Here is a 144,179-nt window from a genome sequence, read left to right as displayed (position 1 = left end):
TATCAATAAAACAAAAAGAGATCTTACTGAATGGGATAACATATTTGTCAATGATATGTCCAATAAGGGGTTAATATCCCAAATTTATATATATTAAAAAAATAAACCTCACTCAACTCAACTCCAAAAAAACAAACAACCCAATTGAAAAATTGGCAGAGGACAGGAAGAGACATTTCTCCAAAGAGGACATACGGATGGCAAACAGACACGTGATAAAATGCTCAACCTCACTAATCATTAGAAAAATGCAAATAGAAACCACAATGAGATACCACTTCACCCCTGCAAAATGGCTATCATCAATAAATCAACAAACATCAAGTGCTCGCGAGGATGTGGAGAAAATGGAACCCTTGTGCACTGTTGGTGGGCTTGCATATTGGTGCATCCACTATGGAAAACAGTATGCAGGTATCTCAAAAATCTGAAAATAGAACTAACTTATGACCCAGCAATTCCATTCCTAGGTATCTATCTGGAGAATACATACCAGATAGATACCTAGGAATGGAATTTTCTAATTTGAAAATATTTATGCACCCCTATGTTTATTGCAGCATTATACACAATAGGCAAGATATAGAAACAACTAAAATGCCCATTGGTAGATGACTGGATTAAGAAACTGTGGTACATTTATATAATGGAGTATTACGCAGCCATAAAGAAGAAGAAAACCTTACCATTTGCAACACTATGGAAAGATCTAGAGAACATTATGCTAAGTGAAATAAGTCAGACCGAGGAAGACAAACACCATATGATCTCTCTTATATGTGGAATCTAAAGAAAAGAATAAATGAATGAACTAATCAGAAACAGTCTCAGAGACATAGAGGAAAAACTGAGCGTTGCTAGATGGGAGTGGGTGTGGGGATAAGGGGGGAAGGTGAGGGGATTAGAAAGCACAATCGGTAATCACAAGATTGCCACGGGGATACGAAAGTCTATTTGGGGAATGTAATTGATAATGTTGTAAACATTTTGTAGGGTACCCAATGGACAATTGTCTCATTAGGGAGACCACCTCAGGGATGATGTAGATGCCTGCTCACTGCACTGTACACTGAAGCTGAACAATAATGAATGTCAACTACAATTTTATATATATTATCTAGCTAGCTAGCGGAGTACAGCATTAGGAATAGAGACAGTGGAAATGTAATGGCAGTGTGCGATGTCAGAGTGGTAGTGGATATGGAGAGGGGGATTGTCACTATGTGAAGGATATAAATGATAAATGTGTAACTATTACATTGTTTTGTGCACCTGAAACTAACAAAAATGTTTAAAAAGTTAAATTATATAGACTTACAATTAAATAAATTAAAAGCAAAGGCAATAGACATTCAAAACTCAAAAAAACAAACAAACAAACAGCATGGTACTGAAATAAAAACAGACACATAAACAATGGAACAGAAGAGGGAGCCCAGAATTCAATCCATGCCTATATGGTCATTTAATCTACAACAATGGAAGTTAGAATTTACGGTGGGGTAAAGATACTCTATTCAATAAACAAATGGTGCTAAGAAACCTAGACAGCCACATACCAAAAAATGATTCTGGACCACCTCTTTACACCATATACAAGAATAAATTGAAAATGGATTAAAAACTTAAATGTATGATCTGAAACCATAAAACTTCTAAAAGTAAATACAGGAAGAAAGTTTACAGACATCACCCGAATTAAGATTTTTACTGATATATCCCCTCAGGCAAGGGAAGTAAGAGGAAAAAATAAACTTGTGGGATTACATCAATGTAAAAGTTTTTTGACAGCAAAGGAAACCATCAATAAAACAAAAAGGGATCCTACTAAATCGGAGAAGATATTTGCCAATGATATATCCCATAAGGGGTTAATATCACAAATTTATATATAAAAAAACAACTCACTCAACTCAACTCCAAAAAAACAAACAACCCAATTAAAAAATGGGGAGAGGACATGAAGAGACATTTTTCTAAAGAGGACATACGGATGGCAAACAGACATATGAAAAAATGCTCACCTCACTAATCGTTAGAGAAATGCAAATAAAAACCACAATGACATACCACCTCACCCCAGTCAAACTGGCTGTCATCAATAAATCAACAAACATCAAGTGCTGGCGAAGATGTGGAGAAAAGGGTACCCTTGTGCACTGTTGGTGGGATTGCAGATTGGTACAGCCACTATGGAAAACAGTACAGAGGTATCTCAAAAATCAGAAAATGGAACTACCTTACAATCCAGCAATTCCACTGCTAGGTTCTATCCGGAGAAATCCAAAACCCTAATTCGAAAAAATTTATGCTCCCCTGTTTATTGCAACACTATACACAATAGGCAAGACATGGAAACAACCTGAATGCCCATTGGTAGACGACTAGATTAAGAAACTGTGGTACATTTATACAATGGAGTATTATGAAGTCATAAAGAAGAATGAAATCTTACAATTTGCAACACTATGGATGGACCTAGAGAACATTATATTAAGTAAAATAAGTCAGACAGAAAAATACAAATACTATATGATCTCACATATATGTGGAATGTAAAGAAAAGAATAAATGAATGACCTAATCAGAAACAGTCTCAGACACATAGAGGACATCTAGCGTTGCTAGATGAGAGTGGGGGTGGGGATAAGGGGGAAGGTGAAGGGATTAGAGAGCATAATCGGTAACCACAAGATTGCCACGGGGATACGAAAGTCCATTTGGGGAATGTAATCAATAATGTTGTAAAGATTTTCTAGGGTACCTGATGGACAATTGTCTCATTAGGGGACCACCTCAGGGATGACGTAGATGCCTGATCACTGCACCGTACATTTGAAGCTGAAGCTGAACAATGCTAAATGTCATCTACAATTTTATTTATGCATGTATATAAATATAAATATATTTATATATATAAAACTATATATATATAACTATATATAACTATATATAGTTATATATATATAGTTAAAAGAAGTGGAGTACAGCATTAGGAATAGAGACAGTGGAAATGTAATGGCATGTGCGATGTCAGAGGGGTAGTGGATGGGGCAGGGTGGTTATCACTGTGTGAAGGATATAAATGATAAATGTCTAACTATTACATTGTTTTGTACATCTGAAACTAATAAAAAAAGCAAACAAACAAAAAGAAAGAAACAACATGGATCTTGGAGTTATACATGTATCTGGAATGTGGTCTGTAACTTACTGCCTGTGTGACTTTATTGTATACTTAATCTCTTTGAGCTTCAATTCCATCATGTGGTTGTCAGTAGTGCTGTTTGCCAAATGTTTCCGTTTCTCCCCTGCTCCAGGCACCTGGTAGAACTGCACATGTTGCTGGACCCCTTTTTTATGCGTGGGGATGTGCACGTGACTCTTTCTGCCTAAGGGATGGGGGCAGACCTGTGTTATTTTTGAGCCAGAACCTATGGTTGCTTGTTTGAGACCCTCCCCCACCTCTAGGGCTCTCTACCCCTCAGGCACAGTGACTGACCATTTTCTAGACCATGGCTTCTCTGTCAGTTTCTGTCTCCAAGTCATTCCCATGAGAATCATTCAGACTCCGAAAATCCACCCTCCTGTGATCGATGTGCACACCGGCCCTGGACAAGAACTAGGAGTCAGGAATAAGCCACTGAGGTTGGGGATTGTGTATCTCCACGGCATATCGCAGCCTCTCTTTTCTCATATCTCATCTCTAAATTAAAGTAACATCTCAATTTTTTTTCTGAGAATGCAATAACTTATATGCTGAGGTTATCAGTGCTTGACATATACTATGAACTGAAAATGGCAGCTATAATTATTAAATAACGGTAAAAACTGTTTTTAAAAGAAAGTGTGGACAATTGGTGTAAAATGAGAAATACTGCATCTGCTCATCCTTACAGCTAGCTAAATTGCATCTAGCTCTAAGAGTGGGGCACTGTATCTGTTGCTATAGATAAGACTTCCTAGTGACTTGCACTTATGACTTATTTCTTGTCATCATGATATCAGAAACACAGTTATAAATTGGGAAAATGTGAAGAATGAACATGTGGAAAGATTAAACGAGAGAGAGAATGACTGATGAAATAAAATAAAATGAGTTGAAGAGCAATAAGTAGTTTCTTAATGAGAAGCACAGATTATAAATATTAGGAAACATGTGTGACATTGTTCTTAGTAAACATAGGTGTGAGGTATTCGTGTGCTCGAATTAGTTTGAGCAGGGTCTCCTAAAGTGTTTTCTGAAGAACACTAGTATCTCAAATGGTCTGTGGGAAAATGTTCCATTCCCTTGTAAATTGAAGAAACTACCTGCTATAGACTGAGTGTTTATGTTTCAACCTAATCATCAAGGTGATAATACTTGGAGGTGTGGCCTCTGGGGGGAATTAGGTCGTGAGGGAGGTGTCCTCATAAATGGAATTAATGCCATTATAAAAGAGACCCCAAAGAGCTCTGCTGCCCTTTTTGCCCTGTGAGGACACAGCAGGAAGACAGTCATGTATGAACTAGGAAGTGGGCTCTCACCCGACAGTAAAACTGCTAGTGCCTTGATTTTGGACTTTCAGGCCTCCAATATTGTGAAAAATAAATCTCTCTTGTATGTAGGCCCCCCCCCCAGCCCATGGTGTTCTGTTATAGCAGCCTGGATGAACTAAGTAAGACACCACCCCTCTGTTTGAGATTCAAGTTGCATATTATCTTTTAAAACTACTACAGTAGGGAAATCCTTTTACCTTCATTTCTGTATGTCCCACGTTTCTTTAATGGAAGAACACATTTTTGTTCTTGTTGTCTCTCGGACATAGTGTGTTGTAGTACGACCTTGGAAGTGCTGAAATGGAAGAAAAATACAGTGGATATAATGTAATAAAAACCAGACAAGTGATAATGTTCTGTAACTAGTTATCAAACAATATTTAAATTATCCATAAATGTAAATACTATCCTTTATTTGCTGAACTTTACTCATTCAATATCATTGACATGATTTTTACAAAATGCAAGTATCAGCTGTAACTTTACTTAGTATGTTTTTCTTTAAAAAAATAACTATTTTTTCCACATGAACAAGAGGAGGGTATTTGCAAGGAGTCTAAGAAGGGAATGGTTAGAACCACTATGCTGTACACCTGAAACTGACATAAAATAATATTGAATGTCAACTGTAACTGAAAAAATAAGTAATGTTTTTAAGAAAGGAAGCAATGGCTGAAACTAATAAAAATAAGAAAAAAAGGGTAGTAATGGTTAGGAAATCAGAGCTAAGAGTGTCTAGTTGGACTTGTTTAAGCCATTTAAACATCCCAAGCACAAACATATTAGTGCATCCTGCCCCACATGCACTTCAAAAATACTATTGTGCAGCAAAGCAAATATAAAAAATAAATTCTGCATCTCGCCATGATATTTCCTTTCACACGTTTACTGAAAAAATTCAAATTTTTTTCAAAAGAGTCTCTTCTTCCTTCTATCTATAGAATCAAATAAGAGACAGAAATTAAGAACAGAGTTGGACTCGTCTGTACAAATCAGCGTCTAGGATGTCTCTGGTATCCTTCATAACATCATGGTCAAAGGAGAGCAGAGTAGGTCATCATACTGTACAGACAGTGAGTATTGCAGGGTGATAAGCAAGATCAGGGCTTTGATGTAGGGACAGGGACGGGAAAGGGGAAGGAAATTTCATCTCGTTTCCAGAGCCTGGCCATTGAGAGAAGTCCATGAACTCTCTCCCGCTGCCAATTCTGTGAGAAAACTTCTAGTACCTGCTGGCGTCCTTACTACCCGAGAACCGCCCACCACAGCAGGATATAAATGAGTGAAATTTTGGGATCTGAACCAGAGTCTCGTCGAAATTCCCCCGGTACCAGGGTAGGGACGACAGTTTTAACGGTTTTCGGAACCTACCGGTCTGACTTTTCAGAAAGCTAAGCCGATCTTCAGTTCAGGAGAGTTTCCACACAACGGGCGGACCCTCATACACGATCGTAGGGGGTCACAGGACTGCAGGATCCACGTAATCCACAGCTGTGCAGCGGCACCCTACCTCCTGTCCAGGATTTTGTGCGTCACGGGCCACAAGACGGAAAGACTGAAGGGTCAAGAGCCCTCAAGCTTCGCGTGACTAAGAGAGCTGAGTCTCACGTGATCATCGTGTGATCATAGCGTTGTACGTGACCACAGGATATACATGACCAACAGTGATTGGGTAGCGGCAGTGCTCTCATGACTGCAAGGGGGCTTTGCCTGCCATATAATGGTCGGAGCCACGCAGCTGCTGACTTAGGTAACTACAGAGTTGTAGCCCACAGTCTTCATGTGATAGAACTGGCTGAGCCTGACATGTAACCATTGGGGGATACATGACCATAGCACACATATGACCCTACGAAACTGTTCGTTTATGTGATTTTGAGGGATGAGACTTCCACATGGCACTAGCTAGTAAGGGCCCTGTGACAGGAAGAATCCACATGGTGGGCAGGGTTTAGGAGTCCACAATGCTCTGGTAACTTGAAGAGCTGGATCTACCACGTGACCATAGTGGCAACAGGTCCAGAGGTACCATGTGAGCCCAGGATTTAAGAGCTCATGGTGCTCACATGACCAGTAGTTCTGGGCCTGCCACATAACTGTAGTGTCCACATGATGGCAGTATACATGTGGTCACAGCCTTAGGAACCCACAATGCTCACAAGGTGGGTCAGTTTCATGACAGTAGGGTACAATGACAGTAGCATTCTCTTGATGGGCACGTTTCAGGAGAACATTCTTTTCACGAGACCTGGAGATCTGAAATTTCCCACATTCCTGGGCTCCCCAGTGATGGTGGTATCTCTGGCTGACCTTCCTCAGCACAAAAGCTTGGGTTTCACCTGCCCTCATCTCTTCTTTAATATGCTAATTTTGAGTGATTTATACTAACACATGAAATTTAGTACATAAATTAATACACAGAGTGAGATAGGTCCTCCCTAAAACCATAACCATTGCCATATTCTAGAGACTACTTCAAAAGATTAAGTTCTGGGTACAGGTATATGTTGTCGACTTCATTTCATACGAGTCTGAAGGAAATCTGTTTCTGGGTTCTCCTGATTTATGTTGTTTCAAAGCTCTAAATGTTTTCTTTCAGCTTATTATCAAATACTAGCTTAGGATATAGTTTCCATTTACTTTGTGTCTGCATTTTTTCTGGTATGTTTGCATCCTACAGGTCTTGCCTTCCAAGGTACTACTCTTACCTTCACAAGTTTATTTTGCTGTCATAATATTGTGTAGGATATGCTTTCTCTGGATTCCTCCTCCGTCCTCTATTTTCTGACCTTTTCTTTCCCCTTACCTACAGTGTGTCTGCTCTGTCCAATTTGATTTCTAAAACTACCAGTTTTCTTTCTGTATGTGGGCTTGCTCTTCTGGAATAAACTACCTATAACCTAGATAGTTCTGAAATCTTCAGGGCTTAGTTCACTACACCACTCTGTTCTGTTGCTGATTTTGTGCAGTTTTTTCCACTCGTAAATCAGAACCTGTGATGACTTCACCCAAAGTTTCAGTTGCTCTCAAATCTATTTTCCCAGTTTGATCAAGAAACAATGATGTTTCAGATTAGAGTAGTGGCAATGACAATGAAGAGAATTGGACATGGAAAGAGATGCCTGGGTGAGATGATCAAGGGGAGCAGCTTATGGTCTAATGTAAGAATAAAGAGGTGCTCAAACTGGTGTTTGGCTTGAGCAACTGGATGATGATTTTAAAGGAATGGGAAAAACTGAGAGATGAATGATTGGTAATGGCAAAAGCCATTTGGCTATATTAAGTTTGAAGTACCTATTAGCTAGCCAAGGTGGATATATCAAAGAAATAGTCTTTGAACTGAGAGGAAAAGGTCTGGTTAGATGTCGCTTTCTTTGCAAAGCCTTTCCAAAATGTCTACTTCCCATCCCTTTAAGCCTGTTATCCTTGCTACCCACAGCATCCATCATCACTTCTATTGTAGCCTTCATCAAATTTATGTTGCACTTACCTGTTTATTGGTCCATTTTCTATGTTAGACTGTGAGCTGTTTCTGGAATAGAAGCTATCTACATTCTTAATTTTTCTCCCTCAGGTTCCTTCCTGGCTCAGTGCTGACAGCCAGCTCTTATTATTTATTCAATGCATGCATATAGCAAGGTAGTCAATTCCATTTCCTATAGCTCCAATTACTGAAAATTATTTTCCAATTTCAGCCAAAATTTGCCTCACTCTATCTTCTATTCAGTTGAGGATATGCCTAGGAAACTAGATGCTATTACATTACTTATCTGAATACTGACTTTGATCATTTGCCTTAGATCATATGTGCTCTTATATCTGGATGAGCATACTTGTATTAGTCTTTCAAACCAAACATGTAAGAAAAACCCCGGCACTGTTATCACATGTAATATCTTTTTTTATTAGTTTCAGGTACACAAGACAAAGTAATACTTAGACGTTTATCACTTATATCTTTCACACTGTGTGAACCCCCTCTCCCCCATCCACTATGCCTCTGACATCACACAGAATCATTACATTTCCACTGTCTCTATTCCTAATGCTGTACTCTACTTCTTGTAAGTATATACATACATATATAGATATAGATATAGATATAGATAAAATTATAGTTGGCATTCATTATTTTTCAGTTTTCAGGTGTACAGAGCAGTGATCAGGCATCTACATCATCCCTGAGGTGGTCTCCCAAAGGGGACAGGTGTCCATCAGATACCCTACAAAATCTTTACAACATTATTGATTAATAATTTTCTAAACCCCGTGGCCATCTTGTCGTTACTGACTGTTTTCTAATCCCCTCACCTTCCCCCTTATCCCCACCTCCCACCCATCTAGCAACCCTCAGTTTTTCCTCTACATCTCCAAAACTGTTTCTGATTATTTCATTCACTTATTTTTTTCTTTAGAGTCCACATACAAGTGAGATCATATGGTATTTGTCTTTCTCTGTCTGACTTATTTCACTTAACATAACGTTCTCTAGGTGCGTCCATGGTGTTGCAAAAGGTAAGATTTCTTTCTTCTTTATAGCTGCATGTACCACAGTTTCTTTTTTAAAAAAATTTATTGGGGTGACAATCGTTAGTGAAATTACATAGATTTCAGGTGTACAATTCTGTATTACATCATCTATAAATCCCATTGTGTGTTCACCACCCACAGTCAGTTCTCTTTCCATTACCATACATTAGATCCCCCTTACCCTCATCTCCCTCCGCCTCACCCCACTTACCCTCTGGTAACCACTAAACTATTGTCTGTGTCTATGAGTTTTTGTTTCTCATTTGTTTGTCTTGTTCTTTTGTTGTTTTTGGTTTATATGCCACATATCAGTAAAATCATAGGATTCTCTCCTTTTTCTGTCTGACTTATTTCGCTTAGCATTATACTATCAAGATCCATCCATGTTGTCACAAATGTTCCCATATCATCTTTTCTTACCACCGAATAGTATTCTTTATCCATTCATCTATCGTAGGACATTTTGGTTGTTTCCATGTCTTGGCCACCAAAAACAAAGCGGCAAAGAATATTGCAGCACACGTATCTTTATGTATAAATGTTTTCATATTTTTTGGGAAGATACCCAGGAGAGGGATTGCTGGGTCATATGGTAATTCTATTCGTAATTTTTTGAGGAACCTCCACACTGCCTTCCATAAAGGCTGCACCAATCTGCATTCTCACCAACAGTGTATGAGGGTTCCTTTTTCTCCACAGCCTCTCCAAAACTTGTTACTATTTGTCTTGTTGATGATAGCCATTCTGACTGGGGTGAGGTGATATCTCATTGTGGTTTTTATTTCCATTTCTCTGGTGATTAGTGATGTTGAGCATTTTTTCATATGTCTATTTCCCATTTGTATGTCCTCTTTGGAGAAATGTCTCTTCAGGTCCTCTGCCCATTTTTCAATTCAGTTGTTTGTTTTTTTGTTGTTGAACTTCATGAGTTATTTGTATATTTTGGGTATTAACCCCATATCGGAGGCACTGTTTGCAAAAATCTTCTCCCATTCAGTCAGTTGCCTCTTTATTTTGTCGATGGTTTCTTTTGCTGTGCAGAAGCTTTTAAGTTTCATATAGTCCCATTCATTTATTTTAGCTTTTACTTCCATTGCTTTTGGAGTCAAATTAATGAAATGCTGTTTGAACCCAAGGACCATAAGTTTAGTACCTATGTTTTCTTCTATGCAGTTTATTGTGTCAGGTTTTATGCTTAAGTCTTTTGATCCATTTTGAATTAATTTTGGTACATGGTGAAAGACTGCAGTCCAGTTTCATTCTTTTGCACGTGGCTATCGAATTTTCCCAGCACCATTTATTGAAGGGCTGTCTTTCCTCCATTGTATGTTTTTAGCTTCTTTGTCAAAAATTATCTGTCCATATTTATGTGGTTTTCTTTCTGGGTTCTCAATTCTATTCCATTGATCTACGTGTCTGTTTTTCTGCCAATACCATGCTGTTTTGACTATTGAAGCCCTGTAAGAAAAGGTAAAGTCAGGAAGTGCGATACCTCCAGATTAGCTGAGGGCTTGTCATAGATGGCCTTTATGTTATAGTATTATGTTAAGGTATTTTCCTTCTATACCTATTTTATTAAGTGGTTTAATCATAAATGGATGTTGTATCTTGTCAAATGCTTTTTCTGCATCAATTGATAGAATCATATGATTTTTCTCCTTTATTTTGTTTATGTGATGTATCACATTGATGGATCTGCGGATGTTGAACCATCCTTGTGCCCCGGGGATGAACCCCACTAGGCAGTGATGAATAATCTTTTTAATGCATTATTGTATTCGATTTGCTAGAATTTTGTTTAGGATTTTTGCGTCAGTATTCATCAGACATATTGGTCTATAGTTTTCTTTTTTTGTGTTGTCCTTACCAGGTTTTGGTACCAGGGTAATGTTGGCCTCATAAAATGAGTTAAGGAGTACTGTCTCTTTCAATTTTTTAGAAGAGTTTGAGCAACATTGGTATTAGATCCTGTTTGAAGGTTTGGTAGAATTCACCAGTGAAGCCATCTGGTCCCGGACGTTTGCTTCTGCGAAGGTTTTGTATGACTGATTCAATTTCATTACTCGTGATCGGTTTGTTTAGATTTTCCAGTTCTTTATGGTTCATCCTTGGAAGGCTATATGTTTCTAAGAACTTGTCCATTTCTTCTATGTTATTAAATTTGGTGGCATATATTTCTTCATAGCATTCTTGCATGATCCTTTGTATTTCTGTGGTGTCCGTGATGACTTCCCCTTTTTCATTTCTGATTTTGTTAATTAGTGTCTTCTCTCTTTTTATCTTAGTGAGTCTAGCCAAGGGTTTGTCAATTTTGTTAATCTTTTCAAAGAACCAGCTCTTTGTCACATTAATTTTTTCTATTGTCTTTTTGTTCTCTATTTCATTTAGTTCTGCTCTGATTTTTGTTATTTCCTTTCTTCTGCTGACCTTGGGTTTCACTTGTTCTTCTTTTTCTAGTTCTTTAAGTAGTAACATGAGGTTATTTATTTGGGATTTTTCTTGTTTCTTGAGATAGGCCTGTAATGATGTAAATTTCCCTCTTAAAACTGATTTCCTTGCATCCCAAAAAATTTGGTAGGATGTATTTTCATTGTAATTTGTTTCTATGTATCTTTTGATGTCTCCTCTAATTTCTTCATGACCTAGTCGTTCTTTAAAAGTATGTTGTTTAATCTCCATGTATTTGTGTTTTTCCTGCTTTCTTTTTGCAGTTGATATCCAATTTCAATGCCTTGTGATCAGAGACTATGCTTGGTATGATTTCAAACTTCCTAAATTTGCTGAGACTGATTTTATGTCCCAATATATGGTCAATCCTTGAGAATGTTCCATGTGCACTTGAAAACAATGTATAGTCTGATATTTTAGGATGAAGTGCTCTATATATATTTCAAGTATGTCCATTTCATCTAATGTGTCATTTAGGGCTGCTATTTCCTTATTGATTTTCTGTTTGGATGATCCCTCCATAGCTGTTGATGATGTATTTAAGTCCCCTAGTATAATTGTGTTTTGGTCAATTTCTCCCTTTAGTTCTGTTAGTAGTTGTTTGGTATATTTCGGTGCTCCCTCATTGGGGGCATAAATATTCACGAGTGTTATATCTTCTTGTTGTACAGTCCCCTTTACCATTGTGTATATACCATTTACCATCTTTGGCTCTTGTTATCTTTTTCACTCTGAAGTCTGTTTCATCTGATATCATTATGGCTACATCGGATTTTCTCTGGTACCATTTACTTGGAGTGTCAATTTCCACCCTTTCACTTTGAGTGTATGCTTGTCCTAGTAGCTCAGATGTGTCTCTTGGAGGCAGCATATGGTTAGGTTTAGTTTTTTGAACCAATCTGCTACTCAGTGCCTTAATATTGGTGAGTTCAGTCCATTTACATTTAGGGTGATTATTGATACATAAGGTTTTCCTGTCATTCTATCTTTAGTTTTCTGGTAAGGCTGTGTCTCCGTTCTTTCTTTGCTTTTTTGTTGTTGTCTATTATTTCTGTGTGGTGGTATTCTATCACGTTTCCCTCTCTTCTTTTATTAAAGTATGTATTTCAGTTCTGGATTTTTTTTCAGGGTTACCCTTAAGTTTATGTAAAAGAAAGTTTGATATTTAGAGTATTCCACGTTTTTCAGCACGCTTACTTTCTCCATTCCCATATTCCAGTTCAGGCCTTTACTCTCCCCCTTTTTATGTTGCCACAAATTGTCCCTGTTGATGGTGATCGAATAGCCTCCTTTAGTATTTCTTGTAGTGCAGGTCGTGTTTTTGAAAATTCCCTCAGCTTCTGTATGTCTGGAAAGGTCTTTATTATTCCTTTATATCTAAAGGACATCTTTGCTGGATATATTATTCTTGGCTCATAATTTCTCTCTTTCAATAGTTTGAATATTTGGTTCCACTCCTTCCTGGTTTGTAGAATTTCTGCTGAAAATTCTGATGATAATCTAATGGGCTTGTCTGTGTAGGTTACCGTCTTCTTTTCCCTGGCTGCCTTGAGGATTCTTTGTTTGTCATTGACTTTAGACATCTTCAATACAATGTGCCGTGGAGAAGGCCTGTTGGGATTGAGGTAATCAGGTGTTCTATTTGCTTCTTGGATTCGAGGATCCAGTTCTGTCCACACGTTTCGGAAGTTCTCATCAACAATTTGTTTGAATATATTCTCTGTTCCCTTTACTCTTTCTTCTCCTTCTGGTATGCCCATTATTCTTATATTGCTCTTTCTGATAGAGTCAGAAAGTTCTTGTAGAGTTCTTTCATTTGTTTTAAGTCTCAAGTCTCTATCTTCTTCCATCTGTGTCATTTCCACGTTTCTATCTTCGATGTCACTGATTCTTTCCTCCATCTGGTCAATTCTACTACCTAAGCTGGTTATTTCATTCTCACTTTCTTCTGCTAAGTTCTTAATCTCCAGAAATTCCATTTCGTTCTTTTTTAAAATTTCAATCTCTTTCGTAAAATGCTCATGTTTTTCTTTGATTGTGTTTCTGAGTTCATTAAATTGCCTTTCTGTGTTTTCTTGCATCTCATTGAGTTTTTTCAGAACTGCAATCTTGAATTCTTTGTCATTTAAGTCACATATTTCCATATCTTTAAGTTCCTTTTCTGGAGATTTTTCACTTACTTTCTGAGCTGTCTTGTTGCCTTGGTTGTTCATGGCAATTACTGATTTATTATTTCTCTTCCTAGACATCTACAGGAGTGGCTTCGGCAACAGGTTGATAGGAAGAGGTCTTTCTTTTGTTTTCCAATACTGGTTGGTAGAATGTTTTATTTTCTTTCCGACCGAGCCTTTTTTTTCCTCTCTCACACATTGGTGCTATGTTTTCTCTGCACTATTCTAGTTTCTCACACAATGGGGGGATTCCTTGGGAAACGGGCTTCTAGTCTGTTAACCGTTCGCCTGGGAGCCATAGGGGGCCACGTCCCTGTGGGGATGAGGAGATCTTTTGAAGTTCCAAAGCTCTTCCTGCTCCAGATTCAGAGCCCGTATGTTTCAGCAGTTCTGTTTACTCCTGCAGGGATCTGCCCAGTTAAGTGGTGCCAGGGGAGGGGTGAGTTGTGAGAGGTTGTCCAGAGCAATGGTGGCAACCACCACCACAGCCGGTCCTGCTTTCACAGCTCCCTCCCCTTTTCTGGAATTAGTTTGGCTGTGAATCTTTGTCTGCGGTCCACGGTTCTGAGAACAGCAAATATTCTGTTCTTTTGATCTGACACTGCTACTGTTTTGCTTCTAGCACCGGGCAGGTGGGGGTGGGGCGAGCTCTGGGAGGGTAGGGAGGGTGCGACTAGTCTCAGTGTCTAAGGCTTCCGTTCTCTGCTCGGCAGTGAGGGCTTAAACCACCGTTTTCATCCTTCTTCCCTCAGTCTTTTCTCTGAGGTCTCTTCCGTGAGCGTTGGGTTCAGCTGTGTTATATGCTGCCCCCTCAGCCCTGTGGGCTATAAGCAGAGCCCTATCACTCTGAGTTCTTACCTCTCCTGCAACTGCAGTAGTTCCAGGATGCAGCGAGCTCGGAGCACTGAGCTGGGTCTGCGTCCTGACCCGCGCTGCTCTGTCTCAGCACTTCTCCCTTACCTCCTCCATGGCTCACGTGATTCTCCCACCTTTAGGTGAATGCAGTGGTGGGCCTCTTCGTCTCGCCTGTCTGCTGTGCAAGGAGTTTTTTGTGGAGTTATTGTTGTTCGATTAATTGTAAATTCCAAAGGAGTTTTACAGAGGCTCACCTCACGCCGCCATTTGGATGACCAAAGTCGTACCACAGTTTCTTAATCCAGTCATCTACTGATGGGCATTTCGGTTGTTTCCATGTCCTAGCTATTGTGTATAGTGCTCCATTAAATATAGGCATACATAAATATTTTTGAATTAGAGCTTTGGATTTCTCCTGATAGATATCTAGGAGTGGAATTGCTGGATCATAAGGTAGTTCCATTTTCAGATTTTTTATATCCCTCCATACTGTTTTCCACAGTGGCTGCACCAATCTGCAATCCCACCAACAGTGCACAAGCTTTCCCTTTTCTTCACATCCGCGCCAGCACTTGTTTGTTGATATATTGATGACAGCCATTTTGACTGGGGTTAGGTGTTATCTCATTATGGTTTTTATTTGCATTTCTCTAATGGTTAGTGAGGGTGAGCATTTCTTCGTATGTCTGTTTGCCATCTGTACGTCCGTTTTAGAAAAATGTCTCTTCATGTCTTCTGCCCATTTTTTAATTGGGTTGTTTGTTTTTTTTGGAGTTGAGTGAGTTTTTTATGAATTTATGATATTAACCCCTTATCAGATACATCATTGGCAAATATTTTTGCCCATTCAGTAGGATCACTTTTTGTTTTATTGATGGTTTCCTTTGCTGTCATAAAACTTTTTAGTTTGATGTAATCTCACATGTTTATTTTTTGTCTTCCCTCGCGCGAGGGGATATATCAGTAAAAATCTTACACCGGGTAATGTCTGTGAAGTTTCTTCTTATATTTTCTTCTAGGTATTTTATGGTTTCAGATCTTACATTTAAGTCTTTAAGCTATTTTGCATTTATTTTTGTACATGGTGTAAGGAGGTGGTTCAGCTTTATTTTTTTTGCACGTGTCTGTCCAGGTTTCCCAGCACCATTTATTGAATAGACTGTTTTACCCCACCATACACTCTTGCTTCCGTTGTCGTAGATTAAATGACCACATAGGCATGGATTTATTTCTGGACTCTCTATTCTGTTCCATTGATCTATGTGTCTGTTTTTATGCCAGTACCATGCTGTTTTGATTACTGTAGCCTTGTAGTATAATTGGATGTCAGGTATTGTTATACCTTCCACTTTGTTCTTATTTCTCAATTGCTGACGCTATCCGGGGTGTTTTACGGTCCCATATAAATTTTAGGATTATATGTTCTATTTCTGTGAAAAAAGTCGTTGGCAGTTTGATAGGAATTGCATTGAATATGTATATTGCCTTAGGCAGTATGGACATTTTAACTGTATTAATTCTTCCTATCCATGAACATGGTATGTGTTTCCATCTATTTGTATCTTCTTTCATTTCTTTCTTCAGTGTCTTATAATTTTCTGAGTACAGATCTTTTACTTCTTTGATTAAATTTATTCCCAGGTATTTTAGTCTTTGGAGCACTGTAAATGGGATTGTTTTCTTAATTTCTCCTTCTGATGTTTTATTATTGGAATATACAAATGCAACTGATTTGTGAATATTAATTTTGTATCCTGCTACTTTACTAAATTCATCTATCAGCTGTAATAGTTTTTGGTGGAGTCTTTAGGGTTCTCTCTATATAGTATCGTGTCATCTGTATATAATGACAATTTTACTTCCTTCTTACTGATTTGGATGCCTATTTCTTTTTCTTGTGTGATTGCTGTGGCTATACTTCCAGAACTGTATTGAATAGAGGTGGAGAAAGTGGGCAACCTTGCCCACTTTCATATATGGCCTTTATTATGGCCATATATGGCCTTTATTATGTTGAGATATGATCCTTCTGTTCACACTTTCTTAAGGGTTTTTATCATAAATGGCTGCTGGATTTTATCAAATGCCTTTTCTGCACCTATTGATATGATCATGTGATTTTTGGTTTTCATTTTGTTAATGTGGTGTATCACATTAATTGATTTCCGGATGTTGAACCACCCTTACATATCAGGGAGGAATCCCACTTGATCATGGTGTATGATCTTTTTAATGTACTGCTGAATTCTGTTCGCTAATATTTTGTTGAGGATTTTTGCATCTATATTCATTAGAGATATCAGCCTGCAGTTTTGTTTTTTTGTGGTGTCTTTGTCTGCTTTTGGGATCAGGGTGATAATGGCTTCGTAAAAAGTGTTTGGGAGTCTTCCCTCCTTCTGGATTTTTTGGAAGAGCTTGAGGAGAATAGGTGATAACTCTTTTTTGAACGTTTTGAAAAATTCACCTGTAAAGCCATCTGGTCCAGGGCTTTTGTTTGTTGGGAGATTGTTAATTACTGATTCAATTTCCCTGGTGATAATCAGTCTATTAAGGTTTTCTGTTTCTTCTTGAGTTAGCTTTGGAAGGTTGTACACCTCTAGAAAATTTCCATTTCTTCCAGATTGTCAAATTTGTGGGTATAGTTGCTCATAGTAATTTCTTAAATTTTTTTGTATTTCTGCAGAGTCTGTTGTCACTTCTCCTCTTTCATTTCTGATTTCATTAATTTGGGTCCTCTGTCTCTTTTTTTAAATGAGTCTTGCTAAAGGTTTGTCAATTTTGTTTATCTTCCCTAAGAACCAACTCTTGGATTCATTGATATTTCGTATTTTTTTTTTAGTATCTATTTCATTTATTTCTGCTCTGATCTTTATTATCTCCTTCCTTGTACTCCCTTTGGGTTTATTTTGCTGTTCTTTTTCCAGATTCCTTAAGTCTGAAGATAAACTGTTGATTAGTGATGTTTCTTGTTTCTTTAGGTAGGCCTGCAGTGCTATAAATTTCCCTCTTAGGACTGCTTTCGCGGCATCCCATAGATTTGGGGTCGTCGTGTTTTCATTTTCGTTTGTCTCAAGATATCTTTTGATTTCTTCCTTGATCTCCTGGTTGACCCGTTCTTTATTTAGTAACATGTTATTCAGCCTCCATGAATTGGTGTCTCTTCCAGTTTTTTTTCCTGTAGTTCATTTCTAATTTCATAGCACTATGGTCAGAGAAGACAATTGGTATGATTTCAATATTCTTAAATTTATCAAGACTTGTTTTGTGGCCTAACGTATGGTCTATCTTGGAAAATGTTCCATGTGCGCTTGAGAAGAACATGTATTCTGCAGCTTTGGGGTGAAATGCTCTGAAAATATTGATTAAATTCTAGTGGTACAATGTGTCATTTAAGGCTGTTGTTTCCATATTGATTTTCTGTGTGGAAGACCTGTCCCTTTTTGTCAGAGGTGTGTTGAAGTCCCCTACAATGATAGTGTTACTGTTGATCTCTGTCTTTATGTCAGTCAATATCTGTTTTATATATTTAGGTGCTCCTATGTTGGCTGCAAAGATGTTTACTAGGGTTATGTCCTCTTGTCGGATGGATCCCTTTATTATTATATAGTGCCCACCTTTGTCTTTTAATATATTCATTTTAAAGTCTATTTTGTCTGATGTAAGTATTGCAACTCCAGCTTTTTTCTCATTTCCATTTGCAGGAAATATCTTACTCCAACTCTTCACTTTTAGCCTGTGTGTGTCTTTTGATCTGAGGTGAGTCTCTTGTATACAGCATATACAAGTGTCTTGCTTTCTTATTCACTCAGCCACCCTATGTCTCTTTTTTTTTTTACAACTATTCTTTTTTTTAATTCTGAATCAGTTACACTTGAAGAAATAATATATACTTTATATTTGTCACATCAATTTTGTTAAATCAATCAGGAAGTATGAAAAGAAATAGCCTAATATTAAAAAAAACACAGAAAAAAAACAAAAACCTATATCTGGATTAAAATGTATTCTTTTTGTCACTAGAAAAATACATTTTAAATAAAACAATAATCCTACTCTGAAAATTGTAAAATGCAACCACAGAAATATAGTGTGTCATAAACAGTAGATGTTTAAATAAATATAAAAATAAATTTTAATGAGTTAGATAGAATAGCTTCTACCATCCACAAGGGGCCATTTTTTTAATAAAAAGAAAAAATAAAATAGTTATTTTATTTAGGATATTGATAGTTATTTTGTCTACCATTTAAAATTCAACTCTATAAAATACAGTTTTTACATCCATACAACGCAGGGAAAAATACCATAATTTAACTATAGATAGGTTTTTTTTTAAAAGACAATATTTGCATTGCTTTAAACCAGTAACTTTGCAAATTAAAAATAAAATAAAATAATTATACCACATTAAATTCTTTTTCACAATAACATGAAGATTTAGGGTTCCCTCAAATAATTTATAAGTAGAATTACTATTAATATTTTAAGACTGTTAAAATGCATATTTATGTATAAAATGACGAGCATCATGTACCATGCTTAAAAATAATTTTTCAAAAGTTCACAATCTTCAAAAATTTAGCAATTCAGTTCAAAAATTGAGTAGACCAAAGAGGTTGATTGGAGGAAATGAAGTTAACACAATAAAAAACAAAGTAATAAGAAATAAAAAATACATTGAAAGAGGGAAGTCAGATAAGTATATAAATAAATATAAGCTAAGCCAAAATGTAAATGTTGCTCTATGAAAAGTACAGCTAAAATATTTGTGGGTTCAGAGATATTAGAACTGGTTGAATGGAACGATAAACATTTCATAGAAGAGATAACACACTAAAGACTGAAAATGGGTAGAATTTTAATGTATCGCTGATGGAGGGAAAGAAATATATCAACTAGAATGATGAACAAGGCACAATCTGTGAAAATCTGTCTTGTTAGAAGAAGGAAGACTAATCAGCTTTGGTTTGCTATTTCTAGCTGCATATAGCAATTACATAGTTAACCTGGCAGGTTACTCGATAATTTATAAACACTTTATTTTAAAGCTTCTATAAATAATTAAAACATTAAAGTTTATATCAATTTCTATATTCATAATACAAATTTTCACTTAATTTAATAATGACTAGCTCAGTTCCCAGAGATGAGGGCATTGCATTTTAGTATTTTTATTTGTATTAATATATTACTCTAAATTAGAAACTCACCATGGTAACTGATTATTTAACATTGTAATGAATCAAATGCTCAAATAACTAAAGAACAATTAGAAATCCTAATGTGAATTCAACAATCAGTGGTCCCACTTTTAGACAAGAGTTTTTAACATTGTTTACTGTAAAAATATGGAAGAATTGGCCCCTTAGAAGGTATCACTGTGATGACCAGTATAAACACCAAATTGTATAAAAGCAGAAGTTAATGCAGTCTGTAAAATAAAATTATCTGTCTGGTCCTATTTTTTATCAGAGCCTCCAATGAATTCAGATAATTAATCAAATTATATAGCAGATAACCAGTTTTTTTTAAGTATTATTATTTTCTCACTAAATAGTAATCCAAAGAGATTTTCACTTACAGAAAATAATATTGTAATTGGCTTGTCCTTGATGATCTTCTGAATTTAATCCCCAGAAGTAGCAATGAATATGCCAATTCAATGGCTTGCCATATTGCTGAGTAATTTAATAGGATACTAGGCAGATACACTCCCCTTTCTCAGACTACTATTCAATTCCTTCATTTTATTTTTTAAAATAAACCCATATTAACATTATTACTTAGTCTATATCACTGTACTTGCCCTGGAATGGAAATTTCTATTTTTCTTACCAGGCGACTTAAATTAAGGCCTTCAGCAATATGTTGGTGCACGAAATAACGTAGATGGTTCACTAAAGTGAAATATTAAGAAAATTCTAAATATCTTCCCAAAGATTGGTAAAAAGTATGGGGGATGGGGGAATGGAAAAAGATTTAGAAATTGAATTAAAACATGTGCTATAATAAGCATAAGAATAAAAGAGAAGACATGAGAAATACTGGGGATCTTAACCAATATCCACATATTGAAACAAATTAAAATAATATTTCTACTACATGTACACTGACATATAGGAGAGATGTCAGCTAAAAAAAATAAACTACAGCAGTATTCATTTAACAGGACAATAAAATTGTTTTCAATATGATTATATCATGTGTTCACTGGCAAGAAGCAAGAAAGGGAGAGGAAGAGGAGAGAAGGGAGAGGGAGGAAGAAAGGACTTCCTAACTAAAAATCAAGTAAAACCAAACATAGTCTGGCACTTTGATTGTCAGTCAGGGTAGGATATAAATAATCCATTTGATTTGTTGGATATTTACTAGCATGCTTGGGGGGATGAGGTGCAGCTAGTATTTTTTTTTTTTTTTTTTTTTAGTTTGCACCTCAGGTAAAATACTATTGTGCAAAGACAGTCTGAATTACAGCAGAATAAAAGTTTTTTTTGTCCATGTGAGTTCCTCTCTGTATGTTCAAAGACAAAATGCTAATACTTATGGCATCTAGAACTCTATTTTACCCACACAAAGGACTCCAAATGTCTCATCCCTTCAATTTTTGTATGTTGATAGGGCATGAACAGGACTCTGACCCAGATATTTCCTCAGTAACCCACACCATACCTCATTGAAAGAATGAACCTGCACAGACCATTGGTTTGATCCAAATATTTGGGTTGTCAGATAGAGAAAGCCCATGCATATCTCTTAATAATTTTAGGCTTCTTTAGAAAAGATGCTGTGGTATGCAGCATTTGGCCCTTCCTCATTTATACCCACTTCTGATCCACTGTTGGTATTTGTACACGTCCCTTATCACCTCCTGTTGTCCAGGCATAGACAGATAGAGGGATTCAGGAAGTGACAGAGATGATGTACATTCTAAGTATAATGAGAAAATTAATTTAAATTTGATACAATTACAATAGAGTAGCTGTCATGTACGTTACAAATTTAAAAATTTCAATGATACAGCATTGAAAAATATATTGCAGCACATTGTAATTTTAGTTGTTCATCTGTATTGTTTCCATATATTGACTGTCTAACATTAAGAGTTAGTTTTAAGTTTGTATAAATCATTTCTTGTAGAAGCTATGGGAGACTGTAATTCCCACCAAATTATTTCTGTTATACACCTGCAAGCTATTGTGCCGCATTCCTAAACACAATTCTTTTGAACTTGTCATAATTAGGTCACGTTGGAAATCTTAAAACAAAAACAAACTTACAAATTTCTCTAGTTTTTATTAACTACTGAATACTTTATCATGACTTACATATTTTTAGAATGAAATATTTAGAATAAAGTTTCCTATTAAATTAAACAAACACGAACGACACTAAAGTAGGTCAGAAAGAAGCCATTCGAATTATGTTGCCAACAGCACCACATCTCCGACAGTTGTTTCTGAGTCTGACTGTGGTTAGAGCTGATACCAGTGTCTGAGTCTGTGTCATTGGTATATATGTTCAATACTCTTTGAGTACAGGAAGGACCCTCCCCACTGCTGTTGGGGACCTCAGACTCCTTCGCTCTGTTTTCCTTTAGCTGGCATCCATCTTTGTTACTAATATGAAGTGAACCGAACTCCTTGGCCAGGAGCTCATATTCTTTTGCTTTCACCTGAAGCAATGAGTCACTATATTTAATCTCTTTCTGGACGCCACTCAAATGAGAGTGGATTTTCAAACCAGCTTTCATGCTTTTCTCCAAATCACACTTAACACTTTCTAAATTAGAGCTTTCAAGTTCACTTGCAGCTGCCCCTTCTGCATCTTCATTTATCTGAGTGCAAACACTTTTGACCTCTTTTTCTATTTCAGCAGAGAGCTTATCAATGAGCATTCTGTAATATGTTAGTCATTCCTCCAGCTGTATGATTCCACCACTTTCACTCAGGTCCTCCAGAATCTGGGTTTCATCACACTGTAAGTCTAACTTTTGCTCAACTTCACTGAAACTGGGCATTAAATATGCATTCTGGACATAATTTTCTCCATCATTTTCTACTCGATCAAGATGGAATTTGGCCTCACACTTCTCAATTTCCAGATCCAGCTCTTTCATTCTCTTGACTTGCTGATGGATAGTATGGTCCTGGGAAATAATCAGATGAACTAAGTTCTCCATACTATCTTGATCATGGGAAACTGTGTCCTGCTTAATTTTAGTCAATTTCTGGAAAGTTTTTCTGATTATTCTTTTTTGCTTATCTGGTGGTAATGTCTTCATGTAATTTGCTGGGCTGAGCTCCCACAGTTTTTCTGTGTTTTGCACTAATTTAGCTTCAGCTGTCCGCCACAAGGGAACTAGTAGAAAAGCATCCGCTTTAACCAAAACAAATTGCATATTGGGCTGCTCATCCCCCCATGCTTTCCAAAGCTTCAGAATTCTAGTTAGTGGAGGAAGAACCCGTTCTGAGCCTCTCCACTTTTCTATGATACAGTAATCACTGGTCTTCCCCAGAAGAAATCATTTCTCTCCAAATGTAGTCTCGTGTTCCTCAAGCAAAGCCTGGATGACATCAGCAGAGGTGGTGCGTTTAGTTAAACCACAGACAATCTTCTCTTCTTGGCAAACCCAAACCACAATTTCCTTCTCTTCTGAATCCATGTCTTTAATTGGAGATCTGTTTTTATGCCGAGTCTTTAGCAAGTTCATTCCAAAGGGAGCCATGGTCCTCCAGGCACTGGAACCCACCCTATGTCTCTTGATTGGAGCATTTAATCCATTTACATTTAAAGTGATTATTGATAGGTACTTAGTTATTGCCATTTTTAAATTTGTACTTAGATTATTTTCATCTTTCTTCTATTTACAGAAGTCCTTTTAGTATTTCTTGCAATGCTGGCTTGGTGGTAATAAATTCCGTTAGCTTATTTTTTCTGGGAAGCTCTTTCTCTCTCCATCAACTTTAATTGATAGCCTTGCTGGATAAAGCAATCTAGGTTGTAGGCCTTTGTTTTCCATCACTTTGAGTATCTTCTGCCACTCCCTTCTGGCCTTCAATGTTTCTGTAGAAAAGTCATTTGATAGTCTTATGGGAGTTCCCTTCTATGTAACCCTCTGTCTTTCTCTTGCTACTTTTAGGATTCTCTCTTTGTCTTTAACCTTTGCCATTTTAACTACAATGTGTCTTGGTGTGGACCTGTTTGGGTTTTTCCTGATTGGAACTCTGCACTTCCTGGGCTTGTATGTTGGCTTCCTTCATCAGGTTAGGGAAGTTTTCGGACATTATTACTTCAAACATGTTCTCGATCCCTTGCTTCCTCTCTCACCTTCTGATATTCCTATGATGTGCATGTTGTTGCGCTTGATGTTATCCCAGAGGTCTCTTAAACCATCTTCATTGTTTTTCATTCCTTTTTCTTTCTGTTCTGTTTGCGTGATCTCTGCTAACTTGTCTTCTAAGTCACTGATTCGATCCTCAGCTTCATCTAACCTGCTGTTAATTCCTTCAAGTGAGTTCTTTCAGTAATTGTGTTCTTTATTTCTAACTGGTTGTTCATTATGATTTCTCTACCCTTCTTTATGTCATCTCTAAGCTCCTAAACATTCTTATCATCAGTGTTCTGAACTCTGTCTCTGAGAGGTTGCTTACCTCTGTTTCATTTGGTTCCATTTCTGGAGGTTTCTTCTGTTCTTTTATTTGGTACATGTTTCTTTGTTTCCCCATTCTGGCTGACTCTCTGTGTTTGCTTCGATGTATTAGGTAGATCCCCTAGAGTTCTTAGTTCTTTCTGGGTTATCTTTTGTTGTATGTGTCCTTTATATTTGACTTGCACTAATTCGTTCTTCTCCTCTGCGTGTGCTCCAAAGGTGACTCTTGTGTTGTATATGTTATCCTGTTAAAGATCTTTAATTGCTTTTCGCTTGTGAGTAGGTGGTGTTAGCTCCTAGGCTAACTAGTTGTGAGACTTGGTTCTGCCCACTGCAGAGTGTTCTGCTGCATGAGGGTTGACCACTTAAATGTGGTTTGTCCTCTATGAGCTCTTGTGCCTGCAAAGAATTCCCTCTTGGTGTGTGACTTGTAGGTCAAACCCAGTAGTACTCTGGTTTGGTCTGGAGTTGGCCTCTCGGTGTGTTGAATTTTGTGCCTCTTAAGCTGGGCCCTGGTAGGGCAATTTCAGAACAAAGCAAATCACGAAGCACAACAACAAAAAAGAAAAAATCAAATACATTAACATGTAAAAACAACAGACAACCCCCACTCAACACAGGCAAATATATCAAAGATATAAAAACAAAACAATAAAACAAAACAAAAAGCAGCGCCAGTCTTGGCTTAAGCCCAAGTAATCTCCAGGTAGTCCTCTGCTGTACCAGAGTCCTCTACGTATTGTGCAGGCAGAGCTGGTCACCTGGTGCCGAGAGTGACGTTGGAACTGCAGATTTAGATGCATGGCGCTGAGGGGTCTCGATGGTAGTTTCTACAAAGTCAGTGCAGTTTCTGCCCTTGCCTGCACGTATGAGCACTGAGAGTAGCACCACCAGCCCTGTGTCCAGTTCTCCTGAGTCTTAGGGCACTTCTTCCTTGTGTGTGTGTGTGTGTGTGTGTGCATGTGTGTGCACGTGTGTGTGGCAGGCAGGAGATTTCTGAGCTGTTGAAAGCCCAGAGCTGCGTCTGCCGCTTACTGCTGATCCCTGGGAGTGCCTCTGCAGTTGTAATTGCCCTGCCCTAGGCAGGTCAGAAAGGGTGGGGGCTGGCGATGGAGGGGTCTTCTCTCTCCCAGCCCAGCCGTAGCACACTCTTTCCGCAGGCCAGAAAAGGTGGTGTCTGGGCATGGAGGAATCTCTTCTCTCCTAGCCCAGCAAAAATCACACTCTTCCCAGCCTCTTACCTGGGTCAGAGCTGCACGCCAGTCTTCCCAGAGCCTGAGCACTAAGGCTCCTCTAGTCTGACACTACTCCTCAGTTCAGGAGCCAGTTTAAGTCTCTGGAAGGGTGGGGGTAGGATTGGAAGAGTGTGGGGAGGGGCCCAGGTATGGAGTTTGTGTCCTGTGTCCGGCCTAGGGCCCAACTGGAGGTCTCACTGAGGTTATTGCCTCAAATGCTGGATATGCTGCTCCCTCGGCAAGAGAGATCAGCTCTGGGACACAGGGAAAGAGCCCACCTCCTGGCTTTTGTGTTCTCTGCTCCGTCCTGGGATCCCCTATGTCTCTGCAGCTGTGGATGTCAGCTCCGTTTCCACCGCCACAGATGCGGGCATGTTTCCACAGCCGCAGATGTGGGCAGCGTTTCTACAGCCACAAGTATGGCCGTGTCTCCACTCCGCTCCCGTCCCTCTTCCCCTTCTCGCCCAATTTGCCCACCTTCAAGTAATCCTTGCACGAGTCTCTTAGCTGTTCTGCATGATGAGCAGAGAGTCCTTTGATGGATTACAGATGTCCCGTTTGTGATAAAATCCAGAGAACTCAAAAAGTGCACTCCGCTGCCACCATTCCTGTTACGTCCACTCTCACATGTAATATCTTACACTATGCCTCCCTAAATGTTTTTGTATTGTTTTCCACAGCCAAATGCAGGATTTAATACTTATACTATTAAATTTCACCTTACTAGATTCAGTACTCAACTCCAGAAATGGAGATCTCATTGGATCCTGCATATGTATTTAAATATCTTGGCTTACACTTTTACCTCCAAGTGCTCAGAGACAGAAGTGGGGAGCAAAGCAAATGTGCCAAATTTGGGCTCCAGATTCTTGTCTACAACTACAACCGAAAATAATACTAGTTAAATGAAAATTTATTTTATACTGGTCTTAATTTAACCTAAAGTTTATTTTTGGCCAAAAAAATTTTGTCCTAAAACTTTTAAAATCACTTTCTAGAGCAAGTCATTGGTGACTTCTCCAAGGATATAGTGAACACCACACCCATATCCCTCCTCCAACTTGACTTGCCACACCACCCAATTGAAATGGTTTTAATGTTTAAAATTTGAATAACTTACCCAGTATTGATTAAAATTGTATGGCTGATTTAATGAATCATTGATCTATTTATTTTGAAAAGATCACAGTAATTTGGTATCTTAGTGAATATTCTCATGATATATGGTTTTTGAATTCCCACCCCCAGCTTTAAAAACACAAAAATGGTCTTCTGCACAAGAAATGATCAATTCTAAGCATGCTTACAATTCAATTTATCTTGCCTCACATTTTCTGTGGGAAAAAAATGCTTTTTTTGGCATGTGCAAAAAAGAAAATTTGCCTTTTTTGTGGCTAATTGACAGTCCATTTGCTCTACTCTGGTTTTTCTTCCACCCCCCTTTTTTACCCCCTTCTTTTCACCAGTACACCAGATGTGTGAAGAAGAGGGGAAGTGATATGATAGCACGAAATAATCTTATACCAACAGTCTTGTGGAATCCAAGTTAATTTTGGGGCCATCTAACTCCCTTTTGGACTATTCATTCAACCAGGTATAAACCCAACCAGTCATATTATGCTTCGGCTCATATTAACCATTTTATTCAAATCTCAAGAAAGACCAACTATTAAATGCCTTGCCTAAAGATACATCACCATCTAAATTTATTTACTTTATTGATAGGATTAACACATTAAGGGAATACTATAGCCTATGTTTTCCTATCCCTGATGACTCTATGTTGGATTCTGATGACATTCCCACAAGGTCACACAGCAACTTGATGGTACAACTGAGACCAGATGCTGACATTTGGATTCCCAGGCTATTATTCTTTCTACTATACCATGGTGATGCTCAAACGCTTACAGGAGGGGCCTATCATAAAAAAGGGAGCACTAGAGTCAAAAAAATAATCAAGAGGAACAAATTTAAAGGTAATGTACCCTCACAGCCCTCTCCTACTTATAAATTTTTCCTTCTTCTGTATATAGTTGATCATATTTCCCTAACTGAAAACTGAGCTCAAGTCTAAATATCAGCTTCTACTAAGCAAGACGTACAAGAGATAAAATTACTACAACTTTATAATGTGATTTTCCCAGAGGTGCAAACTGTTTACTTATTTCCCCTCTCACTCCCAAAGTAAAATGATCTTTAGCTGGGAAATGATCATTTACATAAAACAATATGTAGAAATTAAACCACTTTAATGTAATATAAACATTTCCAGAATATAGACTGATTTTTCTATCAGTGCTTTTAAAACTATACATCATCTAAGCTTATTATAGACTTTCGTTTTCCACTTTCAGAACTAGAAAATACAAAAATACACTGAAAATTAGATTTAACAAACAAAAAAATCAGTCTAAATCGCTTCATACGTTTTTCCTGGAGGAAATCAAGAAACATAAACAAACACACAACAACCATAAAATATCACCAACACTAACACAAACTCAAATAAGGAATGGATTCTCTAATGCCTGGTCATTCTTTCATTTAAAATAAATGATCTCCCTTGTGTAAATAATTCACTATCACAGCAATTTGGTGAATAGAAGTAGAGACAGCCTCATTCAGGTAAATTACATTATACACGAGAAACATGTAATTTTGCTTTTCTTTTTTTTTTTTTTAAAGAAAATGAGGAAAAGTAACTTCAGGAAAAAGCATACTGAATACTTTTACTTCACTTGGCTTTTGTTAGAGGTTAAAGTTATTATCCACTTAGGAAAATTCAAATAACATAAACTGCATGAAACCAAACTCTTCAATTCAACCTTAAGAGAACAAAACAAAAAAAGTTCAAAATCCAACAGTAGACTCATCCCAAAGGACTGACTCTTCTGTCTTTTCTTCAACAGGTTTCCTTTTCTCTTATCTTCTTGTGTTCTCATGTTCTTCTTTCTCAGAGGCTAGGTTTAGGCTCATTTGTTTCTTCCTTTAATTCAGTCTCAGTTGTTACACACACACACACACACACACACACACACACACACACACACACACACAATCCATCTAAGCTTTCCTGAACTGACACTGACTGTATCCACCTCTCTTTCTTTACTGAATGTTTTGTTGTTGTTGTTTTGGTTTTTGTTTTGTCTATACCCATACTCACAAGATGTCTTCATCTTCAGGTCAATACAACTTAAAGTTCAAAATCCAAGAATAGACTCATCCCAAAGCATTTCCTCTTCTGTCTTTTCCTCAACAGATTTCTTTTTCTCTTTCCTGTGCTTCCGTCCTTCCCTTGCAGAGGGTACAGCATGGCTTGTCCTCTTTCTTCGGTGTTTCAGCTTTCCTGCAGCGACGCTGGCTTTACCTCCCCCTCGTTTCCTTTGTCGGATGTTCTTGTCCTTGTCGACATCCATGGCCCCGTACCTCTTTTTCCTTTTGTGCTTCGACTCTTCTTTCTCTGGCCTTTCTTCGCCTTCCTCCAGGTGCCTTCTTCTCTTTTGATGTCTCCGTTTATGACCTGCTTGAGGGTCACTGGCATTGTTTTCTGAGGAGAGGTACTTATAAACTTCAGATTCCACACTGTGTAACCCAGAGTTATTTTCTTGCTGACTAAGGCTCAGGGGTACTGGTTTTTCTGGGAAATAGTCTCTGTTGGTTTGACAGTAGGTCATAGAGTCTAGTTTCTGTCTGCTGTCATGAGCTGGTAAGCAATGAGGTAACTGGTTTTCTACCGCTTGTGAAATATTGTATGATTCTGGGCAGGTCTGGAAAGTCTCAAATGGGAGTCTTTGCTCAAACATTCTATTTTTGGATCTGGAATCAACCATTTCTCTGTACTTATGGATTTCCATAGAGCTATCACTTATCTTTCTGAAACAAGTCTTTGGCTCTAGTCCTCTGGCTTTCTGCACTTTGATGTAATCTTCAAGTTCATCTTGGAAAGAGTCGTATGTCTTCTTTGAATAAGCAGGTAACCACTGATGTAATTGTCTTTCCACTGGTGAAATAGGGTATGGTTGTTGGTAGGTCTGCGAAGTCTCAACTGAAAATCTTTGCTCATACATTCTTTGTCTGGGTCCAAAATCAATTTCTCTGTACCCCTGTGTTTCCATAGAGTTTTCTCTTATCTTTCTGAAACAAGTCTTTGGATCCAGTCCTCTGGCTTTCTGCACTTTGATATAATCTTCCAGTTCATCCTGGAAAGAGTCGTATGTTTTCTTTGAATAAGCTGGTAAGTAATGAGGTAACTGGTTTTCCACCGTTTGTGAAATATTGTATGATCCTGGGTATGTCTGGAAAGTCTCACATGAGAGTCTCTGTTCAAACATTCTATGTCTGGACCTGGAATCAACCACTTCTCTGTACCCACGGTTTTCCAAAGAACTCTCTTCCATCTTTCTGAAACAAGTCTTGGGCTCTGGTTCTCTGACTTTTTGCACTTTGATGTAATCTGCATATTCCTCTTGGTAACAGTCTTGTGTCTTCTTTGAATTCTTCACGAGATTGATAACAGTGGAGTCTCTGCAAAGAAGACAGTAGAAAGTTCTTGTTACTAAACTATTTTATTCTGAATATTTTCTTTGCTTTCAAAAAGATTAGTCTGAAAAAAACACACAACAAAACCACAAACAAACTTTAAAAATCTACCTCAGTATAATAACTATAAATCATGACTTTTTATACCAAAAAGAAGCAGCAGGAATAGACATATCTCCTGGGTATCCCACAATTTTTTACACGTAAAAACATTTTCAGGCCTGGGAGGAAGATGGGTACAGAGAAGCAGACATATCTGTAGCACTTAAAATGTAAGGAATGTTGGGATGTGTGGGAAAGGACTGACAATATTTAATGTCCTGAAGATGGTCTCATCTGAGTGTCACATTGTTTGCAAGTTTTGATTAGTCAGTTCCTTGAATAAATGGCTATTTATTCTGAAAGACTGAGATTTTTTTTTAAGTCTAAATGAAGGTTAATTTGATGAGTCGGATGATTTAGCCCCTAAGTATTTAGACTCAAAATATAAATCTTTTCTACTAGAATAAAATAATGTAACAGAAATACTATGCTTTGATTTTAAAAGCAATAGACCAAATATACAATAGTTATGTGCTCCTCTATCCTGTTACCTGACATACTCAACCCCCAATTGTCCACTCAATCCACTCCTCCTTGAAATAATAGAATACAGTGGAATAAACTTTTATTGAGCTCCTACTATGTTCCAGGCCAGGCACATTACAGGTATTTTTATATTTCATTATAACCACTGTGTATCACAGCTGTCCAAAGTTGCATAGTTGGTAGAAAAATAGATCTGGTACTCCAATCCAGATCTAACTGCAAGACCTTTATTGTTACCCATTATACTGCACTGGAAGGATGATGTCAAGATCACCGAATCCCTGGAACTAAGCCAACCTACCTTGATTATTTGAATTTGTATGGTTAGCCAGAGAATGATCCTCTAGAATCACTCTAAAGACGAAAAATGCTGTCTGTTTAGGAGGGTACCAATTAGCCAGCTCTACCACTATACTATCATGGTTAGAGAACTTCCGGGGGGATGCTACTAGAGTGCAGTATGTTACAAATCCACCAGCCATACCCAGGATTAACTCATAGGGAAATGAACGCCTCGAAAGTTTGTAAAATACATGAAAGGATACTTGACAGAAGCCCTGGTCTTTGGTGTCACAGGAGCATTTTGGCAAAAAATACTTACTTAATTTGGTGTTCACTTCCTTGCATATGGGACTGGAACATTTCTAAAGATGTAAAGGTGACGTTGCAAATATGACAAACGTAGGTTCTCATATTAAATGCTAAAAAAAAAAAAAAAGGAGAGTTCAGGTAAAGAAGATCAATATGGATACACTTAGAATCACACAGCTGGACAAGAAATTACTGGAGGTCATCTACTTGAACTTTCCCAACTTAAAGAGAAGTCCCAGAGAGGTCAAATGACTTGGTCAAAGTCACAGAGCCAGTTAGTAATAGAGATAACCTCTTAGAACCCATATTTCTTAATTTAAAGCCCAGAATTCTTTACACTACACTGACACTGTTTCTCTACCCTTGGCATCATTCCCTAGAAACTGCTATCTGCCTGCTTGTTGTTGCTACGTGGAAGTGCAGCAGGCACTTCAAATTTAGCATCCTCAGCCAACCTTTGCCTCTTAACCCCTCAACCATCCTGTTTTGCCCCTAATTCTCTTTACACCCATCCAAACCTGAAACATCCCTAAAGATTAAAGACAAATAAAAGCAAATTTCCACTCTCTTACCTGAAATCACTGTAGCGCATTAATTTATCAAACGTAATTTCCACAGACAGATTTTAGGAGAGAGGTTTAGTGAGACCCACCCTCAGGACAAAAGCTGAAAGCAAAATTCTAAAACAATACTGCTAGTTACCACTTCAAAAGAGTCAAGAACTACAGAATAGGTATACTGGTGAGCTCTCTATTCTGATTCTTAGGTAGAATTGGAAGCAGGGGATAATTTTTATTTTTTTAAATCTCATCATCCTTCTCCTTTCTCTTTGATCAAAAGAACCAAATTAATAAATTTCATGAGTCAAATATAAAAACAATACCACCCTCAAAAAGAGGCAATAAATTGGTGGCTGGAGAGATTTTGGGGTCAAGTAAGGTCATCTTTTAAATCAAACAGTGACTTAATCATTTAAAGGATGCTAAAACAGTCATTACCAAGTATAGTCACCTTGTCAAAAGCAAAGATTATTCATAGAAATGGGAGACTACTGTCAAGGGGAAAGAAAGATACTGACTTTGAAGAACAGGAGGACTCTGCTCACTCTTGACAAATACTCTGTGGTGGGCCCAAGAGAGAGCTCAGCAGTTTATGTCAAAGGCTGAATGAATGATTAATTACTCAAAACTACCTCGTGTGCTCTGATTTTGTGCTCACAAAGTCACTTTCCGATTAGAATTTGGTCCCCATATTCTTTGATACCAAAAAGAGGATACCCTGGGTGATAAATATGTTTTTAAAACTGTGGGAACTGAATATGTATGTGTGTGTATATATATATATATATAGAGAGAGAGAGAGAGAGAGAGAAAATGTATACACGTTTTAAGAAAGGAAACAGTATTAAAATTGTAATACTCAGTACAAAAGATGAATACAAGTCGTGTATACATTTTTTTGGCACCCCTGGTATATAGCTCCTCCTACCTTAAATCAATACCAGAATGACAATATATGAACTTAAACTACAATGTTTCCCAGAGTTTTCTGATAAGAATTACCTGGAGTTTTGGTTAAAAATACAGATATTCAGGCCCTTTCCCTGGAGAACATGATTCACTGTCTCTGGGGAAGGGAATTTGTATTTTAACAATACCCCTGGTATTGATTATCAGAGACTGTGTGAGAAACGTACTAACTGAATACCTTTCCAGTTCCTTGGTTATTTATCAGCATCTTCCACGTTTGTCTGTGGTTTGGTGAGTCCCTGATTTGAGACTGATCAACTTTGAAGATTCTGGAGTTCTTGCAAAGCTAAGGATTAAATCGGGATTCTGCATGCTCGCAACAATGCTTTTCAGGAAATTGTAACTATTCTGTTGCAACCGGTGTGGAAATTAAAGCTTAGATTCGCTTGGCCAATACCATACATTTTGAGGACACCCAAGTTAATGCAAGATATGCGGGAGTCTCAGTTTCCTCTAAATTAGTTCTTCCCAGTACTGGTTACACATTAGAACCATGTGGAGAACTTTAAATATAATCATAATACAGCTACACATCAGATCAATTAAATCAGAATCTCTAGGGGTGGAACCAGGCTTTCTTTTTGAAAGCATTCTAGATGATTTATCTGTGCAGCCATTGTTGAGCACCACTGTCCTAGTTTATCAAGCCAATGATCTTCATTATGATTATAAACTCAGATTATATTTGAAAGGTTTTACATATTTGTTTAGTGCTTACAAAGTATATTATATATAATGTTCTCCTCAGTTCCTCCCTTTCTTCACAAATTACATCAGAAGATTATAATATAAAATTATACAGGGGTTTAGAGGAGCTGCAGGTCACATATGGGACATCCAGAGGCTGTTCTGGAACTGTGATCTGGTTACTATTACCTTAGCCCTTGTCTTTTTCACACACTGACATTCTGTATCTTCTTCTAGGATATCAACATCTCAGACAATAATAAATAAAAATGGTGTAAACCCTTCCTGTGAAGATATAAGTTGCCCCCAAGATCAAAATTCCTGGTATAATCCTCCTGAAACCTGTCTCCACTATGTTTCTTACACTCTCCATCTTCCTATCAGAATCTGCTCCATGGCCCTGTCCAGCTGTGCTGCCCTCAGCCCTGCTAAGATTCCTTGTTTCTGACTTCACCCAGAAATTCAAGATTCCTTTGCAGCCTGTACCTGTCAGAATCTTCCATAACCTAACACCCTTGTGGCCCACATTTCTCCTAATCATAACTCCCTTTACTAAAGTATTTGTTTTCAAAGCATACTTAGGGAAGTGCATGTCTTTATAATCTAACATTGTGGTTCTCAGTCTTGGCTCTGTATTGTAATCGCTTGGGGAGTTAAAAAAAAGAGAACGAAACACGAATGTGTAGGTCCTAGATATTCTAATTTAATTGATTTGACAGATGTCCTGAGCACCAGTATTTCTAAAAGCTCCCTGCATGATTCTAATATGTAGTCAAGGATGAGAACCATAAGTCTAATATCGTAAATGGGGAGAAATCAATTCAGAGCTACATGTAAGCAAAAAAAAAAAAAAATGCAACTTAATGTGGGATTTATCTTATGAAGAAAAATTTTTAAATGTCCAATTTATCTGTTTTTATATTATAACAGGAAAACAAAATATTTTTTTTAGAAAAACCCTAACATTTGTTGAGGACTTATTCTGTTATGGGTATAGTATATACTGCTTCATTTCATTATTTTTAAATCCTGGGAAATAGCCTTATTTTCATTTTATATCTGATGAATCTGAGGTGCAACTGGGCGAGTGACTTCAAACATGTCTCTGAATCTATGTTTATCCCTGTACATGACACTGCCTCTCAATAAACAATTAGCAAATATTGAGAAAAACTACATACTCGTTACCATATAAAGCACTGAGAAGGATATTAGAGAATATAATCCCTTGTCTCAAGGAGCTAATTCAATTAACAGGTTATAATTAATGTACTTGTCCATGAATAGTAAAGCCTATGAGAAATCAGAAGAAAGGGAGAATACCAAGAGCTACCTCAGTGAGAGAAGTTGTTGTGATGGATCTTGGAGGACAAGAAGGACTTGAATTGTAAGGAAAGCAGGTAAGGGCATTCCAGGTGAAAACAGTATCAGGAATAGCAGAGACGAAAATGAGCATGATGTGTTGAATTCTAATAATTTGTTTCACAAATACTGAGCACCTATGTGGCACCAAGCATCATGCTACATGCTAAGGGTACAAGATGAGTAAAATGGGCTGGTTGCTTACAAATCCAAGTGAAAAACAGAGACACGAACAGAAGATTTCAATCTCATTTGGTAAAAGGTAAGAGAGATATGCTTATGGGGTACAGGAGCCCCAAGAAGCAGAGGCATTGAGCACAACTGGGGGTCTGAAGAGGAATACGGGAAGAGATGATGCAAGATAAGCAGGAGTCCCAGTTTCCTCTAAAGTAGTGGTTCCAAGTTAAACTTGGAAGGATGAAAAACAGTTAACTTGATGAAAAGAGTTGGTAAGAGTATAGCTGGCAGAGGAAAGAGCATAAAAAAGCAAAGAAGTGGTTCCAAGAATTTCTTAAAATTTGGAATTGTTGTAGAATAAAATACAAGCAGGAGAACAAAAGGGTGTCAGATCAAAGAGAGCCATACCGTGTTTCCCTGAAAATAAGACCTGGTCTTATATTAAGTTTTGCTCCAAAAGACGCATTAGGGCTATCTATGTTCAGGGGATGTCATCCTGAAACATCATGCTAGGCCTTATTTTCCGGTTAGGTCTTATTTTGGGGGGATCACGGTATATGTTATGCTAAGGAGCCTAGACTTTTATTCTGTGTTTTGGGAACCCTGAAGTGGTTTAAGTGTAAGTGACATGATAAGCTGTGTGTTTTATTAAAGAAACCTCTCCTGTAGCTGCAAAACAGAGGAGGAATTTGAGAGGAGCAAACCTGGAAGTAAGGAGACCACAGTTCTGTAAATATAGTAGACCAGGCAAGAGACAAGTAAGGCATGGGCTAGAAAGGTCACAGTATGTGTAGAGAAACAGGGAGATTGGTGAAGCATTTAGCATTGAAACTAGCAAAACTTACTGACTGACTGTGGGAGATAAGGGAAAAGGAGGAATATAGAGGAGTCAGTCTAAAATAACTCTCAGCATCTTGGTTTGGCAACTGAGTGGGTGGTGATCCTGTTAACTCAAACTGCAACTTCAGAAGGAAGTGTTGTTTTAGGAGGTGGAAGAAGAAGCAATGGTTAGTTTAAGTTTGGACACACAGAGTCTGAGGTATCTGTGATATTTCCATGTAAGGGTGTCCAACAAGCAATTAGATATAGGAGTTTGTAAGGCAAAAGATAAATCAGAATGATTTTGGAGAAGTCAGAGCAAGGGGATAGTTCAAACAACCAGAGTAAATGAGATCTTCTGAGGACAGTCTATGGATGGACATATGAATATAACACAATGATAAAACCCTGCAAAGTGCCACTCTTTAAACTAAGATGGTAGAGAAGGAGAGGGCCCTGAAAAGGTCACGAAGTAAAGGACAGATTTATAAGAATGAATCAGAGATTGATGTCAAGGAGCTAAGAAAGTAAAAATTTTTAAAGAGGAATGACTAGTGAATGGAATAAAGATGTTTATTGGATTTCGAAATTTAGAGGTCACTATGACCTTGTGAGGAATAGTTTCAGTGGAAGGGTGGAACAGTGGTGTGGAGGGCTGGGGGATGTGTGTCAACAAATGACAGTGAGTTTAGGGGTAACAGTGAAGACAGTTAAGAGTATACATATTTGGGAAAACAACAACAGCAACAAAACTTGGCTAAGAAGGGAAGGATAAAGTGTAGCAGTTAAAGGGGAACTCATGGTTAAGGGATGATTTGGTTAAGGCAAGATACTTGGTAATCCACATTTGATGGTCTATTTTTTCTTAATAAAATAAGGAATAAGCTTGCCTGATAGGTGTGAGGAGGGAGAGAGCAAAACAGTGGAAGAGATTCTTGGATAGTGGTGTAGATTTAAAAATCATTGCTAAGAAGAAAGTAAAAGGAAAGGAAAATAATTAAGTAGGACTAAAAGTCCATACAGGTAGGATACCAAGACTCTGTACAGGTACCCAATCTCTAGCCTTGTATAATTTTCCATACCATCACTCAGTATCCTGAATATAACAGTAGAAAAGGTGGGCTGTGCAAATGATCCAGGGTTAAAATCTTGCTACCAGGGAATGAGAAAATAACAATGAGGTATAAGTAAAGCTTTTCAGAAGGTTGTTGCAGCATTAAAGTGTAAGATGGTGGTAGTGGAAATGTAATGGAAGGGTATACGGACAGAGAAATAGTTCTAAGAAGACTTGGTAAGACTTGCTGATGGATAGGATATAGGGAAATTACGTAGTCAAAGATGCCCTCAAAGATTCAAGTGTAGGTGACAAATAGTGGTTCTACTGACAAAGAAAACTTGGGAAATTCAAGTTGGTTTTAAAGAAGATTAGTAATTCAATTTTAGATATGCTGAGTTACAGGTGAAGATGAAACATCTAAATGCAATAATTGGGCTAGAAATTAGTAAGATAAGCAAAACAAATACTATATATATATATATATATATATGACATATAAATAGATAGATAGATAGATAGATAGATAGATAGATAGATAGATAGATAGATACTTCAGTTCCGTTATCATTATGGTAGCCATTCCTGTGCTAAATAAGATCTGGGCTGGATGAGAGACATGGAGAAAGCAGTGAGAATGATGAAGAAAGAGAGAAAGAGATTAGATACACTAGAAACACATATAAACAATAGCAGATGGAAAAGAAGGCAGAGACAGAAGGGAGAAGATGGGTGAAGAGCAAAACAGTTAAGGTAGCACATGTTAATTTTTTTTGTCTTACCACTTGCTTACTTTTATAATAGGGGCTTCACAGCTATTTTTTAAACCTCAAATGTTTACTGTTTTCAAAATGCAATAGTCAAGGCAGGGTTGAAAATCTGTTCTTTGAGCTCTAGCTTCAGAGGCTAGTGTAAAATGACTTCAATGACTGGATTGATTTATGCTGATAATCAGCGGCCCCTTCCTGACCAGATGAAAATTTCATCCAAATCCTCCTCCTCTTATTCTAATAACCCTGAAATTTCAGAGTGCTAAAATGAACCTCCCTTCAGAGTGCACACACTTCTCATAGCTGACTCAGTTCCAACTTTACCTAACTACTAATGTCACATATCTTCAGCCCAACAAGAAAAAACAAAAACAAAAACCTCTCAACAAGTGGAAGTTTGTCATTTCTACAAACAACTACTACTTTCAGAAGGCCTAAGACTTCTACTTCTACACTTGCCTAAATCAACATTCTTTAAAATCCTAGATAAAAACGCAGATATCTGTGTAACTTTTGGGGACATGTTCAATCACATTAAGTAGGAAACTGAAATAGTACACAGGGTTAGCATTCAATATATAAAGATGAACAGTTCACTGGTTCATATGTCAGACTAATCTCTATTGAGGTAGGCCTACTCTGTGCCAGTTTCTATCTCTAACACTGGAAATAGAGTGAGGTGAAGTCCCTTCCCTCAAAGACCTTACATTCTAATGGGAAACAAAAACACATGGAGAGATAATTAGCTATGCAGGTTAAGAAAGCACAGAAGATAAGCCTTGATGGAAGTGAAAAGGCTTCCAAGGAGGTAGCATGTTAAAGAATGAGTACAAATTAGCCAAGAGAAGTGGGACATGGAGATGTTGCAGGCAACATGGCAACATGAGCAAGGAGAGAGAGACAAGCAATAGGATAATGGTTTCTGGAAACCATAAAGTTTGTAGGTTCTGACCCGTGTAGACGACGGCAGGAAGTAGCAGGGGATAAGCCTGGAGAAGGCAGGCAGGAACAACATGATAAAGAGCTATGAAGCTTAGATTTTATCCTTAGAAAACAGAGAAACAAATCAGAATTTTTAATCAGGGGAATAACATAGAAAGACGTGCACTTTAGGTGAAACATTCTCATGGTTAAATTGAGTGCAGATTTGGAGAGAAAAAACTGATGACCAAGGAGAGTAGTTAGGAGGTTGTGGCAATATTCTACACAAATGCTTCTCAAAACTTATCGTACATACAAATCACTTAGGGACCTTGTCAAAATGCAGATTCTGATTCAGCAGGTCTGTAGAGAGGTCTAAGTTTTTGTTGTTTTTTTTTTTTCTAACAAGCTCTCAAGTGATGATGATGATGCTGGCCATAAAGTGCTAGGAAAGATGTGGAAGGCCTGAACTTGTGTGGGAAGAGCAGGGCTGGAGATAAAGTAAAAGTAATATTCTGGAGGTAAAACAGTCATAGCTTGGTGCTTCATTAGGATACAAAGTGAAAAAGGTGGGGTTCACAGTTAACTGGGATTCACAACTAACTACAGGTTTCTACTTTAAACAACTTAGGTGGATTTGGAATGGCTCTGAGGCATCCAGGAGAAGTAAAAGCTGCCTTTTGGATATATGAGTCTAAAAGCAAGACACAAAGGTCATAAGCATACACAAATGAGCGGTGAAACCAGGGGGTTCATTACGTCGTGTTTGTACTGTAAGGTCAAGAATGGAACCATGAGAATACCTACATTTAAATAATGAATTAAAAAAAGAGCCCCCAAAGAAAACACAAAAGAAACAGAAAAACAAGAGAAGAACCAGACGTAAGGAGTTGCATGGAACAAAGAACAGGGTTTCAGTCATCAAAATGGCAGCCTGAGGTGAGCCTCTGTAAAGCTCCCCTGGAATTTACAGCTAATAGAACAACAATAACTCCACAAAGGACTCCCTGCACAGCAGACAGGCAGGACGAACAGGCCCACTACTGAATTCACCTAAAGGTGGGTGAGTCACGCGAGCGGGGAAGGAGGGAAGGGAGAAGTGCAGAGATGGAGCTGCGCGGGCGCAGGACGCAGACCTGGCTCAGTGCTCCGAGCTCACTGCATCCCGGAACTACCATAGCTGCGGGAGAGGGAAGAACTCAAACGGCTAGGGCTCCACTTACGACCCACAGGGCTGAGGGGGCAGCATATAACACGGCTGAAACCAACGCTCACGGCAGAGACCTAGGAGAAAAGACTGAGGGAAGAAGGCTGAAAACGGTGGTTTAAGCCTTTTTAAATTTTAAAAAGGCTATTAAAAGACTTAATATTAAAAAGGCTTTAATTTTTAAAAGGCTTTTAAATTTTAAAACAGAACCAAATGGAATTTCTGGAGATTAAGAACCCAATAGACAAAATTAAGAATGAAATAACCAATTAGGTAGTAGAGTTGACCAGATGGAGGAAATAATCAGTGACATCGAAGATAGAAACCTGGAAACTACACAGATGGAAAAAGAAAGAGACTTGAACCTTAAAAGAAATAAAAGAACTCTATAAGAACTTTCTGACTCTATCAGAAAGAGCAATGTAAGAATAATGGGCATACCAGAAGGAGAAGAAAGAGAGAAGGGAACAGAGAATATATTCAAACAAATTGTTGATGAGAACTTCCCAAACTTGTGGAAAGTACTGGATCCTCGAATCCAAGAAGCAAATAGAACACCTAATTACCTCAATCCCAACAGGCCTTCTCCAAGGCACATTGTATTGAAGCTGTCTAAAATCAACGACAAAAAAAAGAATCCTCAAGGCAGCCAGGGAAAAGAAGACGGTAACCTACAAAGGAAAACCCATTAGATTATCATCAAATTTTTCAGCAGAAACTCTACAAGCCAGGAGAGAGTGGAACCAAATATTCAAACTATTGAAAGAGAGAAATTATGAGCCATAAATGATATATCCTTCAAAGATATCCTTTAGATATGAAAGAGGAATAAAGACCTTTCCAGACATACAGAAGCTGAGGGAATTTTCTAATACACGACCTGCACTACAAGAAATACTAAAGTATGATATTCGACCACCATCAACAGGGACAATTTGGGGCAACATAAAAAGGGGGAAAGTAAAGGCCTGAACTGGAATATGGGAATGGAGAAAGTAAGCGTGCTGAAAAACATGGAATACTCTAAATATCAAACTTTCTTTTACATAAACTTAAGGGTAACCATTCAAAAAAAATTGAGAACTGAAATACATACTGTAATAAAAGAAGAAACAGAGGGAAACATCATAGAATACAACCAAACAGAAATAATAGACAACGACAAAAACACAAAGAAACAATGGAGACACAGCCTTACCAGAAAACTAAAGACAGAATAACAGGAAACCCTCACATATCAATAATCACCCTGAATGTAAACCGACAGAACTCACCAATAAAAAGGCACAGAGTAGCAGATTGGATCAAAAAACAAGAGACAAAGATGGACATTTAATAATGGTAAAGGGGACTATACAACAAGAAGACATAACAGTCATCAATATTTATGCCCCCAATCAGGGAGCACCAAAATATACCAAGAAACTACTAACAGAACTAAAGGGAGAAATTGACCAATACACAATTATACAAGGGGACTTAAATACATCATTGACAGCTATGGATAGAACATCCAAACAGAAATTAAATAACGAAATACCAGCCCTAAATGACACATTAGATGAAATGGACATCATTGACATATATAGAGCACTTCATCCTAAAATATCAGACTATACATTGTTTTTTAGTGTACATGGAACATTCTCAAGGATAGACCATATATTGGGACATAAAGTTAGCCTCAGCAAATTTAAGAAGATTGAAATCATACCAAGCATATTCTCTGATCACAAGGCTTTGAAATTGGATATCAACTGCAAAAAGAAAGCAGGAAAAAACACAAATACATGGAGATTAAACAACATACTTTTAAAGAACGACTGGGTCAAAGAAGAAATTAGAGGAGACATCAAAAGATACATAGAAACAAATTACAATGAAAACACATCCTACCAAAATTTTTGGGATGCAGCGAACGCAGTATTAAGAGGGAAATTTATATCATTACAGGCTTATCTCAAGAAACAAGAAAAATCCCAAATCAATAACCTCATGTTACACCTTAAAGAACTAGAAAAATAAGAACAAGTGAAACCCAAGGTCAGCAGAAGAAAGGAAATAACAAGAATCAGAGCAGAACTAAATGAAATAGAGAACAAAAAGACAATAGAAAAAATTAATGTGACAAAGAGCTGGTTCTTTGAAAAGATTACAAAATTGACAAACCCTTGGCTAGACTCACTAAGATAAGAAGAGATGGACATGTGTCATGTTTGGGAGACCACGTCAGGGATGCTGTGGATGCCTGGTCATGGCATTGTACACCAGAGGCTGGACATTAATGAATGCCGACTATAATTTTATGTGTATAATGTGATGGCTCGGTGTGAGGTCGGGGTGGTGGTGGATGAGGGGAGGGGGGTTCACGGTGTGAGGGATGTAAAAATAAAATAAAATAAAATACAACAAAAAAAAAAAAGAAGAGAGAAGACACTAATTAACAAAATCAGAAATGAAATAGGGGAAGTTATCACGGACACCACAGAAATACAAAGGATCATCCAGGAATACTATGAAGGACTATATCCCACCAAATTCAATAAAATAGAAGAAATGGACAAGTTCTTAGAAACATATAGCCTTCCAAGGCTGAACCATGAAGAACTGGAAAATCTAAACAGACCATCACCAGTAACGAAACTGAATCAGTCATCCAAAACCTTCGCAAAAGGAAAAGTCCGGCACCAGATGGCTTCACTGGTGAATTCTACCAAACCTTCAAAGAGGACCTAATACCAATCCTGCTCAAACTCTTCCAAAAAATTGACGAAAACACAGTACTCCCTAACTCATTTTGTGAGGCCAACATTACTCTGATACCAAAACCTGGTAAGGACAACACAAAAAAAGAAAACTACAGACCAATATCTCTGATGAATACAAATGCAAAAATCCTAAACAAAATTCTAGCAAATCGAATGCAACAATGCATTAAAAATATTATTCACCATGACCAAGTGGGGTTCATCCCCGAGACACAAGGATGGTTCAACATCCACAAATCCATCAATGTGATACATCACATAAACAAAATAAAGAAAAAAAATCATATGATTATATCAATGGATGCAGAAAAAGCATTTGAGAAGATACAACATCCATTTGTGATTAAAACTCTTAATAAAATAAGTATAGAAGGAAAATACCTTAACATAACAAAGGCCATATAGGACAAGCCCTCAGCTAATCTCATAATTAATGGTGAAAAAATGAAGCCCATGGCTCTACGTTTAGGAACACGAAAGAGCTGTCCCCTATCACTTCTGCTTTTCAACATAGTCTTGGAAGTCCTTGCCAGAGCCATCACGCAAGAGAAAGAAATAAAACGCATCCAAATTGGGAATGAAGAAGTTAAATTACCACTCTTTGCAGATGACATGATGCTATATATAGAAAACCCAAAAGACTCCACCAAAAAGCTATTAGAAACAATCAACGAATACAGTAAATTTGCTGGCTACAAAATCAACGTACAAAAGTCCATTGCATTCCTATATAATAACAATGAAATCTCAGAAAAAGAAATACAAAAAACAATTCCTTTTGCAATTGCAGCAAAAAGAATAAAATACCTAGGAATAAACTTAACCAAGAATGTGAAGGACCTATATGCTGAAAACTATAAGACATTTTTAAAAGAAATTGAAGAAGACACAAAGAAATGGAAAGACATTCCGTGCTCATGGATTGGAAGTATCAACATAGTTAAAATGGCCATATTACTCAAAGCCATATACAGATTTAATGCAATCCCCATCATAATCCCAATGGCATTTTTAAAAGAAATAGAACAAAAAAATCATCAGATTTGTTTGGAACCACAAAAGACCCTGAATAGCCAAAGCAATCTTAAGGAAAAAGAAAAATGTTGGAGGTATCACACTCCCTGACTTTAGCTTGTACTACAGGGCTACAATAAGCAAAACAGCATGGTATTGGCAGAACAACAGACACATACACCAATGGAATAGAATTGAGAACCCACAAATAAAACCACATAAATTTGGACAGACAATTTTTGATGAAAGCTAAAAACATACAATGGAGGAAAGACAGCCTCTTCAATAAATGGTGCTGGGAGAATTGGACAGCCACGTGCAAAAGAATGAAACTGGACTGCTATCTGTCACCATGTACCAAAATTAATTCAAAATGGATCAAAGACTTAAGCATAAGACCTGACACAATAAACTGCATAGAATAAAACATAGGTACTAAACTTAGGGACCTTCGGTTCAAAGAGCATTTTATGAATTTGACTCCAAAGGTAATGGAAGTAAAAGCTAAAATAAATGAGACTATATGAAACTTAAACCTTCTGCACAGCAGAAGAACCATCGACAAAATAATGAGGCAACCAACTGAATGGGAGAAGATTTTTGCAAACAGTGCCTCCGATATGGGGCTAATAATCCAAAATAAACAAGGAACTCTGAAACTCAACAACAAAAAAACAAACAACCCAAATTGACAAATGGACAGAGGACCTGAAGAGACATTTCTCCAAAGAGGACATACAAATGGCAAATAAACATATGAAAAAATGGTCAACATCACTAATCATCAGAGAAATGCAAATAAAAACCACAATGAGATATCACCTGACCCCAGTCAGAATGGCTATCATCAACAAGACAAATAGTAACAAATGTCGGAGAGGCTGTGGAGAAAAAGGAACCCTCATACAATGTTGGTGGGAATGCAGACTGGTGCAGCCTTTATGGAAGGCAGTGTGGAGGTTCCTCAAAGATTACGAATAGAATTACCATATGACCCAGCACTCCCTCTCCTGGGTATCTACCTAAAAAATCTGAAAACATTTATCCATAAAGACACGTGTGCCGCAATGTTCATTGCAGCTTTGTTTACTGTGGCCAAGAGATGGAAAATACCAAAATGTCCTTCGATAGATGAATGGATAAAGAAGTTGTGGTATATATACACAATGGAATACTATCCAGCGTTAAGAAAAGATGATATAGGAACATTTGTGACAACATGGATGGATCTTGAGAGTATAATGCTAAGGTGAAATAAGTCAGACAGAAAAAGCAGAGAACCATATGATTTCACTGATATGTGGTATATAAACCAAAAACAACAAAAGAACAAGACAAACAAATGAGAAACAAAAACTCATAGACACAGACAATAGGTTAGTGGTTACCAGAGGGTAAGGGGGTTGGCGGGTGAGAGATGAGTGTAAGGGGGATCAAATATATGGTGATGAAAGGAAAATATATGGATTGAAACATATGATGAAAGGATCAAATATATGCTGATTCTGGGTGGTGAACACACAATGGGATTCATAGATGATGTAATACAGAATGTGCACCTGAAATCTATGTAATTTTACTAACAAATGTCACTCCAATAAATTAAAAAAAATAAAATAATAATAAAAATAAACAGAGAATAGAGGTTCAAGAAGAAGGGAGTAATGAATATTTTCGCATGAAGTAAAAAACGTCTAGTAAGGAAAGAATTGAAAAGTAACAGTGAGTAGAGGGAAAGAAGTGGGTAGAAGAGATAATGTGAAAAGGGAATAAAATATACTAGTAATGAGAAGGTGCCTGTGGGGGGGAAAATACATGGTTAGAAAAGCAAGTGGATCACTCCAGTCAGGATCAGAATCTTTAATGTGCCTGATTTCTTGCCACTCTTTCTTAGCTCCTTTGTTCATCCTCTTTCCTTTCCACTCCTACCAATCTAAATCATATACTTCCTCTCTGAAGATTTTTTTGAACCATGTTTCACTCCTCTGGTTACCATAAATATGTACACAAAACACCAGGTCTGTAGCCTTTTGCATTGAAGTGTTATTAAACACTTGCTCTTTCAGGGAAAATGGTATATCCATCCTCTCTTGTATTCCCAAGAATAACTAGCCTGGCACCCAAGAGACACTTAAATCATACTTATTGACTGAATGATATAACCATACGATACTAATTTAAAATACTTCCTTATATACCTATGCTGTACAAGGAACCGTGGAAATACCTATATTTGATTCTGTAATTAATAAGGGTCATCTAAAACTTTCTGGGTCTAGGGCTGGCTGGTTAGCTCAGTTGGTTAGAGCGTGGTGCTCATAGCACCACGGTTGCTAATTTGATCGCCGCATGGGCCACTGTGAGTTGTGCCTTCCTAAAAAAAACAAACAAACAACAACAACAACAATAACAACAACAAATAAAACTTTCTGGGTTTCATTTTCCAGAAAAACAACAGACAGAACTACATAGACTCTAAGTTCTATTTCTAAAATTCTCTGATCCCATGAGTACTATCAACCTCCTAGTCAACAAGAATAAAAGTGCATATACATAAGCCAGTATGTGTTATAAAATATAAACTTCCTATTAAAGAGTTTTGTGATATTTTTTACTGTTTACCATTTGCATCAGATTTTGCTGGAAGAGGTTCCTCTCTTATCTTGTCTACAAACTTCTTCCTAGCTTCATTTCTTTTGTGTTTTTTCCCAACATAATGTTGTTGGGCCATTAATGGACTATTAAAGGAAGCAGGACAGAGCTTGCAATACTTGTTTGGATTATTCAAATCCAAAGCAGTGCTGGAAGAGGAAGGCACGGTCTTGTCTTTAATCCCACCTGGAGGAGGCTTGACAGCAAGGGGCTTCAGAAATGTTGACTCTGTAGTAGTAATAGGCACACCTGCTGAAACAGTCGTAATAAGAAGTGATCAACATGTGTTCAGCTATTAGAGTTGCATTGATTATAAAGTTATTAGGGAAATTCAGAATTCTTTTCAAACCCACTACCTTTGGACTTTTTTCCGTTCGGCTGTTGGATAAAGGTACTCAGACTAAAAATAATTTCCTTCTGTGACAAAGGAAATTTGAATTCAAATCTGCCACCAAGTTTCTCCAACAAAGATACAGAAGCATCAGGCATCGACTATATTATGTTGAAAAATCAATGAAAGTATGAGAGCTGTCTTAGGATGGTTCTTGAAATTAGTGAGGGTACAACAGGTGGTAGCTGAGAACCATACGATTTCACTGATATGTGGTATGTAAAACTGAAAACAAGAAAGGAACAAGACAAATGAAGAAACAAAAACTCATAGACACAGACAATAGTTTTAATGGTTACCAGAGGGTGGGGGGTAGAGGGTGGTAGATGAGGGTAAAAAGGATCAAATATATGGTGATGGAAGGAGAACTGACTCTGGGTGGTGAACACACAATGTGATATATAGATGATGTATTACAGAATTGTATACCTGAAACCTATGTAACTTAACTAACCGTTGTCACCCCAATAAAAACTTTAATTAAAAAAAAAGAAAAAAGAAACAGGTGGTAGCAACTTCTACAGTGTTTCCCCAAAAATAAGACTAACCAGAAAATAAGCCCTAGCATGATGTTTCAGGATGACACCCCCTGAACATAAGCCCTAATGCGTCTTTTGGAGCAAAAATTAATATAAGACCAGGTCTTATTTTCGGGGAAACACGGTAAGTTGGTGTCTTTCTTGATTAGCAGTAAATCATCCACATAGTCCCTATCTGTGGTATCTGCATCGAAATAAAATTTATGCAGTTGCTTAAGACTATAAAATTATATGGTTTCACAATTACAGTTTCTTCAGAGCTCTTTCATTTAGTCTCCCCTCTGAGCCCAAATTGATGAATTTGGCGGGGGGGGGGGGCGAAGAGAAGGCTTTACAAGATGCTTTCTTTTGTAGGGCACATTGATTCTGTCCCTCTTTAGACTGACAGGCAAAAACAAATACAAAAAAATTAGAGAGACTAGAACAGATTTTAAAATAATTCTGGCTTCATTTATTAAGACAATAATTGTGTTGTTTTTTTATTTTGGGGGGTGACAATTGTTAGTAAATTTACATAGATTTCAGGTGTACAATTCTGTATTACATCATCTATAAATCCCATTGTGTGTTCACCACCCAGAGTCAGTTCTCCTTCCATCACCATATATTTGATCCCCCTTACCCTCATCACCCACCCCCCACCCAAGACAATATGTTTTAATGCTGGATGAGGCCTACACTATGAGTTGGAAATTAATGTTGGCAAATTTTCCATGCCAGGCATGCCTTATTCCTAAAGTGTTGAAGCTACTGAAAATGTAGTAAATTATTTATTCAGAGGACTAATCAACTTATGTTTTTTTGTTCTAGCACAAATATTTTCAAGTACAAGTTGGGTTTTCTAGGGTGTACTCCCCTCAGGCCAGAAGTGAGATCTTTGCGGCAGATCTCTTACACACTCATGGTCCAACATCACTGGAAGGAGGGAAGACAAAACATTTTATAGTTCTCTGTATCTTTAGGATCTAGCATAAAATAAGTACTCAATAACTACTGATTGACGATCCTGTTGATACTTTTTCTTTATATTCATAGGAAGAAAGGAATGAGCTATCAGGGTAGAAGTAGATGCCATAACTTATTTACTTTTTTGCCTACAGTTACAGCCAGGAAATGCTGCATCACAACTATATAGTGAATACACTGGTCAGAACACACATATGAGACAATGTTTTAGAAAGTACTAAAGCAAAACAAGAATGAGAAAGATGCCAAGGGGAAGAAATAAGAAAGAGCTATGATGTTATGATTTGATTAGAAATTGGAGAGCTCAGGCTGCTTATTGTTGTTTCTTTATAGCCGCATAGCAAATCACTTGCTTTTATCTGGATTTAATAAACTGAAAAGGAGAGGTCATAACATTTCTTAAAAGTTAGTTAGCAATTATAATCTCCACATTAAATGACAAAGAAACAGAAAGACATTAATTGGGCAGAAGAAGAAGAATCAGTTTATCGCCCCGGATTGAAAGTTTCCCTGATAAAAAATGGATGGCAAGGTTGGGGGAAAAATGACAGGGAGACGCTGTATTGAAGCTAAAGAGGTAAATGTAATCTTACCCATCTCTGGCTGAAATCCTGATGGAGATACCCGATCACACACCTCCATTAGTTGCTTCGATTTTTTAGCATGGACTTTCCCCACATAGTGAGACTGAGCAACAACTGGGGAGCTAAAAATCATGTTGCAGAGATCACAAAATTTGTTTCTGTCAACTACTTCACTCTTATGCACCTAAAATAAGCACAATTTTGTTAGAGAAATTCAGTAAGTCAAAGTTTAGAATTACGACATCAACATAGACCACTCACCTGAAAATTTCTACTATCCATCTTCATTTTCTTACTAGGCACTTCATTTTGTTCTCCACGCATTTGCAAATAAAACATAACATTTTGAGCATGTTTTTCACTCTGAAAAAAATATATGACTTTGTTTATTCAATAACAGAGGCACCCAAAATTTACACCTCTTTGAATTCGAGGACAACACTTATGAGTTATAATATATTTGGTGTCTACAAAGTTGATGAAAGAGCTTCACATGCTTTCAGATCTCTCAATCTCAGTGAAAAATGAAAACAATGCTATGACTTAGAGACCTATAACATTTAGGCTCTTGTTTTTGACAGAGACTCACAATTGCTGCCTAATATTCTTTTCCTTCCTTAGTTATACATCTTGGGCAGTATAACCAGCTGAAAACCTGCATGTTCCAGCCTCCCTTTCAGCAAGATGTAACCATGTGAGTAGATTCTGGCCAGTAAGTTGTAACCTGAAGTGTTGGGTGGAACTTCTAGAAAGCCTCCTTTACAGGCTGGACGATGAGCCCTTCTTCTGACTTTCTTCCCTCCTGCTTCTGGAATTAACATGTAAAGGTCAGTCTATGGGGTAGCTTGAGGACAGATGCTAGTTCATCAGAGCAGAAAGACAGAAAACGTCTAGGTCCCTGATGATGTCATGGAGCTGTCATATCAGCCCTGCACTGCCTACCTTTCAAATTCTTTTAGGTGAGGAAATTAACCCTTCTAGGTTAAGCACATTAGAAACCTCTCTGAAAAAATGTATAACAAAATACATAACAACAACCAAAATGCTGGTGTAGGTAGAAGGGAAACGAACATTCCTGATCATGTATTGTAAGGCAATCACTCTCTATCCAGAATTTTAAATTGTAAAATATATCCATCATATAGAAAAGCACAGGAAATAATATAGCCGAAGCCCATAACCACTGTCCAGTTTTAACAGATGTTAACATTTTGCTATGTTTCTTTCAGATCTCCTTTTTTTAAAAAGGTATCATTTTACATATACCCATGCCCATAATCCTTCATCCTCATTCTCTCGCTATAGGTAGCCACTATCTTAAAGTTGGTATCATTTCCTTCAAGTTTTTATTCTTTTACTACATATGCATGTAGCCATGAACAATATTATATACTGTCATTTAAAAATTTTTATGAACATGGAATCATTCTATTCATGTCCTTTTCAACTTGCTTTTTATAACCCAGTATTATATTTCTAAGATATGCCCATATTGATCCATATAGCTCTAGTTCATTCATGTTAAATGCTGCATAATATTCCACTCCATATGCTACTGAAGGAGTTACATGTCTATTTATTTTGCTGTTACAAGTATTTCTGTACTTATATCCCCTAATATACATGCTGAAGTGTTTCTTAAGTAGATACCTGTAAGTGGAATTTTTCACTTAAAATGTATGAGGTTTTTTTAACTATAAACAGGTATTATAAAATTTCTCTCCAGAGATTCAAGATGGTGGGTTGGGTAAATGCTGTGCCTGCTACATCCCAGGATCACACCAAAATTGCAAATAATTCTAGAACAATCAACCTTAAGAATCATCTGAACAATAGCTGAACAGAACCACTATAACTGAGGATATAAACAGGCTACATGGAGAGTGGTACAAGGGGCGGAGACACGAAACAGGCTGACCCCAAACCCACAGAGAGAGGTTGAATGCTGGGCGGGTCACCTCAGTGGCAGAGGGCCCCCTGAAGAGGGAGGGGCTCCCCCCAACCCACGTCAGGTTCCCGAGCCCAGGGGTCCTGTGCCGGGAAAGCAGTTCCCACGGCATCTGGCAGTGAAAATCAGCAAGGACTCTGTCTGCCCTTCCTGGTGGGGCAGACGGTGGCTGGAAACCCAGGCGCCCACTTGTAGAGCGAGCACAGAGACTCGCTCGCTAATGGGCACTCACCTGGTCTCTGGCGGAAGGGGTGGCAACTTGGGAGGCCCAGGGATGTGTGAGGAAAGACTGAACTGAGTGCCTGTGGCGTGAGAACTGGAGGGACGGGAGCCAATGTTGACGCTGAGGGGAGCCTGCACACATGTGTCTTACAGGGGGGCACCATCGTTTCAGGGTTAAACCCTCCCCCAAAGGGCAAATCTGGGACCACATTGCGAGCTGCACGTGCAAACTGCCTTGGTAACACCCTGGGTCCCTACCCTCTGCACAGCTGGTGCTATGTTGCCCAGGAAACTCGTGACTGTTTGACTGCTGTCCCCACCCCACAGTCTGCAGATTAAAGCAGGCAGAGGGCCTGTGGTGGCCCAGAAACATTTGCTGGAGGGCGTTAAGCCAAGATCTGCACTGCAGCATAGACAGGCCGTGGCTTGAGGAACCTGAGATGGTCGGTGACTGACTAATGTTCTCAGGGCATTTTTGTGGAGTGGTCCTGGACCCAGCACCAGTGCAGAAGCCAAGACTTCACTGAATTTGTAGAAACCACTGGCCACACCCCTTGGCTCTGTGGAACCCCGCCCCGCCCACCTAAAGCTGCATTGCCAGGGGCACTCTAGGCACGTGGGCCACAGGCTCCACCCCCAGAAGCCCTGGAGGAGGGTTTTTACAGCAGTGGACAATTGGACAATACCCAATTGCCCGGGGAGATTTTGGTGGTGAACGGTGACACAAAAACTGCACCACAGACACTGGGAGACAGCTCTCGGGAATTTGTGACCCTGAGGTGGTGGCAGGCGGCAGTGGTCTCAGGGCACTGTGCAAGGTGTTCACAGGCTGGGCACTGGCATAAGAACTGAATCTGCATTAACTTTGTAAAAACCACCAGTCACGTCTCGTGACTCCATTTGAACTCCACTCTGCCCAGCTCGTGCTGCATAGCTTAGGGTACTCTCTAAACCAGGTCACCCAGCCGGGGATGCGCACCTAAGGAGCCTGTCCCAACAGCTGGGCCTACGGGCACCGGGCAGGTGGCAACAGGCCTAGGGGGCCCTGGGCTTTTTGCTAAGCTGCCTCAGATCCATTTTGGGTAGAAGCCAGCCTCAGTTCACAGCAAGGCCACCCCCACATGCCTCAAGATCCAGCACAGGCAGCAGCCAACCACATATAGTTTTGAAGCTCCTACCAGATAGCTATGGGCCAGTAACAGGCAAGGCTGAAATTGCCCAGTACGGTAGCCTCGCCCAAGAGACACCAGAAACAACACACCAGAGGCCAGCTTCAGACCACATAAGAGCACTACCTGGTCAGTCCGTCAAGCGACACACCCAAAGGGGGGGTCTCAACAGGCACAAGAGCCCACATAGGTGAAGCCTCCTCTGAGGGATCAGCCCCCACACAGCAGCTCATACAATGTGGGCATAGCCAATCCTCACAGTCAGTCAGCCTTAGAGTCAACTCCACCCACCCATGTGCCAAAAGCAATCAAGGCTCAACTACAACCGGAGGGCACACACAACACAAGGGACACTCCTGGAAATCGCACAGGAGATCAGGGAGACTGTGCCATTGTATCACACAGGACACATACTACATAAGGCAACCCAGCAAAGAATGAGAGACACAGGAGATCTATTTAGTACATAGAAGCAAACACAGAGCACAGCCAGAATGAGGGGGAAGAAAAATGTCCCAAATAAAAGAACAGGTGAAACTTCCAGACATGGAACTAAATAAAATGGAGGCAACCAACCTACCAGAGTCAGAGTTTAAAACACTGATCACAAGAATGCTTAAGGAACTTAGTGATAATTTCACAAAGAGTTAGTAAACATAAAGAAGGTCATTGAAACCATAAAAAAGAACCAGTCAGAAATAAAGAATACAATAACTGAAATGAAGAATACGCTAGAAGAAATCAACAGCGCAGTAAATGAAGCAGAGTCAAATCAGCAATTTAGAAGACAAGGTAGGGCGGCCGGATGGCTCAGTTGGTTAGAGTGCAAGCTCTTAACAACAGGGTTGCTGGTTCGATTCCCACATGGACCAGTGAGCTGTACCCTCCACAACTAGATTGAAGAAAACAAACTGCTGGTGGGGTGGCCAGATGGCTCAGTTGGTTAGAGTGAGAGTTCTTAACAAGGTTGCCAGTTCAATTCCCACATGGGATGGTGAATTGCACTCCCTGCAACTAAATATTGAAAACGGCGACTGGACTTGGAGCTGAGCTGTGCCCTCCACAACTAGATTGAAGGACAATGACTTGACTTAGAGCTGATGGGTCCTGTAAAAAGACACTGTTCCCCAACATTCCCCAGTAAAAAATTTAAAAAAAAAGAAGAAAACAAGGTAGCAGAATACACCCAATTGGAAAAAAAAAAACAAAAAAGAAAAAAGAACAAAAAATAATGAAGATAGTTTAAGGGACCGGAGGGACAACATCAAGTGCAAGAACATTACAGGAGAAGAGAGGGAGCAAGGGATCGAGAACATATTTGAAGATATGACTGAAAACTTCCCTAACCTGGTGAAGGAAATGCACAAGCCTAGAAAGTGCAGACTCCCAAACAAGATGAACCAAAAGAGGACTACACTGAGACACATCATAGTTAAAATGGCAACAGTTAAAAAGACAAAGAAAGAATCCTAAAAGCAGCAAGAGAAAGATAACTAGTTAGTCACAAGGGAGCTCCCATAAAACTATCAGCTGATATTTTTCTACAGAAACTTTGCAGGCCAGAAGGGAGGGGCAGGAAATACTCAAAGTGATGAAAAACATTGTCCTACAAACAAGACAGCTTTACCCAGCAAAGCTATCATTTAAAATTGAAGGAGAGACAAAGAACTTCCCAGATAAGAAAAAGCTAAAGGAATTCATTACCACCAAGTATTATAGGAAATGTTAAAAGGACTTCTTTAAACAAAAGGAGGGAAAAAAAAGTAACGAAGACCAAAAATACAAATAATGTCATTAACTATGTACCTATCAATAATCACTTTAGGGGCGGCACGGTGGCTCAGGCGGTTGGAGCTCTGTGCTCCTAATGCCGAAGGTTGCCAGTTCGATTCCCACATGGGCCAGTGGGCTCTCAACCACAAGGCTGTGGTTCGATTCCTCGACTCCTGCAAAGGATGGTGGGCTCCACCCCCTACAACTAAGATTGGACACAGCACCTTGAGCTGAGCTGCCACTGAGCTACGAGATGGCTCAGCTGCTCCTCTCAAACACAAGGTTGCCAGTTTGATTCCCGCAAGGGATGGTGGGCTGAACCCCCTGCAACTAGCAATGACAACTGGGCCTGGAGCTGAACTGCGCCCTCCACAACTAAGATTGATAGGACAACAACTTGACTTGGAAAAAAGTCCTGGATGTATACACTGTTCCCCAATAAAGTCCTGTTCTCCTCCCCCCCAAAAAAAAATCTTAAAAAAAAAATAATCACTTTAAATGCAAATGGATTAAATGCTCCAATCAAAAGACATAGGGTAGCTGAGTGGAAAAGAAAACAAGGCCCAGCTGTTTACAAGACACCCACCTGAGATCAAAAGACACACATAGACTGAAAGTAAAGGGATTGAAAAAGACATTTCATGCGAATGCAAATGAGAAAAAAGCTGGTGTAGGAATACTTATATCGGACAAACTAGACTTTAAAATGAAGACTATACTAAGAGGCAAAGAAGAACATTACATAATAATAAAGGGATCAATCCAACAAGAGGACATAACCCTAGTAAACATCTATGCACTCAACATAGGAGCACCTAAATATATAAAATAAATATTGACAGACATAAAGACAGAGATCAACAGTAACACAATCACAGTAGGGGACTTTAACACCCCACTGACCAATGGACAGATCTTCCAGATCGAAAATCAACATGGAAACAGCGGCCTTAAATGTCACATTAGACCAGATGAATTTAATTGATATTTTTAGAGCATTTCACCCCAAAGCAGCAGTATATACATTCTTTTCAAGTGCACATAGGACACTTTCTAAGACAGACCACGTTAGGCCAGAAAACAAATCTCAATAAATTTAAGAAAACTGAAATCATATCAAGTGTCTTTTCTGCTCACAGTGATATGAAACTAAAAATCAATTACAAGAAAAAAACTGAAACATGAATACATGAAGACTGAATAACATGCTACTAAATAGTGAATGGGTCAACAATGAGATCGAGGAAGAAATCAAAAGATATCTTGAGACAAATGAAAATGAAAACACAAGACCCAAAATCTAAGAGACACAGCAAAAGCAGTCCTAAAAGGGAAATTCATAGCAATGCAGGCCTACCTAAAGAAACAAGAAAAATCTCAAGTCTACAGTCTATCTTTACACCTAAGGGAACTAAGAAAAGAACAACAAAATAAGCAGAAAGTGGCTGCAGGCGCACTCCCTGTGGCCCTCAGTCCTGCCCGAGGGATCACCATATAATATGGATGAACCCAGCATTCGAGGCAGAGACCTCTGGTGAGAACTGTGGTTTAAGCTCTTACTGTCAGGCAGAAAACAGAAAACAAACACACAGATCCTGGCCAACTCACCTCCCCTGACCCCTTGAGTTCACCCCACCCCCAACCTCCCAGTGTTAGAGCAGGCTCCAAAAGAAACGGCAGCACTGTCAGATTGAAGAACAGAATATTTACAGCCCTGAGAACTGGGGTGACGGTCCCATAGCCGCAAACGCACATTCCAGCAATAGGGAAAGAGCTGCAGGGGCGAGACAGCTGGGGGCTGGTAGTTGCCATTGCTCGGACCCACGAACATGCACCAGCTGCCTCTAACAGCCCACCCTACCACCACTTTTCTGGGCGGATCACTGTGAGGGCAGCAAGAGCCACTGAGACACACAAGCTCTGCATTGGGCTACAGGGGCACTACTGAGATTTCAGAAGCTCAGAACTCTATCACCCTCCACATCCTCCCACGAAGGCAGTGACCTGAGACCCAGGTGACCTACTCACAGAGGAGAAGCCCACCTTCGACCATGTGAAAGGCCAGAACAGCACAAGAGAAAATAAAACGCTATAGCATGAGAGAAAATAAAAGGCTGCGGCAGGAGAGAAAATAAAACAATCCAGCAACACCAACTGGAAAGCAAAAGAAAGATCTCTTCACACGAACCTGCTGCAGAACCCACTCCTGTAGAGGCCTAGAAAGACAAATAATAATTAATTAATTGCCATGAATAACCAAGGCAACAAGGCAGCTGAGAAAGAAAATGAAAAGTCTCCATAAAATGAACTTACAGGGAAAAAAATGAACTTACAGAAATGGAAATATGTAACTTAAATGACAGAGAATTCAAGACAGCAGTTCTGAAAAAATTCAAAGAGATGCAAGAAAACACATGCAGTTTAATGAACTCAGAAACACAATCAAAAAAACAAAATGAATATTTTACCAAAGAGATTGAAAGTTTAAAAAAGAACCAAATAGAAATTCTGGAGATGAAGAAATCAATAAAAGAAATGAAGAACGAAATAGCCAGCTCAGATAATACAGCTGAACAGATGGAGGAAAGAATTATTGATAGCGAAGATAGAAATCTGGAAATGACACAGATGGAAGAAGAGAGAGACTTGAGAGTTAAAAGAAATGAAAGACATCTACACGAACTTTCTGACTTCATCAGAAAGAGCAACATAAGAATAATGGGTATACCAGAAGGAGACGGGAACAGAATCTATTGAAACATATCGTTGAGAACTTCCCAAACGTGTGCAAAGAACTGGATCCTCAATTACAGGAAGCAAAGAGAACACCTCATTACCTCAATCCCAACAGGCCTTCTCCAAGGCACATTACATTGAAGCTGTTACAAAATTAATGACAAAGAAGGAATTCTCAAGGCAGTCAGGGGAAAAAAAGCAGTAATCTATAAGGGAAAGCCAATGAGGCTATCATCAGATTTTCTGCAGAACCTCCATGAGTCAGGAAGGAGTGGAATCAAATATTCAAACTATTGAAAGAAACAAATTATAGGAAAAGAATAATATATCCAGCAAAGCTATCCTTTAGATATGAAGAAGAAATAAAGTCCTTTCCAGACATACAGAAGCTGAGGGAATTTTCTAACACACAACCTACAGTACAGGAAATACTGAAGGAGGCTGTTTGACCTGAAAAAAAAGTCAAAAGAATACAGAACCATGAACAATATTACGAACAGGCAGACAGAAGCAGGAAATGGTAACCGCTACACAAAATAGGACACTATCTACTTAAATATAACATAAAGGGTAAAGAAGGGTAAAAAAAAAACCAAAACATTTTGATGACATGTAAAAAAGGAAAAAGAAAAGAAAGACAACTTGCTACTGCTACTCAGAAATCAACTAACAGCATAAGTAGGAATAACTTGTGACAACAGAAACACAAATGGGGAGAGAGTGAAGGTCTGAATCTACAAAGGGAAATGGAGATAAGATGCATGCTAAAGAAAAGGACTACTGTATATACGAAACTTTCTTTTACATAAACTTAATGGTAACCACTCAGAAAAAAAAATCCTGACATATATAACAAACCAAAAAAAAGAAAAAGAAAAAAGAAAAATGAAACAGAGGAAAAATCATATTAGAATACCACCACACTAAAAGAACAGACAGCAACAAAAAGTTAAAGAAACAATGGAGATACTGAGATACAAGAAAACAAAAGACAAAATGGATATAGAAAATCCTCGTATATCAATAATCACCTAAATCACCCTAAATCACCAATAAAAAGTCACAGAGTAGCAGACTGGATCACAAAACAAAACCCAACCATGTGCTGCCTCCAAGAGATGGATCTCAGCTACAAGGTCAAATATAGACTCAAGGTGAAAGGGTAGACATCGATACTCTAGCAAATGGTATCCAGAGAAAAGTAGTTGTAGCTATACTGATATCAGATGAAACAGACTTCAGGATAAAAAAGGTAACAAGAGACAAAGATGGACATTTCATAAGGATAAAGGGGACCATACAACAAGAAGACATAACCGCCATCAATATTTATGCCCCCAATCAGAGAGCACCAGAATATTATAATATACAAAGCAACTACTAACAGAACTACAGGAAGATATCAACCAAAACACAATTATAGTAGGCGACCCAAATAAATCATTGACAGATACTCATAGGTCATCCAAACAGAAAATAAATAAGGAAATAGTACCCCTAAATGACATGTTCGACCAAATGGACATAATCAACATTGATGGAGCACTTCATCCTAGAACACCAGACTATGCATTCTTTTCAAGTGTACACAAGTCTGACAATTAAGTTTGGGAACTTGTCACAACAATATTGCTAACCTTTTTGATATCAGAGGGATTATTCATTATGAATTTGTACCAATTGGACAAACAGTTAACCAAGTTTCCTATTTGGAAATGCGGAAAAGTCTGCATGAAAAAGTTAGACAACCTGAACTTTTCGCCAACAATTCATGGCTGTTGCATCACGACAATGCACCAGCTCACACGGCACTGTCTGTGAAGGAGTTTTTAGCCAGTAAACAAATAAGTGTATTGGATCACCGTCGCTACTCACCTGATCTGGCCCCCAATGACTTCTTTCTTTACCCGAAGATAAAGGAAATATTGAAAGGAAGACATTTTGCTGATATTCAGGACATCAAGGGTAATATGATGAGAGCTCTGATGGCCATTTAAAAAAGAGTTCCAAAATTGCTTTGAAGAGTGGACTAACCTCTGGCATCGGTGCAAAGCTTCCCAAAGGAATTACTTCAAAGGTAGTGATATTCAACAATGAGGTATGTAGCACTTTTTCTAGTATGAGTTCGTGACCTTAATTGTCAGACACTGCACACAGAACATGCACAAGGATAGACCATATATTAGGACATAAAACTAGGCTCGGCAAATTAAAGAAGATTGAAATCATACCAAGCATATTCTCTGATCACAAGGCTTTGAAATTGGATATCAACTGCAAAAAGAAAGCAGGAAAAAACACAAACATGTGGAGATTAAACAACATACTTTTAAAGAACGACTGGGTTAAAGAAGAAATAAGAGATCAAAAGATACACATAAACAAATGAGAATGAAATTATATCCTATCAAAATTATCTGGATGCAGCAAAAGCAGTAATAAGAGGGAAATTTATATTATTACAAGCCTATCTGAAGAAAGAAAAATCCCAGATAAATAATCTACATTACACATTAAAGAACTAGAAGAAGAAATTAAACCCAAACTCAGCACAGGAAGGAAATGATAAAAATCAGAGCAGAACTAAATGAAATGGAGAATAGACTGACAATAGAAAAAAAATAATGCAACAAAGAGCTGGTTCTTTGAAAAGATTAACAAAATTGAGAAACCCTTGGCTAGACTCACTAAAATAAAAAGAGAAAAGACGCAAATAAACAAAATCAGAAATGAAAGAGGAGAAGTTACCATGGGTACAACAGAAATAGAAAGGATCATACAAGAATACTATGAACAACTATATGCCACCCAATTCAATAACCTAGAAGAAATGGACAAGTTCTTAGAAACATATACCCTTCCCAGACTGAATCACGAAGAACTGGAAAATCTAAATAGACCAATCAACAGTAAGGAAATGAAATCTGGGCTCCAAAACCTTCCCAAAAGCAAAAAGTACAGGACCAGATGGCTTCAATGGTGAATTCTACCAAACATTCAATGATGATTTAATACTTGTCCTTTTCAAACTCTTCCAAAAAAACTGAAAAAGAGACAATATTTCCTAATTCATTTTATGAGGTCAACATTACCCTGATACCAAAACCTGGTAAGGATAACACAAAAAATGAAAATTACACACCAATATCTCTGATGAATACAAATGCAAAAATCCTAAACAAAATCCTAGCAAATCAAATACAACAATAAATTAAAAAGATTATTCATTATGATCAAGTGGGATTCATCCCAGCGGCACAAGGATGGTTCAACATATGCCAATTAATAAATGTGATTCATTACATAAACAAAATAAAAGATAAAATCATAAGATTATATTAATAGATGCAAGAAAAGCATTTGAGAAAAATACAACATCCATTTATGATTAAAAATAAAATGGGTATTAAAGGAAAATACCTTAACATAATAAAGGCCATATATCACAAACCCTCAGCTAATCTCATAATTAATGATGAAAAATTGAAGTCTTTTCCTCTATGTTCAGGAACATGACAGGGCTGTCCCCTATCTCCTCTGCTTTTCAACATAGTATTGGAAATCCTAGGCAGAGCAATCAGGCAAGAGAAAATAATAAAAGGCATCCGAATTAGGAATGAAGAAGTTAAATTGTCACTTTTTGCAGATGACATGATCCTTTATATAGAAAATCCTAAAGACTCTACCAAAAAACTACTAGGAGAATAAACGAATCCAGTAAAGTTGCTAGCTACAAAATCAGCATACAAAAATCCATTGTATTCTTATAGAGTAACAATGAAATCACAGAAAAAGAAATTTAAAAACTTATTTTTGCAATTGCAACAAAAGGAATAAAATACCTAGGAATAAACTTAACCAAGGATGTGAAAGACCTATATGCTGAAAACTGTAAGACATTATTAAAGGAAATAGAACAAGACACAAAGAAATGAAAAGACATTCCGTGTTCATGGATTAGAAGAATCAACATACTTAAAATGGCCATATTCCCCAAAGCAATATACAGATTTAATGCAATCCCCATCAAAATCCCAATGGCATTTTTTAAAGAAATAGAACATAGAAATCATCAAACTTCTATGGAACCACAAAAGACCCCGAATAGCCAAAGCAATCCTAAGTAAAAAGAACAATACTGGAGGTATCACACTCCCTTTTACTTGTACTACAGGGCAACAATAAACAAAACAGCTTGGTATTGGCAGAAAAACAGACCCATAGACCAATGGAATAGAATTGAGCACCCAGAAATAAAACCACATAAATATGGACAGATAATTTTTGACAAACAAGCTAAAAACATACAATGGAGAAAAGAGCCTCTTCAATAAATCGTGTTGGGAGAATTGGAAAGCCACGTGCAAAAGAATGACACTAGACTGCTATCTGTCACCATGTACCAAAATTAACTCAAAATGGATCAAAGACCTAAACATAAGATCTGAAACAATAAACTGCATAGAAGAAAGCATAGGTACTAAACGCAAGGACCTTGGGTAAACAACAACAACAACAACAACCAAAAATGGATATTATGAATTTGACCTCAAAGGCAAGAGAAGTAAAAACTGAAATAAACGAGTGGGACTATATCAAACTAAGAAGCTTCTGCTCTGGAAAAGATACCATCAGCAAAACAAAGAAGCAACCAACTGAATGGGAGAAGCTATTTGCAAACAACGACTCCCATGTGGGGCTAATACCCAAAATATGTGAGGAACTCCTACAACTCAACAACAAAAAGACAAACAATCCAATTAAAATATTGGCAGAGGACATGTACAGAAACATCTCCCAAAACAACATACAAATGGCTAACAGATATAACATTAAAAAAATGCTCAACTGCACTAGTTATTATGGAAATGCAAATCAAAACCACAATAAGATATCAACTCACAACTGTTAGAATGGCTATCATCAACAAGACAAATAATAAGTGTTGGAGAGGCAGGGGAGAAAAAGCAACCCTTATATACTGTTGGTGGGAATGTAAATTGGTACATCTGCAATGAAAAATAGTATGGACGTTCCTCAAAAAATTAAGAAGAGAATTACCATATGACCCAGCAATCCCTGTCCTGGGTATCTACCCAAAAATTCTGAAAACATTTATACATAAAGACAAGTGTGCTCCAATGTTCATTGCAGCATTATTTATGGTGGCCAAGACATGGAAACAACAAAAGTGTCCTTCGATAGATGAATGGATAAAGAAGACATAGTATGTATACACAATGGACTACTACTCAGCCATCAGAAAAGATGAAATACTGCCATTTGAGACAACATGGATGGACCTTGAGATCATGATGCTAAGTGAAATAAGTCCAACACAAAAAGTCGAGAACCATATGATTTCACTCATATGTGGGATATGAAACCGAAAGCAACAAAGGAACAAAACAAACAAAGAAAGAAACAAAACTAATAGACAGAGACAACAATTTAGTGGGTAAGGAGGGAGGGTTGAGGTGGGACAGTAGAAGAGGGTAAAGGGGGTCACATATATGGTGATGGAAGGAGAACTGTCTCTGGGTGGTGAGCACACAATGTGATATATGGATGATGTATTACAGAATTGTACATGTGAAACCAATGTAATTTTACTAACCATTGTCATCCCAATAAATTTTGTTTTTAAAAAAAGGAGACTCAAGGATGATAAAAAGAAAAAGAAAGCCCAGAGTGAGTACAAGGAAGGAAATAATAAAGATCAGAATGGAAATAAACAAAATAGAGACAAGAAAACAATACAAAAGATCAATGAAACGAAGAGTTGGTTTTTTGAAAACATACACAAATTTGACAAACCTTTAACCAGATTCATGAAGAGAAAAATACAAGACACAAATAAAATCAGAAAAAAAGAGAAGTGACAACTGACACCACAGAAATATACTTAAAAATTAAGAAAATACTACGAGCAACTATATTCCAACAAATTAGACAATCTGAAAGAAATGGATACATTTCTAGAAGCATACAATCTTCCAAGGCTGAAACCAGAAAAAACAGAAAATCTGAAATGACCGATTACTACCAATGAAATTGAATCAGTAAGCAACAAGCTCTCAAGAAAAAGTCCTGGACCAGATGGCTTCACAGGTGAATTTTGCCAAACATTCAAAAACGAATTAATACCTATTCTCCACAAACTATTCCAAAAAATCCATGAGGAGAAAAGGCTCCCAGGCTCATTTTACTACTCCACCATTACCCTGATCCCAAAACGAGACAAAGACATTATTAAAAAAACTATAGGCCGACATCCCTAATAAACATAGATGCAAAAATCCTCAACAAAATATTAGCAAACCGAATTCAGCACTATATTAAAAAGATCATACACCATGATCAAGTGTATGCAAGGTTGTGTATGCAAGGTTCAATCCTGGTATGCAAGGTTGATTCAATACCACAAATCAATTAACGTGATATCTCACAAAAATGAAAAATAAAAATCGTATGGTCTTATCAATAGATGCAGAAAAAGCATTTGACAAAATCCAGCATCCGTTTATGATAAAACCTCTCACCAAAGTGGGAATAGAGGGGACATATCTCAACATAATAAAGGCCACATATGACAAACCAACAGCTAACTCACCGGGTAAATGCTAAAAGCATTCTCCTTAAGATCAGGAACAAAACAAGGATGCCCACTCACCACTTCTATTCAACATAGCACTGGGAGTTCTAGCCACAGCAATCAGACAAGAAAAAGAAATAAAAGGCATCCAAAATTAGAGAGGAGGAAGTAAAATTGTCATTATTTGCAGATTACATGATACTATATAGAGAGAACCCCAAACATTCCATGAAAAAACTCTATAAAAACTGATAAATTAACTTAGTAAAGCAGCAGGATACAAAATTAATATTCAGAAATCCATTGCATTTTTATCTACCAATAATGAACTATCACTAAGAGAAATTAAGAAAACAATCCCATTTACAATTGCATCAAAGAAATAAAATACTTAGGAATAAATTTAACCAAGGAAGTAAAAGACCTGTACTCAGAAAATTATAAGACACTGAAGAGAGAAACTAAACAAGATACAAATAAATGGAAACATACACCATGCTATGGATACGAAGAATACAGTTAAAATGTCTATACCACCCAAAGCAATATGTAGATTCAACAAAATTCCTATCAAAATACCAGTGACATATTTTACAGATATAGAACAACTAATCCTAAAATGAATATGGAACTATAAAAGACCCTGAATACTCACGGTAATCCTGAGAAATAAGAACAAAGCGGAAGGTATCACGCTACCTGATTTCAAATTATACTACAAGGTTATGGTAATCAAAACAGAATGGTACTGGCATAAAAACAGACACATAGATCAGTGGAACAGAATAGAGAGCCCAGAAATAAATCCACACTTATATGGTCATTTAATCTACGGCAAAGGAAGCAAGACTTTACATTGGGGTAAGACAGTCTATTTAATAAATGGTGCTGGGAAAACTGGACAGATATGTGCAAAAAATGAAACTGGACCACTTCTTATGCCATATACAAGAATAAATTCAAAATGGATTAAAGACTTAAATGTAAGACCTGAAACCATAAAACTCCTAGAAGAAACTATAGGAAGTAAACTAGCAGACTATTACTCTTAGTAATATTTTTACTGATATATCCCCTTGAATAAGGGAAGCAAAACAATAAACACATGGGACTACATCAAACTAAAAAGTTTTTTCACAGCAAAGGAAACCATTAAAAAAACAAAAAGACATCCTACTGAATGGGAGAAGATATTTCCCAATGATACATCTGATAGGGGGTTAATATCCAAAATTTATTAAAAAGACTCATACAACTCAACACCAAAAATACAAATAATACAATGAAACAATCGGCAGAGGACATAAGGAGACATTTCTCCAAAGAGGACATACACATGGCCGATAGACATAGGAAAGAAAAGGTGCTCAACATCACTGATCATCAGAGAAATGCAAATAAAAACCACAATGAGATACCACCTCATTCCTGTCAGAATGTCTATCAACAATAAATCAACAAATAACAAGTGTTGGCGAGGATATGGAGAAAAGGTATCCCTCGTGCACTGTTGGTGGGATTGCAGATTGGTGCAGCCACTATGGAAAACAGTGTGGAGGTTCCTCAAAAAATTAAAAATAGAGCTACCTTATTGACTCAGCAATTCCACTCCTGAGTATTTATCCAAAGAAATGCAAAACACCAATTAAAAAAATATGCACCCTATGTTTATTGCAGTGCTATTCACAATAGCCAAGATATTAAAACGACCGAAATGCCCATCAATAGACGATTGGATAAAGAAACTGTGGTACATTCATACAATAGATTATTTCTCAGCCATAAAAGAGAATGAAATCTTACCATTTGCAACAATATGGATGGACCTAGAGAACATTATGCTAAGTGAAATAAGTCAGATAGAGAAAGACAAATACCATATGATCTCACTTATATGTGGAATCTAAAGAAAAGAATAAATGAGCAAACAAAACAAATAGGCTCAGAGATGCAGAGAAAAAACTGATGGTTTTTAGATGGGAGGGGGGTTTGGGAGTGAGGGAGAAGGTGAAGGGATTAGAAAATACAAATTCATAGTCACAAAATGGTAACAAGGATGTGCAATACAGTATGGGGAATATAATCAATAATGTTGTATATATTATGCAGAGTGTCTGATGGGCACTGGACTTATCGGGGGGATTACTTCATAGACTGTGTAGATGCCTGACCACTGCGCTGTACATCTGAAGCTGATGTAGAATAATATGGAATGTCAACTATAATTAAACATATATAATTAAACATATATATATTTAGTCACAGGATGTAAAGTACAGCATAGGGAATTTAGTCAATGGTATTTTAACAGCTATATACGATGTCAAAGGGGTAGTAAAGTGGGAGGAGGGTTATCCCTTTATGAGGGGTGTAAATGTCCAATCATTATGTTGTTTTGTAAACCTGAAAGTAATATAAAAAACATTTAAAAACATTTCTCTCCAAAAATGTTGAAGCAGTTTACAATTCCAAATGCAGCATATATGAGCATTTCCGTCTTCTTATATTCTCCTGAAGTGTTAAGTGCTATATTAATTTTGCCAGCATTATGGTTTTAATAAGCTAGCTCATTATCACCCTAACTTGCATGTCCTGTATGATCACTAGCGAAGTTGAGTATCTCTTTTACAGCCTGCTCATATCACTTTCCCGTTTTTCTATTGGGTTGTTTCCTGTTTTAATTGATGTGTGGTCCTTTATCTATTCTAGACACTAATCCTTTGTTAGTTATATGAGTTATAAATTCCACTCAATCTGTGGTTTGTCATGTAACTATTACGATGATATTTTTGTCATAAAAAATTTGCCCTAGCAGATATCATGACTTATTTTAAAGCTATAGTAATGATGTGAAATTACTGTATAGAGGAGCAAACAGAGCACTACAACAAAACAGAATAGACTCAACACACACACACACACACACACACACACACACAAATTAGTATATTATAGAGGTGGCACTACAAATCAGTGGGGTAAGGATGACTGGCCAAATAAATAGTGCTGGGACACCTGGCTATCCGTATTTTTAAAATGTTATTACCACCCTACATGTGTGAAAATCAGTATCAGATAGATTATACACTTTAAAATAAAAATAAAATTTTAAGAGTCTTAGAAGGAAATGTAGGGAATATCAATATGACAAAAGTACAGAGAATGGTTTCTTAAACATGTAAGTAATACATACAAAGAGAAATAGTAATAAGTACAACCTCATCAAAATTCAAAACTTCTATAGTACTGTTCTATTTTACATGTACAATAAATACTATACTGAAATAGTCTGACACTATTAACCAAGCTATATATCAAAGAGGAAAAATAAATCACCTTTTCAAGTAAAATATTTATACGGAAATGTTTTCAAAGATGTAGAAAGTCCTGTATGGTTTATACTGATGATTTGACAAGCTTACGCACCAAACTTACATATGGCAGTGAAATTTAAATCTAAAAATATGCTGTGTTACATAATAATATGCTTTTTAGTCATTAAAATATTATAGAGGAAAACACTGTAATGATAGGACAAAGTGTCCAGAATATGCTCCTATATGAAAAACACAAGTACAAAATAACGTATACAGTTCTGTTTTATAAAAATGTGTGTGTGTGTGTATGTATGTGTGTGTGTGTTCAGAAAGCACACTGGAATCATAAACAAGAGAAGTTAAATGATACAGCTGATAAAATTATGATTGAATTTCATTTTCTTGTATTTTTGTACATTTTCTCCACTGAATAGCACTTGATAGGCCCATAAAAAGCTACCTTTCAAATGTAAATTCACATGGTTCCAACTACAATGATCATAGAGCCCCTGGATTGTGTGTCTCTCTTTTCTAACTCTAAACCTTTGAGGTATGGAGTCTGAAGATCAGCTAGGTACTCTCACATTTTCATTTAATTTTCACAAGTATAATAAGAGAGATTTACTTACACATACCCCCAATTTTACATGTTCAAGAAACATACTGAGAGGTAAAGTGACTTGCACAGGGTTACAAAACAATGGTGAAGTCCAGAACCTGGGTCCTGCCAATCTACAGCCAACACAATTTCCCTATCTGTGATTACAGTCATTGAATCCCAGGGAATATAAGGACTAAAGTATAGTTGCCAGTAAGATTTGCAATGGGCGAAACAAGATGTTTTAAAAAGTAGAGCTAGCATTAGATTTCCTTTAAGTAAATGTATCTAGTACTTTTAGTAACCCAGATACCAGATATGAAAACAATCCAATAGCTCATCATATGATGTAGATATCAGAGGCCATGGCAAACGAAAAGAAAAAACACTGGATTGAAATCAGAAGAAATCATTTTTGAAGCTTAGTCATGCCAATGACTAGCTACAGAAAATCACTATAACTCTGGGTATCAGTATTCTTTCTAATCAATAAACCAAAGGAGTTGTTGGAACATTAAACATTCACTCTTCTAGCTCTAGAATTCTATGGTTCCATGACTAAAAACATGTAGCTAAGTCAAGCAGAAGACTGGTTCATTTTGTTTCTATAGCCTTCATTTACTGTAAAGGAAGAATCTGGAGTTCTATAATATCCCTTGATTCACACTGACAGTCTCCTGCTCAAGTTTTATAACACTTCCCTTACATTTCCTACAGGGAAGGATACAGTGGCTTGATGAATGCAAAGGGATACAGAACGGTGTGAAGAAAATAAAACAAGCTTTGAAGTCAAAAATAGTTTAAACTCAAATTCCCCAAACTTAAGCTAGTAAGTTACTGTCCCTCTCTGAGCCAATCTCCTTATCCATCGAAGCGAAATAATACCACCTGCTTCACAGGATTCTCATAAGAATCAAGAGAGATAATATAGGAAGTTTACCTGCTACATTTAAAAATTTACTTTAGACTCTATTCCCATTCCTTTTAACTTACCTCATAATGTGAAATCCTTTGTGATTCAAACTGTAGCACCACTCCACATACATTACAAAAGTTATCTGTAAAAAGTTCAGCCTTTTCCTGTTCATTCCAAGTTGTATCTATGAACAAAACAAAGGGTGGAGAATGGTTAGAAGTATCATTTTCATTCTTCAACTATACATTGTTTCATATACCACCTCAAATCCCAGTGTTTGTGGGGCCACAATAATAGCTTTTTGCTTATCAAGTATGCAATTTAGTATGGGCATAGTAAGTCTGCCTCTAATGTGTGATATGGCAAGAGTTACTTATTTAGTATAAGTCTAGGTTATACCTTTCCATAGGAAAAGTTATGGGGGTACCAGTAACTTCATGAGCTTCATGGAATGATTTGAGGCACCAATAATGACAGTCAGGATTAAAACACACAGCCTTGGAATTTTGTGTTTTATAGCAGACAATCCCAAGAGAGGCATTGTTTTAAGACTGTCACGTATCTGGACCTATGGCTCCAATGTTATCAAAAAATCACGTGGAACTGAGACAGGTTAGTTAGCATGCCCCTAGGTAGACAGGGAGGTCCCCGGTGGAATAAACAAAGACAGCTATATCCTAAACCTCCATGTTTTGAAATCCCTCCTTCGCTCCAGGACAAAATGTAACAAGGCCTTGAGGTTAATCATAAAATTCCTTTTGTCCTGACAAACAGAGCAGATCTGATAGATAAGAGTGGGTTATTTTGCTAATTCCTTCAGGATGGGCAAGCTGAACAAACCTGGTAGACGAATTTCATTAAAAGGTGCCAGTTCCCTTCTTCAAACAGTTCCCCTTTCCCAAACAGGCAAGGGAAGGTAAAAAAGTAAGAGCTTTTGCCTGGCTCATGGGGCACCCCCATTCGGGACCCCCTCCCACTCTGGAGCTCTGACCCTTTGCTTTCAATATATGATCCTCTTTTAAGAACTCTTAGCCTCTCCTGGGTCCGTGTTTCCATTCTTCGGTCTCATGAGACACGATCCCGGCACTCACTCACTCAAAAGTCCCCTACATCATTTGGGGACCCACAGAGACATATTCCTACTTGAGAACTACAAACAAACTTTGCCCATAGTGGGCAAGCATACTCCTTCATTGTACAAACACTAACACACTCATCTGGTCAAACAAGTTTCACATGCCCCCTCCAAATCTATAAAGTAATGTTCATATACTAACACCTAGAAATAATGCTATAGTATTTCTCACTGTGATAAATAACACATACCAAAACTTTCTGAATTTACATTTGAGGTCCATATGTCTATCTAAAGTTCTTAATAGCGGCAACGTATTCTGCCAAAGTTTATTAGCTTATCTATTAGGGTATAAATCACAAAACATCAAAATTTTGCTTGTTATTTGGCTATTTAAATGAAAAAGCTTATACTCAATATACTTTCATGGCAAAATGTCAACGATATATTAAATGGATAAAAGTTACAGAACAATAAATATAATACATCCAATTCCCAACACTAACAAAAATTAAACATATCTCACATATCAAAATATGGAAAATATAAATTAAATTTAAAAGTGGTTAACTTTGAAAAGTGGGGCTACAAAAGGAACAAAGGGAGAAAACTGAACATTTTATTCTCTGTACAGCTGTCCTAATTTTTGCAAAAAGCATATAGGACTTTCTATTTAAAAACCTTTAGGGATTTATTTTAAAAGTTATGTTGGGTATCTTCGACTAGGCTTAAATTTCCGTACCACTATATGAACAACAAAATAAGAAGGCTTACTTTAAAAATTGCAGAGTTCAAGAATAACTGTAATTAGGAACATGTCAGAAATTACTTGATGAAAAGTTAAAAATTTATCCCTATAACATATAATATCTCTTCTGAATTATTTTTAAAATGTAGGATTTATCTAATTTTGACTCTAAAATCAGCATGGTAAAGAGCTTAACCAAAATGTATTTCAGGACTTCCCTTGTTTCAGAATTAAACACTATATGCCATCTGTGCATAGTGGTAAGTTCTTGAACTTACTATTAAAATCTTTAATAATAAGTTAATATAATGTGGTGACAATATAACTTACTACAGAGGGGAAGTTTCTTTTAAGAAGACAAAAGGAAACTACTAGACATTCGAGAATTCCTAAAATTTAACACTCATGTCTTTCCTAGATTAACCTTTAATTCCAGACTTCACCACTTCTAATAATCAAAGTTTGAAATGACACTCGAGTTGGGAACTACCAAGGATGAGTATTTTAACTCAGCCTTTCGTTATAGGTTTCCCAGATCATTTCCATGAAGCCCATGAAGTTACTGGTGCCCCTATAATTTTTCCTTTAAAATGGGATTGCCTAGACTTAATTGCCTTTGAATAGTTTCCTCAAACAAGTTATTGGTCTCTTTTTCTTTATTAAATGTCATAATATTCCAGGCTCAAAATCACAGCCATTCTTCTCTCCAGCAAATCACCGTTTCAAGTCAAATCTAGCTTATAATGTTATTTCATGTCCATCTCTTTATTTTCATTTCCCATAACACTACTCTAGTTCAGGCCCTCAATGCCTTTGGGCATCATTTAGCTTTATTGATATTTACTGAGGTTCGTTTCAAAGTAATGTGGTAGACATTTTGGAAAGAGATAAGAAAAAAAAATGAGCACTTATTGAAGGCCTTTTATATATCAAGCAAAATAACCCTAACAACTACCAATTTGTACAGGGATGCAAAGTACAATATAAGAAATATAGTAAATAATATTGTAATAAATATGTATAGTACCAAGTGGGTACTAGATTTATTAGGGGAAATCACTTCATAAATTATACAAATATCCAACCATTATCCTGTACCGCTGAAACTAATGTAAAATAATATTTCATGTCAATTATAATTGGAAAGTAAGAAATATATAAATAGAAATTTTAAAACTAACTTTCACTTTTTGTTCTTAAAACAAATCTGCAAGGTAAGTAGCATTTCCCATATTGTGAAGGTCAGGAAATTGGGATTCAGTGAAATCAAAATAATTTGTCACATGTGTTATTTGGTGGAGCTGAAACTTAAAAAACTTTGTCTTGATTTTTTTCCATTATACATACATAATTGTCCCACATGTTGGAAATGACAAAGCAAGTGAATAATTCCTAACCTCAAGGAATGTACAATTTAGTAAGGAAGATGTGTATAGAAAGAACTACGAAGTGTGATGAAACAATATGCTGAATGTTTAAATAAAAAACATTTATTACAGTAAAAGACACATTGCTATTAATCCCCCTCAAAATACTCCCTCTCACTTCAAACACAGTTGCCCATCGTTCTTGCCACTTTCTGAAGCAGTTCTCAAAGTCCTCTTTCGTGAGTGTCTTTCGTTAATCTGTCATGGCTGCCTCGATGTCCTGTATCAATTCAAAACATTTACCTTTACATGGTTATTTTGACTTTGGGGAAGAGCCAGAAGTCACATATTGCCAGATCCAGTGACTAAGGTGGATGAAGACACACTGTAATGTTTTTGACAGAAATTGCCATACCAGAAGCATGTGTGACATAGAGCCTTTTCTTTGTGATAAAAAAAACACAGTGAACGCTCCTGCAGAGTGCAGGCCAGCGGAAAGGCAGGGATCTGCAATACGGGATGCGGCGCGTCGAACCTTGGTAACAGTGTGTGACAGGTTTCAGCTTGTTCCGTGCAGTCGGGAGTGAGCTACGGTTGAGAGAAGATGTGTTTTGTTTATTTTTATTTTCTTGGGGGGGGGAGAATCTAATATTTTAAAATATTGACTTATTTAAAGGCTCTTGGGTTTTTTAAAAATTTTTTATTAGTTTCAGGTGTACAAAACAACGTAACAGACATTTACACCCCTCACAAGAAGATGTGTTTTAAAGTGTGCTGTAAATCATGGATCATGAACAAATGCATTAACATGAAATAGGCAACGCTATCATGACAACGCTGTGTGTCACACATCACTTCTGGTACACGGCAATTTCCATCATGTAAAAACATTGTGGTGTGTCCTCATCCACCTTATTAACAGCATCTGGCACCGTGCAACTTCTGGCTCTTCCCCAAAGTCAAAATGACCATGATGAAATGCAAACATTTTGAATCGATTCAGGACATTGAGGCAGCCACAACAGCGCAACTAAAGACACTCACTTAAGATGACTTCCAGAACTGCGTCAGAAAGTTGCAGGAACGATGGATAAGTGTGTTCAAAGGGAAGGGGAGTATATTGAGGGGGATTGATGGCAGTATGTCTTTTATTGTAATAATTTTTTTAATTTAAATATTCACCGTATTTTTTTATCACACCTCATATGATCCCAAGATCAAAATGTCAGAAGAGCTATAAGACGTAAGGTACAGTGGGTTCCTGCAGAGGAGTTTGGGGAAAGCTTTCTAAAGGAGAAGAGGTTTTAAACTAAGTTTTAAAAGATGTGTAAAATTCAGATAAAAACAGTGAAATAAAGGTATTTGGTGGGGGGGAGACAAGAGTATGAAGGACAACTAAAAGCTTGGAATAGGGCCAAACCATAATTGGCTGCAATAGGGCATCTGGATCTAATTCTGCATTCAACAAGGAAATATGGTAACTTAAAATGGGAATATGAGTTAGGAATCAGTTACAGGCAAGAGGTCATGAGGCTTGAACCAGAAGAGGGCAGCAGACACAGAAAGAAAGGAATGAATATAAGAGGCATAGCTATCAAAACCAGAGGGTATGAAAGCCTGAGGTTAGAACTTGCTATGAATATGACAAGCCTTTAGATCCATTACATTTAACCTTAAGCAATGTTGCTCCTGATGCAAGAAGCGGAGCTTTGACCTTACATGCAATAAATTCACCTACAATTACTTGTCAATGGGAAATTGTCGGTGTAACATAATAAACGTGTGGATGTTCTGACTTCAGTGTATCAAAAATTAAAATACACAAAAATCTGAAATGAAAAAAGAAAATATCAGAGTGAGGATGCACATTAAAATGTACTTAAAACATGATTAAAGAAAATAAATAAAATGTCTTTAAAAGGGTTTATCCTCATTCTCTTTAAATAGCATGCTTTCCTAATCAGTTTAAATATGACTCTGGGTGGTGAACACACAATGTGATATATAGATGATGTATTACAGAATTGTACACTTGAAATCTATGTAACTTTACTAACCATTGTCACCCCAATAAACTTTAATTTTTAAAAAAAGAAACCCTCCTTTAATCTCTCATCTTGATATTCAACAGTAATAATATTATAATTATTGTTTAAAAAAATCTACATTCAAAATTTCAGGAACAAACCTCCATGTAAAAGTCATTCTTAATCAGAGTTTCACATCAAATTCACATACACAGCTTTTCAAAATCATACATGCTGAAGTAAAGTAAAAAATCTCTGTGGGTAGTCCAATCCATCCACAAGTGATTCTGATAATCAATCATGTTGGGAATCACTACCCTACAGGACAGGCTCAGATCCTTACACATAATGACTGTCCAATATCTGTTTGACAACTGAGCTAATTTATATAAAGGTCTCGTCACCTAAAGTGATACTTATCAAGCTAATTGTGCTTTAGTCTAACCTAAAGAGATTTTTTTTAAGAAAGGAAGGAAAAATGGAAGAAAAGAAAGAAAAATAGAATATTCCTTGGCACTACCTCAAATCCATTTAAATCTCCAGGGTTGAGGCCCAAGAATCTTTGTTTTTAAATAGGGTCCCCAAGGAATCTCTTAAACAGCCAACCTAGTGATCCTAGTTCAACCTTCCACTAAGGTAGTTCTCAACCCTGGCTACACATTAAAATCACCTATGTTGTTTTTAAAACATACCAATGTCCAGGCTCTACCCCAGGCCAATTAACCAGAATCTCTGGAAGTGATTCCCAGTTTGTTGTTTGTTTGTTTTGTTGTTTTAAAGCTTCCCAGGTGATTCTGTTACACAGTAAAGATTGAGAATCATTGTTATCTTTTTAGTAACCAAATTTTCATGTGTTTTTGTTGTACTGAAATCTGTTTTCTTAGAACAGGGTGTCTCAATCTTTAGTGTGCATCAGAATCACCTGGAAAGCATGTTAAAAGAGATTAATGTATCCACCTCCAAAATTTGATTCAGTGGTTCTGGGATGCGGGCCCAAGAACATACATTTTTTAAAAGTTCCCTGGTGATGCTGTTGCTGCTCTTCACGGGACCACACTTTGAGAACCACTGTCTTAGAGCTTTCACTGGTCCTAGTTCTATTCCTTGAAACAGGGTAAGTATTAGTCACTCTTCCAAAATGGCAATCCCTACATATTTTAAGATAATTGTTGTCCTTTATTCTTTCCCTCCTTCTTTAGCCAGTTTGTGAATTGATCCCAGTTCCTGTCACGCAGCATGATTTCAAGTCCTCTCACTAGTTTGCCTAAATCCATGAAATTCATAAAGTGTAACAAACACAATCATCCTAATGGGGGTCACTATAACAACAAACAAGTAAAATGAGATCACCGCTTTGTTTTTTTAAATTGTGGAAAAAACACCACCTTAACCATTTTTAAGTGTACAGTTCAGTAGTGTTAAGTATGTTTACCTCCTTATTTTGAATATTCCTCTTCTATTAATATAGCCTAAGACAGCTTCACCATTTTTTGGTGGTCGCATCATACTGTTGACTCATGCTATGCTAACTTTTGACTAAAATATAAGCTTCTTTTTCACCTGGAGCTACTTAAACTCTGTCCCTCCAGGACATAGTTACATAGAAACTTTTGTGAAGCCCCAAACAGGCCCAATGTAAATTTATATTTGTCCCATTTACCTAGTTAAGAGTCTACCAATCATTCCAGCCTCTCAAGATCTTTTAAATTCTTAATCTGCCGGCAGGAGACTTTGTGGAAGGTGGCTTTTTACTGAGAACAATTACATATAGGATGGGGTATTGGTTTTCACAGGCCACTCATACAATCAAATTCTCCTCAGGCTGCATTTACCCTAAATTTGACATGATTATGATGATTTCTACATTCTAAAGGTGATGCCTGAGGCTTGGGGAGGTCAAGCAATTTGCCCAGTCACACACTTAGTAAGTATCAGAGCCAGGATTCAAATCTGTCTGCCCAAGATTTCCCTGAGAGCTAGTTTTTCAAAAAGGCCAAAGTCTTGAATGAGAAACTTCCTCTCTAGATTTGGCATATGTAAGAAACATACGTCTGATTCACAAAAGATGCTAAATAAATGTTCCTTTAGACTCCCACTCTACCCTATTTGAGACATGACGTTTAGACTTGCAGAAATAAATGAGAGAAAACTGGTCATAGTACAGTTTTCCAGCCTCTCTGGGGTCGGGGGAGGCCTAGAGGGCAGGCCAACCTCAAAGGAGGAGATATTAAATTAGGTGTCAGGTAAGCAAATAACATTGGCTGTGAGGAAAGTGGCTGAGACAGGAACTAATGTTTAGTGTCACTACATGCCAAGAACTAAAGTAAGTGTTCTTGCAAAGAACTGGGGTTTAGGAGCTCTTTCTGGTAGGAATGGGGACCAAGGTATATGTTAAGAAACTCTGGGATTCCTCTCATTCCTTATTTTCTTTATACTTTCTCCATGTCTTTTCTCTTCCTTAACTAGTGAGAATATGAAACAAATGTACGTATTTTTAATTCTTGGTTGTTAGATATGGGCTTATACTGATTCTTAATTCCCAAACCACTAAGAGTTGTAAAAAACACTGCAATGAGAGAGACTGCATTACAGTCTTTATTCTGCTATTAACTAGCTGTATGACTAAGAACATATCAAAACCTTTCATATTTCCATTTCTAAAGTTTCTTTTGTTCTTGACTATATATGGGTTGATCGCCACCAATGGGAAACATTGTATTTTAGATAGGAATGTATACAGAAGCAAAATTTTGGTGGGGTACTTACAGAAGGACCCAAATATCTTAGCTGCTTCCAAATAATAAGTCTATCAGGAAACACAAAAGATTCTTTTAAGTTTTAAGCAGGTATACAGTTCATCAGACCTCAAGAGACTAAAATTCAAAAGGTCCCAACATTTCTTCCCTACTCCTCCATTATCTGCATTTCATTGTCTATGTACTAACCCTCAAGCTAGTTTTCTCAGAAGTATTTCTTTGCAAAACCACACACAGTGTTTCTATTACCAAGTACAATGTTTTAGTCATCATAGCTAGTGTCAAAAAGAAAACAAAATAGTATTATTTTGGTTATAATTTAGGTATAACTGGCTCAGTTTTTTTCCCTGACCAAGAAAACCAAATTCATGGCAGATAGTCTTGCATCTTTCAATCTAATTTGTTTAGCAGTTTGGAGAGCTAGGGTTAAAACATCTAACTAGATTACACATTAGAATATCCAATGACAAAATACTGAATTCTGTGAAGTGTGTCTTCATCTCTCATCTGCAGCAAATAAACTTCTTTGAACATGAGAAGATAAACACCTCCTGGTTAATCTTAGGCATATTTTAATATTCCACAGCATAGCACTTCTCAACTGTTCTTCATTCCCTGACCCATTTAAATTTTGTATGCTATCATGAACTTGGGGGGAAAAAAGATACATGGGAAACAAGATTTTATACTCAGAATCAAAACTCAGCTTAATGCAGCTTGGCAGTACTATCTCGATGCAATGGCACTCTCAGCTATGGACTGGGATATACTGCCTTTGAAACATACAGGACTTTCTGATGCTGATACCATTCCTTTGTGTTTTAACTTAAAACAAAAGCAGTGGGGATTAAGGAAGTACTATCAAAAACTAGGTTCAAAATGGGAAGAGAACCTAAGTCTGAAATGGAGTGAGGGCTTAAACTGATAGGATATGCAAAAGATAAAACCAATATTTCATGCATGGTCCTGTTTACACTCAAGAGTATGAGGGTAAAATTTCTTTGCAGTGCTGTGCTCTATGGCCACCATAAACTGTACTTTCTCAGGTTTTCAAATGTTAACAAATTAAGTATAACTTTTAAATATCTGTTATTTTCCAGAAATTAGACACACCAAAAGTTCTTTAGAGCAGAGAAATATGGTCATATAACAAAACTGTGACCTACAGGTACAGAGTTTCTGTTTGGGACGATGAAAAAGTTCTGCAGATGGACAGTGGTGAAAGCTGCATAACGTGAATATATTTAATCCTGAATGGAATGTACTGAATTTCACACTTAAAAGTGCTTAAAATGGCCTTTTTTACATTATGTGTATTTTACAAAAAAGTAAACTAAAATATTGGGGGGAAAAAGACAAAAGCACCTTCTCCCTGAACCAAGGCATGAAGGGCAGTTGCTCCACATCAATCCTTCACGTTTGGGAAACTACATGAACAAATAATAAACCTTTGTTTTGCTACTATGACTCAACGATCCTCTCTTGAATATCATTTATGAAGGTTATTTCAAATGAACGAGTGGTTTGTAACAAATTATAAATGATATCTGATAAGAGAGTTCATGTATTCGACGCTCCTACATTTGATTCTATTTATAATACCTGTGGCTTTAGCCTTTGGTAAGAAAATGAATCAACCAATTTTCTAGTAATGAAAGTGTTTAATCTCTTTATTTCCTCCCTACAAGGAATGTTTACATGACTTGAAAATATAAAACTTTCCTAATAATTTGAAATGGTGGAAAAATTATGACCTATAGCACTGGGTAGTAGGAAAAAAATAAGCTTTTTAGTTGGTCAAACAGATTCAAATCCCATCTCTACCCATAACTATATAACCTGGAGCAAATTATTTAACTACTTTGAGCCAGTTTTTTTTTTTTTTTTTATCTAAGGAGTATAGAAATATAATTTCTGTCCAGAATGTGAATATTAAATTTAAAAAAATGATTAACACATGTAGGCACTTGGTAAAGTATGCTTATTTACTAATCAAGAAGCTTTAAACTTTCTTCTTAATATTATATATAAATCATCTTATTTCAGATCAGAGTAATTTTAGAGATCATCTAGTCCAGGATTTCTCCATCTCAGTATTATTGTTATTTTGGGCCAGATAATTCCCAGTTGTGAGGGGCTGGTCTATGCATTGTAGGCTACTTAGCAGCATCCCCAGCCTCTACTAACTAGAAGTTGGTAGCATTCCCCAGGTGTGACAACCGAAAATATCTCCAGACATTGCCACATGTCCCTGGTGGGGCAAAATTGCCTCCAGTTCATAAATGATTAAGCCTAATGTCCTCATTTCAAAATGAGGAAGCTAAGGCCCAGAGAGGTTATAGGAAGTAAAGCACTGGGGCAGCTAAAATTTAAAAGATATGATTCTAGATTCAGGTGGATTTGGACCATGAAGAAAATTCCAGTAGTCTGGGGTAGACATTAGTAACAGCAGAAGAGGTTCTTAAGTCAGTGAAATACAAATGTGAGTGCTAATTATTCAGATTGTACGGACTTGGGTATTACTAAAATCCCGTTGATATAAAAATATCCAATACCTTTAGAGATAACCTCCCTGAAACATTTTTGAAGAAAACGGATTTTTTAAAACAGCTGATTTGACCTTTGAAATCTTTTAATACCATCATAATCTTAGGAACGAATGAGCAGAGCTCGACACTAAGTTAAACGCTACTGTGGAACAGACAGTGCTATCCTTGCCAACGTGTTTTAACTCTTTTTTCCCTAAAGGTCACACCCTCCATTGAAGGAGTTTTCAGAGCTATTAACTGTGCCAGAAATAAAGATCTGGACCTGACAGCACGATGAGCACTCATAGCTATAATGCTATCTAGTATCTTACTTTCTCAGGTTGTAAGATTAGGACCTGACGTTTGAGTTTGGCAAATTTTGGTTATTTTACACAAATTAGCACAACCAATAACAACAACAATAATAATAATAAAGGCTTTCCCATGGCACATTTACAATTTCAAAATACAATGGAACTAACAAAACAATTGGGAGTACTAGTTATATGTTTAATGTTTACTAAGTCCTTGACCTTATAATCGTAAGTATTCTGTGGCTAGCTAACTCAGAAGACATGCTTGTGAAAAACTGAATTCAAATCCTCTTTAAATCCATTAATGTACTTGATCCCATAAAACTACTTTGCATCAGAAAGCTGCCATGCTGTTCATTCCAACTGGTTGGTAAATGTGAATGGATCTGCAAGACTGGTTTCAGGTGGTGAAGAATCAAAGTTCATATGCTAACAGATATGTGATGAATACAGTAGGGGGCATGCTTAGTCAATATTTTCACATATTGACACCTAATAAAGACAAAAGGTCAGAAACTAAGAAATGGTCATTAACCTATTTCCAAAGATCCCCACCCTGCCAAATGCAGAGAATTAAAAATTAATTCTAACAGTTTGCTACTTATTCTTCCTAGATAGCAACAGATTTATAATATAATGTGTTTTAGTGTGCTTATAGTATATAAGCCACCATGGGCAGAGTATAGATTTATAATAAAAAACAGAACAGTCCTGATGGTTTAGGAGTCTAACTCGTTATATTTAAAACTGTATTTTCCCCAATTATTTATTTATTTATTTTATAATTTTACTATCAAGCACTACTTTGAGCTCCTTAATATAGCTGTGTCTAATTCGTCTGTATATTCTCAACACTGAGCGACACACACACACACACACACACACACACACACACACACACACACACAGGTGTCAATAAGTTTTTCCTGAATAAATAAAGGGAAGATTATTAGCTAGGTTTTCTTATGGTGGACTTGCAACTTTACTGAATATGGAGACAAAGGAAAGCCTTGTTCGATAATTGCTATGCAAAGTGATTAACTAAATAAAAAGCCAGAATGTCCTCCAATCTAAAACAGAACCCATTTAATAACTTATTTTTCTTAAAAGGAAGAGGTTAATAAACAAGAGGGTTTTTGTTTATTTCTACTTTGATTTTTACAATGATTTTTATCAAGGACATCGATACTGGGTGAAAATTCATTTTTGAGCCATTTAAACATGTTTTTTAAACTTCACTGAATGAAATATCAAATGTCCTGCAAAATCTCATGACTCCTCTTACCGTGAATTCTGGGTAGGTATGTGTCTTTTCATATGTCTGTTCACGTGGCATTTCTTTCGCTTGTTGTTTTGTTTTTAGGCTGATTGCCCAATTTCCTATTTGTAACCTTTGAAAGCTTCTAATCTTCCCTGCTTTGCAATTTATAATCTCCACTGACATTTGCTCATTACCAACCCAAAACAGATGAGATCCTCAGGAATGTTAGCTATCCTTGAAAATGGATGAGCAAATACTTTAGCAAGCCACTTTTAATGGTCCTGTCTGGAGTGCAATTGTTATAACTAGAATCTTGATAATTCTTTTGCCACTTTTTAGAGCAATCTCCTAACTCAGATTTAAAAAAAAAAAAAAAAGATATTGGCACACCACCAAGCAACATTTTTCTCTCTTCTTCTTTATCCATTATCATGACTGGCAACAATTTATGGCCTTTATAAATACCTAAACAAAAATATTTTGAGACTTAATAGTGTTTTGGGCAGTGTATCAATGCAGAACTGCAAAATCATGGTTCATACTTTCAAATCTGAATGAATCAACCTCGGAGTCTGGCTAGTCCAAAACCTCTATTTCAGAAATGTCAAAACCAAAATCCAGGAAGCTTGGGATCTGTTCAGGGTCACATAATTTAGCAGATAAACTAACAATAGAACTTAGGTTCACTGTACCAGACTCCTACACTAGGGCTCTCCTCATTTTACCAACTAGCAACAGTACAGACAGGGTATTGTTGCTACCTTGTGAATTTTTATCTCTTCAAGCTGTTAATACTTACATATATTCAAAGATACTGTAACCAAGCCAGGGACAGAGCCAGGCAAAAAGCCATTTTCTCCATGAAATACTAGTCTTAAACCTTACTGTGAAAATGCTATGAGAGATGAATTGAATTGTGACCTTGACCACCTACCTATAACATTGTTCTGTCCTTCTTGATGGTTATATAAAGTTTGGTATAAAAAACGAAAAATCCAGATTTCATATTTTCATCCCAGAACAATTTACAAATCCAGGATGACTGAAAACATTATCTTTCAAAGGTTGCCTTCAGTAAGAGTTAATGAATAAAAACATCATATTACAGTGTATTTCTAATTTCCGTATTTAGTAAGTGACATTTATGTAATGCACCTATGACACATATTTTAAGGGACTTTTTTACTGCTTTGCCTTTCCTCCAAAGTGAAAGGTGTGGAAGGATATAGATAGCACACAAGGATGCATTATTCAAGATCACTTCTTTAGGGATATAAATGTTGAATAACTGTGGTGTGCACCTGCAACTAATATAATATTGTACATTAGCTATATTTTAATTTAAAATTTAAAAGAAAATCATTTTATGGGGTAATTTTAATGGGGTGTCCTAAGAAAAAGGAACTTGAAATATTCTACTCTATTTTGGCGTCCACCATCTTTCACTTTGGAGGCAGGTTAGCAACATAAGGTAACACAGTGAATACTGGAATATGAAATTTACGATGGCAAAAGACTGAGATCTTCTCCAGTGAAATCGGTTTCAACCACGTAAGAAGCACTTCTAAACGCTGCTTTAAAACACATTTCAATGGCAAATTTTACAGTTTGCTATTAGTAGGCTATTTACAAGTATATAATACTTTGTGTGAACTAACACACTCATACTGAAATAGTCAAGAAATGTTAGGCGTAATATGTGTTGGTAGGTAAAACAGCACTTAATAAAACTAAAACCACCTTAAAGATGGGCCCATAAACCTTGCTGTACAAGGTCACACCATGAAATAACCAAAGAAAATTCTCCAAAGTGATTCCTGAAATCTGTGCTTCTGCCACGCTCTCTTCCTCTGCGTTCCTCAATACAACTCCCTCCTCCACCAGACCCTAGGATCCTAAAATCCAATAGATCCTACTTGAAAGCTCAAGTATACACTCTAGCCTCCCCAAATGCCTAACCTCTTCTCCTTAAATAATGCTACTGCCAGTTTCTACACTGCAGGAGGCTGAATTTCACCAAAGAGGGTTTTCCTCCCTCTGATTTCTTTGGCCTTTCCTCTTTTGATCTCTGCCCCCTTTTGCCTTCAGTCTTCTTCCCTTTCCCTCATCCTCTGGTCCCACGGCACTGCACCTTGCCTCCTCTTTTATGAAATCAAACCTCGGCTTCCTAGAGCATACTAAGGCGCCCTGGCTGGGAGAGAAATTATGTGGGTTTTTTTCCCCCTTCAAACTCCTGCCTTGTGAATACCTGCAGTTTCTTTTCCTGGGGGGGCCATCCTTTTCGGGGAAGAAGTAGGAAAGCCCCTCTCGGCTTCAGTCCATCTTGCACACTGGGGGATACTACGGTGGGGCGGGGCGAGCTTGGCCTTAACTGCGCCACAGCAGGTGGGGGGTGGGGCGCTGGCGAACCGCGCCCAGTCCAATCTCGGGCTGACTGGAGAGGCAGCGAAGGAGATGGGGACGCCCCCACACCCCGGGACGGGAACTCACCTTCTCTGAGGCAAGGGCGGGTGTCTACTTTAAAACTACTGCCCCCCCTCCCCGCCGCCGCCATAGTGGAGCCGCCAGAGCCGCCGCCGCCGTCGCTACAGCCACCGGCAGGCGAGCGGGCAGAGGTGGAGGTGGCGGAGGAGGCAAGCACAATCACTGCCGCCGCCGCCGCCGCCGCCGCGCAGGCGGTGGAGGAGGAGGAAGAGGCGGCAGAAACGGTAGCTTCCTGAGGGGAAGACTCGGCAGACAGCAGTGTGACTGTACTCCGCGCCGCCGCCATCGCAGCGAGGCGCGGACAATTGCATTTGCGCCTCACTCTCGTTAAGATCCTTTAACCCCGCCTTCCTCTTAGACCCGCCCCCTTCGCCCCTCTTCTCCTCGCTTCAGCTCCAGCCTCGGTCTTGCTCCTTCTGTACGCCAATAAGAACGCTTTAGACCCGAGGGCCGCCGCCTCTCTCCTCCCAACTGCTTGCCGTCAGGCGCCTCCTTTGGAGGGGAAGAGAAGACGGCCAAGGGCAAAGGGCAAAAAGCGCGGTACGATGTAAAAGCACGTGGACCTCACACACTGAGGCTCTCCTCTTGGAGGAGCTCCTCTAAAACCAGTTGAAGTGGCAAAGAATGACTGGAAACCAATTGATTCCACCTCCAAAATATTTGTAAAACACATCTGCTGTCTTTCTTATAGCCTTCAGTACAGAATACAGGAATAAGTGGCATCCTTAGTCATGACATTTTCACCGAATGAAAATATGTGATAGTCTTGTGGTTGTCTATCAAACTACCCATCTACATTGAAATAAAATCCTGGTAATCTGGTTCCCAACCAAAGAACTAGAATATTGCTGATAATTTAAATCTCCTCACCATCTTTTACCCACCCCCCCCTGAAGAAACCAATATCTTGACTTATATTTATTATTTCCATGCTCTTTTTAAATATAGTCTTATCATATAGATGTATGCCTAAACAATATTGCTTAGTTTTTGATTGTTTTCAAATTTCACAAAAATTTATGTCTTTTCTAAGTAGCATTTTGGGACTTGTTTCTTTCCCTAAACATTTTGTTTCTAAGCTTTATCCATATAGCTGTAGTTCATTTACTGTCAATGCTATATAATATCCCATCCATTTCTCTGTTATTTGGGTAGGTGTCCTTGTGCATCTGTGTAAAAGTTTCTTTTGAGTATGCTCTCCTTTCCAGTCTCACTTGCATTGCCCTATTTGAAGTCTTCATTATCTCTTTCCAGAACTATGGCATCTATCCCACTGGCCTCCTTTCCTCTGATTTCAATCCCTCCAGTTTATTTCCTATCATTTATTACTAGCTCCCTAATGCATGTTGGATAGTCAAAGGTCACAGCTTTGCACTATTACCCGGTCCTCATGTCCTTCCACTGCCCCCACCTCACCACTCTTTTACTTTATAATTCAGCAACATTAAATCTTCTTACAGACTCCTGCAAAGACTATGTTCTTTTCATGATGTAATGTTATTGTATATATTGTTGCCTCTTTCAGAAGTGTCCCTTTCCTTACTTTAGGCACCTGCCTAGCGAGCCTCTCTATCCCCCTTGAAACTGACATAACACATCATTTCCTCCAGATAACCTGTTCTATACCTGCTTAGACTTAATTCCACCCTCTCTGTGCTACACCTATATCTTGTGCATAGAAGAGAGGCACATAATACTGTGTGCCTCTCTTCTCAATAACCTGGGACCATTTTGAGACAAAAGACAGCTTATTTCATTTTCGACTCCTCATGCTCCAGAATAGTAAAGTTCTAGGGCAAAGGTTGCAAACCAGTGGACCTTAGCCCGAGGTCCCTAAGTCCCTAGATATAGACTACATATGTGTTTTGCTTAACTGCACAATTTTTTATTTACTTCCTTGTCAACATTTGAAAGGGGAATTTCATGCAAAAAAAAGTCTCATAAAAGCATTTCAAGATTTGACAGTAGTAGCTGTGCATTCCTGACTGGCAAAAACTGGCTGGTACTGAATAGCAAATTCAGAGACTTGGAGTGCTGGGCTCTTAAGAACATATCTCTACATTGTTTTTGTTATTCAGTAATTTAGCCAAGATTATGTGAGTCATCGGATGGTTTCTATAATCTTCTATCATGGAATCTGTCCCACTGGCCTCCTTTCCTCTGATTTTAATCCCTCCAATTTATTTCCTGTCATTTATCACTAGCTCCCAACTGCTTGTTGGATAGTCAACATTTACTATCTGTAAATCAGTGCAACATTTACTCATCAAAGAAATTAATCAATAGGTCATGCACAATAAATATTCCACTGAAATAGGCAGTAGAAAACTGTAATAAATAAAAAGGAAGTGTCATTTCATTCCTTCTAACACGGGGGGAGAGGAAATCCCTCAAAAGCATTGTGTCTCAAAATATGAATCTCAGTCCACTTTTCAAGAACTATTCAATCAGAAACTAGAAAATATGCATCACTCAGGATTCTGTCAGCAAAAAAGAAACGGCACTACGTATTTCAAACAAAAGATTTAATATGCCAAATCGGGTATTTTAAAAAGTCAGAAAGATTAAAGGACAAAAACTCAGGGGACTTTTCCAAATATTATCAGCTGACACTGGGAAGCCTTGCTATGCTCTGACCTGTTTTGCAGAAGTTGGAAGTCTATCAATTACATTTCCCAGACTTCCTGGCCAGCAGGATTCTGAATATTGTCTAGGTCCCACCAATAATATACATTTATATGATATTTTTAAATAGAATGGAGATAAAAGTCTTTCTTTTAAAAACATTTTTATTAGACGGGACGTCATCAAAATGGCGGTGTGAGGTGAGCCTCTGTAAAACTCCCCTGGAATTTACAATTAATCAAACAACAATAACTCCACAAAGAATTCCCTGCATAGCAGACAGACAAGAAGAAGCGGCCCACTACTGAATAGACCTAAAGGTGGGGAAATGCACGAGCAGAGGCTGAGGAAAGGGAGAAGTGCGGAAACGGAGCCACGCGGGCGCAGGACGCAGACCTAGCTAAGTGCTCCGAGCTAGCTGCATCCCGGAACTACCGCTGCTGTGGGAGAGGGAAGAACTCAGATTCCCAGGGCTCGGCTTAAGGCCCACAGGGCCGAGTGGGCAGCATATAACAGGGCTGAACACAAAGCTCACGGCAAAGACCTCGGAAAAAAGCCTGAGGGAAGAAGGCTGAAAACAGTGGTTTCAGCCCTCACTGCCCAGCAGTCAGAAAGAAAATAAAACATTCTACCAAAACATACTGGAAAACAAAAGAAAGAGACCTGTTCCTAAAAACCTGTTGCAGAAGCCACTCCTGTAGATGTCTAGGAAGAGAAATAACAAATCAGTAATTGACATGAATAACCAAGGCAACAAGACAGCTCAGAAAGAAAGTGAAAAGTCTCCAGGAAAGGAAATTAAAGATACGGAAATATGTGACTTAAATGACAAAGAATTCAAGATGGCAGTTCTGAAAAAACTCAACGAGATGCAAAAAACCACAGAAAGACAGTTTAATGAATTCAGAAACACAATCAAAGAACAACATGAGCATTTTACCAAAAAGATCGAATTTTTCAAAAAGAACCAAATATGCTTTCTAGAGATTAAGAACTCAATGGAAGAAATTAAGTATGAAATAACCAGCTTAGGTAGTAGAGTTGACCAGATGGAGGAAAGAATCAGTGACATTGAAGATAGAAACCTGGAAATTACACAGATGGAAGAAGAAAGAGACTTGACACTTAAAAGAAATGAAAGAACACTACAAGCACTTTCTGACTCCATCAGAAAGAACAATATAAGAATAATGGGCATACCAGAAGGAGAAGAAAGAGAGAAGGGAACAGAGAATATATTCAAACAAATTGTTGATGAGAACTTCCCAAACTCGTGGACAAAACTGGTTCCTCGAATCCAAGAAGCAAATAGAACACCTAATTACCTCAATCCCAACAGGCCTTCTCCAAGGCACATTGTTTGAAGCCGTCTAAAATCAACAACAAAGAAAGAATCCTCAAGGCAGTCAGAGAAATCTACAAAGGAATCTACAAAGGAATGCCCATTAGATTATCATCAGATTTTTCAGCAGAAACTCTACAAGCCAGGAGGGAGTGGAACCAAATATTCAAACTATTGAAACAGAGAAATTATGAGCCAAGAATAATATATCCAGCAAAGATATCCTTCAGATCTGAAGGAGGAATAAAGACCTTCCCAGACATACAGAATCTGAGGAAATTTTCTAATACACGACCTGCACTACAAGAAATACTAAATGAGGCTATTCGACCACCATCAACTGGGACAATTTGTGGCAACCAAAACATAAAAATGAGGAGAGTAAAGGCCAGAATCAGAATATGGGAGAGGAGAAAGTAAGCGTGCTGCAGAAAATGGAATACTCTAAATATGAAACTTTCTTTTACATAAACTTAAAGGTAACCACTCAAAAAAAAAATCCAGAACTGAAATATATACTGTAGTAAAAGAAGAAACAGAGGGAAACATCGTTGAATACCACTACACAGAAATAATAGACAACAACAAAAAGGCAAAGAAACAAAGGAGACACAGCCTTACCTGAAAACTAATGAGAGAATGGAAGGAAACCGAACATGTCAATAATCATCCTAAATGTATATGGACTGAACTCACCAATAAAAAGGCAGACAGTAGCAGATTGGATCAAAAAACTAAACCCAACCATATACTGTCTCCAAGAGACACAACTCAGCTACAAGGACAAGCATAGACTCAAAGTGAAAGGGTGGAAATTGACACTCCAAGCAAATGGTACCCCGAGAAAATCAGGAGTAGCCATAATGATATAAGATGAAACATACTTCAGGGTGAAAAAGATAACAAGAGACAAAGATGAACATTTCATAATGGATAAGGGGAATACACAACAAGAAGACATAACAGTCATCAATATTTATGCCCCCAATCAGGGAGCATCAAAACATACCAAGCAACTACTAACAGAACTAAAGGGAGAAATTGACCAAAACACAATTATACTAGAGGACTTAAACACATCATTGACAGCTATGGATAGATCCTCCAAACAGAAAAAATAACGAAGTAACAGCCCTAAATGACACATTAGATGAAATGAACATCATTGACATATATAGAGCACTTCATTCTAAAACATCAGACTATACATTCTTTTTTAGTGTACAGGGAACATTCTCAAGGATAGACCATATATTGGGACATAAAATCAGCCTCAGCAAATTTAAGAAGATTGAAATCTTCTTAACTGCAAAAAGAAAGCAGGAAAAAACACAAATACATGGAGATTAAACAACATACTTTTAAAGAACGACTGGGTCAAAGAAGAAATTAGAGGAGACATCAAAAGATACATAGAAACAAATTACAATGAAAACACATCCTACCAAAATTTTTGGGATTCAGCGAAAGCAGTTTTAAGAGGGAAATTTATATCATTACAGGCCTATCTCAAGAAACAAGAAAAATCCCAAATAAATAACCTCATGTTACACCTTACAGAACTAGAAAAAGAAGAACAAGTGAAACCCAAGGTCAGCAGAAGAAAGGAAATAGCAAAAATCAGAGCAAAACTAAATGAAATAGAGAACAAAAAGGCAATAGAAAAAATTAATGTGACAAGGATCTGGATCTTTGAAAAGAGTAACAAAATTGCAAAACCCTTGGCTAGACTCACAAAGATAAAAAGAGACAAGACAGTAATTAACAAAATCCAAAAATGAAAAAGGGGAAGTTATCACAGACACCACAGAAATACAAAGTATCATCCAAAAATACTATGAAGGACTACATGCCACCAAATTCAATAACCTAGAAAAAATGGACAAGTTCTTAGAAACATATAGCCTTCCAAGGCTGAACCATGAAGAACTGGAAAATATAAACAGACCAATCAACAGTAACGAAATTGAATCAGTCATCCAAAACCTTCCCAAAAGCAAAAGTCCAGGACCAGATGGCTTCACTAGCGAATTCTACCAAACCTTCAAAGAAGATCTAATACCAATCCTGCTCAAACTTTTCCAAAAATTTGAAGAAGAGACAGTACTCCCTAACTCATTCTATGTGGCCAACATTACCCTGATACCAAAACCTGGTAAGGACCACACAAAAAAGGAAACTACAGACCTATATCTCTGATGAATACAGATGCAAAAATCCTAAACAAAATTCTAGCTAATGGAATACAACAATGCATTAAAAAGATTATTCATCACACTAAGTGGGGTTCATCCCTGGGGCACAAGGATGGTTCAACATCCGCAAAGCCATCCATGTGATACAACACATAAACAAAATAAAGGACAAAAATCATATGATTATATCAATTGATGCAGAAAAAGCATTTGACAAGATACAACATCCATTTATGATTAAAACACTTAATAAACTAGGTATAGAAGGAAAGTACCTTAACATAATAAAGGCCATCTATGACAAGCCCTCAGCTAATCTCATAATTAATGGTGAAAAACTGAAGCCCTTTGCTTTATGTTCAGGAACACGACAGGGCTGTCCCCCATCACCTCTGCTTTTCAACATAGTGTTGGAAGTCCTTGCCAGAGCAATCAGGAAAGAGAAAGAAACAAAAGACATCCAAATTGGGAATGAACAAGTTAAATATTGCAGATGACATGATGCTATATATAGAAAACGCTAAGGACTCCACCAAAAAGCTATTGGAAACAAGCAACGAATACAGTACAGTTGCTGGCGACAAAATCAACGTACAAAAGTCCATTGCATTCCTATATACTAACCATGAAATCTCAGAAAAAGAAGTAGAAAAAACAATTCTTTTTGTAATTGCAGCAAAAAGAATAAAATACCTAGGAAAAAACTTAACCACGGATGAGAAGGATTTATATGCTGAACACTATAAGACATTTTTGAAAGAAATTGAAGAAGACACAAGAAATGGAAAGACATTCCATGTTCATGGATTGGAAGATCAACGTAGTTAAAATGGCCATATTATCCAAAGCAATATACAGATTTAATGCAATCCCCATCAAAATTCCAATGGCATTTTTTAAAGAAATAGAACAAAAAATCATCAGATTTGTTTGGAACCACCAAAGACCCCAAATAGCCAAAGCAATCTTAAGGAAAAAGAGCGATACTGGAGATATCACACTGCCTGACTTTAGCTTGTACTACAGGGCTACAATAATCAAAACAGCATCGTATTGGCAGAAAAACAGACACATAGACCAATGGAATAGAACTGAGAACCCAGAAATAAAACCACATATATATGGACAGATAATTTTTGACAAAGAACCTAAAAACATACAATGGAGAAAAGACAGCCTCTTCAATAAATGGTACTGGGAGAATTGGATAGCCACGTGCAAAAGAATGAAACTGCACTGCTATCTGTCACCATGTACCAAAATTAATTCAAAATGGATCAAAGACTTAAGCATAAGACCTGACAAAATAAACTGCATAGAAGAAAACATAGGTACTAAATATATGGACCTTGGGTTCAAAGAGCATTTTATGAATTTTACTTCAAAGGTAATGGAAGTAAAACTAAAATAAATGAATGGGACTATATGAAACTTAAAAGCTTCTGCACAGCAAAGGAAACCATCGACAAAATAAAGAGGCAACCAACTGAATGGGAGAAGATTTTTGCAAACAGTTCCTCCAATAAGGGGCTAATATCCAAAATATACCAGGAACTCATGAAACCCAACAACAGAAAAACAAACAACCCAATTGACAAATGTACAGAGGACCTGAAGAGATATTTCTCCAAAGAGGACATACAAATGGCAAATAGACATATGAAAAAATGCTCAACATCACTAATCATCAGAGAAATGCAAATAAAAACCACAATGAGATATCACCTCACCCCAGTCAGAATGGCTATCATCAACAAGAGAAATAACAACAAGTGTTAGAGAGGCTGTGGAGAAAAAGGAACCCTCATACACTGTTGGTGGGAATGCAGACTGGTGCAGCCATTATGGAAGGCATTGTGGAGGTTCCTCAAAAAATTACGAATAGAATTACCATATGACCCAGCAATTCCTCTCCTGGGTATCTACCCAAAAAATCTGAAAACATTTTTATGTAAAGACACGTGTGCTCCAATGTTCATTGCAGCTTTGTTGACGGTGGCCAAGACATGGAAACAACCAAATGTCCTTCAATAGATGAATGGATAAAGAAGTTGTGGTATATATACACAATGGAATACTATTCGGCGGTAAGAAAAGATGATATAGGAATATTTGTGACAACATGGATGGATCTTGAGAGTATGATGCTAAGTGAAATAAGTCAGACAGAAAAAGCAGAGAATCATATGATTTCACTGATATGTGGTATATAAACCAAAAACAACAAAAGAACAAGACAAACAAATGAGAAACAAAAACTCATAGATGCAGACAATAGTTTAGTGGTTACCAGAGGGAAAAGGGGGTGGGGGGTGGGAGATAAGGGTAAGGGGGAACAAATATATGGTGGTGGAAGGAGAACTGACTCTGGGCAGTGAACACACAATGGGATTTATAGATGATGTAATACAGAATTGAACACCTGAAATCTATGTAATTTTACTAACAACTGTGACCCCAATAAACTTAAACATATATATTTTTATTAAAATACAGCTAACATTCAATATTATATTAGTTTAAGATGTACATCATAGTTATTCAACAGTGCCCACCTAGTACTATACATAGTCATTACCATATTATTGATCATATTCTCTATGGTAAAGATGTGACCCCCATGATAAGTCCAGCAACCATCTGACACTGTACCATGCTATCACAATATTAACTATATTTCCTATGCTGTACATTACATCCCCAAGACTTATTTGTTTTATACCTGGAACTTTGAACCTCTTATTCCCCTTTATCTTCTCCCTGCTTTTTAAATGATCAATTACAGTTCGCATTCAATATTATTTTGTATTAATTTCAGGTGTACAGCATAGCAGTTAGTCATTTATATACGTTACAAACGGATCCCCATGACTAATACCCACCTGGCACTATCCAGTTATTACCATATTACTGATTATATTTCCTATGTTTACTTTACATCCCCATGACTATTTTATAACTACCAATTTGTATGTCTTAATCCCTTCACCTATTTCCCCTTCCCCCCCCTTCTATAACCCTGAAAGATCTCGTACCCATATAATACCATACATAGTTATTACAATGTTATTGAGTATATTCCTTATGCTATACCCTACATCCCCAAGACTGTTGTGTAACAACAAATTTGTACTTCTTAATCCCTTCCACTTTTCACCCATACCCAAGGACCCTCCCATCTAGCAACCATCAAAATGTTCTCTGTATCTAGGATTTTGGTTTTGTTTAATTTGTTTATTTTGTTCTTTAGATCCCACTTATAAGTGATATCGTATGACACTTGTCTTTTGCTATCTGACTTATGACACGTAGCACAGCACCCTCTAGGTCAATTTGTATTGTTGCAAATAGCAAGATTTCATCCTTTTTATGGCTGAGTAATATTCCACTGTACTTATATATACACCACCTCTTCTTTATCCATTCATCCATTCAGGGACACCCAGGTTGCCTTCATATCTTGGCTGTTATAAATAATGCTGCAATGAACATATGGATGAGCTTGTCCCCTCAAAGAAGTATTTTAGGTTTCTTCTGGTAAATATCCAGAACTAGGATTACTAGATCCGTCTTTGTCTCTTGTTATAGTCTTTGTTTGAAAGCCTATTTTGTCTGATGTAAGTATTATTACCCTAGCTTTTTGTTTGTTTGTTTCCATTTTCATGAAATATCTTTTTTCATCCCTTTCCTTTTGGTCTGTGTGAGTCTTTCAACCTGAAGTGAGTCTCTTGTAGGCAGCATACATAAAGGACTTGTTTCTTATCCATCCACCTCCCCTATCTTTTAATTGGAGCATTGAATCCATTTACATTGAAAGTAATTGTTGGTTGTATATCTATTTCCTTCACCAGGTTAGGGAAGTTTTCTGTGATTATTTCTTCAAATAGATTGTCAATTCCTTGTTCTCTCTCTTCTCCTTCTGGTACCCACATAATGTGAATGTTGGTATGCTTGATGCTGTCCCAGAGGCCCCTTAAACTTGTCTCATTTTTGTTTGGATTGTTTGCTTTTTTTTTCTTTTTGCTGCTCTGACTGGGTGTTTTCTACTACCTTCTCTTCTACATTGCTGATTCAATCCTCTGCTTCATCTAACCTACTGTTGATTCCATGTAACGTATTGTTCATTTCCAGTATTGTATTCTTTATTTCTGACTGGTTCTTTTTTAGGTTTTCTATCTCCATTTTTATGTTTACTATCTCTCTCTCTCTGAGATCATTGAGTGTTTGGAACTCTGCATCTGGTAGATTACTTGTCTCCAATTTGTTTCATTCTTTTTCTGGAGCTTTGTTCTGTTCTTTTTTGGGGGACATGTTTCTTTGTTTCCCTGTTTTGGCTGCCTCCTTGTGTTTGTTTCTATGTATTAGGTAGGGCTGTTGTCTCCTGGTCTTAGTAGAGTGGCCTTAAGTAGTAGGTGTGCTGTGGAGCTCAGTGGCACAGTCTTCTTGGTCACTTGCACCACACATTCCAGTTGTGTCCCTTGTGTCAGTTGTGTGTTCCAACTCTTGTAGCAACCTCTTGGTTGCTGTTTGCACATTAATGGAAGGGATTGACCCTCAGGCTCACTGATTGTGAGGATTAGCCACGACTACAGTGGAGGAGTTGTGGTGCAGGGGCTAACCCTACAGAGCAGGATCTGCCTCAGCAGGGCTCTGGTACCTCCCAATCTGCCCCTTGGGTGTGCTGTCCTTGGAGGCGGCTGGGTGATGCTCCAGCTGATTTCAAAGCTGGCCACTCGGCACACCAACCCCAAGGCCACCTGGGTGGGGACCCACTGCAGGTCAAGTTTAGCTGCAGTGCCACCCAGCAGGAGCCAGAAAGCCACCCAGGGCCACACAGCAGGAGCCAGAAAGCCATCCACAGATTGCTGCTGTCCATGCCATGCTTGGAAGTGCCTCGAGAGGCCAAACTGCGAAGCAAGGCCAACTACAACTAGTGCCAGGCTTAGGGCTGCTCAGCTAGAGGTTCGGGACATGCTCAAGCAAGATGCTGCTTGTCTGGGTTCTGTGAACTTTGAGAGACGTTAGCAAAGTCTGTAGCAGGCAGTTTGTACAAAAAAAGTCACTGGACGTGGCTTGGGTGTGCCTGAAAGTTGGGCAGGGCAGGGTCTCAGGATCACCAGGCTGTGGTGAAAAAAATGGAGCTAGCTAGCAGGATGCAGCCTTAGATATGGCAGCTGCCTGTGTCTGCATGCTAGGAAGTAGGACTGCTCAACAAAGAAACAATAGCTCCCGCCAGCTCCTCCATCTATGAGAAAGCTGCCCCTCCAGCCCTCATCTTGCAACCAGAAAACTCAGTTCCACCACCCTCACCCCCATGATCCTGTCACCTCTCCAGCTTGCTTCCCCAGTGCTGGAAGTTGGAGCCAGTGATTCTGTTGGTGAGTAAGTCTATGTGGGGTATCTTTAAGAAGAGCACCTGGGAGTGCAGTTGCTCTCTGTTTCACTCACCCACAATCTTCGCTGGTTTTCACAAGCAGAAATCATGGAGACTTCTCTCTCTGGCACCAGAACTCTGGGCTGGGGAGAGACTGGGACCCCTTGCTCCTCTGGGGCAGGGGAACCTCTGAAGCCAAGCTATCCTTCCAAATTTTTATGGTCACACGTGGGTGTGGGACCAGTGTGTTCCACATCTCTGCCCCTCCTACCATTCTTGAGGTTGCTTCTTTTGTGTGTTTTTAGTTGTAGGCTTCGGTTCAAGAAGATTTCAGGCAATTCTTAGTGATGGTTGTTTTGTAGGTTAGTTGTAATTTTGATGTGGTCATGAGAGAAGGTAAGCACAGCATTTACCTACTGCACCATCTTGACCAGAACTCCAAAAATCATTCTTTACATGGACTCTAACAGATATAAAACATGAATTTTTTCGTGGAGGCCCTAACATTCTTCTGCAAGTGTTGCACCCAAAGGCTTTGGAGGACCTGTAAGGTTAGCAGTGGTTTTTTGCAGCCCCCTGACCTCTGTGTGGCAGTTAGAATTTCCTGTCTTTGGACTATAGCAGGAAACAAACATTTATTAAATTATGGAGTTACTTCTTCCTTCTTGGACTCCATGGAAAATTCTGTGTCTTCTATTCAATCAAACAGCAAAAAAGAGGGAGAAGATAATGTATGAAATAAAAGAAAGTAGCTAATTTTCTACCCATTCCGCAACTCCATTTGTTGACATGTCACAACACCAAAATGCTACCATATCTCAATCACACACTATGACACTGACAACATATTTTCCTTTCCTCCTCTTATACTTATCATTGCTGTCTATGACAGTAATGCTATTAAGTGAACACTAAAGTAATTTATTTCACAGGAGAGAGGCAGTGGAATGTGACAGAGTAACATTGATGAAAGCCTGTGATGGGCCAGATGATTTCCATAATTTTACAGTATTTTCAGAACAGTGATGTTATATTGAACTAATTAATCCCATTTAAATAATGAAAATTCATCTTAATGGATATAACTAACTTGTCCATGGTTTTTAATTTAGAAAGTGAAATGATCTGTTTACATCACTGGACCACAGGGCGGAAACCATAATAGCTAAAATGAGTTTTAAATGCCCACTCTTGAAATCATAGAAAGAAGGTGGGTGTGAGGTTGAGAAAGTGGATCTAAGATAGAGGTCAGAAGTGCCAAAAAGAAATAAAGGAGTATATCTTTGCATATCTGAGAAATCAGTAAACACACACACACACACACACACACACACACACACACACAAACATACCAGTGGTCCTTTCAGTATTTTTATGGTGAAACATAATATGCTTTGTGTGGAATAATATAAATTAAAAATTCATCATCACCATACACAGTACATTAAAAGGCATCGGAAAATGGAAGAAATATTAGAACATAACTTAGTAGTATATAACTAATATTGTCCACATAAAAATGAATCTAAGTAGAAAATGGTATTCAATTTTATCAATAAATAAATCAAGGTGAAAAACAATGGCAATCAAGCATCCAAAGTTGTTCAACAACACTAAAATTAAAGAAAATCAACAGACACATTGAGGTATACACCTGAGAATGACACAAAATAGCACATACATATACTATGACTTAGTTTTAAACAAAATACATACATATGAATGGATATAGCATTTGACTTATATACAAACACACAAAATATATCTGGAGAATATATACAAAAATACTATGAGTAGATAGCTTGTGGTGAATCATAGTTAAGATGAAAATATAAGACAATTCATATATTTCATCATTGTGTGAGCAGTAATACTTATAGATGAAATTACAATAGCATAGGATGTATCTGACTGGGAATTGATGTTATAGAAATGTATTTTTATTGGCATAAAAAGTTGTCATATATGTTTTATGCAAAAGAGGTTATACAGAACTTTTACGTAAAATATATCCATATATGCCTAATGTATTTGTCTCACAGTATATACCTTCATATATCCTCATTCTTTTTTTTTAAACACAATTACTTTATTGATTTCTTACAATCAAATACTGCCAACTAGCATTACTTCCACTCATAGATCATTAAAAACCAAAGAATATGTCTTGGTATTTTCAAATGATGCATTATACAATAAACAAAAAAAGTTAGAACTTAAAATGCACCCTGATTAATTATGTAAACTGGTAATTTTTTTAAAAAGTGTAACTAATAATTTTGTTCTTCATAAAATGGAAATTTAAATATTTCTCCTGATAGTCTTGAGGTTATTATTATGTTATGAGTAGTGCAAAGTGTGGCACACAGAGTTTCATCTAGAAAGGTGTGTCTTACACACCTCATTAAACAAATGAAATGTGCATAACAAAATGCATACAGTCAATGGATGATAGAAAGCATGTTTGAAAAAAAATAAAAAAAAGAAAGCATGTTTGAAATCCAAGGCAGCCCCTCAGCCCATCATATTATTTAGGTTTTGCATTATCACTGATGGGATTATAGATTAATTACACATAACATACTTTTACACATTTTAACACTGAAGATAAGAAAAATAACAGTTGCTTGAAAAAATTATTCCAGGTAGACATTTGGTTTGTATCAGGAGAAAGTGAACCTCCGAGGGTTTAGTGTCTGCCAAGTTTGGAATCCTTAGCTGAAGTCAGTAAATCAGAAATCTGACATATTTCACAGTGACAGTTTCCCAAGTCCTGGCAGTGCCTCTTCTCCACAGTATGCCAGATGGTGAAGCATCTCCAGGATTACCCTTGCGTGTGGTTTGCCCCCTACATTTTTTTTTTTTGCTGGGTTATCTGTGTTATTTCCTCATCTCACCTCTTCTATGGCCTTCCATTTTAATTATTCATAAGTCCTTTCAGAATATCCTCAGAGAGCTCCATAAGGGGAAGTTCTGGAGAAGGAAAATCCAAGGGAGGAAGATTGGGTATTGAAATATCCTTGACTTTACCAGTATTTGCTGCAAACTTCTGCCAGGTTGAAGAGGCTGTAGCAGTTTCTGAATGTGGTGGCAAGCTTCATAACTCTGACTTTTCTACAAAATCAGCATCTACATCCCGCTCCTTTTCTACTAGGCCTTTCAGTAGTCTGGCCTTTTCAGCCTTTAGTTGTTTATTTTATTTTCTTAATCTTTCATTCTCAGCCACAAGGAATTCCACATGCCTCTTTAAATCTGCAAGATTTTGTTTGCCTGCTTGCCTGCTCCTCTATAATTGTTTTATCATCTTTTGGGGCTTTGCTTTCAATGCATGGCTCTGTTGGCTCACTCTTTTGCTGAAGTAAAAAGAGTAGTGTGTCTGGATCCCTGTCAAAGACCCTATGAATTTCAGGCAGGTGTTTCTGGGCAGAAAGGCTGTGCTTCTGAGGGAGAAGGAGGCTCTGGCCCTCTGCATCCTCCGCAGAGGGTCTGTGAGATGCCTGAAGCTGCGCAGCTGCATTCTTGTCCGTGCTCTGCTGGGCTTTCAGTCTTTCCCTCTGCTTTGCACGCTTCCGCCTCTCCTGTATGAGGAAGGGCTGCTTCATGTGGATATTCCTTTGTGGTCCCAGTGATAAATGAACCTGCTCAGACGGTGTCAGCTTCATGGCTTCAGAAAGATAAGCTGCAGCCTTTTTGTGAGAAGAAATAGCCTCTTCGTATTTCCCTGCAGCTAATAAACAATCTGCTCTTCTTCTCTGTTGATGAGCCAGGTTTAGGAGTCTTTCCATTACTTCCTTAGACCCAGGAATAAGAGGCGGCCAGAGGAAGGGGAGTGATGGCGCTGAAGCACATGGAGAACAGCAGGGGAGCCCGAAGCAGCCTGCGGTGTCAGAAGCCCCTCTCCGTGCCCCAGGAGCAAGCAGAGGGGGCAGAGGGCCATATACTCTCATTCTTGTACTCTGCTCCCCACCCCCACCACACAGACACAGAACTTTCTAATCAGCCTAGAGAGGGTCTGAAGGGAACATCCTACCATATTAATTACCAACCGGATCTCTACCAGAATCACTCTTAAGGCTCTTTATGCTACATAAACATCTAGAAAGTTGCAGAAAGTTCTTTTTTGAGAATGATAGAAAAGAGTATTCCATAACCTAAGTTTATATTCTATGATTGGTTAAAGAAAGCACATGTTTTTAGTTATTGGTTACTTAATAATCTAATGGAGTTCGGAGTCAGGGAATGATTTCAGCACTCTATTTCCTCTTATTCCATGTGCACCTCTGACCTGTGATTTTTACATTTTTATGTTATCCATTCTCTTTACATCACCATGCGGCTCTTGCTTTAAGCGACATCAGCTGCCCTCTTATGTCCTATCTATGGTTGTTCTTTCAGCTAGAGACTGTTCTCAGCATTCAAGTAACAATGAAGTTAAATAAAACTAATCCTGCAAGTAATAATGTGCATTAGTTTTTCTTTTTTTAATTAAAGTATATTGGGGTGACAATTGTTAGTAAATTTACATAGATTTCAGGTATACAATTCTGTAATACATTGTGTGTTTACCAGCCAGAGTCAGTTCTCTTTCCATCACCATATATTAGACCTCGTTTACCCTCTTCTAGAGCCCCTCTCTCCCCTTACCCTCCAGTAACCCCTAAATTATTGTCTCTATGAGTTTTTGTTCCTTCATTTTTCTTTGTCTTGTTCTCTTGTTGTTTTCAGGTTTGTGTACTACATATCAGTAAAATCATACGGTTCACTAATTTTTCTGTCTGACTTATTTCACTTAGCATTCTAATCTCAAGTTCCATATATGTTGTCACAAATGGTACCATTTCATCTTTTCTTATCCCCGAACAGTATTCCATTGTGTATATATACCACAACTTCTTTATCCATTCATTTATCGAAGGACATTTGGTTGTTACTATGTCTTGGCCACTGTAAATAAAGTTTCAATGAACATTGGAGCACACATGTCTTTATAGATAAATGTTTTCAGTATTTTTGAGTAGATAACTAGGAGATGGCTTTGCAGGGTCACATGGTAATTCTATTCTTAATTTTTTGAGGAACCTCCACACTGCCTTCCATAGCGGCTGCACCAGTCTGCATTCCCACCAACAGTGTATGAGGGTTCCTTTTTCTCCACAGCCTCTCCAACCCTTGTTACTATTTGTCTTGTTGATGATAGCCATTCTGACTGGGGTGAGGTGATATCTCTTTTTGGTTTTCATTTGCATTTCTCTGATGATTAGTGATGTTGAGCATTTTTTCATATGTCTATTTGCCAATTGTATGTCCTCTTTGGAGAAATGTCTCTTCAGGTTTTCTGCCCATTTTTCAATTGGGTTGTTTGTTTTTCTGTTGTTGAGTTGTATGAGTTCCTCATATAATTTGGATATTAGCCCCTTACCAGAGGCACTGTTTGCAAAAATCTTCTCCCATTCAGTTGGTTGCCTCTTTATTTTGTTAATGGATTATTTTGCTACACAGAAGCTTTTAAGTTTGATACAGTCCCATTCATTTATTTTAGCTTTTACTCCCCTTGCCTTTAGAATCAAATTAATAAAATGCTGTTTGAATCCAAGATCCATTAGTTTAGTACCTATGTTTTCTTTTATGCAGTTGTTTTTAATTTATTTGGGTGACAATTGTTAGTAAAATTACATAGATTTCAGGTGTACAATTCTATATTACATAATGTATAAATCCCATTGCGTGTTCACCACCCAGTCAGTTCTCCTTCCATCACCATATATTTGATCCCCCTTACCCTCATCTCCTCCCTCCCACCCCCCTTACCCACTGGTAACCACTAAACTATTGTCTGTGTGCTCTCAAGATCCATCCATGTTGTCACAAATGTTCCTATATCATCTTTTTTTACCGCCGACTAGTATTCCACTGTGTATATATACCAAAACTTCTTTATCCATTCATCTATCGAAGGATATTTTGGTTGTTTCCATGTATTGGCCACCGTCAACAAAGCTGCAATCAACATTGGAGCACACGTGTCTTTATGTTTAAATGTTTTCAGAATTTTGGGGTAGATACCCAGGAGAGGGATTGCTGGGTTATATGGTTACTCTATTTGTTATGTTTTGAGCAACAGTGTATGAAGATTCCTTTTTCTCTACAGTCTCTCCAACACTTGTTTCAATGTGTCTTATTGGTGATAGCCATTCTAACTGGGGTGAGGTGATGTCTCATTGTGTTTTTTATTGCATTTCTCTGATGATTAATAATGTTGATCATTTTTTCATATGTCTATTTGCCATTTGTATGTCCTCTTTGGAGAAATGTCCCTTCAGGTCCTCTGCCCATTTTTCAATTGGGTTATTTGGTTTTTGTTGTTGAGTTGTATGAGTTCCTGGTATATTTTGGATATTAGCCCATTACTGGAGTCGCTGTTTGCAAAAATCATCTCCCATTCAGTTGGTTACCTCTTTATTTTGTTGATGGTTTCTTTTGCTGTGCAGAAGCTTTTAAGTTTCATATAGTCCCATTCATTTATTTTATCTTTTACTTCCATTGCCGTCGGAGTCAAATTCATAAAATGCTCTTTGAACCCAAGGTTCATAAGTTTAGTACATGTGTTTTCTTTTATGCAGTTTATTGCTTCAGGTCTCATGCTTAGGTTTTGATCCATTTTGAATTAATTTTGGTACATGGTGACAGATGGCAGTCCAGTTTCATTCTTTTGCACGTGGCTTTCCAATTCTGCCAGCACCATTGATTGAAGAGGCTGTCTTTTCTCCATTGTATGTTTTTTGCTTCTTTGTCAAAAATCACCTGTCCATATTTATGTGGGTTTATTTCTGGGTTTTCAGTTCTATTCCAATGGTTTATGTGTCTGTTTTTCGGCCAGTACCATGGTGTTATTGTTGACCTGTAGTACAAGCTAAAGTCAGGGAGTGTGATACCTCCAGTATTGGTAATTTTTCTTAGGATTCCTTTGGCTATTCAGAGTCTTTTGTAGTTCCATACTTATCTAATGATTTTTTTGTTCTATTTCTTTAAACAATGCTATTGGGATTTTGATGGGGATTACATCAAATCTACATATTGCTTTGGGTAATACAGCTAATTTAACTACGTTGATTCTTCCAATCCGTGAGCACGGTTTGTCTTTCCATTTCTTTGTGTCTTCAACTTCTTTTTAAAATGTCTGCTAGTTTTCAGAATATAGATCTTTCACATCCTTGGTTAAGTTTATTGCTAGGTATTTTTTTGTTGTTGCAATTGCAAAAGGAATTTATTTTTAAATTATTTTTCTGTGATTTCATTGTTAGTATATAGGAATGCAGTGGATTTTTGTATATTGAATGTGTAGCCAGCAACTTTACTGTATTCTTTTATTGTTTCTAATAGCTTTTTGGTGGAGTCTTTAGGGATATATATATATATATATATATATATATATATATATATATATGGCATCATGTCATCTTCAGAGTAACAATTTAACTGTTTCATTCCCAATTTAGATGCCTTCTATTTCTTTCTCTTGCCTGATTGCTCTGGCAAGGACTTCCAACACTATGTAGAAAAGCAGAGGTGATAGGGGAGAGCTCTGTCGTGTTCCTAAACATAGAGCAAAGGGCTTCAGTTTTTCACTGTTAATTATGATATTAGCTGAGGGTTTCTCATATATGGCCTTTATTGTGTTAAGGCATTTGCATTCTATACATATTTTATTAAGTGTTTTAATCATAAATGGATGTTATATCTTGTCAGATGCCTTTTCTGCATCAATTGATATAATCATATGATATTTGTCCTTTATTTTGTTTATGTGATATATCACATTGATGGATTTGTGTATTTTGAACCATTCTAGTGCCCCTGGGGTGAACCCAACTTGGTCGTGATGAATATTTTTTTAATGCATTGTTGCATTCGTTTTGCTAGAATTTTGTTTAGGATTTTTTCATCTGTATTCATCAGAGATATTGGTTTGTAGTTTTCTTTCTTTGTGTTATCCTTTTCAGGTTTTGGTATCAGGGTAATGTGGGTCTCATAAAATGAGTCAGGGAGTATTGTCTGTTCTTCAATTTTTTGGAAGAGTTTGAGTAGGACAGGTATTAAATCCTCTTTGAAGATTTGGTAGAATTCACTAGTGAAGCCATCTGATTCTGGAGTTTTGCTTTGGGGAAGGTTATGGATGACTGATTCCATTTCCTTCCTGGTGATGGGTCTATTTAGATTTTCTGATTCTTCATGATTCAGCCTAGGAAGGCTGTATGTTTCTAAGAACTTATCCATTTCTTCTAGGTTATTGAATTTGGTGGCGTATAGTCCTTCACAGAATTCTTGGATTATCCTTTGTGTTTCTGTGGCATCGGTGATAACTTCTTCTCTTTCATTTCTGATTTTGTTTATTAGTGTCTTTTCTCTTTTTATCTTACTGAGTCTAGCCAAGGATTTGTCTATTTCATTAATCTTTTCTAAGAACCAGCTCTTTGTCACATTACTTTTTCTATTGTCTTTTCATTTTCTATTTCATTTAGTTCTGCTCTGATTTTTATTATTTCCTTTCTTCTGCTGACCTTGGGTTTCATTTATTCTTCCTTTTCTAGTTCTTTAAGGTGTAATGTGAGGTTGTTTACCTGAGATTTTTCTTATTTCTTGAGATGAGCCTGTAGATATAAATTTCCCTCTTAAAACTGCTTTCGCTGCATCCCAAAATTTTGGTAGGATGTATTTTCATTCTCATTTACTTATATGTTTCTTTTGATCTCTCCTCTTATTTCTTCTTTGACCCAGTCATTCTTTAAATGTATGTTTTTAAATCTCCACATATTTGTGGATTTTTTCTGCTTTCTTTTTGTAGTTGATATCCAATTTCAAAGCTTTGTGATTAGAGAATATGTTTTGTATGATTTCAATCTTTTTGAATTTGCTGAGGCTAGTTTTATGTCCCAATATATGGTTTATCCTTGAGAATGTTCCATGTGTACTAGAAAATATTGTATAGTCCAATGCTCTAGGACGAAGTTCTCTATAAATGACAATGATGTCCATTTCATCTAATGTGTTATTTAGGGCTGCTATTTCTTTATTTATTTTCTGTTTGGATGATCTATACATAACTGTCAATGATTTATGTAGGTCCCCTACTTTAATTGTGTTTTGGTCAATTTCTCCCTTTAGTTCTGATAGTAGTTCCTTGGTATATTTCGGTGCTCCCTGATTGGGGGCATAAATATTGATGACTGTTATGTCTTCTTGTTGTATAGGCCCCTTTACCATTATGAAATGCCCATCGTTGTCTCTTCTTACCTTTTTTATCCTGAAGTCTGTTTCATCTGATATCAGTATAACTACACCTGATTTTCTCTGGATTACATTTGCTTGAAGTGTCAATTTCCACTCTTTCACTTTGAGTCTACATTTCTCCTTGTAGCTGAGATGTGACTCTTTCAGGCAGCATATGGTTAGGTATAGTTTTTTGATCCAAATGCTACTGTGTGCCTTTTTATTGGTGAGTTCAGTCCATTTACATTTAGGATGATTATTGATATGTGAGGACTTGCTATCATTTTATCTTTTTTTTTCTGATAAGACTATCTCCATTGTTTCTTTTACTTTTTGTTGCTGTCTATTATTTCTCTGTTAGTATTCTATGATTTTCCCCTCTGTTTCTTCTTTTATTACTTTATATATTTCAGTTCTGGATGTTTTTGAGTGGTTACCCTTAAGTTTATGTAAAAGAAAGTTTCATATTTAAGAGTATTCCATTTTCTTCAGCATGCTTACTTTTTCCATTCCCATATTCCAGTTCAGGCCTTTACTCTCCCCCCTTTTATGTTTTGGTTGTCATAGATTATCCCTATTTATGCTGGGTGAATAGCCTCTTTCAGTATTTCTTGTAGAGCAGGTCATGTGTTAGAAAATTCCCTCAGCTTCTGTATGTCCAGAAAGGTCCTTATTCCTCCTTCATATCTAAAGGATATTTTTGCTACATATATTATTTTTGGCTCATAATTTCTCTCTTTCAGTAGTTTGAATATTTGGGTCCACCGCCTCCTGGCTTGTCGAGTTTCTGCTGAAAATTCTGATGATAATCTAATGAACTTTTCTTTGTAGGTTACTGTCTTCTTTTCCCTGGCTGCCTTGAGGATTCTTTCTTTGTCGTTAATTTTTGACAGCTTCAATGCAATGTGCCTTGGAGAAGGCCTTTTGGTATTGAGGTAATTAGGTGTTCTATTTGCTTCTTGGATTCGAGGATCCATTTATTTCCACAAATTTGGGAAGTTTTTGTCGACTATTTATTTGTATATACTCTCTGTTCCCTTCTCTCTTTCTTCTCCTTCTGGTATGCATATTATTCTTATATTGCTCTTTCTGATGGAGTCAGAAAATTCTTGTAGAGTTCTTTCATTTCTTTTAAGTCTCAAGTCTCTTTCTTTTTCTATCTGTGTCATTTTCAGATTTCTGTCTTCGATGTCCCTGATTCTTTCCCCCATTGGTCAACTCTACTACCTAAGCTGGATATTTCATTCTTCATTTATTTTATTGAGTCCTTAATCTCTAGAAATTCTATTTGGTTCTTTTTTAAAATTTCAATCTCTTTGGTAAAAATGTTCATTTTATTCTTTGATTGTGTTTCTGAGTTCTCTAAACTGCCTGTGTTTTCTTGCATCTCGTTGAGTTTTTTCAGAATTGCAATCTTGAATTATCTGTCATTTAAGTCACATATTTCCATGTCTTTAACTTTGTTTTCTGGAAACTTGTCATTTTCTTTCTTAGCTGTCTTGTTACCTTGGTTATTCATGTCAATTAATGATTTATTATTTTTCTTCCAAACATCTACAGGAGTGGGTTCTGCATCAGGTTTATAGAAAGAGGACTTTCTTTTGTTTTCCAGTAGGTGTTGGTAGAATGTTTTATTTTCTCTTTGACTGCAGCTTTTTATTCTCTCTCATACTATAGTGCTATATTTTCTCTGCACTATTCTGGCTTCTCACACTATGGGGGGATTCTCTGGAAGGCAGGCTTCTCCTCTGTGAACACTTTGCTTGGGTCATAGGGCACCACGTGCATGGGCGGGGTAGGGGACATGTGGAGAGCTTCTGAAGTTCCAAAGCTCTTCCTGCACCAGATTCAGAGCCATGTGTTTCAACTGCTCTGTTTACTCCTGAAGAGATCCACCCAGATAGGTGGGGACAGGGACAGGTTGGGTTGTGAGAGGTGGCCCAGAGCAATGGTGGTGATCACCGCCACAGCCAGTCCTGCTTTCATGGCTGTCTCCCCTTTGCCAGAACTAGTTGGGTTCGAGTCCGTGACTGCAGACCACAGTTCTCAGAACTGCAAATATTCTGTTCTTTTGGTCTGACACTGCTACTGTTCTGCTTCTTCCTCTGGGCAGGTGGGGGCAGGGTGAGCTCTGGGAGGGAAAGGAAAGGGCAGCTAGGCTCAGTGCCTAAGGCTTCCGTTCTGTGCTCAGCTCTGAGGGCTTAACCTACCGTTTTCAGCCTTCTTCGCTCAATGTTTGCTCCGAGGTCGCTGCTGAGAGCGTTGTGTTCAGCCATGTTATATGCTGTCCCCTCAGCCCTATGGGCCTTAAGTGGAGCCCTAGCAGTCCGAGTTCTTCCCTCTCCCACAGCTGAGGTAGTTCTGGGATGCAGTGAGCTTAGAGCACCGAGCTAGATCTGTGTCCTGTGCCTGTGCGGTCCCGTCTCCGCACCTCTCCTTTCCCTCCTCCCTTGCTCGCACTATTTGACAAATCTTTAGATGATTTCAGTAGTGGGCCTCTTAGTGTTGCCTGTCTGCTGCACAGGGAGTCCTTTGTGTAATTATATTTGTTCAGTTTGTTGTAAATTCCAGGGGAGATTTCAAGAGGATCAGCTCATGCTGCCATTTTTATGACGTCTAGAATATTTTTAAAAGAATTTAGAACTAATCTTACCACCAGCTAATACTTAGTTTTTGGATGTAACAAATGTCAGAATAAATATCACTGCAGCCATCGTTTTTATTGCTAAAGGGTATATTTCACATGGGAATTTTTAAAATACTTAGCACAATTATAGAACACAAGATTTTATGCTGTAGGAAGAGTCTGAGAATTTAGCTTGATGATATCTGGGGTGTGTGTATACCAAATAGCCCATATCCAGGTCTTTGTTCTCCTCTTCAACAGAGCCACTTACCACAAGTTGTTTCTTCAGGAAAATTTTTCTTTTAAAATTGTTCCATTCTAGAAGTGTTTGGGCAAGGGTCTGAATAGTTTTACAGGGCTGGGTTTTCCAAAACAACCCAAAAGCATCACAGGATACTTAATTCATTATAACAATAAGAATTGGCATTTATTGGGTGTTGAACATGATGACAGAGGATCTGACCTGCCTCAGGTGCTAGAAAGTCTGACTCTGGGACACACACATGCTGACTCTCACTTTAATACTCAATCCAACAGACCTACTCCCTGAGTATTTTGTCTTGCCTCCAGAGACAGCACAGATGTCAATTCCCCAGAAAGAAGGAACTTGCAAGTACATAGCAAGTTTATATAGTAATGGTTCTCACAGTCCTTCCCCAGGCCCTATGGCCATTTACTTAGCTAATTGTACACTGAGGACAAATTACCCAAGTGTTTTTAGGATTTTGGACATGGGGTTCGAGTTGACATCGATGCCTGAAGACCTGAAGCATATTTACGGCCCTCTTCTGGAAAGGGAGCATATGAATTAGCCCAGGACTGACTCACTATGGTTTAAATGAGTCTTTATGTCCAGATTTGGATCACTGTTGTTCTAACGAGTTCATGAAATAATTTGTTTGTCATCTCCCTGATCCACAAATATATAATTAGAATGAATATATATGGCACATGGCAGAACCTCCATATTGGTTCCTTAGCCTGTAAGGAAAAACCTATCATTCTGGGAAAATCCAAGTGGAAGTCTCTGAAGCTGCTAACTCTAACTAAGACAGTAAATTTAAAAAACAAACAAACAAACAAAAAAAACATACAAAATCCTGTGGGGAGTGGCAGAAATGTACACTACCCTTAAAGATTTAAAGGATGCAGGGATAATGATGCCTATGATTCTCCCATTTAATTCATTAGTCTGGACCATAAAAGTCACTACAAAGGGATTATGGAGGAGAGTAAACTACCACTCAAACAAGTATTAGCCCCAAGTGCAGCTGCTGTATTGGATGTGGTATCTTTGCTAGAACAGATTAACACTGCTTCAGGTACATGATATGTAGCCACCAATCTAGTAACTGAGTTCTTTCCTATCCTTACCATGAAGAATGTCCAGATGTAGTTCACATTCACATGATTTGTACAACAGAATTCATTTATATAATAAATTGTCCCAGGGATAAGTTAACACTCCAATTATGTTATAGCATAGTTTGAAAAGGTGTGAAACACATAGTCCACTACATAAATTACATCATGTTAATTGTATTATGTAAGAAAGAACTGGCAGGTACATTTGAGTACTCATTAAAACACATATACTCCAGAGGATGGGAGATAAACCATCACAGATTCACATTAGTGAAGTTTTTAGGCATCTAGTGGTTTTGGATATCCTGGGACAACGCTATGAAAACACAGGACATGTTATAGCGTTTTCAGCCACCAACCATCAAGTAGGATAGATGGCAAACCCAACAAACCTCTTCAGATTGTGAAGACGGCATTTTCCAACTTGAGAATACTGTTCTGATCCATTTACTGAATGTTATGTAAGGGTATCAACTTTGAGAAGGGCCTAAAATAGGAAAAGGCTCTGCAGCAAGTCCAAGGGGTGTAAGAAGCCCTGCCGCTTGGGCCATATGACCCCAACAGATCCTATGGAATTAGAGGTATATGTGGAGGGAATAGATGACATGTGGAATTATGGCAAACCTCAACAGGAGATTTACAACATAATCTCTGATATCCTGAAGCAAGGCTTGCCATCTACAACAAAGAATTAGACATTATTTATATATAAAAAAGAACCCCTGGCGTGTTATTAGGCCTTGATAGAGAAAGCCCCTGATCCTGTTACACCACGTGGACATACAGATAAAATTTCCCATCATGAGCTTGGTACTGTCAGACAAAAAATCATAAGCTTGAGTGAACCCAGCAACAATTCACTGTAAATTGAAGTGGTATGACTGGGATCAGGCATAGGTATGCCCAGAAAGCACAATTAAACTACAGGAGGGGATGGCCCAAACTCCCAAATTATCAAAACTCTTGCATCAGAGCCTCAGGCTTCAACTCATACTTATGGCCATGGGAGATACTTTATGACCAGCTAACAGAGAAAGAAACTGACCAAATCTGTATTACAGATGGGTCCAATACGCAGGTACAAGTTGAAAACGGAATGCTGCTATACTAAGCCTCACTCAAAGGTAGCCCTAAAAGACTTCCATTTTAAGGGTAAAGCTTCTCAATGTGAGTAGCTGTGAAGAGATCATCTGTTTATTCCCCTTGGTTCAAAGAGATAAGACTCTATGTGAACTCACAGACAGTGGAAAATGACTTGTCAAGTTGGACAAGTTCCTGGAAGGAGAAAGATTAGAATATCCAGTACAAGAAAATCTGGGGAAGAGGCATGTGGATGGACTAATTTGACAAGTCATTTATGAATTTTTCAAGCTGAGGCTTTAGATGTTGTGGAGCAAAGAAAATCTGTCCCTGTTCTGCCCTGTCCAAATTCTTGACCCACAGAGCTGGTGAGCAAAAGAAATTTTTTGATATTACTAAATTCTATGATGGTTTGTTACACAGCAATAGATAACAGGAACAGTAGATATCAAACTGACTTTTTTATGTCATTTTGACGGAATGAGTGAAGAGTGAGGCCAGTTTCTAAAAGTGCCCAATGTAACAAACCTTCTTTGGTTTTCTCATTTTCTCCTCCCAGAGATCACGTAAGGAAGGCTTCATAGCTCCCATTTTGAAGATAGGCAATCTGAGTCACAGGAAGTAAGTTACATTTCCTGGGATAAACACACACACACAAACACACACACACACACACACACACACACACACTAATCTGGAGACTATATATCCAAATATTGCTAGTGTTTATTTTGTGATGAGAGGATGAGAGGCAGCAACACAGAAATTTCTTCTTATACAGATATATTTCTCCATTGCTTAGTTGGTATTTTTTGCCCTAATAATATTAATTTTGGTCATCAGGAAAAGAAACTGATATAAAATGTTAAAATGTAAGATAAATGGGGGTTTCAATTAAATCAGAAAAAATGATTTTTTGCAAATGCATTTCCTTTACATTCAAAGATGTTAAATATGCATCATTAACAGAAAAAAAAATGAGGTTATAAAAACTGTTTACAAACCGACTCCATTTTTGTTCAATCATACATCATTGTACATTTATAGGTGTACCCACAGGTGTGGGAGCATCCCATTCTGTATCTCTGCCCCTCTACCTGCCTTGATGTAACCTCTCCTTTATATCTTTAGGTATAGAGGTTCCTGTTCAGCTAGTCTTCAGAAGGTTCTCGAGGTTGATAGTTCTATAATTTAGTTGTAATTCCAATGTGCTCATGGGAGGTACCTATTCTGCCATCTTGGACCTTCTCCCCCAGCAGTATTCAGTTTTATTGATGTAACAATAGCTAGAATTAAGGCACTGACACAGGAATAGAAAGAAGGGGACAAAGTCAAGTGATAACTGAGAGGTAAGACTTGGCAGACGAGTGGATAAAGAAGAATGATAAGAAGTAATAAAAACTGACTCCCAGATTTCTGACTTGGACTATGTGGCTCGTATGACTATTTCTTGAGATAGAAAATACTAAAAGAAAGAAAACAGAAACAGATTTGGGAGAAATTGAGGAAAGAAAAAAAGGGGAAGACTTATTTTTTGTGCACAGTTTGATGTGCCTGAAGAGTGTCTTAGAAGCAACTGTGCAGGTCTACAGTGAAGGAACAAGATAAGCAGATTCAGATTTGTGAATCATCAGCTTATAGGTGGCATGAAAGCTAAGGACCTGGCTAAGCTCATGTAATTAGTGTCTATAAAGTGAAATGAGAATAAGCTGGAAATAAAACCCACCATGTAAAGGCTAATATATCAGGAGCAGGTCAAGGAAAAACAAAACAAAACACCAGAAGCACTAGCCACACTGGATGTGAATCACAAGAAAGTGGTTTCACAGAATCAAGGGTAGGAAGTATCAACTTACGAAGAGTTCAAATAATGTAAAGACTGAAAAATATCTGCTGGAGTTAGCTTTGGTAAGAGCCATTTTACTGAAGGTATTTTGGTGGGGAGGACTTTTGTTTACAGAAGGTTGGAGAAGGAATGGGAAGTGGAAAAGTGCAGTTAACTATAACAGACAACTTTTAAAATTTTTATTAAATGTATTGGTTAGTAAAATTATATAAGTTTCAAGAGTACAATTGTATAATACATTATCTATATATTGCACTGTGTGTTCACCACCCAGAGTCGGTTCTCCTGCCATCACCAATTCCTTAAAAGCACAAATACTTGATTGTGAAAACAGTGATCAAAGAATCTTTCCATCTTGTTTATTGACTGCACTGAAAAAGCTAGTGGGTAGTGAAATGTCCAAGATCCAAGGAGGTGAGAACACAATTTAAGAAGCAAGATCCTGAAGTCATAAGAGAAGGGGGAGTGCTTAGAAAACAGGTGAAGGATTTAGTTTTGAAAGGGGAGGTCTCCATTCTACTGAACTTCTCAGGAGGATTGTAAGAATGAGTACACATACATATATTGTTATGAGGATAGGAGGAGGAACTTTAGGGAATCCCATGTTCTGGTATCTGTTTTCTCTGACAAGTAGGAGATGAAGTCATTTAATGAGAGCAGAGGACTCTAGGAGAGCAGTGAATATCTGAAATAACTATTGGGTTAAAGGAGAAAGAGAGCCAATGAGGGAAACATAGAAGCACTTCCTGATAGCACTAAAGGCCAAGCTGAGGCTGTAGAATTGTAGTTTGTAGAGGCACGTGTGCTTAGATATATGCTGTTTTCCTTAACTATGATTATTAGCACCCTGAATGGACCTGGCCTACAAGCAGATAAGCTAGCAGGCAGTCAAGGTCTCCCAGCTCCATGGGAATGCTACTTATCAGACAGCCAGTTCTGTACACTGGCTGGCAGTCAAGGTCTTCTAGCTTTTTGGGACACTGTGGGGATAACAGCAGGCCCACAGGGCCTGCCAGATGATTTCTCCCATGGAATGCTCTTTGTTTTGTTGTACCTATATAACCTTGCTTCTTCTCCACCTGAGGGCAGAGCGCCCCACCTCCCGAAGGTCACCTCCGGAGATTCTCCCCAGTCTGTAAGTCTCAATAAACCTACTGTGTTTCCCTGAAAATAAGACCTAGCCAGACAATCAGCTCTAATGTGTCTTTTAGAGCATAAATTAATATAAGACCTGGTCTGATTTTGTTATAATATAAGACCCAGTCTTTATAATATAATATAATATAATAATATAATATAATATAATGTGATGCAATGTAATGTAATACAATACAGTACAACACAACATAACATAACATAACATAGCATAATGTAACATAACAACATAACATAACATAACATAATATAATACCAGGTCTTATATTAATTTTAGCTCCAAAAGATGTATTAGACTGATTGTCCGGCTAGGTCTTATTTTCGGGGAAACACGGTATGTCTCACATTCAGCCATCCGGTGTGTTCTTTGGGCTTGAGGCTTCTCAGGCACAAATCTTGGAACAACTTGAACTCCATCTCAACACACCCTCAGAATAGAACCATCAAGAAGGATGCAGGGCTGAGAGTATTAGCAAGAAAGAAGGTAAAGTTATGAATTGGCAAGATATGGAAGTGAAGACAAGAGATTGTTGATAGAGAAAATAGTCAAATACTTGAGGTCTCTTTGAGATCATATACTACTTTAACTTGAAATAAAAGAGAGAAGTGTAAAAGTAGGAGATGGTCATTTAAAAGTAGCACTAGAGTCTAAGATATCAGAAGTATAAAAATTATGAATGATGACTGTGACCAGGATGTAGCCATGAGATATTCCTGGTATGGAGAAAAGGTGAAGACAACTGGAATTGAGTAAACCAAGAGTCTGTGAAGTTAGAGAGTTAGTTGATTTGTGTAAACGGATATTGAAGGCAGTGAAGATGAAAAAGACAGGATAGATAGTAAGAATATGAATATGGGGGAAATGACCAGGAGGTTGGTAGACAGTAATGATCAAATAGGGTAGCTGATTATATACAATCAGATGGCATAGAAGGAGGTTTTTATATTAGGGTATAAGAATGATTTGGAAGTGGCAATTGGCTCTGAATCATCTCTAGGACTGAGGTATGGGGTCTTGAAAGAACTATCAATTTTCTCATAAAAACTTCAAGAAAAGGAAATGTCCTCAAATGAGTGCCAAGTGTCAGTTGCAAGCATTCTGCAAAGAGATGGAGATTACAGTAGAGTTTTCATCCAATGGACAGGGTTAGGAGGAAAGGAAGTGTTCTGGTTACAAAAGTATGAGGGACTGGGAGAGTTAACACTATGGGCAGAAGTAACAGATATAGGTATCTTGGGATTCTTTGACTTCAAATTTTTAGGTGGAGCTCAGGAACAAGTGTGGTCTCAGAATTTTCTATAGAATAGAAAAACAAACAGAAGAGGGTTTTGTTCCAAGATCCACTTGGTGAAATGTTTGGAAGCCTCAGAAGAATTGCTAGTTTAGAATAACAGACCCTCACTTCTAGGGGAGAAACAAAAGCAGCCTTCTAGGAAGTGGGGAGAGGTTGGCCACAACTCTGAAAAGGTCCTTACTCAATTGTACAGAGTTTAGCGAGTGGATGGAACTGGGGAGTGGTGAAGTGGAAAAAATTATGCAGAAGTAATATTTTTTCAATGTATATATTAACCTTCATCAGGGACTTATAATAAGGGCTAAAATGATACAGACCAACCTGGCATATATAAGTATATAAATTCCCAGAAAGTCAGCTCTGCTGCCTCAACTGGCACCCTTAATCATCAGACATGTGTATAGTAAGTCCTCACTTAATGTCATTGATGGGTTCTGCAACTTGAAGCTAAACGACATATAACAAGTTCAGTTTTACCAAAGGCTAATTGATATAAACAAGGTTTAAGTTCCTATGGCATTTCACCAATATTATAGTGAAACGACTTTGAATGAAATGACATTATTCAAGATCCTGCTGTACTTCTAAGGTTCTGCTTCAGCTTCACCCGTGACATTAATCATTCTACACAGTCTCCAGAAGAATTTTGAATATTACAAATGTTCAAATAGCTCTCACAAAATTAAAAATACCCACAAAAATTGGTGGAAAGGGTGGGTGTGGGTAGATTATATCTTGCTTATAGAGATATTTCTATAATTATTCTTGGGACCTACACGTTATAAACTAAAGCCTTTGGAAGTTTAGGAAGAGCACACACTCATTTCTGTCAAAGCCTCATTTAGAAAATATTTCAGTACTTTTATTTTATTTTTTTATTAGTTTCAGGTGTACAAAACAAAGCAATAGTTAGACATTTATCATTTATATCCCTCACACAGTGATAACCTCCTTCCCCCCAATCTACTACCCCTCTGACATTGCATACAGCCATTACATTTCCACTGTATTTCAGTACTTTTAGCAAAACCTAAATGGCACAACACAACCCCTTCATCATAACTCCATGCTTAATCTGAGGAAATTAGGCGTCATCCATCTTATTTGGTAAAGTGCTGTGTATTCCAAATCAAAATAAACATGGGCAAAAGAGAACGCGTGAAAGAAAGACTAGCTGTACATGAAACACACAGAAGATGTAGATGAGAATCAATCTGAGACTCATTGTCACCCTTTCACTTTCAGCTCACAGATTATCTACTACTTAATATCCAATCCTTCTCACCCCACAAACTAATACAAACACACATACTTTTCTGCACTACCTCTCTTTGATGGTCATTTGTACTTTTCTCAAGAATTCTTATAATGACTTAAGATACTGGATTTATACAGTTTTATAACAGTAATAGCCAGCATTTGTTAAGTGTTTTCCATATATTACATCATTATCCTACAAAAAAAATTAATTAAAATGTACTAATGTTATCCCCATTTTTTTTCAGATTTGGAAACTGAGAGGTAAACTTGCCCAAAGCCACACAGCTAAGTTAAGGACTCAAGATTCCCACGTAGGTACGCAGGTTGTTACTACTAAATCACTACGCAACTGTGTCATTTTTACCTGCCTTTAATTGGAATTGCAAAAACACAGTGTAATCATTTTTGGAATGATCCAAGATGGCTGAGTAGACACATGCTGTGCTTGTCTTATCCCACTAACATATCAAAATTACAACTAAATTATAGAACAATCAACCTGGAGAACCATGCGAAGTCTAGCTGAACAGAAGTTTTATAAATAACGATATAAAGAAGAAGCCACATCTTAAATAATCTTTACAACATTGTTGATTCTATTCCCCATTCTGTATTTTGTATCCCCACGACTATATTGCATCTACCAATTTGCTCTTTCTGTAAGGTGCCAGATGGGCATTGGACTTATCAAGGGGATCACTTCATAAATTGTGTAGATGCATGACCAATGTGCTGTACAACTGAAGCTGGAGTAGAATAATATTGTATGTCAATTATTTAAAATATTGCATATATATATATATAGTCATGGGAGGTAGAATATGGCATAAGGAAGATAGTCAATGGTATTGTAATAGCTATGTAAGATGTCAGAGGGGTAGTAGCTTGGGGGAGGGGGTTATATTTTTTGAGGGGTGAAATGTCTAACTATTATGTTGCTTTGTACACCTGAAACTAATAGAAAAAGAAGAAGAAGAAGCCACATCAAGACTGGTAGGAGGGGCAGAGATGCACTAGCCCAGAACATCTGTGTGGTGGATGACAATTGGGAGGAATATCTTGGCCATGGAGGTTCCCCACGGAGGAGCAAGGAACCCTAGTCTCACACCAGGCTTGCCATCCAGGAGTACTGGGGTCAGGAGAGGAGCCCCCAAACATCTGGCTGTGAAAACAGTGGAGATTCCAACCAGCTGGGTGGGATGGAGGGCTACAAGAAACCCAGACATCCTCTTAAAAGGGCCTATGCACAGGTACTTACCCTGGGCTCTGACAGAGGAATGGTGACTTGGAGAACATCAGAGGCATACGGGTGGGGGGCAGACTGAGGTTTCTGGCCTCAGGGGACAGCCTGGAGGACAATTGGCAATTTCCTTGTTTGGTTCTTCTTCCTATGGAGCCAGCAAGCAGGTGCCATCTTTTCTGTATTGAGCCTGCCCTCATGCTTATGGCAAATCTGAATATGATTGGCCTGGTGAGCTCCACAGCTCCTTTCTGCTGACTCACTGAGACCCTGACACATCTAACTTCATACCACAGGAGGCTTCATGTGTGGCTGAACCTTACAAGAGCCAGCAAATGGCAGCAGGTGGCAGCAGGTCTCAGAGTGTCCTAGCTTTATGAAGAGCTACCCCAGATCCAGTACTGGTCGCAGCTGTCCTCAGTTTACACCGTGGCCTCTCCTACATGCCTCCAGGTCCAGCACAGGCAATGACCAACATGGATCACTTTGTAGCTCCTACTAGATAGTCCCTGACCAGTCACTGGCTGACCTGGGCCTGCACTGGAGTCCATCCCAAAAGGCCCAAGAACCAACATACTTGGAGGTTGGCTTCAGACCACAGGAAAGCACTGTTCAGTTAGCCCCACAAGTGGTACCCAATAGGGTGGTCTCAACACACACCAAGCCTACTGGGGTGAATCTCGCTCTGTATGGTAAGACCCCCCAGCACAGCAGCCCATAAGCTGTGAATGTGCTCAAACCCCACAGCCAGTCAGCCTGAGGAGCAATCCCACCCACTGACATGCCAATAACAATCAAGGCTCAAATATAACAGGAGGGCACACACAACCCACACAAGGAACACTGCTGGAGCACCTGGCTCAGATGACCAGAGAGATTGTGCCAGGGCCCCACAGGGCACATACAACATAAGACCATTCAGCAAGAGATGTAGTAGAGCTACCTAACACACAGAAACAAAGAGGCAGCCAAAATGAAGAAACAAAAAAATATGTCCCAAATGAAAAAACAGGAGAAGACTCCAGAAAAAGAACTAAATGAAATGGAGGAAAGCAACTTACCAGAGACAGAATTCAAAACACTGGATATAAAGATGCTCAAGAGATGCCTAATCATGGCATTGTACACCAGAAGCTATACATTAATGAATGCCAACTATAATTTTACATATATAATGTGATGGCTCGGTGTGAGGTCGGAGGGATAGTGGATGGGGGGAGGGGGGTTCACAGTGTGAGGGATATAAATGATGAACGTCTAAGTATTACCTTGTCTTGTACACCTGAAACTAATAAATTAAAAAAAAAAGAAATGTAGTGAGAACTTCAACAGAGAGATAGTAAGCATAAAGAAAGACATAGAAACCATGAAAAAGAACCAGTCAAAAGTAAAGAATACAATAACTGAAGTGAAGAATGCACTAGAAGGAATCACCAGCAGACAAGATGAAGCAGAGGATCGAACCAACGATTTGGAAGACAAGGTAGCAGAAACACCCAATCAGAACAGTAAAAGAAAAAAGTAATTTAAAAAAGGAGGAGAGTTTAAGAGACTTCTGGGACAACATGAAGCATAACAACATTCACATCATAGGAGTACCAGAAGCAGAAGAGAGAAAGCAAGGGATCGAGAACCTATTTGAAGAAATAATGACTAAAAAATATTTCCTAACTTGGCAAAGGAAAGAGACATACAAGTCCAGAAAGTGCAAAGAGTCCCAAACAAGGTGAACCCAAAAAGGCCCATGCCAAGACACATTATAATTAAAATGGCCAAGGTTAAAGATGAAGAGAGAATCCTAAAAGTAGAAAGAGAAAGGCAACTAGTAACTTATAATGTTCCCATAACATTGTCCGTTGATTTCTCAACAGAAACTTTGCAGGCCAAAAGGGATTGGCATGAAATATTCAAAGTGATTTAAAAAGATCTACAACCAAGGCTACTCTACCCAGAAAGGCTGTCATTTAAAATCTAAGGACAGATAAAGATCTTCCTAGAGAAGAAAAAGCAAAAAGTTCATCACCACCAAACCAGTATTACAAGGAATGTTAGAGGGACTTCTATAAGACAAAAAAGAGAGAGAGCAAAAAAAGAACAAAAAATATGAATAATAAAATGCTAATAGTTACGTATCTTTCAATAATTACTTTAAATGTAAATGGATTGAATGTTTCTTCAATCAAAAACATAGGGTGGCTGAATGGATACACAAACAAAACCCTTACATAATTTTATGCTGCCTACAACAGATTCGTTTCAGATTGAAAGACACACAGAGACTGAAAGTAAGGGCATGGGAAAAGATATTTCATGAAAATGGAAAGAAAAAAAAAAGTTGGGTTAGCAATACTCATACCAGACAAAATAGACTTTAAAACAAAGGAATTACATTTCTTGTCATACTGGTTTGGTGTTGCTAACAAGAGACAAAGAAGGACCCAGTAGTCCCACTTCTGGGTATTTATCTGAAGAAACACAAAATACTACTTCAAGGGGATGTGTGCATCCGTATGTTCATTGCAGCATGATTTACAATAGCCAATATGTGGTGGCAGCCTGGGTGTCCATCAATGGAAGAATAGATAAAGAGGAGGTGGTACATATATACAGAAGATGCCAAAAGAATGTATACACATTTTAAGAAAAGAAAAAATGTGTTAAAATGATAACACTCAATATATACCGAAAACAAAAGATGAATACAAGGCACATGTATACTTTTCTTTGGCATCCCTGGTATAACGGAATATTGCTTGTCTGTAGATGGGAATGGGTTGTTGCCATCTGCAGCGGCATGAATGGACCTGGAGAGTGTTCTGCTGAGTGCAGTATGTCAGACAGAAAAAGACTGATGCAATATGATTTCACTTATATGTGGAATCTAAAGAACAAAATAAAGAAACAAAACAAAAACACACATTCATAGATACAAAGAACATTTTGATGATTGCCAAATGGGAGGGGCGTTGAGGGAGTGGGTGAAATATGGGAAGGGATTAAAAGTACAAATTGGTTGTTACAAAGTAGTCATGGGGATGTAGGGTATAGCATAAGAAATATAGTCAATAATATTGTAATAATTATATATGGTGTCAGATGGGTACTAGATTTATCAGGGATGATAGATGGTAGGGGGCTTCGGGGCAGGGTGAAAATGGTGATGGGATTAAGAAGTACAAATTGGTAGTTACAAAATTGTCATGGGGACGTAAAGTAAAGCATAGAGAATATAGTCATAATATGGTAAAATCTATTAGGTTGGTGCAAACATAATTGCTGTTTTTACAATTATTTTTAACCTTTTAAACCACAATCACTTTTGCATCAGACTAATATGTATAGTGCCAGGTACGAGACTAGCCAGGGGGATCACTTCTTAAATTATACAAATGTGTAACCACTATGCTATACATCTGAAATTAATACAAAACAATATTGAATGTTAACTGTATTTGAAAAATTTAAAAGGGGGGAAAAGGTGAAGGAGAATAAGAGGTTCAAATTTCCAGGTATAGAACAAATAAGTAATGGCAATCTAACGTACAGCATGGGGAATATAGTCAATAGTACTATGATAGCATGCCACAGTATCAGATGACTGCTGGATTTATGGTGATCACGTCTTTAGGTATATAAACGTTGAACTACTCTGGTGTACACCTGAAACTAATATAATATTGTATGTTAGTTATATTTTTAATAAAAATCTTTTAAAAACAATACCATTTATAGTATTCTTTCTACTTATAACTTTTTAAATAATATGGTAAACATTTTATTTAAAATCTATTTTACCTAATAGATTTTACCATAGAGTTGACATATAATATTATATTACTTTCAGGTGTGCTACATAATGATTAGACATTCATATAACTTAAAAATTGGTCACCCCAATAAATTCAGTACCCATCTGACAACATAGTTATTACAATATTATTGACTATATTCCTTGTGCTATACTTTACATCCCCAGGATTATTTTGTAACTACCAATTTGTACTTCTTAATCCCTTCCCCGTTTTACCGCCCCTAACCCTCTCCCAGGTGGCAAACATCAAAATGTTCTTTGTATCTATCAGTTTATTTCTGTTTTATTTATTTTGTTCTTTAGATTCCACATATAAGTGAAATCATATGGTATTTGTCTTTCTCTGTCTGAATTACTCCACTCAGCACAGTATCCTCTGGGTCCACCGATATTACAGATGGCAAGACTTCATTTTTTTATGGGGAGCTGAGTAATATAGCAATATAACTGTTTTCTGTGTCTATGAGTTTTTGTTTCTTTGTTTGTTTGTCTTTTTCCTTTGTTGCTTTTATTTTTATATCCCACATTTGTGAAGTCAAATGGTTCTTGACTTTTTCGGTCTATTTCACTTAGCATAATAATATCAAGATCCATTCATTCATGTTTTTGCAAATGGTAGTATCTCATTTTTTTATTTCTTTTTTTCTTTTTGCCATTCTGATTCAGTGTTTTCTGCTACCTTAACTTCTAATTTGCTGATTTGATCCTCTGCTTCATCTAATGCACTGTTGATTCCCTCTAATGCATTATTTATTTCAGTTACTGTATTCTTCATTTCTGACTGGTTCTTTTTTAAGTTTTCTATCTCCATTTTTATGTTTCCTAGCTCTTTGTTGAAGTTCTCACTGAGTTCATCCACTCTTCCCCTAGGTTCATGGAGCATCCTTATCATCAGTGTTTTGAACTCTGAGTCTGGAGATTGCTTGTCTCTATTTTGTTTAGTTTTTTCTCTGGAGTTCTATTCTGTTCTTTTATTTGGGACATGTTTCTCTGTCTCTCCATTTTTTGTTGATTCCCTGTGTTTGTTTCTATGTATTGTGTAGGGCTTGTATGTCTCCTGGTCTTAGTAAAGTAGCCTTATGTAGTAGGTGTCCTGTGGGGCCCAGTAGCATGGTCTCCCTGGTCACCTGAGCCAGGTGCTCCAGCTGTGTCCCTTATGTGTGTTGTGTGTGCCCACCTGTTGTAGTTGAACCTTGATTGCTGTTTGCATGTCTATGGGAGGGATTGACCCTCAGGTTCATTGGTTGTGAAGACTGGCTGTGACTACAGTGGAGGAACTGTTCAGCAGGGTCTGACCTTATGGAGCAAGATTCACTTTAGCAGGGCTCTGGTGCCTGTCCAGTCTTCCCTTTGGGTGTGTCTCCCACAGAGACAGCTGGGTGGCACTCTGGCTTGGTCCAAAGCTGGCCACTGGGCATGCCAACCCTAGGGTCTCATGGGAGAGGCCGTGCTGCAGGCCAAGTTCAGCTGCAGCCTGTGCCCTGCCCAAGGTGATCATAATGCACCTCAAAGCAATCCACATATGGGTGCCACCCGAGCTGGGCTTGGAGGTGCCTGGCAGAAGCCAAGCCACAAACTGAGGCCTGCTGCTACTAGTGCCAGGCTTGAAGCAGCTCAGCACAAGGTACAGGGCTTCCCAAGGCCAGACACTGCTTGTTTGGGGTATTGTGAACCTTTGAGAGATTTTAGGAAAGTCCACAACATGAGCCAAGACAAGCTGTTTGTGTGTAAAAGCCACTGGAAGTGGCTTCATTGAGCCCGCAAGTTGCATGGGGCAGGGTATCAGGCAATTACCATAGCAGGGTGAAGAGTGTTAGCCAGGTTGATAGAGACTCGGTTATGGCAGCTGCCTGCATCTGCACACCAGGCAGGGAAAGGGCTCAACAAAGAAATAATGGATTCTGCCAGCACTTCTGTCTGGGATAAAGCTGCCCCTCCAGCTCTCACCCTGAAGCCAGACAATTCAGTTCCTCCCCATTTGTCCCTAGAGCCTTTTTAGCTGCTGCCTCAGGACTGAAGCTCAGAGCGAGTGAGTCCATCCACAAGTACGTCTGTGTGAGGGCACTTTATGATGAATGCCTGGGAGTGCAGCCATCCTCCGTCTCACTCAGCCACAATCATTATGGTTTTCACAGCCAGAAGTTGTGGGGAGCCTTCTCTTCCTGGCACTAGTACTCTGGGCTGGGGAGCCTAGTGTGGGACTGGGACCCCTTTCTCCTTTGGGGGAATTTCCACAGTCAACATATCACTCCCAATTTTTAACCTCCATCTGTGGATGTGGGACCAGCCCACTCCATGTCTCCTCCCCTCCTACCAGTGGCATCTTCTGTATGTCCTTAGTTGTAGGAGTCCTGTTCAGCTAGACTTCATGTGATTCTCAATGATTGTTTTTCTGTAGTTTAGTTGTAATTTTGATGTGGTCTTGAGAGGAGGCAAGCACAGCGTTTATGTACTCCACCATCTTGTGCAGAAATTATAACTTTTTGTTAAGAAGATTGATTTCTAATAAAATCACACAATTTTAGTGCTAAAATAGATGGTAATAATTCTTTTTTGTCACTCATTTTATAGACAAAGGAAATGAGATTACTAGAGGAAAAGTGACTAGCCCAATAACATATAGCTTACTGGTGTAAGAACTGAGAATCTAACCCATCTCTTTCTCTGACTGCAAAATCTCACTACCATCCACAAGATATTTCCTCCAGTGGTCTATCACAGTGAGTGCAAGTCCACCGACAGTAACTTTCTTTGTTTTATTTTGTTTTGTTTTTTAACAGTAACTTTCTTTGAAATAAGGTTTTGCATTAAACCCTCTGTCTTCATCACTCATTTGCACAAAGAGAAGGCCTGCTATAAATTTTTTTAGCTAAACCATTAGTTGATAGGACATAGGAGAAGTAATTTTTGATGAGGAGGAGGAAAGAAGGAAGGAAGGATGTACAAAAGGAGAAAGACAGACCAGGGCAGACACCAGAGTATCTGTCTCAAAGTAAGGGAACAGAATAAGAACATTGAATAACTAGAGAAATAAAGTCTAAAGAGGTATTAAAGCTAGTACTGGAGTGCTGATAAAGAAAAGTAGTGGTGGGTGGTAAAAACAAATATCACCTACCTCTTATTAAATGAATGAACTTTGAAAAGTGCTTTGCTATTTACAAAGTGCTTTATGTAAAGCACTTCCTAAAGAGCCTACTGCTAGTAGGCATTAAATAAATGTTAAATTTATTTTTATTTCTTTTCCTTATATCTTTCCTTCTTAAAAATATGTTGCGGTATATCAGGTCCGGAGGTGTCGTGCCTGTTTTAACAGCAAGCTGTGCCTCATAGTAGAAAGAGAATGAACTTCAGAGTCAGACAGACAGGACATGAATCCTGTTTCAATCATTTATTAGTTGGTGCTGTGAAGATAAAAACCCAATTCCATTCTGAGAAAGATACTCAAGTTATTTTTTTCCTGAATTTGAATGGTTTTTCATGAAAATATTCTAGGGAGAGGGCTGAGATGCTCATGAGAGCTCCCAACGTTCTGTTTTCAAATTCAGATGAAAACTTTATGGGAAGAGGGGCCAGGCTTTCTGGGGCACAGATTTGTATATATTCACCTTCTCAGTGCCCTCTTGAGATTGTTTTCTTTTAGCTCTTTATTCAACAACCTCTCAAAGAAATGACCCTTCTTTTATCAATTACACATTTGGCCAGAATGCAAGTTCACATGCCAATATAAATACAGAACGCAACAGAGGAAAATAAAAGAGAGAAGTCATGAGTGTTGCATTTTGCAATTTATAACTGATAATGCTAACATCTCACATTTTTTTAACACACAAAAAAGCACTATTTCTTTACATTATCCCAAGAAAATGAAAGGGCTTCCTGTGTGATTGGTAATGAGGAAGAAACTTTTCCAACCCCTTAAAATCAAGCTGAACCTCACTTTAAGAAAATCAAAAGCAGAAGATGGTACTAAAATGGATGAGCAGTTGATTTTGACAAGGTAAAAGATGGTTTTCCATATTCTCTGGTGCCATATCTGGTTCCTTGATTTAGTTGTTCAGAGGACTGTGGTAAAAAGGCTCAGCAGTAAAGAGAACCATTTTCAATTATTGATGCTACTATGGTGTAGGAAATTGGAATGGAAACATGGATGCCATATAGTTGCTGTCTCTGGGACCCACTTATAAATGACTGTCTAGGACCTATGATCATCACCTCTATGTAACCATCCATTATCCTCTTGGTATAGTCTGAGAACTTCTCAAAGCCAAGAAGTAGAAGAAAACCTCAGGAACAATATTTAGGATGTGTAGCATGTAAATGTTCATGTGGGCAAGTGCCGGTTCCTGTGTCTGCAAGCACTTCTAACATAATTTCACAACCTACATGATTTATCAGTCTTGTCTATTTTTATTGCCTTAGAGTGGATGCTACTTTGAGCATATTTGAGTATCATGATGTCATGGAACACTCATTTTGTTTTAAGCATTGAAATGTTCTAAAAGGTTTGGAAATCAAAGGATATGTAATTTGAATAACAAAATGGTTCTTTTTAGCTGACTAAGATATAGGATATGTGAAGGATGACAGGAGAGATAACATTGATATGCCAGAGTGAGGAGTTTTCATGTAACCCAATATGTAGTAGAGGAACATGGAATGGTTTCTGAGTGATAAGATCAGTGCCATGTTTTTAAAAATAAATTGGTATAATAATATTAATAGCTAACTCTATTAAGCATGCTTTGTACTACTGTATGTGTGTGTGTGCTGGGTAATCTCACAGCAAACCTAAGAGATAAGTGCTACTAAAATCCTCATTTTTATACAAGCAAGAAAATGGAAACACAAAGGATTAAGTATTTTGCCCACTGTAACATGAGCAGTAAGTGATAGAGGCAGAATTCAAACCCAGGCAGCCCAGCTCCCCAGCTTGTTATTAATCTTGTCTGATTCTCAATACTGAGTACAAATAGACTAGAGAACTTTTAAAATATATTCATATCTGGGCTCCACCAAGACAAAATAAGACAAAATCTCTGTGGATGGGACCCTACCTACCATCTGTAGTTTTTTAAAGTGTCTGGGTGATTCTGATGCACTGTGAGGTTCAAGAATCACTCCACTACATTTTGCTGTAAGTGGACAAAATGCATTAACATGTTCGTTTAAAGAAGAATAAAGTAGAATCTCTTGAACCTACCCCTACCCACAGATGATCACAGTTAGACTTTTGGTCTATGCTTATATAGAGAAATGACATTTAAAACATGTAACAACTGGCACAGGACAGATACCAAACAGAACAGACAGTGGTCATAAACAACTAGTGTTTTGTAACCTTGTCAGTGTGTACAAGTTGAATTTGTTAAAATATACATACATATGTATCTGTACATATATATTTATATACATAAATATGTACGTACTAATATATATATTACAGATATTTTCACTGTATAGAGTTAGCACACTTTATTTAATCAATTCTCTGGTTATGTCTATTTTTTTTTCTTATTGGAATTGGACTCAAGTGTTCACTTTAGACTTGCTGCACATTTTGTATTGTGAGTTGATGTTCCCTAAACAACCAAAAAGTAACAGAAGACTAGGCATTAGTTCAAATAGACTAGAAATGATTTTAATTTGCAGACGGAAATCAAGACCTTCACTCACATTTTTTCTTCCCTAGCTGCTGTAGGTCAGTCCTGCAATTGAAACTCATCTTGCAAAAAAATATATAAATCCTCTGGCCAGGACAGCTTGCTATGGGTCCAGGTCTCTTAAAGTAGGGGGCAATATATTTGCTCTTTGGCTCATTGCACCTGTTTTGGCTTCCATAGAGATTTTGCCTGTGCTTGAACTTCTGACTGCCCTCTTTACCATGTCTTTATGCGTTTTGGTCCTCCTTGAATTTCTTAAGCATGTCTACCTGTGCTTCTCCCCAGGCTTGCCCCATCACATGCATTTCTCAATCATATGTCTTTTGCTTGCAGGCTTGGTTTGTGATTTGTTTTTTGCCTTGACTTTAAAAAAAATTATTAGTTTCAGGTGTACGAAACAATGTAATAGTTAGACATTTACACCCCTCACAAAATGATAGCCTCCTTTCTCCAATCTACTACCCCTCTGATACCATATATAGCTGTTACAATTCCATTTGATTTGGGTGTGATTTCAGGTTTCTAGTTACTTTCCCGCCTAGATAACCATGCACTGCATGTCCTGGGCCCTTGACTTCTGGCCTATTCTTTACCCTGTCTCAAAGCTGTGGGTGTCTGTAGTATTATGGGAATAAAAATCCTACTAACAATAGAGAGTATTCCCTACATAGTATAGAAATGAATGAACTATGTTTTATTATTGAATAAGCATATTCAAGTTACATGTGCATAGACAGTTTGTATGAGAGTATAAAGTCAGAGCATTGTCACACACATTTGTATAATTTGTAGCCATATGTAACACATGTCCTTCATGTTTTATGGTATCCTTATGTCTCCTATAAGAGAACATAACAGGACAATTTGTATACATATATTTTTCATATAGTTCATCTTAAGTTCACTTGAGAATTGAGATAACTATTTGTTTTAGTTAATTGCCTTCACCCAAAGGAATAATAGAACCTCTCTTATCTCCTCTATAAGCAAATGGTTACAGCCTGAGACAGACACAGTTAAGCTATCAAGGTGGCAGGAAGAGTTTGCTAGGTGTTTACTTTCCAAGTCAATAAAATACCGACCCTTGAAGAGAGTTATTTACATTCCTAAAGATTAGAGTACAAGCTCTTGGTTAATTTGGTCTCCCAAAGAAAGATTCTTAGAAGGGGAGGGCAAGTAATCTATTTGTCCTTTATAAAAAGGCACAATAGTTTTTATTTACTCTTACAGTAGCTCTGTCATTGACAACAGTGGGATTTCAGACACAAAGAGTAGTTAGGCAGACCCAGAGAGCTGCCTAAAATGCAGCAGCAAAATCATCCACAGAGCTGAAAAGACTCAGGAGATCTTATCTTCCAGGTGTGATCTTAACTCACTGAGCACAAGTAAGATATAAGATTGCTCCTAAGTTCTCCAACAGCATCCCAGGGGCCCAAAAGTCTAGGAGCTGTCTATTTCCCACCAGTATCAGATAATCCCCTCATGCACCTAAGGCACTCATTAGAGTGATGTTTAGCTTTCTGTTAACTTGGATCATTTCTTTGTTTCAGACAAGTCATTTCAGTAAATAATTTCACTTTCCTAAGTACATTTGTATCAAGGCCATTTGTCAGAAGAGGTACATGTATAGGTGATTCATGCAGTGTTATGGTATTCTAGACATGTTCTTCACATCTGTCAGTCTTCATGTTTAGTTTAACACATTTCCTTGTAACTGACATACTAGATCTCAGAAATCATTCATATTCATGATTACTGATGTCTAATCTCATGATCTTCAAATCTCAAAATGCTTAATGAACCTCTGGCCTGCATGATAGATTTGAGAAATGACAAGCACTTTGGACACTAATACAGATTTTGTGCAAATTTGTTGAAAGATAATGTGTCACTTTGTGCTCTGGAAGTGAATAACAATTTTAAAAGAAGACAATTGTTGAAGTTTCCAAACAACCTAGCTGAGTGGTTGTTACTAATAGATTAACACAGATTAACACACTTTATGTAGATTATGCCAAACAGGCTCTTTGCCTGAGAAGAGATGGATCCTCTAGTTTGCTTCATGTTTGTACTAGAATAAAGGTTAAAATTTCTTCTGATGTTTGAACATGACTTAAAGGTGCAGGCAGTGATAACTGGACTCTCACCAGGAGAATCAAAACTAATAGAAGAAAAACAGGGAGGTGGGAAACTGGGATCAAGAGGAGGAAGGAGAGGAGCCAGAGAAAGAGGAAGAAGGGTAGAGAAAGAGGGAATGTTGATTTTTCAACTTTGAGGAATTGGCAAATATCTCCAATGTGGAATGCATGGGTAGAGGACAGAGACAAAGAAAAAAACAGACATAAATGGTCTTAACACATAGAAGCCAAACTAAAATTATTTACCATGTCCATATTTACATGTACAAATATAAATGAGTTTAGAAAAAAATGATGCCAACTTAAGATTTCAGATGAGTCAGAAAGATTGGCATTCTAATAGCTTTATCAGGGTCAGATAAATCCTAAGAATAAGGAAAAAAGGCAATTGGTGACATCATAGATTGTCACTACTTGAAGGAACCAATAATAAGTTAGTCTAACTCACTCCTTTAATGAATAAAGAAGCTGAGGCCCAAAATGAAAAGATTTGACAAAATTCAGACATTTAGGAATAGAACTTAGCTTTTTAAAATCTTAGGATATGCTTGCTTTTTAAAAGTTGTCAACAATTTTTTCTGCTTATTTTTTAAATACAGCTATTTTTTAAAAAGATTTTATTGGGGAAGGGGAACAGGACTTTATTGGGGAACAGTGTGTACTTCCAGGATTTTTTCCATGTCAAGTTTTCCTTTCAATCGTAGTTTTGGAGGGCACAGTTCAGCTCCAGGTCCAGTTGCTGTTGTTAGTTGCAGTGGGTGCAGCCAGGGGGTGCAGCCCACTATCCCTTGTGGGAATTGAACCAGCAACGTTGTAGTTGAGAGCCCACTGGCCCATGTGGGAATCGAACCGTCAGCTTTCAGCATTAAGAGCACGGAGCTCCAACCACCTGAGCCACCGGGCTGGCCCAACATATAGTAAAAGTATCTATTTACTATGTTTAAAAGACTAGAAGTTCATGGATTTGAATTTAGGACAATCTTTAACAATCTTTATATCAGAGGAAATGCCCACTTTATAGCTCAGACTGGAAGACTTGGTCATACTCTCATCAACTAATGAGATATTTAAAGTGAAGGGACAGAAACTAAAGCTAACACATCAACTCCTCATCAATAGAAAATCTAAGGTAAACATGAAAATATTTGGAGAAACCACTAAATGTATTTTGTATTTATTTTTTTTCTTTTGTAGCTTTTTTTTTTTTTTGGAAGGGAAAAGAAGATCTGGTCTCTTTTATAAAAAGTGTCAGTGAGAACAAGGTGCAAAATGAATATCCAGGGCCAAGAGTGGAGAGGAAGGACTGGCTACATTACAGATGTTAGACATGTTTTCCTATGTGCACTGTAAGGGTAAGGGTAAGGATAGATCAGTAGCATATTCTTCTCTTCAGTTTGTAAGTGCCTTGCATGAGAAGCGCCCAATAAATATTTTCTGGATTTTTCTGGAATGCATAACCTTTATTCTATGAAAATGATATTGTTCCTATACCAGAAGAAGTGACAAAGGGAGAGAGAGAGAGAGGGAGAGAGAGGGAGAGAGAGAGAGAGAGAGAAAGAGAGAGAGAGAGAGAGAGAGAGAGAGAGAGAGAGAGAGAGAGAGAGAGAAGCTCTGACTAAAAGACCAAGTTTGTCTGGGGTTGAAAAAGTTGAGAGCCACCCCTCCTAGGTAGGAAAAACAAAGCAGTAGTGACCCAAATAATAGTATGGCTAAAGCAATAAGGCAAAAAAAAAAGTGAAAAAAAAAGAAAAGAAAGGAAGAAAAGGTATACAGATTGGGAAGGATGATATAAAACTGTCTGATCACAGATGACACCACTGTCTGTGTAGAAAATCTGAAACAATAATAAAAAAAAAACCCTCCTGGAACTAATAAGTGATTATAGCAAGGCTGCAAGATACAAGATTAATATAAAAAAGTCAAGTGCTTTCCTATATACCAAAAATGAACAAGTGGAATTTGAAGTTTAAAACACAACGCTATTTACATTAACACCTCCAAAAATGAAATACTAAGACATAAATCTAACAAAGTATGCACAAGAGCTATATGAGGAAAACTACAAAACTCTGGTAAATAAAATCAAAGAACTAAAAAAAATGAAAAGGTACTCCGTGTTCAAGGATGCTTAGGAAGACTCAATATTATCAAGATGTTAGTACCTTCCAATTTGATCTACAGATTCAATGCAATCCCAATAAAAATCCCAATAAGTTACTTTTTAGTAACAACTTTTATTAAACTTTATATGAAAAAGCAAAAGACCCAGAATAGACAATGTAACATTGAAGGAGAAGAACAAATTTAGAGGACTGATGCTACGTGACTTCAAGACTTACTATACAGCTACGGTAACCAAGACAGTGTGGTATTGGTGAAAGAATTGACAGATCAATGCAATAGAATAAAGAGCCCAGAAATAGACTCACATAAATAAAGTCAAGTGATCTTTGGAAAAGAGCAAAGAAAATAGAATGGAGCAGTGGCAGTCAGTTCAACAAAAGGTGCTAAAACAATTGGACATCCACATGTAAAAAAATATTAATAAAGTAATCTAGACACAGACCTCACACTTCATCAAAATAACCAAAATGGATCACAGACCTAAAAGTAAAATGCGGAGACGTCATCAAAATGGCGGCTTGAGGTGAGCCTCTGTAAAGCTCCCCTGGAATGTACAATTAATCGAACAAAAATAACTCCACAAAGGACTCCATGCACAACAGACAGGCAAGACAAAGAGGCACACTGCTGAATTCACCTAATTGTGGGTGAATCACGCAAGCAGGGGAGGAAGGAAGGGAGAAGTGCAAAAACGAAGCTGCGCGGGCAGAGGACGCAGACCAAGTTCAGTGCTCCAAGCTCGCTGCATCCTGGAATTACTGCAGCTGTAGGAGAGGGAAGAACTAGGACTGCTAGGGCTCCACTTATGTCCCACATGATTGAGGGGGCAGCATATAACACGGCTGAACCCAAGGCTCACAGCAGAAACATGGGAGAAAAGACTCAGGGAAGCAGGCTGAAAAAGGTGGTTGAAGCCCTCACTGCCCAGCGGAGAACGGAAGCCATAAGCACTTAGACTAGCCGCCCCCTCCCTACCCTCCCAGAGCATACCCCCGCAACACCTGCACAGTGCTAGAAGCAGAAGAGTAGCAGTGTCAGATCAAAAGAACAGAATATTTGCTGTTCTGAGAACTGTGGACCACAGACAGAGATTCACAGCCCAACTACTTCCGTCAAAGGGAAGGGAGCGGTGGAAACAGGACCGCCTGTGCTGGTGGTCGCCGCCATTGCTCGGGGCCACCTCTCACAACTCACCCCACCCCTGGCCCCACCTATCTGGGCAGATCCCTGCAAGAGTAAACAGAACTGCTGAAACATACAGGCTCTGAATCTGGTGCAGGAAGAGGGTTGGAACTTTACAAGCTCTCTGCATACGCACACGAACACTGTGCCCTGTAAGCCAGGCAAACTACTAACAGAGGAGAAGCCTCTCTCCCAGGGAATCCTCCAATTGTGTGAGAAGCTGGAATAATGGAGAGAAAACAGCACGACTGTGTGAGAGAGAAAAAAAAAGGCTGCAGTCGGAGACAAAATAAAACATTCTACCAATGTGTACTGGAAAACAAAAGAAAGACCTCTTCTTATCAACCTGTTGCAGAAGCCACTCCTGTAGATGTCTAGGAAGAGAAATAATAAATCAGTAATTGCCATGAATAACTAAGGCAACAAGACAGCTCAAAAAGAAAGTGAAAAGTCTCCAGAAAAGGAACTTAAAGATATGAAAATATGTGACTTAAATGACAAAGAATTCAAGATTGCAGTTCTGAAAAAACTCAACGAGATGCAAGAAAACACAGAAAGGCAGTTTAATGAACTCAGAAACACAATCAAAGAACAACGTGAGCATTTTACGAAAGAGATTGAAATTTAAAAAAGAAACCAAATAGAATTTCTGGAGATTAAGAACTCAATAGAAGAAATTAAGAATGAAATAGCCAGCTTAGGTAGTAGAGTTGACCAGATGGAGAAAAAAGAATCAGTGACATTACACAGATGGAAGAAGAAAGAGACTTGAGACTTAAAAGAAATCAAAGAACACACAAGAGCTTTCTGACTCTATCAGAAAGAGCAATATAAGAATAGAGGGCATACCAGAAGGAGAAGAAAGAGAGAAGGGAACAGAGAATATATTCAAACAAATTGTTGATGAGAACTTCCCAAACTTGTGGACAGAACTGGATCCTCGAATCCAAGAAGCAAATAGAACACCTAATTACCTCAATCCCAACAGGCCCTCACCAAGGCACATTGTACTGAAGCTGTCTAAAATCAACAACAAATACAATCTTCAAGGCAGTCAGGGAAAAGAAGACGGTAATCTACACAGGAAAGCCCATTAGATTATAACCAGATTTTTCAGCAGAAACTCGACAAGCCAGGAGGGAGTGGAACCAAATATTCAAACTATTGAAAGAGTAATTATGAGCCAAGAATAATATATCCAGCAAAGATATCCTTTAGATAAGAAGGAGGAATAAAGACCTTTCCAGATATACAGGAGCTAAGGGAATTTTCTAATACACGATCTGCACTACAAGAAATACTAAAGTAGGCTATTCGACCACCATCAACAGGGACAATATGTGGAAACCAAAACCTAAAAAGGGGGAGAGTAAAGGCCTGAACCGGAATATGGCAATGGAGAAAGTAAGTGTGCTGAAGAAAATGGAATACTCTAAATATCAAACTTTCTTTTACATAAACTTAAGGGTAACCACTCAAAAAAAACCCAGAACTGAAATATATACTGTAATAAAAGAAGAAACAGAGGGAAACATCATAGAATACCACCACACAGAAATAATAGGAAACAACAAAAAGGCAAGGAAACAAAGGAGACACAGTCTTACCAGAAAACTAAAGATAGAATGATAGGAAATCCTCACATATCAATAATCACCGTAAATGTAAATGGACTGAACTCACCAATAAAAAGGCACAGAGTAGCAGATTGGATCAAAAAACTAAACCCAACCATATGCTGTCTCCAAGAGACACATCTCAGCTACAAGGACAAGCATAGGCTAAAGTGAAAGGGTGGAAATTGGCACTCCAAGCAAATGGTATCCAGAGAAAATCAGGTGTAGTCATAATGATATCAGATGAAACAGACATCAGGGTGAAAAAGGTATCAAGAGACAAAGATGGACATTTCATAATGGTAAAGTGGACTACACAACAGGAAGACATAACAGTCATCAATATTTATGCCCCCAATCAGGGAGCACCGAAATATACCAAGCAACTACTAATAGAACTAAAGGGAGAAATTGACCGAAACACAATTATACTAGGGGACTTAAACACATCATTGACAGCTATGGATAGATCATCCAAACAGAAAATAAACAATAAATGAAATAGCAGCCCTAAATGACACATTAGATGAAATGGATATAATTGACATATATAGAGCACGTCATCCTAAAACATCAGACTATACATTCTTTTTTAGTGTGCATGGAACATTCTCAAGGATAGACCACATATTGGGACATAAAATCAGCCTCAGCAAATTTAAGAAGACTGAAATCATACGAAGCATGTTCTCTGATCACAAGGCTTTGAAATTGGATATCAACTGCGAAAAGAAAGCAGGAAAAAACACAAATACATGGAGATTAAACAAAATGCTTTTAAAGAACAACTTAGTCAAAGAAGAAATTAGAGTAGAGATCAAAAGATACATAGAAACAAATGACAATGAAAATATATTGTACCAAAATTTTTGGGATGCACCAAAAGCAGTTTTAAGAGGGATATTTACATCATTACAGGCCTATCTCAAGAAACAAGAACAATGTAAAATAAATAACCACACATTACAGGTTAAACAACTAGAAAGAGAAAAACAAATGAAACCCAAGGTCAGCAGAAGAAAGGAAATAACAAAAATCAAGCAGAACTAAATGAAATAGAAACAAAAAGACAATAGAAAAAATTAATGTGACAAAGAGCTAGTTCTTTGAAAAGATGAACAAAATTGAGAAACCCTTGGCTAGAGTCACTAAGATAAAAAGAGAGAAGACACTAATTAACAATATCAAAATGAAAACGGGGAAGTTATCATGGATGCCACAGAAAAAGAAAGGATCATCCAAGAATACTATGAAGGACTATATGCCACCAAATTCAATAACCTAGAAGAAATGGACAATTTCTTAGAAACATACAGCCTTCCTAGGCTCAACCATAAAGAACTGGAAAATCTAAACTTACCGATCACCAGTAACGAACTTCAATCAGTCATCCCAAACCTTCCCAAAAGCAAAAGTTCGAGACCAGATGGCTTCCCTAGTTAATTCTACCAAACCTACAAAGAGAATGTAATACCAATCCTGCTCAAACTCTTCCAAAAAATTGAAGAAGAGACAGTACTCCCCAACTCATTTTATGAGGCCAACATTACCCAGATACCAAAACCTGGTGAGGACAACACAAAATAAGAAGACTACAGACCAATATCTCTGATGAATACAAATGCAAAAATCCTAAACAAAATTCTAGCTAATGGAATACAACAATGCATTAAAAAGATTATTCATCACGACCAAGTGGGGTTCATCCCAGGGGCACAATAATGGTTCAACATCCGCAAATTCATCAATGGGATATATCACATAAACAAAATAAAAGACAAAAATTATATGATTATATTAATTGATGCAGAAAAAGCATTCAACAAGATACAACATCCATTTACGATTAAACCACTTAATAAAATAGGTATAGAAGGAAAACACCTTAACATAATAAGGGCCATATATGACAAACACTCGGCTCATCTCATAATTAATTATGAAATACTGAAGCCCTTTGCTATACGTTCAGGAACACCACAGGGCTGGCCCCTATCACCTCTGCTTTTCAACATAGTGTTGGAAGTCCTTCCCAGAGCAATCAGGCAAGAGAAAGAAATAAAAGGCATCCAAATTGGGAATGAAGAAGTTAAATTATCACTCTTTGCAGATGACATGATGCTATATATAGAAAACCCTAAAGACTCCACCAAAACTCTATTAGAAAGAATCAACGAATACAATACAGTTGCTGGCGACAAAATCAACGTACAAAAGTCCATTGCATTCCTATATACTAACAATGAAATGTCAGAAAAAGAAATGCAAAACAATTCCTTTTCCAATTGCGGTAAAAAGAATAAAATACCTAGGAATAAACTTAACCAAGGATGTGAAAGACCTATATGTTGTAAACTACAAGACATTTTTCAAAGAAATTGAAGAAGACACAAAAAAAATGGAAAGATATTCCGTGCTCATGGATGGAAGAATCAACATACTTATAATGGCCATATTACCCAAAGTAATATACAGATATATTGCTATCCCCATCCAAAATCCCAAAGGCATTTTTTTAAAGAAGTAGAACAAAAATCATCAGATTTGTTTGGAACGACAAAAGACCGCGAATAGCCAAAGCAATCTTAAGAAAAATGAACAATACTAGAGGTATTGCACTCCCTGACTTTACCTTGGACTACAGGGCTGCAATAATCAAAACAGCATGATAGTGGCACAAAACCAGACACATAGACCAATGGAATAGAACTAAGAACCCAGAAATAAAACCACATAAATATGGACAGTAAATTTTTGACAAAGATGCTAAAAACATACAGTGGAGGAAAGACAGCCTCTTCAATTAATGGTGCTGGGAGAATTGGATAGCCACGTGCAAAAGAATGAAACTGTACTGCTATCTGTCACCATGCACCAAAATTAATTCAAAATGGATCAAAGACTTAAGCATAAGACCTGACACAATAAACTGCATTGAAGAAAACATAGGTACTAAACTTATGGACCTTGGGTTCAAAGAGCATTTTATGAATTTGACTCCAAAGGCAATGGAAGTAAAAGCTAAAATAAACGAATGGGACTATATGAAACTTGAAATCTTCTGCACAGCAAAAGAAACCATTGACAAGATAAAGAGGCAACCGACTGAATGGGAGAAGATTTTTGCAAACAGTTCTTCTGATAAGGGGCTAAAATCCAAAATATACAAGGAACTCATGAAGCTCAACAACAAACAAACAAACAACCCAATTGAAAAATGTGCAGAGGACCTGAAGAGACATTTCTTCAAAGAGGATTTACAAATGGCAAATAGATATATGAAAAAATGCTCAACATCACTAATCATCAGAGAAAAGCAAATATCACAATGAGATATCACCTCACCCCAGTCAGAATGGCTATCAGCAACAAGACAAATAGTAACAAGTGTTGGAGAGGCTGTGGAGAAAAAGGAACCCTCATCCACTGTTGATGGGAATGCAGACTGGTGCAGTCGTTATGGAAGGCAGTGTGGAGGTTCCTCAAAAAATTACCAATAGAATTACCATATGACCCAGCAATCCCTCTTCTGGGTATCTCCCCAAATAATCTTAAAACATTTATGCATAAAGACACGTGTGCTCCAATGTCCATTGCAGCTTTGTTTACGGTGGCCAAGACATGGAAACAACCAAAATGTCCTTCAATAGATGAATGGATAAAGAAGTTGTGGTATATATACAGAATGGAATACTATCCAGCAGTAAGAAAAGATGATATAGAAACATTTGTGACAACATGGATGGATCTTGAGAGTACAATGCTAAGTGAAATAAGTGAGACATAAAAAGCAGAGAACATGTGATTTCACTGCTATGTGGTATGTGAACCAAAAACAAAAAAAGAACAAGAGAAACACATGAGAAACAAAAACTCATAGACACGGACAATGGTTTAGTGGTTAGCAGAGGGTAAGGGGGGGTGGAGGGTGGAAGATGAGGGTAAGGGGGATCAAATATATGATGATGGAAGGAGAACTGACTCTGGGTGGTGAACACACAACGGGATTATGTAATACAGAATGGTACACCTGAAATCTGTGTAATTTCACTAACAATTGTAACCCCAATAAATTTTTAAAAAAGAAGAATCTTTTAGTAAAACAAGGAAAAATTAGCACTGTATGCTATGCCGTTAGCCTATCCCAAGAAATACAATTGGACATCATCTTTTTTCTCACTGGTGGAAGTTTTAGAAGTTAAAAACCATTTCTCATTGTTTTCTCATAATGAGAATACAGGCATTCAGACAAAGGGAGCAAATGTCTCTCTGACTTGTCTTGAGTTCAAAGGTTTGTGGATAGCGGTTCTCTACTTTCTTGGGTGACTCAGATGCCCTTAAGCGCTGCTCCATATCACGCTTCCGAGCAGATTCTAATCCAGTTCCCGCACTGGGAAGACAAGTATGTCTGACTGACCTGGTGAGCTCAGTGAGAGATGGCACCAGGGCAGCAAGGGGTGATGTTCGCCCAGCTGCTGCTCCTGGACTGCTCCATATGTTCATATATTTATAGGAAAATTCAGGACTCGTTCCACATCCCTGGGGAAGGGCTCCTCAGATCATGCATTATCCAGCCACATCATGTCAGGATTTCAGCCATCTGCTGCTTCCCTGAGAGGCAAAAATCCTAGAATTACTAGCATCTCTTTGACATACAAGCAACCATTCTCCTATTCACTAATAACTAAATATGCATTGAGTTTAAAACCCATAGTATTCCATTAAATGTATCTCGTTAACTCTAGAGTAGAAATAAGAGGGTAAGTAGGGAAATGAATATACAGGGGGAAATTCAAGGATTAAGTCTAAGAAGAGATGGCTTTTACATTAATTCTAAACTTGCTCAAGTGTCAAAGCATTGAAGATGTTTAAAAACCCTCCTTGGAACCCTCATCCCCCTTCAGCCTCAGGATCTCTCTCTCTCTCTCTCTCTCTCTCTCTCTCTCTCTCTCTCTCTCTCTCTCTCTCTCTCTCTCTCTCTCTCTCTCTCTCTCCCCCTCTCCCCCTCCTCTCCATCTATCCCTCCCTCCTTACCTCCCTCCCTCTCTCTCTCTCTCTTTCCAAAGACAATGTTCCAGAAAACATTTCAGCATTCCGTTAAAATTCTTCACTTGCAACTAAAACATAATCCTACTGCATTATCGCTTCTGTCCCCATGATTGCCATGAATGTGCTGTCACCAACCATGGTCACAAGTCATGTTTGGGCCAGCTAATTTGAATGAATGTATTAACATGCTGAATGACCTCTAAAATATGCATATTTGTGCAGACTGCTTCTGCACTTAACAACAACAAATCTTTGATAGGCTCCCAGGTTCTGGAGCGTGAGGTGTTGGGTACAAAGCTAAGCTGTCTTTCACTCTAACTGTGCAGTCCTGGGCTAAGTCTCTTAATTCTCCCTGTCCCTCAGTTTTGCATCTATGAGAGGTGGATTAACCCCATACCTACCTTATAATTGTGCTGTGAGCATTAAATGACTCAGTACGTAAAAAGTACTTGGCACAATACATTTTTGTCTTTCTATATCTTTATTAGGCATTAGTATACCTACTACATTTATGGTATAAACTGATGTTTATTCATCGTCGATTTTGAGGTATGTTATTAGTGAGACAAACAGGTTACAAAGCTAAGTGTAGGATGTAATCTTGTATTCATACATAAATCTATAAATGCATGCATACATGCATAGATACCTGCATTAAGAAAACTACTGGAAGAATATAATGCAGATGAAAACAGTGGTTATTCTAGCTTCAATTGTGCCCCCCCCATGTTGAAAGTCCCAGTCCCAACTATCTCAGAATACATTTTTGGTGGAGTCTTTAGGGTTTTCTATATAAAGAATCATGTCCTCTGCAAAAAGTGACAATTTAACTTCTTCATTCCCAAGTTGGATGCCTTTTATTTTTTTCTCTTGCCTGATTGCTCTGGCTAGGACTTCCTATATTATGTTGAATAACAGTGGTGACAGGGGGCGCCCCTGTCTTGTTCCTGATTTTAGAGGAAAAACTTTCAGTTTTGCACAATTTAAGTATGATTAGCTGAGAGTTTGTTGTATATGGCCTTTATTATGTTGAGGTACTTTCCTTCTATCCCCATTTTATTCAGTGCTTTAATCATAAATGGATGTTGTATCTTGTCAAATGCCTTTTCTGCATCTGTTGATATAATCATGTGATTTTTATCTTTTATTTTGTTTATGTGGTATATCACATTGATTGATTTCATTGATTTAAGTATGTTGAACCATCCTTGTGCCCCTGGAGTGAACCTCACTTTATCATGACGTATAATCTTTTTAAATGTACTGATGTATTCAATTTGCTAGCATTTTGTTTAGGATTTTTGCATCTGTATTCATCAGGGGTATTAGTCTGTAGATTTCATTTTTGTGTTATCCTTACCAGATTTTGGTATCAAGGTAATGTTGGCCTCATAAAATGAGTTAGGAAGTATTGCCTCTTCTTCAATTTTTTGAAAGAATTTAAGGAGGACAGGTATTGAATTATCTTTGAATGTTTGGTAGAATTCACTAGTAAAGCCATCTGGTCCTGGACATTTGCTTTTGGGGAGGTTTTGGATCATTGTTTCAATTTCCTTACTGTTGATCAGTCTGTTTAGATTTTCCAGTTCTTCGTGATTCAGTCTAGGAAGGCTATATATTTCTAAGAACTTGTCCATTTCTTCTAGGTTATCGAATTTGGTGGCATATCGTCCTTCATAGTATTCCCATACGATCCTTTGTGTTTCTGTGGTATCTGTGGTAACTTCTCCTCCTTCATTTCTGATTTTGTCTATTTGTGTTTTTACTCTTTTTACCTTAGTGAGTCTAGCCAAAAGTTTGCCAATTTTATTAATCTTTACAAAGAACCAGCTCTTTGTCACATTAATTTTTTCTACTGTCTTTTTCTTCTCTATTTCATTTAGTTCTTTTCTAATTTTTATTATTTCCTTCCTTCTACTGACTTTGGGTTTCATTTGTTCTTTTTCTATTAATAGTTCTTTAAGATGTAATGTTAGGTTGTTTATTTGGGATTTTTCTTGCTTCTTGAGATAGGCCTGTGATGATATAAATTTCCCTCTTAATACTGCTTTCACTGGGTCCCAATAATTTTGATACAATGTATTTTCATTCTCATTTGTCTCTATGTATCTTTTGATTTATTCCTTTTATTTCTTCCGTCACCCAATCATTCTTTAATAACATGTTGTTTAGTCTCCGTGTATTTGTGGTGTGGGGACAAAGCCCCAAAAAAGTTTCCAGTCTCTCGGCCTCACAATAGAAAGGTGCTGGCTCGGGTAGTAAATGGCCATAAACTGTGATCAGATGGCCAGCAGCTGTGGCTAGTAGGCCGTCAGCTGTAACCCGTGAGCCATTGGCCACTAATATAACGGCTGTGACTACACTAGCAGAAAAATGGGGGCTAGCAAGAGCAGATTGCAGAGAGGTGGATGCCGCCGGTGAGAATATAGTGATATGACTCCCCTACTTATGGCTCCGTGGGTGTTCCTAGCAAGAAGATGTTGGCTGGCAAGCGCGGACTGCTGTTAGGATGGCGGGTTGCAGATTATGTAGATCCTGCTTCCTGTGTCTCCAGCCCAGCCGCCAGCAAAAATATATTGGTTTGACTCCCCTATCTATGGCTCCGTGGGTGTTCCTTTTTGGCCTCACCATGTCCTGTGTTCTTATGTGGGGAGCGGGAGCAGAGACCCCGCAGGCCGCCCCGCACGACATGTGGTTTTTTTCTTGCTTTCTTTCTGCTGTTGATCTCCAATTTCAAAGCCTTGTGGTCGGAGAGTATGTTTGGTATGACTTCAGTCTTCTTAAATTTGCTAGGCTAGTTGTGTCCCAACTTATGGTCTATCCTTGAGAATATTTCATGTGCACTAGAAAATAATGTATACTCTGGTGTTTGAGGATGAAGTGCTCTGTCAATGTCAATTATCTCTCTTTGCTCTAAGGTGTTATTTAAGGCTGATATTTCCTTACGGATTTTCTGTTTAGATGATCTATCCATAGCTGTCAATGGCATATTAAGGTCCCGTATTATAATTGTGTTTTTTTGTCAGTTTCTCCTTTTTGTTCTGTTAACGGTTGCTCTGTGTATTTTGGTGCTCCTTGATCAGGGGCATATATATATATTAATAAGTGTTAGTTCTTTTTGTTGCATATCCCCTTCATCATTAAGAAATGTCTATCTTTGTCATTTGCTACATTTTCTTTCTTTTTAAAATTTCTTTAATTAAATTTATGGGAGTGACAATGGTTAGTAAAATTACATAGGTGTCAAGTGTACAATTCTATAATATATCATCTATATATGTCACATTGTGTACCCCTGTTACCTTTTTTATTCTGAAGTCTGTTTCATCAGACATCAGTATGGCTACACCCACTTTTCTCTGGATGCCGTTTACTTGGAGTATCGTTTCCACACTTTCATTTCTTTTTATTTTTTTTAATTAAAATTTATTGAAGTAACAATGGTTAATAAAAAACACATAGATTTCAAATGTACAATTCTGTAATAAGGGTAAGCCGTCAAATATTTGTGCATGTAGCTGAGATGTGTCTCTTGGAGGCAGCATATGGTTGGGTTTCTCTCCCCCCCTTTCTTCTGCCTTCCTCCCCCGACTCTGGTTCAAGCCATGTTTCTCATCTAGTTGTGTAGGGCACAGCTCCCTGGCCCGTGCTGGTGTTACGAGCCTTGCGCTCCCCTCGGCTGAGGCGGTCGGTCTCCAGTCATCAGGAGGCTGCTCACGGCAGTTCATGGCAGCTCTGGCTGGCTGCCGACCACTCACGCTGGCCACCGGCTGCTCATGGCAGCACACAACAGCCCACAGCAGCCCACAGCAGCACACAGCAGCTCACTCTGGCTGCCGGCCACTCACGCTGGCCACCGGCTGCTCATGGCAGCACACAGCAGCCCACAGCAGCCCACAGCAGCACATAGCAGCTCACTCTGGCTGCCGGCCACTCACGCTGGCCACAGGCCGCTCATGGCAGCACACAGCAGCCCGCGGCAGCTCACACTGACCTCTCGCTACTCACAGCAGCCCAGCTCCAGGGAGAGCTGTTGTTCACAGACTTAGCTGTAGAAGGCGCAGCTCAGTGGCCCATGTGGGAATCGACCCGGTGACCTCGGCCTTAGGAGTGTGGTGCTCCAACCACCTGAGTCACTGGGCGGGCCCTGGGTTTTGTTTTTTGATTCATTCTGCTACTCTGTGCCTTTTTATTGATGAGTTCAGTCCATTTACATCTATGGTGATTATTGATGTGTGAGGATTTCCTATATCCATTTTGTCATTTGTTTTTTGGTAACTTGGTGTCTCCATTGATTCTTTAACGTTTTGTTGCTGTCTGTTATTTTAGGTGGTGGTATTTCTATGATTTTCCCCTGTGTTTCCTCTTTTTTACGGTTTGTGTCTCAGTTCTGGATTTTTTGTTTTTTTAGCGGTTACTGTTAGTTAAGTTTAAGTAAAAGAAAGTTTCATATATACACTAGTCCTTTTTCTTCAGCATACTTCTTATCTCCACTCCCTTTTGCAAATTCAAGGTCTCCTTTAATTTCATGAAGCAATGTTTAGTAGTATTCAATGTACAGGCCTTGCACATCTGTGGACAGATCATTCCTAAGTATCTCCTGCTTCTTGTTGCTATTGTAAATGGCAGTATTTTTAATTAAAATATTTGTATTTTATTTTCATTGAACCGTCAACAGCCAAATGTTCCACAGAAACTGTTGAGGAATCTTTTTGGTTGAAAGTACAGCTACTCTAGGAAGTAAAAGGTATTTGATGCATAAAATGCATATGCTTGTATTCCCAGGTCAGCTTTAATCTATTATTGTCAGTCTACTGAAACTAGGGAGAAAAATATCCCAGAGACAGTTCTACAGGTCATCTCCAGACAAATCGATGGCTAAAATAGTTTACTAGCTTTGAAATTTGTGGGTACTCAGAAAGGAATCTGTTGAACTGTGAGGATGTTCTTCTTTACACTCCGGCAAAGCTACACCAACGAATTCCTAGGAACTTGGGTAGTGAGACAAACTGTGAGTGGGAGAGCAGTGGGAGGGAGTGAGGGAGGGAAGGACAGAAGGATGGATGGAGAGAGAGAGAGAGAAGAAGAGAAAGAGAAAATGTATGTGTAATTTGCCAAAGCTGCCAGGAATGTTTATTTTGAAGAACACTTCAGGTTAATTACTGTGCATTATGCTAGTCCTGTCAATGCTTAGGACACATTGGCACCCAGTCAAGGAGAATATTGTTTATTTTTCTCCAGCTTTACTTGGGCAGCATGGTTACGATGGTAACTCAGTGACTGCAGTGGGACTTGATGTGTTCTGAGCATCCAGTGATGATTCTTGCCTCAGTCACTTGTCACTATGGTTTCTGTCAATTATTGCTTTTGTAATTCTGCCATTTCTTGTAGAATTGTTGGTTAGCATTTGACTGTAGGGTTGAGCTTTTCTTGTCCCCTATCATTAATTAATTGCTTTTATGTATATAAGTATGACCCCGAGATTCCAATTTTCTCTCAAAGGATTTAATATCATTATACATTTGATGCTCAAATTGTCTCAGAATCGGCCAGTGTTAGTCCTTCAAGTTGTCCTCTGTGACCATTTGACACCTCCCTCAGCTTCCTTGAGCACGTATGTTCTTCTCTGAGTCTGACTGTCTCCCGTCTGTGGAAAGGAATGATGCCCACGTTGGAGCATTGCTTTCAGGATTTGAGGAGAAAAGTCTGAAAATAACAACCTACAGTGTGTGGCATGTAATATATTCTCACCAAATTTTACTTGTCCATTTCCACTTTACCTCCTTCATTCTGTCAGTATGATATATCTGGCATTAGCATCATAGAATGACTGTCCAAGAGAGAATATTTGGACAGGTAACCACACTCAGGGATAAGCTGACATTTCCATCATATGAGCTTCCGTGCCACTGTTGTGAGGGGAGGTGGCTGTGTGATGGAGCTGGCGGAGGGGCAAAGCGCCATTGCGCAGTTTCCAGTGACCTGAGTGGGGAGAGGCCAGCACCCGTTCCCCCGTGTTTCACGTGCTTTTCCCATCCTCTCATGTTCCTCTCTGTTCCATGTGCTGTCTCATCCCCGCCTCCCCGACTCTCCCTTCTAGTGGAACATCAGAAAAGGGTGCGGACTCTGAGCCTCAAAAGGGGCAGGTACAGAATAACCAGTGTGATGTTGAGTGTGCTAGACCAATCCCTGAAGCAAGAGTGAAGAATTTACGGTCCCAACATTGCTTGGGACACTTCAGGTAAGTCATTACCCTTTCCTACAGCCTCATCTATGGAACAAGGTAGCAATACTCAATGTTCCTGACCACCCAGGAACATTGTGAAGGTTAAGTGAGATCCCGTGTGGGAAAGCAATCTGTGGCCATAGGTGGGAGGGAAGGACTAGTGCACTTTCAAGGAATAACATTAACAGAGACACCCCAGATACTGTGGAACTCCGCATGGTAGGCATTAAATTACTGCTACACAGATGTCAGCTGTTTAGGTCAGGATTTCTGTGTGGTCCATGTACCACGTCATAGAAATTGTGAGGTGTGCTTGTTAAAAATGCAGATGCCTGGGCCCACCCTGGGTCTGCGGAATCAAAACCAGGTAGGTGGGGTAGAAGGTGCCTATATTTGAACAATTTCTCAAGTTGGTCGAGGTATTCATCCAAGTTTGAAAAGCACTGCCATAGATTAACTCCAAGGATTTGCTAAAATTTTGATTCCTTTAATGTCTACCTTCTTTGCCAATTTCTTCTGCTACTCAGCTTTAAATATCTGTGCCATCTCTGGAGTGTCAGATAGGTAGCAGTTCCTTCTATTATTAAGTCAGTGCTTTGTATGTAAGTCACTGAACTAGGCACTGGAGACGCAGCACAGAGAGCAAGACAGGCAGGGTCCCTGGAGTTCCATTCTCATTTGAGAAATTGGCAATAAGCAGGTAAACAGATCAATAAGTGGGGCAATTCCATAAGGGGGTGAGTGCTTGGAAGAAAATGAACAATCACATAGAGTAGAAAATGATGGGGTCAGTGATTTTTTTTAGGTGGAGTTGTCAGTGAAACTCTTCCTCAGGAAGTGCATTTGAGCTGAGTCCTGAATGACGAGAAGAAGCCAGGCCTGGGCAGGTCTTTTGGTCAGTGCCCCTGGGATGTGCATGACACCATTTTCTCCAAGAGGAGACAACAAGCTTGAATGGCTGGAGCCTGGCACACAAACTGCAGATGGTAGGAGAGGAGGCCAACGGGCAAACAGGAGCCACTTCGTTGGGCCCTGTAAGGAGTTTGGAGTTTATTCTGAGGGTGGAGGTTTAGAGTGTGGGAATGACATGCTCTGATTCACGTTCTCAGAAGGTGACTCCGGCCGCTGTGGGGGGAATGGACTGGACAGAGAGAGCCAAGACAGCTGTGGGGATAACCATTAGGAGAACCTTGCAGACTCCAGGGGAGGGACGAGGGTGGATTGGGCCAGAGCTGCAGCAGTGTGCAGAGGACAGGGTTGGCCTGGAAGGGCTTATTG

General features: G+C 38.0%; 2 protein-coding genes and 1 pseudogene across 7 annotated transcripts; all 3 read right to left on the bottom strand.

Moving 5' to 3' along the window:
• Window positions 1–21,961: 21,961 nt before the first annotated feature.
• LOC308494748 (ras association domain-containing protein 9-like) lies at window positions 21,962–23,268 on the bottom strand (the record flags this gene model as incomplete). The annotated part of the gene is given in 4 exon segments (XM_081042669.1): window positions 21,962–22,008; window positions 22,011–22,452; window positions 22,456–23,064; window positions 23,068–23,268. Coding segments are annotated over 4 exon segments (1,299 nt in total).
• Window positions 23,269–27,661: 4,393 nt separating this feature from the next.
• ZMAT1 (zinc finger matrin-type 1) lies at window positions 27,662–82,748 on the bottom strand. 5 transcript variants are annotated; one of them, XM_081043138.1, is made up of 7 exons: window positions 82,432–82,739; window positions 67,943–68,049; window positions 48,853–48,954; window positions 48,601–48,775; window positions 46,082–46,360; window positions 31,162–31,261; window positions 27,662–29,957 (listed from the first exon to the last, which is right to left on the bottom strand). In XM_081043138.1, exons 1-7 carry the CDS (start codon window positions 82,709–82,711, stop codon window positions 28,634–28,636), a joined length of 2,367 nt encoding a protein of 788 aa, XP_080899264.1. In that variant the 5' UTR covers window positions 82,712–82,739; the 3' UTR covers window positions 27,662–28,633. The 5 variants fall into 5 exon arrangements, with proteins under 5 accessions (XP_080899264.1, XP_080899265.1, XP_080899263.1 ...); XM_081043139.1 differs by having other exon boundaries at window positions 27,668–29,957; window positions 46,298–46,363; window positions 82,432–82,748; XM_081043137.1 differs by having other exon boundaries at window positions 27,668–29,957; window positions 46,082–46,363; window positions 82,432–82,718.
• A 14,130-nt stretch (window positions 82,749–96,878) lies between these two features.
• On the bottom strand, window positions 96,879–97,786 carry LOC308494881 (nuclear receptor-binding factor 2-like; annotated as a pseudogene). The gene is made up of 2 exons: window positions 97,726–97,786; window positions 96,879–97,640 (listed from the first exon to the last, which is right to left on the bottom strand). The product of its transcript is annotated as a nuclear receptor-binding factor 2-like (transcript).
• Window positions 97,787–144,179: the final 46,393 nt, after the last annotated feature.

Source organism: Rhinolophus hipposideros, assembly GCF_964194185.1.
Source record: "Rhinolophus hipposideros genome assembly, chromosome: X".
Classification (NCBI taxonomy): Eukaryota; Metazoa; Chordata; class Mammalia; order Chiroptera; family Rhinolophidae; genus Rhinolophus; species Rhinolophus hipposideros.
The sequence above is the reverse complement of the archived record's forward strand: the minus strand, read 5'-3'. Positions and strand labels throughout refer to the sequence as shown.

What these genes read in the sequence shown, in the direction of transcription:
- ZMAT1 (XM_081043137.1), bottom strand. Translation starts at nt 82,711, where the DNA reads ATGGCGGCGGCGCGGAGTACAGTCACACTGCTGTCTGCCGAGTCTTCC. An exon ending in CCGCCCTTGCCTCAGAGAAG is followed by an intron (nt 68,050 to 82,431) that starts GTGAGTTCCCGT and finishes TTTTGTTCATAG; the next exon opens with ATACAACTTGGAATGAACAG. An exon ending in AAAGGATTTCACATTATGAG is followed by an intron (nt 48,955 to 67,942) that starts GTAAGTTAAAAG and finishes TATTTTTTTCAG; the next exon opens with AGTGAAAAACATGCTCAAAA.